Here is a 133,563-nt window from a genome sequence, read left to right as displayed (position 1 = left end):
CATGACATTTATAATCGATATATGCCACGAGAAAACGAGCTCAGAAACTTTCAAAATGAAAAAATGGCAGGATTTCAGACACTTAACATAATATGGATTTTAGAACGTTCTAGAACTTCTCAGGATTCCGAAACATCGTGACCTATGAAAAACAGTTGGTCATGGTTCAGAAAGACCACATACTATATAGAGCTAGCCGGTTGCCAAATGGGCAATGCACCACACCTTGAGCTTGAAATGAAAGTAACACAATGTGTTCAATCTAAAAATTGTTATGAACCTTAGATGTTGCGTGAGAGGAACACTGTGCTGTTCTAGATCACGAGACTGAAATTACAAAGTAATTCAGCTTAATTCCAAGTTAGATTTAAGCGTAAAGGTCTGGAACACCGAAGTTTCTATTAGATGTGCAGGACAACTTTTTTCAAGACTTCATAACGAACTCCGAAATTTAGTTCCAAACGTCATCATAGAGCAAGATTTTCATAGTTGTTGAGTTCTTTATATATTAAGTGTAATAGAAATTGCTTAGTTTCCAATCAATTTCAAAATTTAAGTTCAAAACTTACGTAGGGATAAGAATGAATTACTTTGAAATTTTAAATTAGCAATTCCAGAACCCTATCTTAAAGCATTTCAATACATTGCTTTGGTGTAACTCGTGCAGCTTGCGATGAAGCAGGGAAAAATTTGGTATGGTGGTGTACCAAAGAATTACGATGAAATCAGAGACAGCGAGAAACCTCGGACAGCTATAAAGAACATTTATAGGGGTTGTATAAGAATTATCAAAAAGGTCACATTACAGAAATCTATACAAGATGCTCAAAAATATAGCCACATGACATCAGCACGGCGTATAATCCCTCCAACGGCTAAACAGGCCTGACAGCAGTGAACCATGCACCGTATAAGGGTATCTATAATATTTTGTGGCCAAAAATCCTGTTCCTCCAACAGAGCAGACCGTAGCTCACAAAGTGACTGAGGAGTTGGCTGTCGGCGCAAAATGCGACGACAGCCAACTCACACATGTTCGATGATCTGGTGATCGTAGTTAATACGATAGTCGTTAGATATTTTCAGTTTCAAGATATTCCTTCACCACATCAGCTCTGTGTGCAATGGAGTTGTCATAATTGAAAAAAAAAATCTATGCCAATCGTACCCAAAAATGTTGCACATGGGGTTCGAGGCACCTCTGGACAGTTACGGTACCTCTATTTGAAGTTTGCAGATGATACAAAGGTTGGCAGGGTTGTTAATGACAGTAATGGCAGTGTGCTACTGAATCAGGATCTAGATAATTTGGCCAGATGCGCTAAGATGTGGCAACTGAAGTTTAACCTTGACAAATGCAAAGTACTGCATATGGGTAGAAGTAACCCCAGAGAAACGTACCAACTCTGTGGTACTACACTGACAGTGGTAGAAAATGAAAAAGACCTGGGAGTAATTGCAGGCAGATATGAAGTTTTCTGAGCAATGCAGACAAGCTGCCAGGGCAGGTCATGGGGTTTTGTCAATGATATATAGGAATTTTGCTAGCAGGGAAAAGGAGGTGATTATCCCTCTGTATAAAGCAATAGTCAGGCCACGCCTTGAGTACTGCGTACAGGTCGGGAGGCCTCATTTTAGGAAGGATGTAGATTTACTTGAGCGTGTACAGAGAAAGGCAACAAGATTGGTGAGGGGAATGAAGGAATCCTCTTACCAAGAGAGGCTTAAGTTCTGCAAATTGCAGTGGCTGGAGACTAGGCACCTGCGCGGTGATCTGATTGAGGTATATAAGGCCTTGAATGGGTTGAGCACGCTGAATTCTGATGGGATCCTTCCACTTCTTCAGATTACGGACCTAAGGGAGCATAAATTCAAATTAAGAAAAGAGAGATGTAGAATAGATGTGCGGAAATTTGCCTTTAGCCAGCGGGTGGTTAATTGCCGGAACAAACTTAAATCTGTCGTTGTGGAAGTTGATAGGTTGAATAAATTTAAGGAGGAACTGGACAGGCATTTGGAGGGAATGGTGTGATTTTTTTTTTTTTTTTTTGGCTGATGCTGCATAAGCTCATACATTTGCTTTCTTGCATCACATGCCACCACTACTACTACTACTACTACTACTACAAGTTACTTTATCTGATGTTTGAGGGATCATAACGCATTCCTTGTTGTCTCCAGATCATATAACGTCTATCATCTGTTTGTTGGCTAAAACGGAACTCATCAGAGAACAGAACTGTATCCTATAGTGACAAATGGGCCTGGAGTACTGGGGTCCATAGTTTAACAGATATTTATTTAAAGTATACCCAGTAAAATAAAATAAAATAAAATAAAATAAAATATTTCCAGTACAAATGGGCCTGGAGTACTGGGGTCCATAGTTTAACAGATATTTATTTAAAGTATACCCAGTAAAATAAAATAAAAAAAATATTTTATTTTATTTTATTTTACTGGGTATACTTTAAATAAATATCTGTTAGAACTGTATCCTATTTGGCTCCAAGTCACATGTTCAATGCACCAGTTTCGACAAACACGGTGATTTCGGGTTCGGGATATAACCACTCGCTTCATTACGCAGAGTTCGCTTCAGCCTTCTTAACGTCTACCACCGACCTAAACATCATTGCTGAACAAGTACACCCTTTCATGGCAACGATGTTTCCCTCTGGCGGTGAGTCTTTCAGCGGGATAATGCGCCATGCTACACCGCCCGGATTGCTCGAGACTGGTCCGCGGAACATGAGGAAGGCTTAGCATTAGCATTAGCATTAGTAGAGGCATTTGATGCAAGAAAGCAAGCTTATGCAGCATCAGCCAAAAAAAAAAAAAAAAAAAAAAACCACTTCCACTTCACCCCTCTGTTCGTTCAAAATACCTGTCCAGCTGAGCCTTAAACTTATTTAGGCTATCAACCTTTACCACAAGGGATGGAAGTCTGTTCCACCAACCAACTACCCGCTGGCTAAAGGCAAATTTCCGCACGTCCATCCTACATCTGTCTTTCCTCAATTTGAATTTATGCCCTCTAAGGTGATTTTTCTGAGCTAGAGGAAGAATCCCATCAGCATTGAGCATGCTTAAACCATTCAAGGCTTTATACACCTCTATCAGATCACCTCGCTGGTGCCTAGTCTCCACACACTGTAATTTGCAAAACTTAAGCCTTTCTTCGTAAGAGCACTCCTTGTTCCATTCACTAATCTTGTTGCCCTTCTCTGTACTCGTTCCAGCAGCTCTACATCCTTCTTGAAATGAGGCCTCCAGACCGGTATACAGTACTCTCGGTGTGGCCTGACCATTGCCTTATACAATGGAATAATCACCTCCTTATCCCTGCTGGAAAAATTCCTGTATATCATTGACAATACTCCATGAGCTACTCTTGCAGCCCGTCTGCACTGCTCAGAGAACTTCATATCTGCCTGCACAACCACCCCCAAGTCCCTTTCATTCTCTACCACTGTCAGTGTAGTACCACAGAGTTGATACTTTGCTCTGGGGTTGCTGTTTCCCATGTGTAGTACTTTACATTTGTCAATGTTAAACTTCATTTGCCACCTCTCAGCCCATCTGCTCAACCTTTCCAGATCCTGTTGCAGCAGCATAGTGTCAGTAGTGTCCTTGACAACCCTGCCAACCTTTGTATCATCTGCAAACTTGGACATTAAGCTTGATATACCATCATCAATATCATTTATAAATACAGAAAACAATAATGGACCCAACACTGAGCCCTGAGGGACTCCACTAATAACATTAGTCCACGATGAGCAGTGTCCATTGATTACCACTCTCTGTCTTCTCCCCTTCAACCACCCCTTTATCCATAGCAGCAATTTGCCTCCAATGTCACACTGCTCCAATTTGTGTGGCAGTCTTCCATGTGCAACAGTATCAAAAGCCTTTCTAAGATCCAAGTATATAATATCAAAGTTATTCCCTGCATCCAGTTCTTTTGTGACTGCATCATAGTATCCAATCAAGTTGGTCAGGCAAGACTTCCCCTTAACAAAACCATGCTGTGTCTGAGCTATAACTGAAGTCTTGTCTAAACGATCCTGCAGTGCTTCTTTAACCAGTGCCTCCATTAATTTTCCTGGAACAGAAGTTAAGCTCACAGGTCTATAATTACTTGTGTCAGCCTTTGATCCTCCTTTGTGAATTGCGGTCACATTTGCACATTTCCAGTCTATGGGTACCTCCCCTGAGTCCAAGGAAGCTCTCATAATTATGGCTAAGGGTTTGCTTACTTCCTTTGCTGCCTACTTTAATATAACTGGATAGATCCCATCCACCCCGGGTGCTCTTGTGTTTATCTTCAACAGTTTCTCCTCCACTTTACTCCCAGTTATTTCAAGATTCTGTAGCTTACTGCTAGAGTTGAATACACCTCTGGCATTCCCCTTGCTGAATAACTCCTCATGTGTGAATGTCGATGCAAAATATTCATTTAGTTTGTTAGCTACCTGAGCAGGATCATCAACAGTTGACCCATCAATATCAAGTGGACCAATCTGATTCATCCCCTTCCTTCTTGAGTTTACATAAGTAAAGAACTCTTTGCTGTTTTTCTTTGCATCCCTTGCCAATGATTTCTCGTAATCTGCCTTCGCCTGCCTAACCTCCTTTGTAACTTGGTTGCATATCAACTTGTATCTATCATAGGCTTCTGTGTCATGTGTTAATTTGTAAGTATCCCATGCATTTTTCTTCTCTGCCATATGCCTCATTAGTTCATTAGTTCATCTGACATCCATTTTGGCCTAAACCTTGAACAATATTTCTTAGTTGGTATGTAAAGCCTAGTAGCTTCCAAGATAAGTTCTTTGAATGCTTCCCATTTTGAATTTGCTGTTGGTAACATCATCAGTTGGTCCCACTGTATAGAATTTAAATACTGTCTCAGTCCATCGTAGTCGCCTTTACGGAAGCAATAACCCTTCCCTTTACCCCTAATGGTAGTTACCTCTTTGAGTAAATCCCACTTCAGCACACTGTGATCACTGCCACCTAGTGGTTCGTTTATCTGCAGATTCTTAATGCATGAAGAATCACTGCTGATAATCAAATCAAGAGTATTACTCCCTCTAGTTGCCTCCCTAACATGCCGATGTAGAAAACAATCATCCAATAAATCCACAAAAGCCCTGCTAGTGTGTGAGTAACCAGCCCCCAAATTCCAGTCAATATCTGGGAAATTAAAATCTCCCATTATAAGACTCTCTGATTTACTGGCCCACTCTATTTCCCTGTACAGTTCCTTATTATACTCAACAGAGTCATTAAGCCTATAGCACACTTCTACTCTCAATTTTGATCTCCCAATGCTTATGTCACACCAAACTGACTCAACACTGCACTGTCCAGCGATGTCGACTGGCTTCACTTCCTTGGTTTTTATGTGTTTCTTAACTAATAGCATAACCTCTCCCCCCTTCTTATCCTGTCTATCCTTTCTGTAGACGTTGTACTCCCCAAATTGCAGTTCTGCATCCCTTATATCTGTGTGACACACGTCTCTGATATCCCAACAATATCTGCCTTTGATGTTTTGAGCAATACCTCAAATTCATCAAATTTATTTACTAAACTCCTAGCATTGGTGTACACGCAAGTATACCTGCACCTGTTTCTATTCTTAGCTACCCTGACACAACCCATGTGTTTACTTGTACCGCTATGGCTCCCAGCAGTCTTTGAAATACCATGCATCTTGTTTTTCAGGCTTCTGCTCATTATAATAGAAGCAGTGCAAGAATCACTTTCTCCTCTGCCAGTGGCTACTATCAATCTATTGGTCTTTGTCTCCCTCCAAGCTAGCAGTTTTCAGACCCACCTAACACTGCCTCGATAGCATCAGCAAATATTCTTGCACCCTTTCTTCCAGGTATTGCCGTGGTCTCTATATTCCACAGACATCAATCCCATCGAGCATCTGTGGTTTGTGTTGGAACAGCAACTCCGATTTGCGGATTTTTCAATAATTTCATTTTGTATTTTATCACCCAAATAATGGACGATATTTTTCGTTTCGGGCTTCTAAATATGGCGAATACTTTAAAATCAAATTTAGCAATTGTTTCGATAAGTTCTAAAAAGTTACTGTTATCATTTTCATATAAATCTTTTGAAGAACCCCTGAATGCTGTACATTGCCTTGCTAAAAAGAGTATCGTATATATTATTCTGGCTGAACTCCAGAACATGGGTATATCTGTTGCGGGTGTGGCCGAAGAACGGAGTGATTGTCCGGTCGAGTTCTATGATTGGCTGATTATTGGGAATGCGTCATTTACCTCGTTTGCGTTTCTGATTGTTTGATTGAATTTCAGATTCGCTTCTTATTTTAGCAAAAAATGCGAAATTATTGTGCTGTTGTTCCGTTTGCAAAAGGATAGATGTAAGACTGTAATGGAATAGTGTATGAGTGTGCATTTTATAGATTCGGAATACAACTGTTTTGTGACGTTTACCAGCGGACCTGCGAGGACTGATGAGGTGAGATTTTTTTTTTTTTTTTTTTTTCCGAGTTGTTTCTTGAGGATTTGATGTTTTTCGCAGTAATTGTACACGTTGTTAGTGTCAGGTTCTCTTTATACTATCGGGAGTGTGGGGGAAGCTACGTCCGGACAAAATTAACTTGGACGAAATCCCGTCAATTAAAGTGCAAAGTAGGAAAAAACCCACTATGGACAAATAATAATACGAAATGCTCTTAGAAAAGTAGTAGTAGTAGTAGTAGTAGTAGTAATGGCATGTGTGCAAAAAAGCAAGTGTATGAGCTTATGCAGCATCAGCCAAAAAAAAAAAAAAAAAAAATCACACCATTCCCTCCAAATGCCTGTCCAGTTCCTCCTTATATTTATTTAACCTATCAACTTCCACAACGACAGATGGAAGTTTGTTCCAGCAATTAACCACCCGCTGGCTAAAGGCAAATTTCCGCCCATCTATTCTACATCTGTATTTTCTCTTTTCTTAATTCAAATTTATGCCCCCTTAGGTTCGTAATCTGAACAAGTGGAAGGATCCCATCAGAATTCAACGTGCTCAACCCATTCAAGGCCTTATACACCTCAATCAGATCACCGCGCAGGTGACTATTCTCCAGCCACTGCAATTTGCAGAACTTAAGCCTCTCTTGGTAAGAGGATCCCTTCATTCCCCTCACCAATCTTGCCCTTCTCTGTATACGCTCAAGCAAATCTACATCCTTCCTAAAATGAGGCCTCCAGACCTGTACTTAGTACTCAAGGCGTGGCCTGACCATTGCCTTATACAGAGGGACAATCACCTCCTTCTCCTTGCTAACAAAATTCCTATGTATCATTAACAAAACCCCATGACCTGCCCTGGCAGCCTGTCTGCATTGCTCAGAAAACTTCATATCTGACTGCCCAATTATTCCCAGGTCTTTTTCATTTTCTACCATCTTAAATGTAGTACCACACAGTTGGTACGTTTCTCTGGGGTTACTTCTACCCATATGCAGTACTTTGCATTTTTTAAGGTTAAACTTCAGTTGCCACTTCTTATCCCATCTGCCCAAATTAACTAGGTCCTGTTGGAGCAGCACACTGCCATTACTGTCATTAACAACCCTGCCAACCTATTATCATCTGCAAACTTCGACACTAAGCCTGATATACCTTCATCAATATCATTGATAAATATACAAAACAACAGAGGACCCAACACCGAACCCTGTGGGACTCCAATAATAACATTAATTCACGAAGAGCAGCACCCATTTGCTGCTCTTCGTGAATTAATGTTATTATTGGAGTTATTATTAATGTTATTGTTAATAATTGGGCAGTCAGATATGAAGTTTTCTGAGTTTTCCACCCTCTGTCTTAAGTGTTTATTCTTAAAGAACTACAAATACTATAATAAAAATTATGGTTTAAACATTTAGTATTATTAACAATGAACTTGTTTTATTGCTGCTAAGCACGGTACATGTCGAGAAACAATAATTCTCGACATGTCCAGGAGTTTTACATTATGGAAAAGTTTTATATTAAGGAATGATACATGTGCTTAAATTTGTAAAAATAACAGTTACATGGGAAATTATGAGTTACACAAAAATTAAAAAAGGTAAAAATGAAATTATAATAAATAGGAAAATATAAAGAGAAACTGAACTGAACATCGTAACAGTTTGGAAGAATTTATCCTAGTTCAACAGATGCAATCCACTCGAGGAGAATGCGACGGTATTTGTAGTCGGTAGCCATTTTCTGCAGGCTAATTCCAAGGTGGAGCAGTGCCTGAATTTTGGGGAGTGCCTGGGCAGGTAAAAAACGGTTACATAGTTTCAACCGGTGATATTTGAGGATTAGTGTGGGGTATGACCTCAAGGATGGCAGAGGATTGTGCCACTGACTAATCCCAGATGTTTGAGGCGTTTATCACTCCTGTGTACATTTTTACTGTACTGATTAAACGTCTGCTGTCAATTAACTTATGTAGCCTAAGTACATTTAGCTGCACAACCATTATTATTATTATTATTACTAGTCAAGTAGTGCAAGGAAGCCTGAGGCTTATGCTGCAGCAGCTAAAAAAAAATTCAAATTATCCTGAGAGAGAGAGAGTCGGAAGGAGAGGGGAATCACCAAGAAAGAGAAGAATAATGATATCCAGCTCAGGACCCTGGGTGTGCCAAGCCCCTACTAACCAGATGTGAGCCCATGTCAGTTCTCAATTGAGGGGGTCGGCGATGCATATTTGGGGCCCATTTCGGGGTACAGTATTCACACGAGAATACGGTTTTTGAAGTGAGGGCAACGCAGATGCCCAAATTTCAGCAGCGTATAAAATAACCGGATAAACAGTGGTTTGAAGATATCTGTTAGTAGTTGCTGGATCGTTGGAATGAAGTAAGTGTGCTTCGCTCTCCAGCGTAGGGTGTTAAATCGCTTCCAGAGAAATTCTATTGACAAAACAGGATTTTGTCCTGTTTTGCACTTTAATTGAGGGGGTTTTCTTCTACGCACAGGGGCAGCAGTCCCCAGAAAAAAAGAAAAAACAGCATTTCTGTTGACGTGCATTAAATCGCCTGCCCGACGTCGAACGCAACCATGGATATCAGACGAGTGCCTCGACCTCGTGGACAAACGGAAACAGGCAAAGTTGGTCGACTTTGAACGGTGCCGGCAGCTAAACCGAGAAGTCCGACAAAGAATGACAGCAGAAAGAGAAGCATACTGGAACCAAGTGGCAGACGATCTTGAAGTGGCGGCATCCAAAAACGAGTACCGCACTCTCTACCGCACCCTCAGATGTCTGAGTGGAAAGACTAAATTGACTAGTGACAACATCAAGAATGCTGATGGGACCTTCGTGCGATCACCATCCGAACGCCTGCAACGGTGGAGTGAATTCTTCAAAGCTCTGTATAATCACGACCCACCTCAGGGACCGCCAGCAACAGCACTCTCGATCGACCCCCCTGAGGTCTCCATGGTCGATGTTGAGCCTACAGTAGAAGAAGTGAAAGCAGCCATACAATCCCTGAAGAATGGCAAGGCACCAGGAGTGGACCAAGTCACCACAGAAGCGATCAAAGCCGGGGGAGATGTACTGCTTCGCCGACTACACTCACTCCTCAAAACCATCTGGTGCACTGAACAAATTCCGTTAACATGGAGGAAAGCCATTATCGTACCGATCCACAAGAAAGGTGATAACCGGGACTGCAAGAACTACCGTGGCATCAGCCTCCTTTCCATCATTGGAAAGGTCTTTATGAAGATTATCCAGTCAAGACTGCAAAAACATCGCGAGCAAACCAGTCGAGAAGAACAGGCAGGATTTAGACCCGGGCGAGGATGCTGTGATCAAATCTTTGCCATTCGTCAGCTGATGGAGGAGAGGATCCGGTGTGGACAGCGAACCGTCATTGTTTTCATTGACTTTAAGTCTGCTTTCGACTGTGTCCACCGGCCTGCCTTATGGAAACTACTAGAGGTTGAACATGTACCTCGAAAAGTCATCACACTCCTCCAAACTGCATACAACGGTTTAACCAGCCAGGTGCGCATCCAGAACGATTTATCTGAGGAATTTACCATCCAAACTGGAGTCCGCCAAGGGGATGTAGCCTCCCCGTTGCTTTTCAACATCGTGGTCGACGCCATTATGAGGCAAGCATTCAGAAACAGACAGGGCATACAATATGACAAGGATCACTATGTGACTGACCTGATGTTTGCTGATGATAGTGCTATCCTTGCCGGTAACGACGCTGAAGCCACGGAAATCCTCTACGACATTGCCCGCATTGCCCGGCCATACGGTTTGAAGATCAATGCTGGTAAGACAAAGGCCCTGACAACAGATGGGTCGCAAGCCACCATCTATCTCGAAGGCGTCCAGATCGAGCAAGTGCAGGACTTTAAATACCTTGGGTCGCTGGTCCAGGAGAAGAAAGTTGCATCCACCATGGAAATTCACAGCAGAATTGGACAGGCGGCCACTGCGTTCCCCTCGCTCAAATGGTGTCTGTGGAAGAGGACCAACATTTCCACAAAGACTAAAATCCGACTCTTCCGGACTTTGATCCTGCCCATTCTTCTTTACGGATCGGAAACATGGATTTGTCTCAAGTTAGATTTGAACAAACTTGAGGTATTCCAAATGCGATGCCTGCGGCAGATCTTGGGCATCTCTCTTCGCGACCGCATCACTAATGATACCATCCGCGCCAGATGCCAACAGCAACCAACCATTGCCGACCAAATCCAGAAGCGAAGGCTCAGATGGTTTGGCCACGTATGTAGAATGGGCACGAACAGAATACCATCCACACTCCTTTGGAGACAACGACCCACCCAATGGAGCATCCAACGGACCGCGCCTAGGAAAACGTGGGCCAAGCAAGTGGAAGATGACTTGAAGAGCCGACGTCTCGACCTTAACCAGGCCAGGACTGAAGCCATGGATCGTAAGGTATGGAAGAACATCACAGAGCAAGTCCGAAACCCTGCGGCACCTACAGCAGCATACTGGTTGCGTGGCCAACCGCCTCCCCCAGCTGCCAGCTAAGGACCAAAGAAGAAGAAGAAGAAGAAGAAATCGCCTAGTAAGGTACAGAAGGGGGAGAATCAGTGGTTGTATGTGGTGTTTTGTTAGCAGTTTTTAACAAAAAAAAAATTGCCATTTTGCCGTTTCTTTTTGTCATTTCTGCTGACTTATTGTGATGTCATGTGACATCCCCTGGTAACATGCAGGCGAGGGAGAAAGCAGTGAGTGAGAGGTGCCTTCACATCCTATCACTGCCTTCTTCCTCTCTTTCTCGCCGAAGTACGGCGTTATACCCATATTCGGGATAACCTTGCAAAATATAAATATGAAACAAGGATTCAGATAAGTAAATTAACATAAGTTTGCAATTTAATGTACTGTACTGTATTTATTTCAAATAAATAAAATGAATTATTTTACTACGCGTTGAATGCTGGTAAACGTTAACCAATCAGATGACTAGCACGACTTCTAGGTAAGTAATTGGATAGGATTTACGAGTACCACTGAGTTGCAGACTGATAATCTCTTTGGCTCTTAATTCGTGCTTAGTAGCAGCACTAGTTGCCTGATGCCAGAGGTGCGAACAATGCATTCCCAGTGAAGTCTCTTGTAATCTTATTATAATAATTATTATTATTATGATTAGTCATATGGTGTAATGAAGCCTGAGGCTTATGCTGCACCGGCCAGAAAAAATTTCCGAGTTACCCTGAGAGAGAGATAGAGAAAAAAATTGTTTTCGTAGAACAAAGAAATTTCCACATAACGAACAGATATTTAACTCCAGGGCTCACATCTGATGAGTATGGGCTTGGCACACACAGGGTACTGAGCTAGATATCATCATTCTTCTCTTTCTTGGTGATTCCTTTCTACTTCTCTCTCTCTCTCTCTCTCAGGGTAACTCGGAAATTTTTTTTTGCCGGTGCAGCATAAGCCGCAGGCTTCCTTGCGCCATATGGCTAATAATAATAATAAAAATCTGTAGGGTCTTATATATAAAATCAGTAGAAATAAATTAACTCCTGGTGATATCTTTAATACAATAATCTCAAATAATACTGAAACTCTGAACTGGACTCAAACTGCCAATCAAATACTTGGGACTCTTTCCCAACGACGATAGAGACCTCAGTGACTCACATCTGTTATGGGCTTGGCACATCCAGGGTCCTGAGCTGGATATCATCATTCTTCTCTTTTTCGGTGATTCCCTCTGTCTGCGCTCTAGCACAGTGGTATCGCCACTGTCCTCTCCACACCAGGTAGAAAAGGCTTGAAGCCCGTCGATGACGCATGGAACTTTAATGGACTTTTTCACACTGTGGTTGAATTAGTTGGTCTGAGGTGTTTTGGCAAGGTTTTTCCCCCAGAAACAGGAATTTTTTTTCATCTAGCAAAACAGGTAAATCGACCAGAGAACATGCAATTTACAGATACAAATAATGATATAGGTAAGAAATTACCGGTTGACCCTATGTTTTTTCCCCCTATTCCTACCTTATTTTTTTGTGGTTTAAAAATTTTCAAAACTAGGTTCCTGCAATATTTATATTTTGACCTCATGGGGAGGGTTGCCACAATTTGGTAGGTGAAGTAAGCATTGCTTACTGGTGGCAGTTCAGGAGGGCACCAAAAATATTTTTGATATTGCTTTCTGATTGGTTATCGTTTATTAGTATTCACCATTTAGGGCGGAAAATTTTATTTTGCCTACTTATGGCACATAGGATTAGAGTGCTACTGCTCGTGTGTAACACAGTTGGCAGAATTGCTGTTCTCCCCACACCAGGTGGAAAAAACCTGGGTTCCAATCCCATCAATGATGAGGGGAATTTTTATGGGCCTTTTTCACATGGTTGAGTTAGTTGGTCTCAGGTGGGGATAGCATGGTTTTTTGTCCAGCAAACAGAAATTCGACCACAAAACACATGCAATTTATATACTTATATACAATATATACGGAGCAATATGGCCTTAGTTGCTAATGCTCCTAAAACCCATATATATACAACATATACATAGCTCACAGTAAAAAAAAGCTAAAAAGCTTCCGACGCTAGAGCAGTGGTAAATTGAATATGTTCATGCAAGTAAAAGTGTACAGGGTGATTCACTACCAGTGCGACAAACTTGCAGGTGTAGGGGGCACAAAGACGAATCGGAATCACATAATATTGCAGGGTCCGAAATGCCTTCGTCATGCAGGAGGTTGCGTAAGCAAAGAAAAAGAACAGAAACAGCAACCCGTTAGTGTAACAGAAATCATTTTAATGACAAGTTTTACATTGGCAAAAAGTCATGCTACAGGTGTTCGAAAGTTCGACCAGAAGCAGTCACATAGGCTTCACAGCGCCGCCGCATGGAATCACTAACATTCTGGAAGATTCCTGGCATGTCTCAAATCTCCCTGGCAGCTACAGAGATGCAAGCGACGAGGTCTTCAACTGAATCAACGGGGATCTCCTACACCAATGTCTTCATTTGACCCCAGCAGAAGTCCAGGCATGATAGGTCCGGTGATCTAGCAGGCCAATATGAACCGGACCACCACGACCTATCCAATGCTGTCCAAATGTAACGTTTAGGTGTTGGCACACGTCATTGGTGTAATGTGGGGGCAGCCCCATCATGCTGGAACCACATTGAGCGGCGCAACGACTGAGCTTCTTCAATACGTTCGGGCAGGACTTGCTGTACAAAGAGCAAGTATGCCCTACCGTCCAGACGAGGGGGCAGAAGGTATGGGCCAATGAGGTGGTCTCCAACAATGCCGGCCCAAACATTGAAAGAGAAACGGCATTGAGTTGCACGTGTTCGCATACCATGGGGGTTCTCCAAAGCCCACAAATGGGCGTTATGTTGATTGAAGGTTCCCTCTCTTGTGAAACTTGCCTCATCCGTGAACAATACGGATGCAGCAAATGCGCTGTCTGCCGCTCTGTTGAAGAAACCAAGTAGCAAAAGTCCTCCAGAGTGGATAATCCACAGGCTCCAATGATTGGACGCGTTGCAGATGTTATGAACTCATTTGGTTTGTTGACAGTATCCTGCATACAGTGGATTGGGAAATACCCAATCGTTGGCCTATTGCTCGAGTACTCATACTCGGATTGCCTTCTGCAAGACGTAGGACATTCTCCTCAGTCTGGCGTCCTCATCGTTCACTCTCGATTCATGGTACCTCTCGTGAAACAACCAGTCTCACGTAACCTGTGCACACGTGCGAAAATCGTATGATGAGGAGCACGCCTGTGCGGGAAACGTTCCTGGTACAAGCGCAGAGCGGGGCTCCCATTACAGTCCGCAGCTCCATACGTGAGGTGCATGTCAGCCAGTTCAACATTTGAATACTCGTCCATCCTACTGCCTCGGGAACCAGTTCGCAAATGCTAACTTCCAGCGGGATCGCTGTTCATGCGACCTCCCGTTCAATGTCCTCTATCGCATGACGAAAGCATTTCAGGCCCTGCAATGCTATGTGATTCCGATTCGTCTTTGTGGCCCCTCCACCTCCTTCAAGTTTGTCGCACTGGTAGTGAATCACCCTGTATATATACATATTTATCAAAATATCCTTTCTGTACAGATATTTTTCACTTAGCTCATGAAACTCTAGAGTACTTACACTGGTGTTCAAAGAAAGTGCATCACCCCTTAAAATTGTAATTGTCGTCCGAATAACATATATGGCAATATTTCTTACAGATTGAATCAGATAAGATTGACAAGCACAGGTGATGACGTAATATTGCATCAGCTGTTACTTTCAGCTATATAAGCACGCTGTGCAAGAGTTGCAGTCATTCCTTGCTTGTCAGGATGGCGAGTTACGTGCAGTTGATGCCACAAAGAAAGTGCTATTGTTGCTTTATGTGAGGATGTTCTTCCCATCATATTACTTAGAGCGTCTTGTAATCAGTCAACAGTGAGTAGATTTATTTTCACACTCAAGAATACTGGTTCCACTGACAGGAAAATGACTGGATGCAATGACTGGTTCCACTGACTGGATGCAAATGAGCATCTACGCCAAAACAGGACTGCATTTTGAAGCACTTATGCCTTAAAAACTGTAAATCTTCTTTGTCTGAGCTGAAAAGAGAATGGAAAGTGCATACAGGAGTGGTAGCAAGTGCAGTAACAGTCAGAAAATGCCTCTTCAAAAATGGACTTGAAGCCTCTCCTCACACAAAAAATGAAAAAGGCCCAATTAATTTGGTGTAAGGAGCATGTCAAATGAACCCCCAAGCAGTGGAAGTCAGTTATTTTCTCGGATGAGAAGAAATTCAACCTGCATGGTTCCAGGTTGAATTGGAGACAAAACGATTTGCCATAGATGTGGTGAAGAATACCATCCAGCAGCCAAATGATACGGGGGTACATTCCGTATCGCGGAGTAGGTCACCTGCAGTTTATAAAAGGTTCCATAAATGCCAATGGATACCTGGCTATATTGGAAGGCAAATTGCTGCGAACCATTAGAGACCATTTCAACCTGCCAAGTAAGTGCATCTTTCAGGATGACTCTGCTCCTTATCATCGAGCAAAAAGTGTAAGTAGGCACTTCTGTAGTTACTTTAGCTTGATTTCTGCATTAGAGGTTTGATACATTTGTTACAGGTGAAAAAATGGTTGGAATAATGGTCCATTACAACTCTTAGCTGGCCAGGAAACAGCCCGGACCTGAATCCTATAGAGAACTGTTGGCATCGTGTGTAATCTGCAGTTGCCAGAAAGAAACCAAAGACCCTTTGTGAACTTCAGGAAGCCATAATTCGTGTTTGGAACCATGAACTATCAGTTGATTATTTTCAGAAATTGATCTTGTCAATGCCCTTGACAGTGTGCTGCTGTCCATTAGGTCAGAAGCAGTTCAACTAAATATTAGTTTGCACCTGGTGAACTTTTCATTTTTTTTTTCATTTAAAATGATAAACGGAAGCAAATTGAGGGCTTCTGATATATAAATAATATTGAGGTATATCAAGCTTAATGTCCAAGTTTGCAGACGATACAAAAGTTGGCAGGGTTGTTAAGGACACTACTGATGTTATGCTGCTGCAACAAGATCTGGAAAGGTTGAGCAGATGGGCTAAGAGGTGGCAAATGAAGTTTAACACTGACAAATGTAAAGTACTACATATGGGAAATAGCAACCCCAGAGAAACGTATCAACTGACAGTGGTAGAGAATGAAAAGGACCTGAGGGTAATTGTGCAGGCAGATATGAAGTTCTCTGAGCAGTGCAGATGGGCTGCAAGAGTAGCTCATGGTGTCTTATCAATGATATACAGGAATTTTTCTGGCAGGGATAAGGAGGTCATTATTCCCTTGTATAAGGCAATGGTCAGGCCACACCTTGAGTACTGTATACAGGTCTGGAGGCCTCATTTCAAGAAGGATGTAGAGCTGCTGGAACGAGTACAGAGAAGGGCAACAAGGTTAGTGAATGGAACAAATGGTTGCTCTTACAAAGAAAGGCTTAAGTTTTGCAAATTACAGTGTCTGGAGACTAGGCACCGGCAAGGTGATCTGATAGAGGTGTATAAAGCCTTGAATGGTTTGAGCATGCTCAATGCTGATGGGATTCTGCCTCTTGCTCAGAATAATCACCTGAGAGGGAATAAATTCAAATTGAGGAAAGACAGATGTAGGATAGATGTGTGGAAATTTGACTTTAGCCAGTGGGTTGTTGGTTGGTGGAACAGACTTCCATCCCTTGTTGTGGAAGTTGATAGCCTAAATAAATTTAAGACTCAGCTGGAAAGGTATTTTGAACGAACAGAGGGGTGAAGTGAAAGTTTTTTTTTTTTTTGGGTGATGCTGCATAAGCTTGCTTTCTTGCATCAAATGCCTCTACTAATGCTAAAACTCCAGAAAATCTAAAGCAATCCCACATCATGATGGAACTGCCACTGTGCTTGACTAAACAAAAATTAAACGTCCTTAATTGTAGGCTAAATTCACATAAACACTCTACTCTTGGATCTATAAGTTTCAAATTTTGATTCATCTGTCCACAATACTTTTATTCACTCTTTATTTGTCCAATGTTGATGGCAGTTAGCCCCAAACGTTTATTTTAATTTTCCAGGTCTAATAATGGTTTTTGGAGTGTTACACGACCATGAAGCTTACTGTGAATGTACACACAGGAGTTTCTGTTCTTATTAAACTCAACTCAGATTTCAGGTGCAGCAGGTTGCCGATTTGCATTTAGAAATCAGTGTTATGGTCTTATCTTGCACTTCTGTTGTTATGTGCAGTTGTCCTGCTCATGGTTTGTCCTTCAAACTGCCAGTCTCCTGAATTCGTTGAATGGTAGTTTTTACTATTTTATATGACACCTAGTTTTTTGCGAATACTTCTCATATAATAACTTTCTTTATACAGTTATAATAGCACTTCTCTTTTCACCACTCAGTTCCTTATTTCTTGCCACGTTTATCAATAAACACACAAAACTTGCACCATTCTTTCTGAATGATGGGTGTTTGATTTTATAAGTTACAGCTCTTACTCCTCAATTTATATTATTGCAAAACATGCTAGAATCATCTAAAGGTCTCATTCAGGAGCCACCTAAACTTTTCTGGAGTATTTTCGAATAGTCTAGAAATTTCTTAATTACTATTTAATTTTTTTTTTTATTTTTATACATAACAGAAAATATTTTAATAAAAATTGGTAAACAAGCTGGTCCTATTTTAATAAAAACTTTGAAAATTAAGAAAAATGAAAGGTGATTCCAAATTTTTAGAGGAGAGTATATGTACACATGGCATATGTGTACATACAAAGGCTGATTATGAAGCCTTATGAAGATTATATATAATTTAGATTTTATCGAAATTTTACAAAATTTAGAATAACTTCCCTATGCCCTCAATGTTATAAAATTATTTAATATTTCTACAAAAGAAAATTATTTAACTAAAATAACTGTTAAATTAAAATTACTAATATTCAAAAAAAATTGATTATTTAAATAAATTAAAAAAGAAATTAAAGATAAATAAGATAATAATCATAACATAAATAAAATAAGATAAATTAAAAAAATTAATATTTAATCACAAACTTAATAATGTACACTTATTTAATTTGCTTCAAAATCACTTTATTAATTTCAACACTGTAGTACTATGCAAATTATATTTAAAAAGAACACTGATACTAAATTGATGTTTTATGATTCTTTAATTGGAATTTTGGAAACATTACGTGAGTTTGGTCAAATCATCTTTCATGTCAGCCTGACTTTGTCCAAACATTTAATATCCCTAAAGCATACATATAGTTCCATCAGAGTACTCTATTACAGTGATTCCCAACCTATGGATCCCTACTCAAATATGGTTAGGGAATCACAGGCTGAAAAAATTTACTAAGCATTGTGAAAGTATATTTATATTTAATAAAATGCTGGCAAACATATTAACTATGTTGCTTCCTACATCACAACACACAGTGATAAATTTATGCTAATTCTTAAAAGATGCCCATCCAGCTTTACTTTTTTGTTAACTCATAATCAGCTGGCATCCCCCAATCTTAACATGTACACATGGTTTTCATTAAAGCAGCAATCTGACAACTGTTTTAGCAAAATCCTACTTATGCAGGTGTTTTATTAGTATAGCACTGTATTGTTAATTTGATTTAACTCTTTATTTGAAAAAGACTTCAGCAAAAAGAAGGTAAATTGACAAATACAGCAAGTACAGATTTACTTCAATAATTATACAAGGTGTGGAAGGACTGTAATGCATCCTATGCATGGATATTTTTTCCAATGGATTACTAAAACCAAATAAACTGCAATGACATTTAAATGCTGAAGATGATCAATTTAAGTGGTGTACATTTCTTTCCTTTGGTGCAAATAGGGTGAACCTCCATTTAATGCATGTGATGTTATAATTTCACAGATTCCCCATGGAAGACCCTCTCTCTCCCAAAATTTACTTGGGTCAAAATTTACAAAGCTTACAGAATTGTAAAAATAGACCACATTTTCAAAAAAAGGTTAGGAAATACTGTTCTAGGAGCTTCCTCACATGAACTAAAAATGATAGTCCATGGCTGCTTAGTTAACATGATCCACTGCCACAGGCCATCCAACTGAAGAGGACTGAGTTTGATTCCTGTCTATTATTCAAGGAATTCTCTAGGCTTCTTCAATCAGGTACTGAAGTTGGCTCATCTCGGGTGCAGGGTAGAGTTTTTCTCGTAAAATTTTCCATGTAAACCTCTACAGCATCTTATGTAGATGCACTCCCTGAACATCAGTTCAACTCCAGCTTGGTACACTGTGATGATTAAAGCTTTCTGTAAAAGGCCCAAAATCTGTGTAATGTTATGTTTGTGCAGTGTGTTTTTGTTTAGTTCTCTGGCTACTTTGCCACCAAGAAGGCATCACCTGGAAAGCCTACAAGGAGCCCATCTACATGAGGAGCAGGTGGGACACACCTCAAAATGTAAGAAATCTGACATTGAAAACCTGTTCTATAGCTGTTACTGCCCTAATGACAAAAAAAAAAAAAAAAAAAAAAACATAGACCAGTGGGTACCAGCAAATAATCCCATACCAAAAAAGTTTTTTTTTTTTTTTTTTTTTTAAATTTTGGATAGTGAATATGTAAAATATTAAAAGAAGCCTAGAGACATTTAGCCGGTAGGTAAAACATAAGTGGAGCCATTTCAGGTTAAAAAACACCCTTAAATTTGGATTTTATTAAATAATAATAAAAAAAAAATCGTGAGTTATTCCATCCAGGTATTTCTGCCTGCACAATGCTGCAAATTGCATGCACACACAGACATGGTAAAGACAAAAGATACATGGCGAGTATTATGATTTTTTAAAATGAAACCCCCAAGCACAATGGCATCAGAACCTATAGTACTTACTACTGTGCATGGGTAAGGTTGAGAAGATGAAAGAAGATACTTATTAACATTAGACTTGAATTACTCTAGATTGTAATTTTCAGTAGATAAGTATGAAGGGAGGATGTTCCTGAAAATGGAAGTTGAAGGAATAAATGAGGAAGAAGAAAAGTTGGTTCAGCGAGTCTGAAGTTGGACAGTAAAACGATGCTGACTGGTTGTTTCAAATGGTATGGAAGAGAGAGCGGGCCATTAGAAAAGACAATTCAGAAGAACAATGCCCACTGATGTAGAAAAGGCATGCAAGCAGAACACATATGAGACAGAGAAAGCAGAAACTTTGTTAGAGATGGGTCATTAATTAACCTAACTGCCCTCTTTTGAATGGATCTAGAAGCCTGGGAGATTTTGGGGGCACTGTTTCTGATGTGGGAACAATATTTCATGGTAGGGTTTATTTGGACAAGAAGCAAGTTTTCTACTCTTGGCCTGTTCAAAATCTAGTTTGGACTGATTAATAACTGCTTTACAATTGTTGCAAGCTTTGGTGTAGACAGAAAATGAACCTGGAGATTTTGACACAAGTCAATTACGATATGCAACATTCTTATCTTGAACAGCTGTAGCAGATTTATTTGAAAACCATGGTTTAGACAAGGGATGAGATTTTTTTAAGGTGGAGTGGGGAATAAAATATTTTATTCCTACAAGAATAATTTCACTGGCACAATCTGAGCAAACATTGACAACTGAAGATTTAAAACAGTAATCTAACAAAGGAAAAGGAAAAAAGAAATCTTGCAGATCATCCCATTTTTGTAATTCCAAACAATATAAGGCTGAAAATGGCCAAGAGAGAAAGGCTCCATTGGAGAAGAGACAATCACCAATTTGTGGTCTGAGGTGACAGAGGACCACTCATCTCGACCGTGTATTTAGAAGGATTGTGTGTGAGAAAAAGATCAAACGTGTTGGCTGTGGTTGGGATTGCCCGGTATTCTGGTAGGTAAATGAACAAGCTGTGTGAGGTCAGTAGTAACTGCAAAAGCCTCAGCATCTCAACCAGCTGGGTACGTGACTAGAAAACAGAAGCCAGCTGGAGTAGTGAACATTAAAATCATCAAGGCAAATTACCTCAGTTAGAATGGTTGGACTGGAGAAAGTCAAGTTTCAAAGAGAGGAAGTCAGAGTTCCACATGATTAGTGGAGTTGAGAGAATGATAGAGGCAACAGATGAATTTGATGGACTAGGGTAGAGAAATTTTAAGCCACAGTAGATCAAAAAGAGATTCCAAATCACCAAGCCTCCCATAGGAAATATCAAAGTAGATATATGCACAAGTACCACCTTCGAAACAAAAGGAATCGTACAACAAATAATTAGGACAACTGAGATGAGCAGTAGTTGAATCAAGATATAATTGGGATTGTCAGAAGTGTAAGTGGAAATGGACATAACTGAGATTGGAAATGAGACCATATATATTTATGAAATGAATGAGGAAGTGTTTGGGAGGTTTAGATCTTTTCAGATAAGTTCGTTCTATTATTATTATTAGCCATATGGTGCAAGGAAGCCTGAGGCTTTTGCTGCATCAGCCAAAAAAATTTTTCTGAATTACCCCGAGAGAGAGTTTGTTAATATGCGGTGGTCATTTCCTGATCTTTCCACATCCTCCATATTTGGTGGTCACGGGCTTGAACCCCGGTCTAATCAAGAAGCGTGTGCTACACACTGCTGCTCCTGCCCACCTAGCTACGGAGAGAGGGAGAGAGAGAGAGAGAGAGAGAGAGAAGAATGAAGATATCCAGCTGAGCCCCTGGGGTTAAATTAGTTGACCATTAATGATGTATTCAGTAGTAAGAAAAGGTGGGAAGGACTTGTTGTATGTAGTAATAAAATTTTTGGATGTGGTGTACACATAGGAAGTATATACCCAGCTCCTTTACATAATGTTGCCTCGACAATTGCCCCCACATACACTACACAACATGTACTTGGACTCCCTCCAGTTACTATCTGACAGAGTAGAGGCAGTAAGATTATACACTTAGTTGATCCGGAAACCTCCTACAGAGTTACTAATAGGTTCGGTATGGTGGACTATCTGGCATCTGACCTACTAAACACCATTTTAGAGCTGAGAGAGGATTAGCTAACCAATATAGGAGTGAAATGGGAGATGACTATGAAAGAAAGGAAAGTTGCTTCACTACACACAGCTGCATTTGAGGAAATCATGTCACTGGATGATAATGAAGTTCCATAGTGATGTGTGTATAGTTTGAATGACCACCTTCTCAAAATAAATTAACATATTAAAATAAAATCACTACAATAAAGTATTCCCCCTATTATGTACTGCAAATTTCATTTGGAGTGGACTGTGGCTGCCACCCTATTTCAAGATGAAAGATCAAAATAAAAACAATCTATAACGAAATCCAGAACACCCAGAACTTTCTGATATTTCTCTACTTTCATGTGAACAAGGGTGCAGAGGAGAGAGAGAGAGAGAGAGAGAGAGAGAGAGATGTGTGGTTCTCATGGCTTTGCTTCTGTTTTTGGAAATAGGTTGAAAATATTACACACAAAGATATGAAAAATAACTGTTTAATTTCATTTACGTACACTTTTCTCCAGCAATATTATTTCAAATCTTTCTCATTTTCATTTAGTAGAATGACTAGTTTGCCTTTAGCTCCTTTTGAATGCATAATGTCATGATGTGCCTCTGCAACCTGATCAAGAGAATAGACTTTGTCTATAACTGGCTTAACCCATCCTTGCTTAATTCCATTTAGCACAGCTGATGAAGTTTCTTTCCATTCTTCCTATATTAAATGAATAAACAAACATAAGTTAATCAAACACACAAAAATTATGATTCACAATATGATTTCAACTTTTTTAGAATATTTTTATTAAATATCGGTCACTTTATCTGTTATCTAATCTGTCAAATATCTGTAATTAGTAATTTAAAAGCAATGCCTCTGTAGCAATACTGTGGCTATGTTTTCAAAAAAAAGTCTCAAACCATTGGCTACAGTGGCTATGTATTAGGAAAAGATCTGAGACCATTCATAAATGGCCCCCTTTTCAAACGAGTTAGTATTTGTCAGTTACTAACTAACTCGTTAGTTAGTTAGTCTTGGATAAATGTGGAAGTGAATAATTGGAAGTGCAAACTAACTCTGTGAACATATACACTAATCTGGCATTTGGGTATTTGGTAACTCAAATAAACTGGTACCTAAGTGGGCCAGACAGCACATTAAATGTTTTTTCTCTTTATCCCCCCTTGAATCTGACATGTAGAATAAATGAAAATTTCATTGCACAGTACTGTAATTTAAAAAAAAAATAAATTTTTTTTAATTTTTAGTACTGTAATAAAATTATTTATATACATTTCTTGCCATTGCTCAAACCTTGAAATGAATACAATAATGTAAAATATTTTAGAATTAAAGTATGTTTGTGTTCTGCAATTAATTTATGGCATGGAGAAATTTGTTAGTAGGTTAAGTGATTGTCTGTTGCTATTTTAGGAAAATCAGATTAGCAATTCACCGATAATTCACTAGTGGGAAACTGCAAAGAAATTTTGTCCTGCAATTATACAATGAAGCATTAGGCTGACATAATGCATTTTAATTTTCATGTTTGTATACACTGATACAGCAACTTTTATTCGATTGTATTTCATTTGGAGAATTATAAATAAATATTCAAAGATTATTCATTAATGACATTATACTGTACAGGGTGGGCATATAGCATTCATCACATTACAAACTGTTACAAAAAGAAAAGTATACCAGAGAAAGAATATAAGAAAATGATATTCAATTTCACTCGAACAGTTGTCCAGTAGCATCACAGAAGGCAAATGTTGTTTGTTTGGGCTTATGGTACAAGGGCAACTGGGCCATAATGTGTCCACACAGAAGCAAATGTATGTGCTGTTGACAAGTGCATTGAGTTAATTTAAACTTTGAACTTTAGTGTGATATACTTCTTCCTTAATGTAACCCTAAAAGAAAAAAAAAATCCAGAGGGATTATATTTGGCAAGTTGGGGTGAGTAAAAAATGGGTTCTCTTCATCCAATTTCTTGGCCTGGAAATGGGTCAGGCCACAAAAGCAGCCCATGCAAAAGCCTATTATTGCTTGTATGAAAAAAAATTTTTGAGTTGTTCTTTCAAATAAAATTTCTTTATCTGGTGTACTCTTCTCTTTATGGCAGTTTCTAATATGGTGAATAATATGTGCTTGCTCTTTACAACTTGTGGAGCATTGTTTTTGTGCACAAAGTTTGTAGGTGGGGTATTCATAACTTGGAGGTATTCACAACCCTGTAATATATCCTGTGCATTTTTCAATCTGCGTTGCTCTGATATGCTGGTAAAATTAGTTTAACATATAGAATAAAAATTAATCATAAAGAAATTTGAAAGCTCTTAATTTTCATAGTTTATTAGATTCCAGTCATATTACAGCACGAATTTGTCACAAACTGCTTCAGGAAACTACAGCAAAGTTTTCCAATGGGACCAAAATACTTAATTTACACAATTTACAAAAATAAATTTTATCATAATTGAATTGTTGGTTCTTCTCTTATGTATAATGTTACAGAGCAAAAAGAACAATTTAAACAACTGATCGGGTTTCACTGATAATTTAGTCTTTGCTATTTGTTTTGCATAGTTTTTATTTTATTATACAGTGGATTCCGGTTATTTGGACTTCAGTTATAGCTCGGACACAGCATGGTTTTGTTAACGGAAAGTCTTGCCTGACCAATTTAATTGGATACTATGATGTGGTCACAAAGGAACTGGATGCAGGGAATAACTTTGATATCATATACAGTAAACCCCCGCTATTCGCGGGGGTTACGTTCCTGAGAAATTCCGCGAATACTGAAAATGCGAATACTGAGTTATGGCGCCCATGGTAATAAAAGGGTTCCGTTCCAAAGTATGAAATATATAACAAAAATTAGTCTAAAATTTTGTCTGTACGTATTATGTGTATTTACCTACATAATATGACTATGTACATAGACAAACGTAGAGAGTAAGTACATAAAAAAAAAAAAAAAGCATAAGGCATCGAAATGAAAATAAGAAACAATTTATTAAATGTAATACTGTACATATTTATTAGACATTTTAAAGAAACCTTTCAAAAACATATCAAGAACATGGGTTGCTGGGCGAAAAATAACCATATCGATTTTTAAATCTTTCAAACCAGCCTTTGCTGGCTAAAAAACTTATCCCACCAGTGCTTTCACCAGTTTCACTAAAGTGTTGATAAAGGTGTTTTGCCTTTTCACGAATGATGAGTGAACTTAACGGAATTTTATTTTGAGTTCGGTCTTCTATCCACAGATTTAAAGCCTTTTCCATTTTTTTTTATTTCACATCACGAGTTACAGAACAAATTTTTGATGCAATTAGCGCGTTTTCACGGACACCAGGGCGGATTTTTTCTTCCGATTTCTTGATTGATCGTACCGTTGACTCGTTGATTTTATAATGTTTTGCCACTGAGGAGACACTTTCACCATTAGAAATTTTGTCTAACAGTTTTACTCGCTAATGTCATCACCTTCTTTGATCTTTTCACAATTCCCTTTTTATTCGCAGCCATATTTTTGTAGGATTAGAAAAGAACTTGTCCACAATAAAGTCACTTTCTTTTAACTTTAACACGCTCGAAAAAGTCTGTTTACATCAACACATTGCAAAATGGTAGATTTTTCACTTTTGTAAACGTATCAATTAAAAGCAAGAGATAAAACCTTCTATGACAAGCGCATTACACATACTGAACAAGGATTAGCTTAAAACATCCGCACTCGCGATTTTGTCACCCCCCACCCATTGAGCGCAGGACACTTCCTTTTTACACCTTTTAAGTTATTTTTACTCATTTTTAGAGAATAAAGCACAATTACAAAATGAGGAGGCACACTTGATACACATAAAGCTGTGAGCGTGTAGCAACTGAATAAACAACACCATAAAGGCAGAGATAACTCTATTAACACGTCACTAGCTCACATTTTACATTTCTGGGGGTTACTACCATAAAACAATAAAAACAATTTCCAGTTGCGTTCCTGCTAGTGGAATCTGTTATAAACTGGTAGTGAACTCTAATTGCATTTGCGATAATACCAATAGCTGGAATTGTGTTGGTTTTTACGTTATTATGGTGAAATGTGTTTCCCCTTCACTGCTATAAAAAAATAAATACATTTTCAGAATCTTCTCTTCATTCCTATCGTGTTGCGTTCAGTTGGGGTGATTCCGCGTTCGACTGCCATTTCTTGTAAACACAAAGGCGAATCGTGTATAAGCGAATTCGGTTCGTGTTATATAAGATATCGTTCCCCTATTTATAAATCGTGTAAGATCGAATTAGTGTAGTGTAAACACGTGTTATACGACGACTGACTGTACTACTCTGTGGACTGGGCAAAATGATTTTAGCCACACCCATGTTTTTTTCATGGCGGAAAATGTTCACGGCGCTTTAAAATTCACATTTTTTTAGGTTTAAATCAGCGACCGCGAATACGCGAAACCGCGAATACAGATACCGCGAATAGCGGGGGTTTACTGTATTTGGATCTTAGAAAGGCTTTTGATACTGTTGTGCATGGAAGACTGCTGAACAAATTGGAGCAGTGTGGCATTGGAGGCAAATTGCTGCTATGGATAAAGGGATGGTTGAGTGGAAGAAGACAGAGAGTGGTAATCAATGGACACTGCTCATTGTGGACTAATGTTATTAGTGGAGTCCCTCAGGATGCAGTGTTGGGTCCATTGTCATTGTTATTTATAAATGATATTGATGATGGTATATCAAGCTTAATGTCCAAGTTTGCAGACAATACGAAGGTTGGCAGGGTTGTTAAGTACACTAATGACAGTACGCTGCTGCAAAAGGATCTAGAAAAGTTGAGCAGATGGGCTGACAGGTGGCAAATGAAGTTTAACATTGATAAATGTAAAGTACTACATATGGGAAACAGTAACCCCAGAGCAATGTATCAACTCTGTGGTACTACACTGACAGTGGCAGAGAATGAAAAGGACCTGGGGGGTAATTGTGCAGGCAGATATGAAGTTCTCTTAGCAGTGCAGACGGGCTGCGAGAGTAGCTCATGGTGTCTTATCAATGATATACAGGAATTTTTCTAGCAGGGATAAGAAGGCGGTTATTCCCTTGTATAAGGCAAGAGTAGTTTAGTGTCTGGAGACTAGGCACCTGCGAGGTGATCTGATTGAGGTGTATAAAGCCTTGAATGGTTTGAGCTTGCTCAATGCTAATGGGATTCTTCCTCTTGCTCAGAATAATCACCTGAGAGGGCATAAATTCAAATTGAGGAAAGACAGATGTAACATAGATGTGCGTAAATTTGCCTTTAACCAGCGGGTAGTTGTTTGGTGGAACAGACTTTCATACTTTGTTGTGGAAGTTGATAGCCTAAATAAATTTAAGGCTCAGCTGGACAGGTATTTCGAACGAACGGAGGGGTGAAATGGAAGTTTTTTTTTTTTGGCTGATGCTGCATAAGCTTGCTTTCTTGCATCATATGCCTCTACTAATGCTAATGCTAATGCTAACATGCCATTTAATCGGGGAGGGAGGAAACTGCAGCACTGGAGATTATCCTACTTTTGTCTCAGACCGTACCATGTGGTTCGGTCAGATTTCTGGAGGTCACAACCATAAAATAATATAAACAATTAGTAGTCACCCTGTTTACTGGGCTTTTCTGTTAGTGCAATCTATCATAAACGGATAGTAAACTCGACTTTATTGAATTTGCGATAATACCGACAGCTGGAATTCAATGGGTTATTACGGTGAAATGTGTTTACACTTCCATGGAATCTTCAATCATATAAAAAAATTAATTTTCAGAATCTTCTCTTCATTCCTATTTTTAAAACCAACCTTTGCTTTGTTTGTCACTCTTTCTCCCAGGGTAAGACCTGGAGGGTTTAAAAAAAAAAAAAAAAAAAAAATTTTTTTTGCAAGTGTATTTAACAAGAACAGAACAGTGATTCTCAATTTCAACTTTAGGGTACTTCTGGGAGATTTGATAAATCCAGGTTTTAGCTAGGCAGGAAAAACTCCTCAACTAATTAATTATTAGATATTCGTAATAGAGCCAAAGGCAAGTTAAGGCAATGACTCCAGAAAACCAGTAGAATGTCATCTGGACTACGAGGAAAGCTCGTTATCCTTTATGTGTTTTAAAGAATATTTCATATGTCAGTGAGAAATCATTCCTCTTAAGACTACATTGAATGAAAGAAAAAAAAAAAAAAAAAGGTTACAATAAGCTGAACTTGGTTATTTTTAAGAAATTTATTATAGTTACACACAGAGCGTACAAATAAAGAAGAAATATATGAGCTTTCGGCTATATGGTAGCCTTCATCAGAATTAAAAATACATGAATGGCAGTTGGAATGGAGATGTGCACTGCCAGGTGCGTGAGACGCGAGGTTTAATTGTTTGTTGACGCTTGTGGCTGTGACGCATGATGACGTGGCCAGCGTTTGTCCAATGATAGAACTACTGACTCTGTGATCGGGTTGACTTGGCAACCACTGTTCCTGTTCAAGGATTTATCCGAAGATTTTATATTTAACGATTCCAACCAGGTACGCTTTAGGTAATGGTGGGATCTGTCTACCACCACGACATCGCGGTGTGGGTCGATGTCGTGGTGGGTTGTCCAGACATGCTCGGCGATAGCTGAGTGTTCTACATCTGCTAAACGGATCGCTCTTTTGTGCTCCGAGAGACGTTTCTCGAGTCGACGTCCAGTCTCTCCAAAGTAGCAGCTAGTGCAGTCACGGCAAGAGATGCGGTAGACCAAACCGCTCTGCAGAAGGGTGGGGACAGGTGTTTTCACGTTGGAAATGAAAGAACGCAGTTTCTTGCCTGGGAGTTGGATGCACTTTATCCCGTGTGTTCTTAGGATTCTACCGATCTGTTGTGACAGGTTGGGGTAGTATGGGATAAATGCCCTCGTGGATGGCTCGTCACCGTTGGTGTTGTAGCTGGTCGTCACGATGTCACGTGTCTGTAGATCACACCTGTCGAGGACGTCAATGGGGTAGCCACACCTCGTAAGGTCTACTTTGACCCTGGTGATCTCTTTGCGTCTTTCATCAGCGGAGCTGGAGTGTGTCCAGGCGCGAGTAAGCAAGGTTCGGGCAGTGGAGAGGAGGTGGCCTCGCGCGTGTGCTGACCGGAAGTTGGTAAACTGGCCAGCACACATGGGCTTACGATAAACTGTAGTCCTCAGGTATGTGTCTTCACGTCGGACAAGTGTATCTAGGTATGGTAAAGAGTTGTTCGACTCCAGCTCAATCGTGAATTTTATGAAGGGCGATAGTGAGTTGAGGTATGATAGAAGTCGCTGACCTGAGTCTCTAGGGATGACCACGAACACATCGTCAACATAGCGACACCAAAAGGCGATGTGATCTGGTGCGTGTGTAAACGCACGTCCCTCTAACTCCTCCATCACGATGTTTGCTGTGACTGAGCTGACAGGGGAACCCATGGCCGTGCCATGTATCTGCTGGTAGACTGAGTCATTAAATATGATCGCACCCCCTGTTAAGCACAGTCTGAGGGCGGCGGAAATGTCATCGGGTGTGAGACCAGTTCTTTCGTTGAGGGTTCTATCATTGTCCAAGAGTTGTTTTGCACAAGAAATGGCAAGTTCCACAGGGATGGAGGTAAAGAGCGATATGACGTCGAACGATGCCATAACTTGATCCTGCGAGATTGATACAGTGCGAATCCTTTTTATGAATTCAACACTGCTGGAGACGGTGTGGGTGGTCTTGCCAACTAGAGGAGAAAGAAGTCTCGAGACAAATTTAGACAGCTCGTAAGTCGGTGAACCACAGCAGGATACAATTGGTCTCAGTGGTGTGTCTTCTTTGTGCACTTTCGGTAGGCCGTAAAACCGTGGGATCTGACATCCGGAGGCACTGAGGTGATTACGGGTTGACTGTGTGATCTTCCCTTGTTTCAGCCAACTGTTGATGAGGATATTCACCTCTGATTCCCATCGTTCTAAAACTCTGTTGGGGTTGATGGTCAGGGGTTTGTATACGGTAGTATCTCGTAAAAGTAGTAGCGCTTTCGCCATGTAATCAGTGTGGTCCATTACAACCGTACGGCGGCCTTTGTCTGCCGGTAGAATGACGATGGACGAATCCTGTTTCAATGCCTTGAGGGCAGAAAACTGTGTACGGTTGAGGTTTGAAGAGACGGGGCGAGCACGGTGTAGAACTGCTGCAGTCTTCAAGCGGATTGTGTTGGCTACATCTTCTGGGAGGCGTGATAAGCTGGCTTCCACACCTAAGGCGATGTCGGTGATCGGCGGGTGCTTAGGAAGAACGGCAAATGTCATGCCAAGAGTCAATAAGTTTATTTGGTCTGCAGATAACTGTTTGCTGCTTAGGTTCAATACGAAGTCCGTGGAATTTGTGAGAGGGGTATTACGTTGGCTGCGAAATTGACGGGATTCATTAATCAAATTATTAAACTTACGTTTCTGTCGGGCACAATAAAGATCTGATTCTCTGACGGCCTGGTGACATAAAGTGTTGACCACATCGGTGTAAACGGGATCGGGAATCAGAGTCTTAAGGTCGGCTAGTAGGGTTGCCTTGCTCGCTGAAGCACGTTGTATGTCATGATGGAGGCAGCCGATCCATATGCGCAGAGTTTTGAGGCCGAAGTTCCGACAGGCACGTCTCATGCGCTCATTAGAAAAAGGATTCGCACTGTATCAATCTCGCAGGATCAAGTTATGGCATCGTTCGACGTCATATCGCTCTTTACCTCCATCCCTGTGGAACTTTATCCCGTGTGTTCTTAGGATTCTCAGCTATCGCCGAGCATGTCTGGACAACCCACCACGACATCGACCCACACCGCGATGTCGTAGTGGTAGACAGATCCCACCATTACCTAAAGCGTACCTGGTTGGAATCGTTAAATATAAAATCTTCGGATAAATCCTTGAACAGGAACAGTGGTTGCCAAGTCAACCCGATCACAGAGTCAGTAGTTCTATCATTGGACAAACGCTGGCCACGTCATCATGCGTCACAGCCACAAGCGTCAACAAACAATTAAACCTCGCGTCTCACGCACCTGGCAGTGCACATCTCCATTCCAACTGCCATTCATGTATTTTTAATTCTGATGAAGGCTACCATATAGCCGTAAGCTCATATATTTCTTCTTTATTTGTACGCTCTGTGTGTAACTATAATAAATTTCTTAATGAATCCAGAGTGCGTAGGCCTGTTTCGTTATGTTCGTACTATTCTTGGCCAACCAGCATATGACATGGTCGTGAGACTACAGAAAGATTTTATCTTTATAGCCCGTAGCAGACAACACCTGAGGTTTGCGCATAGGTGCAAAGCTAACGAGATTATACCGAAAGGGTTTCGCTACAAACAACCGTTTTCTAATGAGCGCATGAGACGTGCCTGTCGGAACTTCGGCCTCAAAACTCTGCGCATATGGATCGGCTGCCTCCATCATGACATACAACGTGCTTCAGCGAGCAAGGCAACCCTACTAGCCGACCTTAAGACTCTGATTCCCGATCCCGTTTACACCGATGTGGTCAACACTTTATGTCACCAGGCCGTCAGAGAATCAGATCTTTATTGTGCCCGACAGAAACGTAAGTTTAATAATTTGATTAATGAATCCCGTCAATTTCGCAGCCAACGTAATACCCCTCTCACAAATTCCACGGACTTCGTATTGAACCTAAGCAGCAAACAGTTATCTGCAGACCAAATAAACTTATTGACTCTTGGCATGACATTTGCCGTTCTTCCTAAGCACCCGCCGATCACCGACATCGCCTTAGGTGTGGAAGCCAGCTTATCACGCCTCCCAGAAGATGTAGCCAACACAATCCGCTTGAAGACTGCAGCAGTTCTACACCGTGCTCGCCCCGTCTCTTCAAACCTCAACCGTACACAGTTTTCTGCCCTCAAGGCATTGAAACAGGATTCGTCCATCGTCATTCTACCGGCAGACAAAGGCCGCCGTACGGTTGTAATGGACCACACTGATTACATGGCGAAAGCGCTACTACTTTTACGAGATACTACCGTATACAAACCCCTGACCATCAACCCCAACAGAGTTTTAGAACGATGGGAATCAGAGGTGAATATCCTCATCAACAGTTGGCTGAAACAAGGGAAGATCACACAGTCAACCCGTAATCACCTCAGTGCCTCCGGATGTCAGATCCCACGGTTTTACGGCCTACCGAAAGTGCACAAAGAAGACACACCACTGAGACCAATTGTATCCTGCTGTGGTTCACCGACTTACGAGCTGTCTAAATTTGTCTCGAGACTTCTTTCTCCTCTAGTTGGCAAGACCACCCACACCGTCTCCAGCAGTGTTGAATTCATAAAAAGGATTCGCACTGTATCAATCTCGCAGGATCAAGTTATGGCATCGTTCGACGTCATATCGCTCTTTACCTCCATCCCTGTGGAACTTGCCATTTCTTGTGCAAAACAACTCTTGGACAATGATAGAACCCTCAACGAAAGAACTGGTCTCACACCCGATGACATTTCCGCCGCCCTCAGACTGTGCTTAACAGGGGGTGCGATCATATTTAATGACTCAGTCTACCAGCAGATACATGGCACGGCCATGGGTTCCCGTCAGCTCAGTCACAGCAAACATCGTGATGGAGGAGTTAGAGGGACGTGCGTTTACACACGCACCAGATCACATCGCCTTTTGGTGTCGCTATGTTGACGATGTGTTCGTGGTCATCCCTAGAGACTCAGGTCAGCGACTTCTATCATACCTCAACTCACTATCGCCCTTCATAAAATTCACGATTGAGCTGGAGTCGAACAACTCTTTACCATACCTAGATACACTTGTCCGACGTGAAGACACATACCTGAGGACTACAGTTTATCGTAAGCCCATGTGTGCTGGCCAGTTTACCAACTTCCGGTCAGCACACGCGCGAGGCCACCTCCTCTCCACTGCCCGAACCTTGCTTACTCGCGCCTGGACACACTCCAGCTCCGCTGATGAAAGACGCAAAGAGATCACCAGGGTCAAAGTAGACCTTACGAGGTGTGGCTACCCCATTGACGTCCTCGACAGGTGTGATCTACAGACACGTGACATCGTGACGACCAGCTACAACACCAACGGTGACGAGCCATCCACGAGGGCATTTATCCCATACTACCCCAACCTGTCACAACAGATCGGTAGAATCCTAAGAACACACGGGATAAAGTGCATCCAACTCCCAGGCAAGAAACTGCGTTCTTTCATTTCCAACGTGAAAACACCTGTCCCCACCCTTCTGCAGAGCGGTTTGGTCTACCGCATCTCTTGCCGTGACTGCACTAGCTGCTACTTTGGAGAGACTGGACGTCGACTCGAGAAACGTCTCTCGGAGCACAAAAGAGCGATCCGTTTAGCAGATGTAGAACACTCAGCTATCGCCGAGCATGTCTGGACAACCCACCACGACATCGACCCACACCGCGATGTCGTGGTGGTAGACAGATCCCACCATTACCTAAAGCGTACCTGGTTGGAATCGTTAAATATAAAATCTTCGGATAAATCCTTGAACAGGAACAGTGGTTGCCAAGTCAACCCGATCACAGAGTCAGTAGTTCTATCATTGGACAAACGCTGGCCACGTCATCATGCGTCACAGCCACAAGCGTCAACAAACAATTAAACCTCGCGTCTCACGCACCTGGCAGTGCACATCTCCATTCCAACTGCCATTCATGTATTTTTAATTCTGATGAAGGCTACCATATAGCCGAAAGCTCATATATTTCTTCTTTATTTGTACGCTCTGTGTGTAACTATAATAAATTTCTTAATGAATCCAGAGCGCGTAGGCCTGTTTCGTTATGTTGGTTATTTTTATCTAACCATATTGTACAAAGTAGTGTGCAAATGCTTTTGCTAATTTCCTGGAATCAGATATTTTCATTCAGCTTAATAGTGAATTTTGATACACTGATAACCTGTTTAAGCTTATGAAATGCTAAGGTGGTTGGTAGTTTATGTCAAAGTGAGAATCCTCCATAGAATTAATATGACTATAACACAGATTGGAAATAAAATGATTTTTCTTTTCTTAATACAGTTAACCCACAATTTTATAGACCTTGATTTAACAGATGAAAAAAATTTGACTAAGACTAGTGTGTATTTTGAGTGTGTCCAGGAGACAAAAAAATCGAAAGCACATATTCAATCGTGGAAGTCAATAGCATGTGTCCCCATCTATCTATGGATACATGCTTGACTGTGCTTTGTTAACATTTACAACATATCATTATGGCCCTAAGAAGACCCATGAAAAGAGAAAGTGCGAGCAATTCAGCACTGCGTAGAAATTAAAGCTGTTTGAGAAGTTAGATTCTGGGTGGCTGTTTCTCGCATTGGTAAAAAACATGGCATGAAAAAACAAGTTGTGTCAGGTATTGTAAAAAGCAAGGCTAGAGTCTGACTCTCAAGATTCACTAGCATCTCAATTTTGGCTTCTTAACTCTAACTCTGAATCAAGTTTTTCTAGGAACTAATAGATGGTCATGGTAATAGATGGTATAAACCAATAATGTAAACATATATAAAAACTTGCTTTTTCTTGTTTAATTTTATTTTGGCATTTCTAATACATAAATATACAGAGTATCTGTTTAAAGTTTCAATTATGTAGGGTGCAAATGGTCTCAAAAAAAAAAAAAACTTCTGATTTCATAAATACCCCTTCTCACTATTAGCCGGTAAAATTAAAGCTTTACTGTATTATGATTATTACAAATAAAATGCCAGTTTCAGTAAATTTAGTGTGTCTGCAATTTCACCCAGACATGACAGAAGGTATCATATTATATGCTGAAAGCCTTGTGAATTAACTCAAGACTTGGGGGAATATGCAAAGCTCTAGGGGGGAAATTCTTAACAGCATGGCCTGTATTTGTAGGTAGAAGGAATATATTTTGTAGAGATGGTATTTATTTGAACAAAGATTGGGCAAGGATTTTTTCCAGTATCACTGAGGATGCCTTAAGGGTTGAGGGAATTGCTAGTTTGGGGGGGAGGAAGGTTAATTTAGATCAGCATTTATCTGATGATGTGGGTCAAAGTAATGCTTGCAATCACCTCAAGAATTCTAGTTTGTTGCCACAACAGCCAACATTGATAAGATGTTCTGAGAGTAGCAACATTTCAAATGAGTTGAAGTAAAGCTTTGCATATAAACCTAAATAACTTCAAGAGTTGTGTCAAGGTAGTTAACTATAGAAGATTACTTAGTCTTAAATGTGTCTACAGTAATCTGAAAAGTGTCAATAAAATGGCTGAATTTGAACTCCTGGTTAGGACAACTAACGCTGACATAATAGGGCTAACAGAAATGTGGTGACATCTGGCAATTAGGGATGACAAATTCCACTATGGTATTTATAATGTATTTAGAAAAGATAGAGGGGGGTAGTGTGTTCATGCTTCTTATCAAAATCAGCTTGAGCATGAAAAGAACTTTTGCTGAATCAGAAGTTACATCTGCCAGCATAGCATGGTGTGGGTTAGTTGGAAGCAAAGGTATGACAGTGAGAGTACTCTATAGACTAGAAATTGTGAAGAGTATGATGGGTCTCTATGTGAAGATGGAATGGGCAAGCAAGCGTGACTGTTTTATTATGGGTGACTTCAATCTGTCCCTAATTGAATGGAATAAGTGGGAGGAAAACTCAACATGGGGGAACAAAATTTTTAAATAAACTAGATCATTATTATTTGTATCAACATTTTAGAGAAAATACTAGATGTAAAAATATTCTTGACCTCATCATTACTTACAAATCAGATGACATCACAGTGCTTAAAGTACAGGAACCATTGCTAGGTAGTGATCGCATAATCATTAGTTTGAAGATAAAGAAAGATGATGTAGTTAAAGGTTTTAATTTCAGAAGAGGGGACTATGGCAATTTAAAGACACTATATGGCAGGGATGGTCAACTTAATTTGTGATGCGATCTACTTTTTTTCTTCAAAATGTGCCGCGATCTACCATCTCAAGAATTTAATTGCACATGGTTAAAAAAGTTAATCAACACATATTGAAAAATGTTTACAAATTTTAAAATTAAATACAATTCAGAAAGCTTATTTTAAATTCATATTTAAATTTTTAAGTTATGTGAAGTTCGTGTCTTCGTGTTATCTGCCAAGCTTTCAAAATCAGGGATATATTGTAATAAGGCCAACCGTAAAGAAGCTTCTGTATGCAAGTCCATTTTTCATGTAAGAGTAGAGCAATTCTTCGTCTTTGTTTGTTTCAAATACGAAAAGGCCGATTCACATAGATATGTGGAACCAAAACAGGAATTTAAAAGTTCACTGCAATTTTTTACATTTGAGTACTTTTCTCAGCAAACATATTTCTGAAAGTCTTTTTCTGTGATCTAGCTTTTAGGAATATATCGTTTCGCAATTAGATAGTATGAATCAGAGCTGTAATACTCAATATGTTCTACGTTGATATTAATATTTGTAAAATAATAAGAGGAGTTTACCTCAACATAGTACGTAGAACACTTGCTTATGTTAGTGTTATATGTACTATATTGAGGTAAACTCCTCTTATTATTTTACAAATCGTTTTGCAATGTAATAATTTCATTTTCAAGTAATATTTTCTCCATGTGAAAAATCTCAGCAATTTTTTCTGCAATTTGTTTCATATCTAAGTCGACATTAAATGGATAAGAAATATATTGAAAAATGTCTTCAATTGTTTTAAAATCACTGAATCTGATTTCAATATCATGCACAACTTTCTCAATTTCAGAAACATATTTCTTACTATTAAATTCAAAAACAGGATATTTTTGCAAATGATCTTGCATATTTGCAAAATGATTGAATTTTTTTTTTCGTTGAGATCCTTATCTATTGCCAAAATTTGATATTTATATGCAGAAATACTACTAATCACGTCACCCACATTTTTATTTTTTCCTTGTAATTCCAAATTCAGATCACCTAATTTACTGGTAAAATCTGCCAAAAAAGCCAGATCACACAACCACCCCGTATCTTGTAGCTGCTGATAATCATCTCCTGTTTGATCAACAAATTTTTAATTTCATTCAGAAAATTTCGAAATCTCTGTAGAAACTTATTCCGACTCAGCCACCTCATGTGTGTATAATATCATATCTTATTCATTTTCATCGAGATGCATTTTGAAAAGTCTCCTTTGAAGAGATTGTCCTCTGATGGAATTCACGATTTAGAAAGCTATATCCATAACACTTTTAGTATTTAATCTTTTTCTGGCTAACATTTGTTGGTGGATGGTACTATGGTAACTCAAAAAATCTGGGAATTCATCACATTTTGGCACAATGCGATGAATCCGTTAAGATGCCCTGTCATTGCTTTAGCTCCATCTGTTGTTATTTATTATTTTTTCAATAAAATTTTTGAATGCATTAAATATAACACGACCTCTAGTTCTTTCTTTTAACGAAACCATACCCAGAAGTTCTTCTCTAGTGGCAAAATCATCAAAAACTATATGAACAAAAACGAGCAACTGAGCTGTACCACTGATGTCTGTAGATTCATCCAGTTGTGAAGAAAAGGACACACAATTAGCAATATGAGCACGCAATTGTTCGCTCACATTTTTACTAATTTTTTTGATGCATCATGTCACAGTATTTCGAGATAATTGCAGAGCACTTTTAATTTCATTTTTGTTCTTAAAATTTTCAAAAAGAGAATCTGTTATTTCTAAAAATGCATCTTTGATGAATTGACCATCAGAAAATGGTTTGCATTTTTTTGCAAGAAGATGAATCACCTTTAAATGATGCTACAGTTACTGCTGTAGATTGTAAGTTAGGTATCACGAAGAAATTTTGTTGTGTGAATAATCTGGATTTAAGTGCTTTTAATTTCTTTTTTCTAAGGTCACTATTAGGTGGAAAATCTGATTGATATTTACCATGGAGTGCATTGAAGTGGCTTTCTAAATTTCCTTTTTTGGGTATAGCCATGGAAGCATTGCAAATTGAAGAATATGTTTCTTTTATCATTACAAAAAAAGAATTCTAGTTCTCACTCTGGATGAAAATGATGCATTTTACTCCTTTTCATAGTATTCATTTTAAATCAAACGGTATTAAATTAAAGTACGAGCATTGTCCAGTTATTAATATTAAGTAAGCTAAATAAGAATTTGACACATACACTATGCTCTCCGCAATGTAACTGCGTGAATTTTCACTAGACAAGTCTAGCGGCTGCACGCCGACAAGTGTAATCACGTGGTTCAACGGATTTGCAATAAGCATATGCAGTGGGGCTCATAATAATAACATTTAGATATTGACTAATCTATTTTTTATATATATTTAAAATTCATCACGATCGACTTGTTAGCCACCGCTGCTATACGGCATCTAAATAATTTGGAAAATTGCAGAGGGAAGGAGAATAGGTTTGAATTATGGAATACCTATAAAGCAAAAATCACAGAAGTCACAAATGTATATATAACATTAAGAAAATACTGTGAGGAGGATGCCAAAATGGATGAATACGGAGCTTGCCAGTCTAATAGAGAAGAAAATGACAGCATGGGAAAGTTACACAGCAATGAAAAGTACTGAATCCTACAACAGCTACAAGTTGATCTGTAACAGTATCACAAACAAAGTTAGGGAGGCAAAGACTAAGTATGAGAAAAACTGGCTACAAGAGCAAAGAATGGGGACAAGTAATTTTTAATGTATGTGAATACAAAGAAGGAAACAAATCAGACTGGACCCTTGTGTACTGGGTGTAGGAAAGTCTGATATAATCCAACTGATGTTGCTGATGAACTGAATAGGTACTCTGTAATACTTTACTGACAAAAGACCCTGCTGATGAGAGGCTGTGCGAGTGAGTTTGTGCCATATGAAATTAGTGTTTTCGAAAATTTACTGATTATTGGAAAAACTTGAGCATAAAGGCAAGTAAGGCTCCTAGCATTGATGGCATATATCTAGTAATTTTGAGGAAAATGGCCAGAGAGTGCATTAAACCAGTGAGGTTAATTATGAGGGTATCACTGGACTCAGGGAAAATTCCTTTGGATTGGAAAAGTGCCAGTCTATTTAAAATACATAAAGGTGGTTCTAAGAGTGAAGCCACTAACTACAGATTGGTTAGTCTGAATTCAGTGGTGGTAGGTAAAGTCTTAAAAGCTATGATTAACAGTACAATTCAGGGACATTTAGAAAGAAATGGCATTCTGAAGGACACAAAAAATGGTTTTGTTAAGGGACAGGTTTAACTAACCTAGTAAGCTCTTTTGACACAGTTACTTATATCTGGATGTAGGAAACAATTTCAACATAATTTATTTGGATTTTAGCAAAGCATTTGACTGCGTGCCGTGTGAGAGGTTACTGTATAAGCTGGAACAAGTTAGGATTACTGGAAAGATTCTAAAACAGACTGAAGGGTGGCTGCAGGGCAGAAGGCTGTGATATTCTTCAGATTAATACAACACCAGAAGTGGGATTCCCCAAGGATCGGTTCTTGGATCCCTGTTGTTTCTGATTTTCATAAATGACATCAATGAAGGGATAAAGGGTATGATTTCAAAATTTCCTGATGACTTAAAGATTGGGAGAGTCATTAATGATCAGTGCCAAGCAGTGCTCCTTCAGGATGACCTAACAGGCTTCAAAAATGGTCAGTAAAGTGGCAACTATGTTTTAATGCAGCAAAATGCAAGGTCTTACACTTGAGGAATAGCACTACCAAAATAATACACTTTCTGGGGTTGAATTAAAAATTGCACAGGTAAAGAGGGGTCTGGGAGTTATAATACCAGCAGACACGAAGTTATCTGAGCAGCGTAAACAGGCGGCCAGGAAAGTCTATGGTGCCCTATCGATGATTTATCGAACAATATTCTGTAGAGATAGGGAGGTCATAATTCCACTGTACAAGGCAATTATAAGACTCCATTTGGAATACTGTGTCCAAGTATGGAGGCATCAACTGAAAAAAGACATTGAGCTTCTGGAAAGGTCCAAAGGTGGGCAACTCACATGGTGAGACTGGCAAAAGGGTGACCGTATGAGGAAAGACTTTGATTATGTGGGCTACAGAGCTTGGCAACCAGCCACCTTAGAAGGGACCTGACTGAGGTTTATAAGGCTCTGAGAGGGGTTAGTAAAACAAATAATGGCATAATTTTCACTGTTATAAAGAACCAGAACAAGGGGCCATAATTTCAAATTACAGGGGAAGAGATTTAGACTAGATTATAGGAAGTTTTCTTTTAGCCAGTGAGTTGTTGACTATTGGAACAAGTTGCCTCTGTGGGTAGTTGAAGTTGACAGTTTGAAGAAATTCAAAGGTTTCTGAGTGAGAGCATATAGGTTGGGACCTGAAAGATGGTGAACTATGCTTTGGCAGGACAAAGCCAAAGGAAACTGGTGGAGGTCCGCAGCAGTTCTGATGTGCAAATCGATCGTCAGACCCGAATATAGGGGTGAAAGACTAATCAAACCATCTAGTAGTTGGTTCCCTACAAAGTTTCCCTCAGAATAGCTGGAACTCAAGGGAATCAGTCTCATCAGGTAAAGTGAATGATTAGAGGCCTTGGGGCCGAAATAACCTCAACCTATTCTCAAACTTTAAATGGACAACAAGTCCAGGTTGCTTGACTCGAAGCCCAGACAAAAGGATGTGAGTGCCCAGTGGGCCACTTTTGGTAAGCAGAACTGCCACTGTGTGTACAGTACACGAAGCTTATCTACACCAGGAGGGAAGTGCATAATTTGTATTTTCTTATCTACCTTTTTTTCCCCTTTTGTTGGCAACACAAAAGCCTCCAGCAAAAGTGTGGCTTCCTACCTGAGGAGACAACTTGTTTGCACTATATGGCTATACTAATAATGAAACCAACCCAGAAATTAATCATAAATATGCTTTATTAGGGGATTATTATTGTGAATTACTTCAGATATTAATGGACAAAACAACTTGAGTTAAATTTAGTAATTTGTTCTGTAGGGTTCTATGTTGTACATTCATCACTTATTACCTCAGTAGATACCAATAAGGCCACACCGGTAACAGAAGTCTCGGGACCCATCATATCTCTGGGACTAATTGTGACATTTCCTCTGCATCCGATCACCTAGAACATTAATATTGTAATAGCAATTAAGCTACAGTATACATTATTAAGACCATTAAATACTAAATAGCATAAGTTTAAAATTAAAACATTCTAATAGGACACATAAAATGAAATGACAGCTCTTAGCTACTTAAAAAATACTACTAATGGAATCTTTGAGAGTAGGAGTAATAGTAGTAGTAGTAGTAGTACTAGTGGCATGTGATGCAAGAAAGCAAGTGTATGAGCTTATGCAGCACCAGCCAAAAAAAAAAAAAAAAAAAAATCACACCATTCCCTCCAAATGCCTGTCCAGTTCCTCCTTAAATTTATTCAACCTATCAACTTCCACAATGACAGACGGAAGTTTGTTCCAGCAATTAACCACCCGCTGGCTAAAGGCAAATTTCCGCACATCTAATCTGCATCTGTCTTTTCTTAATTTGAATTTATGCCCCCTTAGGTTCGTAATCTGAACAAGTGGAAGGATCCCATCAGAATTCAGCGTGCTCAACCCATTCAAGGCCTTATACACCTCAATCAGATCACAGCGCAGGTGCCTAGTCTCCAGCCACTGCAATTTGCAGAACTTAAGCCTCTCTTGGTAAGAGGATCCCTTCATTCCCCTCACCAATCTTGATGCCCTTCTCTGTACACGCTCAAGCAAATCTACATCCTTCCTAAAATGAGACCTCCAGACCTGTACGCAGTACTCAAGGTGTGGCCTGACCATTGCCTTATACAGAGGGACAATCACCTCCTTTTCCCTGCTAGCAAAATTCCTATATATCATTAACAAAACCCCATGACCTGCCCTGGCAGCTTGTCTGCATTGCTCAGAAAACTTCATATCTGACTGCACAATTACTCCCAGGTCTTTTTCATTTTCTACCACCTTAAGTGTAGTACCACACAGTTGGTATGTTTCTCTGGGGTTACTTCTACCCATATGCAGTACTTTGCATTTGTCAAGGTTAACTTCAGTTGCCACTTCTTAGCCCAACTGCCCAAATTATCTAGATCCTGTTGCAGTAGCACACTGCCATTACTGTCATTAACAACCCTGCCAACCTTTCTATCATCTGCAAACTTCGACATTAAGCCTGATATACCTTCATCAATATCATTGATAAATATACAAAACAACAGTGGACCCAACACCGAACCCTGTGGGACTCCACTAATAACATTAGTCCACAAAGAGCAGCACCCATTGATTACCACCCTCTGTCTTCTCCCACTTAACCATCATTTTATCCATTGTAGCAACTTACCCTTAATACCATTCTGCTCTAATTTGTACAATAGTCTTCCATGTGCAACAGTGTCAAAAGCTTTCCTGAAATCCAAATATATGATATCAAAATTATTTTTTGCATCCAGTTCCTTTGTAACCACATCATAATAACCAATCAAATTTGTCAGACAAGACTTTCCCTTAACAAACCCATGCTGTGTCTGAATTACTGCTGAGAGCAAAGGGAATCGGTCTTCTATTACATCAGAGGGCTTACCCCAATATATGCCAGTATGTATTATAAATAGAATTGGTCTTCCATTATATCAGAGGGCTTATTCCAGTATGGGTCAAAGTAATGTTTGCATTCACCTCAAAAATTCTTCTGTTGCTGCGACAGCTGATGCTGGCAAGATGTTCTGAAGATAGCCCTTTTTGTTATTAAAGATAAGCTTCTCGTCATTGCTTTCTTTTCAGGCACAGAATGCTAGCTATTATCTTTTGCAGTTGTGCTATATTTATTTTATTTTATTCCATCTTATTTTTTTTAAGGTGACCCCCAAATATGAAAGGTATTGGAACCTATAGTATTATGAAGATTGAAATTTTCATGAAATACCAAGGTTGTTCCAAAGAATAGCAGCAGAAAGGATAAACTGAAAAGACAAAAAATTAATTCAGTGAATATGGAGCTCAGCTATGAATAGTTATTGGCTTAGCTAATGTACGTGCTCAGACCAATTTGGAAGAAAAAGGTAGAATTACAGATGCTCCTTCAGAAGAGTAGTGCCCATAGAACACTGTGGAAAAGAAATGTAGCAGAAACTGAACATCTGTGTGACTAGGAGTAGAATAAGGGAGGAATCATTAATTAGCCTCACAACCCTCTTTTGGATGGAGTCTAGGAATTTCAGAAGCACCATCCCAGATACAATATTCCATAATTGGCCATATCTGTGATTTACAGAGTTAGCAGCTATTTAGAAGAAAATAATGCCAAGGGTGAAACAGAAAGCCCAATTTTTTGATGCAGAGGAAGCAATATTTGTGATATGGTTATGAAAAGAGAGGTTGGAATTCAGTTATTCTCAGTAAAGATATGTAACCATGTCTGAAATCTAACTGTCGTTCAAGATGATTATGGGAGAAGTAGACTTTTTTTTTTTTTTTTCCTACAAGAAATAAGATAGCACTGAGTTTTAAAAAGATTAAAGTTATCTAAATTTTCCTCTCCACACAGGATTGAATTAGAAAGTGGAAGGTTGTATACTATAACTGACAAAATTATGGATAGGACTGCTAGTTAATGTGAGGCCATTAACTATTGAGGCAGTGTTAGGTGGATAAGAAAACTGTTAGCTTGTGAGGATACACAAACTCACTGATTAATAGCAGCTACAGGCAGAGATTTATGAGATTCTTGAACTGGTTTTATTAGAACATGCAGCAGCATGGGAAGCAAAGTGTGGGTGAATAGAAGGCCTTCTGGGGTCCTCATGGAACAAACAAATACATGGCCTATATTAGGGTTACTAAGAGTAAAAACAGGTGAATGTATACTTGCATGCAAGGAAGTAAACTTATATAAAAAAAAACAAAAAAAAAAAAAAAAAAAAAAAACAACCACACTTCCCGTTTCCCCTATCCATTCCCTCCAAATGTTTTTCTAGTTCTTCCTTGAGTTTACTTAAGTTATCAAATTCCATAATGACAGATGGAAATTTGTTCCAGCAATCAACCAATTGCTTGCTAGAGTCAAATTTCCACACATCTATTCTGCAACCACCTTTCCTCAATTTGCATTTATGCCCATCAAGTGGCAATCTGAGCAAGAGGAAGAATCTCATCAGCATTGAGCTTGCTCAAACCCTCAATCAGATCAGCACACAGGTGCTTAGTCTCCAGATAGCTGCAATTTGCAGAAACTGAAGCCTTTCTTGGTAAGAGCACCCCTTTGTTCCTCTCACCAATCTTGTTGCCCTTCTGGGTACTCATCCCAGCAGCTCTACATCCTTCCTAAAATAAGGCTTACAGACCTGTATGCAGTACTCAAGGTGTGGCCTGACCACTGCCTTATACAAAGAGATAATGACCTCCTTATCCCTGCTAGCAAAATTCCTGCATATCATTAACAAAATCCCATGATATGTCATAGCAGTCTGTCTGAAGATGTTAAACTTAGTTGCTACTTCTCAGCTCATCTGCCCAACTTTTCTAGATCCTGAAGCAGTAGCGTGCTGTCATTACTGTCATTAACAACCCTCCCAACCTTTGTATTATCTGCAAACTTGGACATTAAGTCTGATATACCTTCTTCAATATTGATAAATACAGAAAACAACTATGGGGTCAACATCGAACCCTGGGGGGGACTCCACTAATACCATTAGTCCAAGAAGAGCAGTGTCCATTGATTACCACTCTCTGTCTTCTTCAAATCAACCATCCCTTTATCCATAGCAGCAACTTGCTCTTAATGCCAATGCTCCAACACAATTTGTACTGTAGTCTTCCATGTGCAACAGCATCAAAAGCATTCCTGAAATCCAAGTATATGATATCAAAATTATTTTTTGCATCCAGTTCCTTTGTGACCACATCATAGTATCCCATAAAATTGGTCATATAAGACTTCACCTTAACAAACTAATAACATGTCTGATCTATAACTGCAGTCTCGTCTAGATGATTCTGCAATGTTTTTTTAACCAGTAACCCCATTATTTTCCTCGGAACAGAAGTTAAACTAACAGGTCTGTAATTACTCGTTTCACCGTTTTATCCCTCTTTGTGAATTGGGAATATAATTGCACATTTCCAGTCCACACAGACTTCCTCTGAGTCCAAGATGCTCACATAATTATGGCTAAGGGTTTTCTTACTTCCTTTGCTACCTCCTTTAATATAACTGGATAGTTCCCATCAATCTCAGGTGCCTTTCTTATGTTTAACATCAGCAATTTCTCTTCTACTTTCCTCTCAGTTATTACAAAATCATTTAGCTCTCTGTCAGGGTTTGATAAACTCTTGGCCTCCACTTCCCTGCAGAATTCCTCATGTGCAAATGTAGATGTAAAATACTCATTCAATTTGTCAGCTATCTGAGAAGAATGATCAACAGTTGAACTATAGATATCAAATGGATCAATCTGTTTCATCCCCTTCCTTCTAGAGTTTACATAAGTAAAGAAGTCTTTGCTATTTTTCTCTGTATCCTTTGCCAAAGATATCTCATAATCTGCCTTCACTTGCCTAAGCTCCTTTGTAACTTGATTACAGACTAGCTTATATCTATCATAGGCTTCCTTATCAGCTGATACTGTATATGCATTTAACTCATAATTAGCAAGTATGATCTATTGTATTATAGCATATTTATACTGAAAAGGTATTACCTGGTGGCAAAAAGAATAAAACTCCTCCCTCCCCAAGCTTCCACATAGTATACAATAATTTCATCAAATACAGTCAGTCCAAATTGAATAACTGTTGCTTTTCTAAACGAGCTTGAATAAGTTAAGTTTAATTTCAGTTACTCTATAGTTTAATTGCTATTTTCTGTATGTTGTTTTGCATTTTCTTTGTTTACATATTTTTAAGAATAAGTAACTCACAATGACTCTTCCTCTGGGTGCAAGAAGCAGCAAATCTACACCAAGATTAACATTTGCTAACATTTCCAGAATGACATCAACACCTCCGTGATCTGTGATTTCCTGAAAGTATATTAGAAGTAAAAGCTATTAAACAATAAAAAAAAAAAAATCAGAAATTAAATTAATAATTAATTGGTCAACTCAAGTAATAACTACAATTATTAATTTTGATAAGTTGTGAGTAGTAGTAGTAGTAATAGAGGCATATGATGCAAAAAAACCTATGAGCTTATGTAGCACCAGCCAAAAAAAAAAAAAAAAAATTTCATTTCACACAACCATTCTCTCTAAAAGTTCGTCCAGCACCTCCTTGAATTTATTTAAGCTATCAATTTCTACAATGACAGATGGAAGTTTGTTCCAGCAATTAACCACCCACTGGTTAAAGGCAAATTTACACACATCTATTCTACAACCAAATTTCCTCAATTTGAATTTGTACCCCTCAAGTTCGTAATTTGAGCAAGCGGAAGAATCCCATCAGAATTTGGCATGCTCAACCCAATTAAGGCCATATACACTTCAATCAGATCACCTCACAGGTGCCTAGTCTCCAGAAGGTGCAATTTGCAGAACTTAAGCCTTTCTCGGTAAGAGGAGCCCTTCATTCCCCTCACAAATCTTGTTGAACTTCTCTGTACACACTTAAGAAACTCTACATCCTTCCTAAAATGAGGCCTCCAGACCTGTATGCAGAACTCAAGGCATGTCCTGACCATTGCCTTGTACAAAGGGATAATCACCTCCTTTTCCCTGCTAGTAAAATTCCTGTATATCATTGACAATACCCCATGACCTGCTCTGGCAGCCTGTCTGCACTGCTCAGAAAACTTCATATCTGACTGCACAATCACTGCTGGGTCTTATTCATTTTCTACCACCCTAAGTGTAGTACCACACAGTTGGTACGTTCCTATGGGGTTCCTACTGCACACATGCAGTACTTTGCCTTTGTCAATGTTAAACTTCCGTTGCCACTTCTCAGCTCACCTGCCCAAATTTTCTAGATCCTGTTGCAGTAGCACACTGCCATTACTGACATTAACAACCCTGCCAATCTTTGAATCATTTGCAAACTTCGACACTAAGCCTGATATACCTACATCAATATCATTGATAAATATACAAAACAACACCGAACTCTGTGGGACTCCACTAATAACATTAGTCCACGAAGAGAAGCATACATTGATTCCCACTCTCTGTCTTCTCCTGCTCAACCTCCCTTTAACCAACGAACTTGACAAGATAAAAAAAAACAGTAGAATGATTTGATCCATTGTTATTAAAACTAAAGATAAAGTGCTGACACCAGTTTGAAGAAATTAGGCATCAATTTAGCATTCTGAGGGGCGTCTATGAGAGTTTGAGGCATAGGATAGATGCCCTCGAAGAAATTAATATGAGGGTTGTTGTTGTTGTTATTTGGCTTTTAGGAGCATTAGCAACTAAGGCCATATTGCTCCAGGGATATGCGGTGGTCAATCCCTGACCTTTCCGCATCCTCCGTATTTAGTGGTCACGTGCTCGAACCCATGTCTAATCAAGAAGCGTGTGCTACACACTGCTGCTCCTGCCCACCTGACTACGGAGTTACCTTTAATATGAGGGACTCATCAAGTTCTCAGCTGCCCATCTCACTGCCAGAGCTCACTCCTGTGCATCAGGCAACAGAGCGGCAATCTCCAAGGCAGAATGTGCTGGTCCCACAGGAACTAGTTATTGTCAGTGACTCTATTATCAGGAAAATGGGGAATATATTACGCAAAAAGGAGAGGTGGAACAGGACCAAGGTGTGTCTGCCAGGAGCAAACGTTGATGACGTAGAGCAGATATCATCTTTTAAGGGCACAAAAGGTGATACTGTTATACACATTAATTACCTTAAGAGTAAAAGAACTGCAGATTTACTTAAGAAGTACAGGTCAATATTGAAAAAAGTTGCGAGCTAGGGTTAAATTTGAAAGTGTCTGCAATTCTGATGATAGGAGGGAGTATATGATGAGAGCTTTGTCAATCAATTCGGCCCTGGAGAGATTGTGCAAGGCTTATGGGGTAGAATTTTTTTCAGCGTGGTCTGTACTTGCTAACAGGAGAGACTGCTTCTACACGGATTGGATATGCTTAAATAGAAAGAGTGCAAGAATATTTGTTGATGAAATCAAGGCAGTGTTAGGTGGGTTGGAAAACTGCTAGCTTGGGGTGATTCACAGACTAAAAGATCAACAGCAGCCCAAGGCAGAGGTGAAAGTGATTCTTGCACTGCTTCTACTGGAATAAGCAGCAGCCTAGAGAGCAAGTTGCTGGGGTTTTTAAGAACTGCTGGGAGTCAGCACGGAACAAGTAAATATATGGGCTGTGTTAGGGTAACTAAGAGTAAGAACAGGTGCATGTATACTTGCCTGTACACCAATGATAGAAGTATAGTAAATAAATTTGATGAATTTGAAATGCTAGTCAAGATATCAAAGGCAGATATTGTTGGGATATCAGAGCCACGCTATTAATTAAGAAACACAAAATCTAAGGAAGTGCATCCGGTTGACATAGGTAGACAGTGAAATGTTGAGTCAGTCTGGTGTGACATAAGCACTTCGAAAGCAAAACAGGGAGTAGGAGTATGTTATAGGCTTAATTACTCTAATGAGAACAACAAACAACTGTACAGATAAATAGAGTGGGCCAGTAAATCAGAATGTCTTATAATGGGGAGTTTACCTTTCCAGATATTGACTGGAATTTGTGTGTTGGTCACTTGCACACTAGCAAGACTTCTGTGGATTTATTGGATGATTGTTTTCTACAGCAATATGTTTGAGGGACAACCAGAAGGAGTAATACTCTTGATCTGATTATCAGCAGTGATTATTCATTCATTAAGAATTTGCAGATAAAGGAACCACTAGGTGACAGTGATCACAGTGTACTGATGTGAGATTTACTTAAAGAGGAAACTAACATTTGGGTAAAGGGAAGGGTTTTTGCTTTAGTAAAGGTGACTACAGTGGTCTCAGACAGTTTTTAAATTCTGTATAGTGGGATCAACTGATGATGTTAAAAACAGTGAATTCTAAATGGGAAGTCTTCAAAGTAAATAATACTGAAAGCTACCAGGCTTTTCATACCAACTAAGAAATACTGTTCAAGATTTAGACCAAAATGGATGTCAACTGTACTAATGATGCTCGTGGCTGAGATGAAAAATGCATGGGATGCATATAAATTATCAGGTGACAGAGAAGCCTACGGCAGACATAAGCTAGTCTGTAATCAAGTCATAAAGGAGGCTACGCAAAAGAAGGCTGATTACGAGTAATCCTTGGCAAAGGATGCAAAGAAAAACAAAAAGGCTTCTTTACTTATATAAACTCTAGAAGAAAGGGGACGAATCAGATTGGTCCACTTGATATTGATGGTTCGACTGTTGATGATCCTACTCAGATAGCTGACAAACTGAAAGAGTATTTTGCATCTACTTTCACACATGAGGAATTCTGTAAGGAAGGGGAGGACAGAAGTATACAGGGAGCTAAATGATTTTGTAATGACAGAGAGCAAAGTGGAGGAGAAATTCTTGAAGTTAAACACAAAAAACAAGGCACATGGGGTGGATGAAATCTATGTTATATTGAAGGAGGCAGCAAGGGAAGTAAGCAAACACTTAACCATAATTTTGGGAGCATCCTTAGATTCAGGGGAGGTCCTCGTGAACTGAAGATGTGCAAATGTATCCCCAACTCACAAAGGGGGTTCAAAGAGTGACACAAATAATTATAGACCTGTTAGTTTAACTTCTATCTATTCTGGGGAAAATAATGGAGTCACTGGTTAAAGAAGCATTGCAGGATCATTTAGACAAGGCTGCAGTAATCAGACACAGCATGGGTTTGTTAAGGAGAGATCTTCTCCGACCAATTTGAATGGATATTATGATGCAGTCACAAAGGGAATGGATGCAAAAAATAATTTTGATATCATATACTTGGATTTCATGAAAGCTTTTGATACTGTTGCACTTGGAAGACTGCTGTACAAATTGGAGCAGTATGGCATTAAGGGCAAATTGCTACAATGGATAAAGGGATGATTGAGTGGTAGACAACAGAGAGTGGTAATCAATGTACACTGCTCTTCATGGCCTAATGTTATTAGTGGAGACCCCCATGGTTAAGTGCTGGGTCCATTGTTGTTTTGTGTATTTATCAATGATATCGATGAAGGTATATCAGGCTTAATGTCCAAGATGGCAGATGATGCAAAGGTTGGCAGGGTGGTTAATGAGCTTGAAAACAGTATGCTACTGCAACAGGATCTGGAAAAGTTAGGCAGATGGGCTGAGACGTGGCAACTGAAGTTTAACATTGACAAATGCAATGCATATGAGTAGCAGTAACCCAAGAGAAATGTACCAACTGTATGGTACTACACTCTCAGGGAAGTGGAGAATGAAAAAGACCTGGGGGTAATTTTGCAGTGTGATAAGAAGTTCTTTGAGCAATGCAGACGGACTGCCAGAGCAGGTCATGGAGTCTTGTCAATGATATATAGGAATAAGGAGGTGATTATCACCTTGTATAAGGCAATGATCAGGCCACACCTTGAATACTGCATACAGGTCTGGAGGCCCCAATTTAGGAAGGATGTAGAGTTGCTTGAGTAAGTACAGAGAAAGGCAACAAGATTAGTGAGAGGAACAAAAGGGTGCTCTTATGAAGAAAGGCTTAAGTTCTTCAAGTTGCAGCATTTGGAGACTAAGCCACCTGTGCGGTGATCTGATTGAGGTGTATAAGGCCTTTAATGGTTTGAGAGGCTCAATGCTGACAGGATACTTCCGCTTGCTCAGATTAAGAACCTGAGGGGGATAGATTCAAATTGAGGAAAGACAGTTGTAGAATAGATGTGTGGAAATTTTCCTTTAGTCAGCAGGTAGTTGATTGTTGGAACAGACTTCCATCTGTTGTTGTGGAAGTTGACAGCTTAGATAGATTTAAAGCTGAACTAGACAAACATTTGGAGTGACCGGATGGGTAAAATGGGAAGGGTTTTTTTTTTTTTTTTTGGCTGATGCTGTACAAGCTTGCTTTCTTGCATCATTTGCCTCAACTAATACTAATGCCAATAAAAAAAAAAAAAAAAAAAAAAAAACGTATTGCTATGGTAACTTTTCCGAGTTTTGGTTTCCTTCATTCTTTACCCACTTGCTACCATGAGATTTTGCTATACAAGCAGGAATTTTTTATTTTATTTTGGATAATAAGACCACTGTTTCTAATTCTAATTGAGGCATCCATAGCCGAGTGATCAGGAGTGGGAGTGCAGTAGCACACGCTCTTTGAGTAGACTGGGGTTCAAGCCCCTGACTGCTAAATATGGTCGATCTGCCGACCCGCACTGGACCAGCGTGGCTGATTATGGTCCATTTCCCTCAACATGAATTGTTGAGGAGGCTTCCATCCTGCAGTGGATTGATAATGGCTGCAGTTTACTTTTTTTTTTTTGTTTCTAATTATATTTTTTGATCATATTATACAATATAATTCCAAAATTAAGAATAATTTTTTAATGATTCCCATTTTAAACTTTTCCTGCCTTTTTTCCAAAAAAAACAAAAAAAAAACTGATTGGTGATATAAAGGCACCCATACTGTTTTTACGATGTTTTTCAGGTCCATAGACAATAGTTTGAAGACTCAAGAATACTAAATACTATTAGAGCAAACAATTTTTATCCATCTGACTGTCATTATTTTAAAGATTGCTGGAACAGCAATGAGGACTGACACAGGACTGACTTAATAGGCAAAGTACATTTAGATAGAATTTAGCAAGGGTGTCTACTAAAAATGTCCATATACCAAATAGATTGGAATCCATGAAAAGAAAATAGCACAGAATTCACTGCTGACACTTAAGAAACAGTGGAGTCCCTCAGGGCTCAGTGTTGGGTCCATTATTGTTTTCTGTATTTATAAATGATATTGATGATGGTATATCAAGCTTAATGTCCAAGTTTGCAGACAATAAAAAGGTTGGCAGGGTTGTCAAGGACACTACTGACACTATGCTACTGCAACAGGATCTGGAAAGGTTGAGCAGATGGGCTGAGAGGTGGCAAATGAAGTTTAACATTGACAAATGTAAAGTGCTACACATGGGAAACAGCTGTTGTTGTTGTTATTTGGTTTTTAGGAGCATTAGCAACTAAGGCCATATTGCTCCGGGATATGCGGTGGTCATTCCCTGAATGACCTTTCCGCATCCTCCGTATTTGGTGGCGACGGGCTCGAACCCCGGTCTAATCAAGAAGCATGTGCTACGCACTGCTGCTCCTTCCCACCTGGCTACGGAGGCGCCATGTGAAACAGCAACCCCAGAGCAACGTATCAACTCTGTGGTACTACACTGACAGTGGTAGAGAATGAAAGGGACTTGGGGGTGGTTGTGCAGGCAGATATGAAGTTCTCTGACAGTGCAGACGGGCTGCAAGAGTAGCTCATGGAGTATTTTCAATGATATACAGGAATTTTTCCAGCAGGGATAAGGAAGTTTGTTTGTTTGTTATTTGGTTTTTAGGAGCATTAGCAACTAAGGCCATATTGCTCCGGGATATACGGTGGTCATTCCCTGACCTTTCCGCATCCTCCGTATTTGGTGGTGACGGGCTCGAACCCCGGTCTAATCAAGAAGCGTGTGCTACGCACTGCTGCTCCTTCCCACCTGGCTACGGAGGCGTCGATAAGGAAGTGATTATTCCCTTGTATAAGGCAATGGTCAGGCTACACCTAGAGTACTGTATACAGGTCTGGAGGCCTCATTTCAAGAAGGATGTAGAGCTGCTGGAACAAGTACAGAGAAGGGCAACAAGATTAGTGAATGGAACAAAGGGGTGCTCTTATGAAGAAAGGCTTAAGTTTTGCAAATTACAGTGTCTGGAGACTAGGCACCAGCGAGGTGATCTGATAGAGGTGTATAAAGCCTTGAATGGTTTGAGCATGCTCAATGCTGATAGGATTCTTCCTCTAGCTCAGAAGAATCACCTGAGAGGGCATAAATTCAAATTGAGGAAAGACAGATGTAGGATAGATGTGCGGAAATTTGCCTTTAGCCAGCGGGTGGTTGGTTGGTGGAACAGACTTCCATCCCTTGTAGTGGAGGTTGATAGCCTAAATAAGTTTAAGGCTCAGCTGGACAGGTATTTTGAACGAACAGAGGGGGTGAAGTGGCAATGGGTTTTTTTTTTTTTTTTTTTGGCTGATGCTGCATAAGCTTGCTTTCTTGCATCAAATGCCTCTACTAATGCTAATGCTAACAGGTAACAGGAATTGAGAGATTTTTTTTTTATTTCAATTTCAAAAAATAGAACATAAGAGTTCATGAGAATATTTAAATTTGTTGAACCTTTCAATGAAAAAAATTAGAGGCTTTGGCCATATACAAGCATCATAATAAAAAATAAACTTAATAATTATTGTCAGACCACATTTTTATAGAGGTAGCTTCCATTCACAGCATAAATATCAATAGTGAAATGCAAAATATATGAATGACAAGTTATTAGAATGACAGGTTATTGTTAGAATGGTTATTAAATGCCAATGATTAAGTCTTTATTAGACTTAACCATTGGCATCCAGATGTTTATCCAGGTTACCTTCACAATATACAAGGCTAATAAAAGTAATTACCATACTTTAAAAGACTGTAAAAAACTTACAATCCATATAACTAACATAAACCAACACCCTCAAAATTCAAACTTACCATAATTTTATCCATATATTTCTTGTCTTTATGGTAGAAAACATGATCAGCTCCACACTGTTTTACTAGCTTTATACCTTCTGGTGTGCCAGCTGTTCCAATTACTTTCATTTTCAGAGCATGAGCTAGCTGCACTGCTGCCAGGCCAACAGCTCCACTTGCTCCATGTACCAACACTGTTTCATTAGCTAAGGCATGAGCTCTGGAAGAATTTTAAACAAATTAACTCTTGATTATCTATGTTAATGAAGAAGTGGCACAGATACATTAAACGAAAAAGTTCGTTTAATGTATCGAACACGAAAAACAGTTAATCACACAAATCTCAAATTTGTAAAGAACAATATCCAGACAATACGGAATTGGTGCTGTAAGTGTGTAAATCAGATAGCACTAAAAGATAAAGCTTAATGCACACAGAACCCATTAAACAAAGACATCCATAGGTGATCACACCATAGGTGAGCAGCTGCAGAAAGTCAATATAAAACTTGGAATGAAGACGTGCATCGTTAGTGAAGCTTTATTACCAGAATGCCTACAATTCATCAATGATAAAGCATCTTTATCATTGATGAATACTCGGCAACAATGATAAAGTCATCTTTATCATTGTTGCTGAGCAGTTATTGGCAGATCAGCAACTAAGACCATAACATGCCTATAATGGTTTTATGTAACACACATTTGTTGTGGTGGAGACAATAGTTCAAAGAAGATAATACTTGTTTATCACTTTCAGAAAAGTGAAAATTTCATTTTCACTTCGTATTAGTATTTTGGACAGTCCTAAAGTCTCGAAACTTTATTAAGTTTCGAGACTTGAGGACTGTCCAAAATACTAATCTACCCTGAATGACAAACAAGAGTAAACATTTCTGGTTATTTGTATTTATAATTTCATAATTATATATATATATATATACACATCGGGGTATGCTGGAATGAATGTAATTGGTTCTGGAACCTCATTCGTTATAGCATCTGTTCGTTCTAGCATACATTGAAATATATGTATTTAGGGGTAATCCGTTCCAGGCCCACAGTCTAGAGCAAAGTTACCATCCAATACAACGATTTAAACAGGAAAAATATAATACAAAATGAAAAATATAAGTGTAAAAATAATATAAAATTAAAATTTGATAATTTTAATTAATAAAATAAAATTAAAATTAAAACATAAAACATTTGAAAAGCATAAACAATGTTTCCTTAGTGAAAAATATGAACAAACTTTCCCTAATAAATCATAAACAATCTAATGCACATGAAAAGGATAAACAATTTTTATCCTTTTCATTATAATAAATTCGATTATAGTGAAAACTATAATCGAACTTTCCACAATAAAAGCATAAAAAATCTTTCACACATGAAAAGCATAAACAATATTCCCCCAGTGAAAATATAAACAAACTTTAATAAAAATCATAAAAAATCACACAGAGGTGGAAGGAGAGGAGTCATTGTTCCTACTCATCTTGGGTGACTGTCCTGTGGGAGGTTCATCAGTTGGAGGGCATTTGTCCACCTTTTTGATGAATGGATCCAGGGCTGACTGCTTTATCCTGGATTTTTGGACCCTCGTAAAGTGGGCCATCAAGGTGTCATTAAAATGATTAGGCCCATTTCCACAGTGGCAATATCTGGGTGATAATCTTTTATAAGTTTGGACAATTTATAAGTTTGGAACTGCCCAGACACACAATTTCCTGCACAACAGGCTCTTCCTCCAACTGTTGAAAGCCATCGTGGCCTGACGCTGTGGCTCCAAGGGGACTTCAGTGGAAGAAGTCGCATCACTGGAAGAAGTGGCCTCAAAACATTTCCTGAACAGTGCCTTAGTGTAGAGTTTTTTTAAAATTTGCAATCACTTGCTGGTCCATAGGCTGGAGGAGAGGAGTAGTATTAGGTGACAAGAAGTGAACCTTGATAAAACTGAACTCATCTGGTAATTCTTCCATCAAATTAGGAGGGTGGGCTGGAGCATTGTCCATGACTAAAAGAACCTTCAATGGAAGATCCTTCTCACTAAGGTAGTCACAGATAGTGGGGCCAAACACCTCAGTCACCCAGTTGGAGAAAAGACTCCTGGTCACCCAAGCCTTGTGGTTGGAACGCCACAAAAAAGGCATTTTTTCCTGATGTTTTTAAAAGCTCTGGGGTTCTCTGAATGGTACACGAGCAGTGGTTTGCCCTTGCAGTCACCCGAAGAATTGGCACAAAAGAGCAATGTAAGCCGGTCTTTCATTGACTTATGGCCAGGCAAGGTGGTCTCCTCCTTCATGATATATGTTCTGCAAGGCATTCTCTTCCAGAAAAGCCCAGTTTCATCGCAGTTAAACACCTGCTGCAAAAGAAAGCCTCCATCCACAATTATTTTCTTAAATTTCTCATGATGTTGCTCAGCAGTGTCCCTATCTGCACTGGCAGCCTCACCACGCTTCACAACACTGTGTAATCCAGTTCTTTTTCCTAAATCCGGTAAACTACCTCTTGGTGCCAAAAAACTCCTTCAGAGAACTGATACTTGTACTAGGAGCCTTAGCACCAAGTTCCTCAAATAACTGTTTGGCCTTTTCACAAATAATCGCCTCACTGACACTATCACCTGCCATTTGTTTTTCATTAATCCACATTAATAGAAAAGTTTCCATCTTTTCCGTGATATTACAACATGAATTTTAACCTAGAGATTCCCTTTGTGACCTGTGCACTTTTTATTTCTTCCTTGTTTTTTAAAAGTGTACTGATTGTTGATTTAGCCATAACATATTCAGCACTTAGATCTCCTACACTTTTTCCACTTTTTCTCATGGAAAATATTTCTTTCTTAATGTCTAAGTTAATTAGCTTTCTCACTCTATTTTGCCGGCTCATGGCTAAAATTATATAGCAGAATAATTTTAAAAAATATTTTCACTGCTAAAGGGCAAATAAGCAGATAACTGAACTAAACTAATAATTGAACCTTACAAATGATAACTGATGCTCTAATCAAAGCAGGAAGGCCCCAACACACCATGCGCACGCGTGTGCGACGTCGGCCCATAGTATTCCTCCACGTTCATTGTAGCATCCTGATTTTATTGATAAAAACTGTTCATTGTAGCATACCTAACTGCATATATATATATATCCATTATTTTAAATTAAATAAAACATAAGCCAGTAGTATGGCAAAAACTGTAGAGCGAAAATTAACATAAAAATAACCCAAATAAACAATCGAACAAAAAGAAAGAATAGATATAAATAGTAGCCCAGAAACCCTAATATAATTTCGATCTTTAAATCCAATTAACAAAAACTATACAAATTTTAGGATAATGCCAATTAGTTATTAATTTAGCAGTACCCCCCCGAGAGGTACCAGTTCCGAAAGACGTGAAATATCACCTAAAGAGGGTTAAAGGAACTACCAAACGATAACAAAATCAAAATAAACTAAAATAAAATAGAATAGACTGACCATCATGCCCCATATCGACAGAGGACCACGAGGCCAATAATGGTCATGGAATCACTGCATTGCTTAATTATCTTAATTATTTTAATTTTTTATTATAATTTAATTTTCGTCAACATTTAATATAATTCAATAGTAATGGGTCGATATGCTAATTTAGCAACGCCAGTGCCGCCATCTATTTTCTTTTTTTCTTCAATATAAGCTGATTCAGCTTACAGTATGTCAGTGGTGTGGCTCTGCTTTAGAGTGCTGTCTGTTCTATAGTTTATTTTCACTGCATAAGGACCACCGCCATGCAAATCCTCTGCATTGGTTGATCTATCGGAGAATGGAAGGGTGGTTTGGTTCTTCAATATTTCCGCCTTTGCGATGTTTTGTATGACGATTGAAATGCAGCGATTCCATGACCATTATTGGCCTCGTGGTCCTCTGTCAATATGGGGCATGATGGTCAGTCTATTCTATTTTATTTTAGTTTATTTTGATTTTGTTATCGTTTGGTAGTTCCTTTAACCCTCTTTAGGTGATATTTCACGTCTTTCGGAACTGGTACCTCTCGGGGGGGGGGGGTACCGCTAAATTAATAACTAATTGGCATTATCCTAAAATTTGTATAGTTTTTGTTAATTGGATTTAAAGATCAAAATTATATTAGGGTTTCTGGGCTACTATTTATATCTATTCTTTCTTTTCGTTCGATTGTTTATTTGGGTTATTTTTATGTTAATTTTCGCTCTACAGTTTTTGCCATACTACTGGCTTATGTTTTATTTAATTTAAAATAATGGATGTATTTCAGCTTCATATGGAGGAATTGCATGTCGCTGCCTCTAATGAATGCTTAATTATTTATTCATTTTATTATAATTTAACTTTATTTAATATAAGTCAATGATAGTATATATATATATATATATATATAGTCATATAAATTAAAATAAGGTTTAAAATAAAATAAAACAAAATAATACCAGCAGTACGGCAAGACAAGAGCGAAAAAACAAAATTAACCTAAATTCAAATCTAAACAGGGAGGGAAGAGAGAGGAAACAAGAATAAAATATATTGCAATGGAAACTCTAAATTAATTTAGAATATCTAATTATACGAACAATAATTCATTAAAATTTAAAGCCAATTAAATAGAAATTTAGCAGTGCCCCCTCTGATGGGCACCAGGTCCAAATTAATGTGAAATATCACCAAACAGAGATTTAAACCATACACAACAAAACAAAAATATAAAAAATAGACTGACCATTATGCCCCATCTCAACAGAGGACCACAAGGCCAATAATGGTCAGGGAATCGCTGCATTTCGAATGCTAAACAAATCACTGCAAAGGCGAAACGATCGCAAGATCAGTCCGCCACACCGATCCACAGATCGAACCGCCAATGCAGGGAATTGAACAGCGGTGGTCCTGATGCAGCGAAAATCAAAAATAGAACAGACAAAAGCACTCCAGTGCAAAGCCACACTACTGACACAAATAAACTTAACCCGTTTATATAAATGAATAAACTATAGATGGCAGTACAGGCACAGCGTTAGCAATTCGCCCAATACTATCATGTGACATAATTATATTTAAATAATGTTGAAAAAGAAGTATTACTTAATAAAAATAAAAAGGAGGGTACAGCACACATCAGAGGCAGCAAAAAGCATATTCCTCTACATGATGCTTGAAATATAGTCATATAAATTAAAATAAGGTTTAAAATAAAATAAAACAAAATAATACCAGCAGTACGGCAAGACAAGAGCGAAAAAACAAAATTAACCTAAATTCAAATCTAAACAGGGAGGGAAGAGAGAGGAAACAAGAATAAAATATATTGCAATGGAAACTCTAAATTAATTTAGAATATCTAATTATACGAACAATAATTCATTAAAATTTAAAGCCAATTAAATAGAAATTTAGCGGTGCCCCCTCTGATGGGCACCAGGTCCAAATTAATGTGAAATATCACCAAACAGAGATTTAAACCATACACAACAAAACAAAAATATAAAAAATAGACTGACCATTATGCCCCATCTCAACAGAGGACCACAAGGCCAATAATGGTCAGGGAATCGCTGCATTTCGAACGCTAAACAAATCACTGCAAAGGCGAAATGATCGCAAGATCAGTCCGCCACACCGATCCACAGATCGAACCGCCAGTGCAGGGAATTGAACAGCGGTGGTCCTGATGCAGCGAAAATCAAAAATAGAACAGACAAAAGCACTCCAGTGCAAAGCCACACTACTGACACAAATAAACTTAACCCGTTTATATAAATGATATATAAATGCTGTACCCTCCTTTTTATTTTTATTAAGTAATACTTCTTTTTCAACATTATTTAAATATAATTATGTCACATGATAGTATTGGGCGAATTGCTAACGCTGTGCCTGTACTGCCATCTATAGTTTATTCATTTATATAAACGGGTTAAGTTTATTTGTGTCAGTAGTGTGGCTTTGCACTGGAGTGCTTTTGTCTGTTCTATTTTTGATTTTCGCTGCATCAGGACCACCGCTGTTCAATTCCCTGCATTGGCGGTTCGATCTGTGGATCGGTGTGGCGGACTGATCTTGCGATCGTTTCGCCTTTGCAGTGATTTGTTTAGCGTTCGAAATGCAGCGATTCCCTGACCATTATTGGCCTTGTGGTCCTCTGTTGAGATGGGGCATAATGGTCAGTCTATTTTTTATATTTTTGTTTTGTTGTGTATGGTTTAAATCTCTGTTTGGTGATATTTCACATTAATTTGGACCTGGTGCCCATCAGAGGGGGCACCGCTAAATTTCTATTTAATTGGCTTTAAATTTTAATGAATTATTGTTCGTATAATTAGATATTCTAAATTAATTTAGAGTTTCCATTGCAATATATTTTATTCTTGTTTCCTCTCTCTTCCCTCCCTGTTTAGATTTGAATTTAGGTTAATTTTGTTTTTTCGCTCTTGTCTTGCCGTACTGCTGGTATTATTTTGTTTTATTTTATTTTAAACCTTATTTTAATTTATATGACTATATTTCAAGCATCATGTAGAGGAATATGCTTTTTGCTGCCTCTGATGCGTGCTGTACCCTCCTTTTTATTTTTATTAAGTAATACTTCTTTTTCAACATTATTTAAATATAATTATATATATATATATATATATATATAATATCGGTGTAGATATGCCATAGTTTACCCACAAATTAAACTACGTAGGTAGTGTAAAAACTGTTCATTGTAGCATCGTTCACTGTAGCATACCTGACTGTATATATATAATATCGGTGTAGATACACCATAGTTTACCCATAAATTGAACTACGGAGGTAGTGTAAAGGCATCGTTTTTAATTGTATCTCATACTGTGGCTACTTCCACAAGATGCCAAGTATTGCACTACTTCAAATAAGTAACACAACTCTAGAAGAGAAGACTACTGTTATTTATTCTCAGTGGATACCATCACCCAGATGGCACCATTCAAAGCCGTTGGCCTATCATCGGTCAGTGGGCAGGTACCTTGATAATGCAAACATGCCATCACAGTTGCGAAGTGGTTCCACAATATGAGAGATGCCAAATGGTGAACAAATGAGATACAATGTATCTTATATTGTGGCTACCTCCACAACAAGGTACCAGGTATTGCACTACTTTGAGGGGCGCCTCCGTAGCCAGGTGGGAAGGAGCAGCAGTGCGTAGCACACGCTTCTTGATTAGACCGGGGTTCGAGCCCGTCACCACCAAATACGAAGATTGCGGAAAGATCAGGGAATGACCACCGCATATCCCAGAGCAATATGGCCTTAGTTGTTAATGCTCCTAAAAACCAAATAACAAACAAACAAACAACAAGCACTACTTTGAATAAGTAATGCTTCTCTAGCAGTGAAAAATACTGTTATTTACACTACATATGTAGTTTAATTTATGGGTAAACTGTGGTGTATCTACACCGATATTATATAGTTATTTAAACACATATGCTATTATGCCCTGTGCATTTCGTCTTTAAAATAATTTCATAATGTGTAGACAATGTTACTTGGGTAAACTTAAAAGACCATCTGTTGCAGATTCAGATTTAATAAACTTGTGTTCAGATATAATAAATTCAGATATACTAAACTTGTAAACAGTTTGGACATAGCAATACATTCTAATGAAATACCACAGAAAATGGTATTATGAACAATAATCTTTCATACATAATTGAAATTTAAAAAATGTGTCATTCATTATTTTACATCAGTTAATTGAAGACAGGAGAAAATTTTTAAACTACTATTAATTATAGGTGCATCCTAGAAGAAAATCATCCCAAAATTTTTATTCAGATGGAAGTAGGGGGAGGAGAGGGCTGGCTGATCTCATAAACCTATTAATCCAACACAATAAATCTTATCCACCTAAAGGTGGATTGTCCACACCAGTCAAATAACAATGTGTATCATGGGGACCTCCCATGAATCCAAGAATGCTCTCATAATTATGATAGCATTCTTGGATTTGTGGGAGGTCCCCACAGATGGAAAATGTGCAAATGTACCCCCAATTCACTAAGAGGGATACAGGGTGGCACAAGTAAACACAGACATGTTGTTGTTGTTATTTGGTTTTTAGGAGCATTAGCAACTAAGGCCATATTGCTCCAGGAATATGCGGTGGTCATTCCCTGACCTTTCCGCATCCTCCGTATTTGGTGGTGACAGGCTCGAACCACGGTCTAATCAAGAAGCGTGTGCTACACACTGCTGCTCCTTCCCACATGGCTATGGAGGCACCCTAAAATGCAGACCTATTAGTTTAACTTCTGTTCCAGGGAAAATAATGGAGTCACTAGTTAAAGAAGCAATGCAGGATTTATCTAGACAGGCCGTTATAGTTCAGACACAGCATGAAACTATTTGTTAAGGGGAAATCTTCCCTGACCAATTTCATTGGATACTACAATGTTGTCACAAAAGAACTGGATGCAAAAAATATTTTGATATCATATACTTAGATTTCAGGAATGCTTTTGATGCTGTTGCACATGGAAGACTACTATACAAATTGGAGCAGTATGGCATTAAGAGCAAGTTGCTGCTATGGATTAAGGGATTCTTGAGTGGGAGAAAACAGAGTGGTAATCAATGGACACTGCTCATTAGCATTAGCATTAGTAGAGGCATTTGATGCAAGAAAGCAAGCTTATGCAGCATCACCCAAAAAAAAAATAAAGTAAAATAAATAAATAAAAAATTACCACTTCCACTTCACCCCTCTGTTCGTTCGAAATACTTGTCCAGCTGAGCCTTAAACTTATTTAGGCTATCAACTTCCATGACAAGGGATGGAAGTCTGTTCCACCTACCAACCACCCGCTGGGTAAAGGCAAATTTCCGCACATCTATCCTACATCTGTCCTTTCTCAATTTGAATTTATGCCCTCTCAGGTGATTATTCTGAGCAAGAGGAAGAATCCCATCAGCATTGAGCATGCTCAAACCATTCAAGGCTTTGTACACCTCTATCAGATCACCTCACTGGTGCCTAGTCTCCAGACACTGTAATTCTCAAAACTTAAGCCTTTCTTTGTAAGAGCACCCCTTTGTTCCATTCACTAATCTTGTTGCCCTTCTCTGTACTCGTTCCAGCAGCTCTACATCCTTCTTGAAATGAGGCCTCCAGGCCTGTATACAGTACTCTAGGTGCGGCCTGACCATTGCCTTATACAAGGGAATAATCACCTCCTTATCCCAGCTAGAAAAATTCCTATATATCATTGACAATACACCATGAGCTATTCTTACAGCCCGTCTGCACTGCTCAGAGAACTTCATATCTGCCTGCACAACCACCCCCAGGTCCCTTTCATTCTCTACCACTGTCAGACAGAGTTGATACGTTACTCTGGGGTTGCTGTTTCCCATATGTAGTACTTTACATTTGTCAATGTTAAACTTCATTTGCCACCTCTCGGCCCATCTGCTCAACCTTTCCAGATCCTGTTGCAGCAGCATAGTGTCAGTAGTGTCCTTGACAACCCTGCCAACCTTCGTATCGTCTGCAAACTTGGACATTAAGCTTGATATACCATCATCAATATCATTTATAAATACAGAAAACAATAAAGGACCCAATACTGAACCCTGAGGGACTCCACTAATAACATTAGTCCACGATGAGCAGTGTCCATTGATTACCACTCTCTGTCTTCTCCCCCTCAACCACCCCTTTATCCATAGCAGCAATTTGCCTCCAATGCCACACTGCTCCAATTTGTGCAGCAGTCTTCCATGTGCAACAGTATCAAAAGCTTTTCTAAGATCCAAGTATATAATATCAAAGTTATTCCCTGCATCCAGTTCTTTTGTGACTGCATCATAGTACCCAATCAAATTGGTCAGGCAAGACTTCCCCTTAACAAAACCATGCTGTGTATGAGCTATAACTGAAGTCTTGTCTAGATGATCCTGCAGTGCTTCTTTAACCAGTGCCTCCATTAATTTTCCGGGAACAGAAGTTAAACTCACAGGTCTATAATTACTTGTGTCAGCCTTTGATCATCCTTTGTGAATTGGGGGTCACATTTGCACATCTCCAGTCCATGGGTACCTCCCCTGAGTCCAAGGAAGCTCTCATAATTATGGCTAAGGGTTTGCTTACTTCCTTTGCTGCCTCCTTTAATTTAACTGGATAGATCCCATCCACCCCAGGTGCCTTTCTTGTGTTTATCTTCAACAATTTCTCCTCCACTTTACTCTCAGTTATTACAAGATTCTCTAGCTTACTGCCAGAGTTGAATACACCTCTGGCATTCCCCTCGCTGAATAACTCCTCATGTGTGAATGTCGATGCAAAATATTCATTTAGTTTGTTAGCTACCTGAGCAGGATCATCAACAGTTGACCCATCGATATCAAGTGGACCAATCTGATTCATCCCCTTCCTTCTAGAGTTTACATAAGTAAAGAACTCTTTGCTGTTTTTCTTCGCATCCCTTGCCAAGGATTTCTCGTAATCTGCCTTCGCCTGCCTAACCCCCTTTGTAACTTGGTTACAGATCAACTTGTATCTATCATAGGCTTCTGTGTCATGTGTTAATTTGTATGTATCCCATGCATTTCTCTTCTCTGCCACATGCCTCATTAGTTCATCTGACATCCATTTAGGCCTAAACCTTGAACAATATTTCTTAGTTGGTATGTAAAGCCTAGTAGCTTCCAAGATAAGTTCTTTGAATGCTTCCCATTTTGAATTTGCTGTTGGTAACATCATCAGTTGGTCCCACTGTATAGAATTTAAATACTGTCTCAGTCCATCGTAGTCGCCTTTACGGAAGCAATAACCCTTCCCTTTACCCCCTAATAGTAGTTACCTCTTTGAGTAAATCCCACTTCAGAACACTGTGATCACTGCCACCTAGTGGTTCATTTATCTGCAGATTCTTAATGCATGAAGAATCACTACTGATAAATCAAATCAAGAGTATTACTCCCTCTAGTTGCCTCCCGAACATGCTGATGTAGAAAACAATCATCCAATAAATCCACAAAAGCCTTGCTAGTGTGGGAGTGACCAGCCCCCAAATTCCAGTCAATATCTGGGAAATTAAAATCTCCCATTATAAGACTCTCTGATTTACTGGCCCACTCTATTTCCCCGTACAGTTTCTTATTATACTCATCAGAGTCATTAGGCCTATAGCACACTCCTACTCTCAATTTTGATCTCCCAATGCTTATGTCACACCAAACTGACTCGACACTGCACTGTCCAGCAATGTCGACTGGCTTCACTTCCTTGGAATTTATGTGTTTCTTAACTCATAGCATAACCCCTCCTCCCTTCCTATCCTTTCCATCCTTTCTGTAGATATTGTATTCCCCAAATTCCAGTTTTGCATTCCTTATATCTGTGTGACACCACGTCTCTGAAATCCCAACAATATCTGCCTTTGATGTTTTGAGCAATTCCTCAAATTCATCAAATTTATTTACTAAACTCCTAGCATTGGTGTACACGCAAGTATACATGCACCTGCTCTTCCTCTTAGCCACCCTAACGCAACCCATGTGTTTACTTGTACCCCCATGATTCCCAGCAGTCTCTGAAATATCCTGCATCTTATTTTCCAGGCTGCTGCTCATTCCAATAGAAGCAGTGCAAGAATCACTTTCTCCTCTGCCAGTGGCTACTGTTAAACTATTAGTCCTTGTATCCCCCCAATCTAGCAGTTTTCCGACCCACCTAACACTGCCTCGATAGCATCAGCAAACATTCTTGCACCCTTTCTATTTAAGTGTATCCCATCCCTGTAGAAGCAGTCTCTCCTGTTAACAAGTACAGACCAGGCTGAAAAAAATTCTACCCCTTGAGCCCTGCACAATCTTTCCAGGGCCGAATTGATCGACAGGGCTCTCATCATATACTCCCTCCTATCGTGTCTGGGCAGAATTGCAGACACTTTCAAATTCAACCCTAATTCACGGCTTTTTTTCATCAGTGACCTGTACTTGTTAAGTAATTCTGCCGGTCTCCTACTATTAATATCATTAGTGCCAACGTGTACAACTATATCACCTTTTGTGCCCTTAAAAGATGATATCCGCTCTACAATGTCATCAACCTTTGCCCCTGGCAGACATACCCTGGTCCTGTTCCACCTATCCTTTTTACAAAGCATGTTTCTCGTTTCCCTGACAATAGAGTCACCAACAACTACTAGTTCCTTTGGGACCAGCGCATTCTGCCTTGGGGGTTGCCGCTGTGTTGCGCGATGACCAAGTGCAAGCTCTGGCATTGGTGTGGTCAGCTGAGAGCTTGATGGGCCCCTCACTTGTAATCCTTCGAGGGCATCCACCCTGTCCTTCAAGCTCTCATATAGGCCCATAACAATGCTGAGTTGTCGCCTGATTTAATTACACTCCTTGCATCGCGCACATACAAAGACATCCCCCATGGCAGTATCACGTCCCATACCTGACTGCTCCGCAAACATCAAGCAAATAGTGCATCTTAAAAGGCTGTGATTCAGAGGGCAACTGCCCCCCCTCAGTTCTCCCCTGAGCCACAGCATTCCCATTAGCTTGAGCCTTTTGCTTTGCTGCTCTGGTTTGAGTCATGATTTCGATTTACTTTCAATAAAATTTCAATTTCAGTACAAAATTAAATCCTAAACATATCGCAACACAGTTATAACGCTATATTTATGTTTCAGTAATGAGTGTTAGCTACGATATCTCTTTATATAACTTCCGTATCAAGTTATGTATTAATTATTTATTTTTACTAATTATTTATGTTACGTAACCTATGTGGTTATATGTATAGTTAAAAGTACAATTTAATTGCCAATGAAGTTCGACAAGATTAATAGATTTTACTGATTAATTTTCGCGTAACAATGGCGGCTATTTACGAACGGTAAACACGTGAATTTGATACCCTTTCCGATACTAAGTAATACCTACAAAATTTCTATCTAAGTTACTTTAAACTTAAGTTCCGTAAATAGGAATATAAAGCTACTCTAGAAAATAAGTTAATATGTCAATTTAAACTAATAAAGCAGAAAATAAATCAGAAAAAACTTCTCTGTTCCAAGAGCGGCAGAAAGGCACGTCCGCACAGGCAACTCCTAAATGGACTAATGTTATTAGAGGAGTCTGCACAGGGTTTGGTGTTGGGACCATTGTTGTTTTCTATATTGATCAACTATGTTGATAAAGGTATAATAGGCTTTATGTCCAAGTTTGCAGATGATACAAAGTTTGGCAGAATTGTTAATGACAGTAATGATGGTACGCTGCTGTAACATACCAACTGTGCGGTACCACACCCAGGTAGTGCAGCACAGTTTTTCATTCTCTGCTACCATTGAGATTGTAGTGGAGAATGAAAAAGACCTGGGGGTAATTGTGCAATCAGATATGAGTTTTCAGAGCAGTGCATACAGGCTGGCAGAGCCGCTTATGGAGTCTTGTCAATGATATACAGGAACTTTGCTAGCAGGGATAAGAAGATGATTATCTCTTTGTATAAGGCCATACCTTGAGTACTGCATACAGGTCTGGAGGTCTCATTTTAGAAAGGATGTAGAGTTGCTGGAATGTGTACAGAGAAGGACATGTGGACATGTGTTATTTTTAGGGTGGCTCTTAGAACATTAGTTCAAATCCGCCTCGTATTACTGTAGGTGTTAACAGACACTATAAACTAGGCCAGACTTGGAGTAATGTGATGTTTGTGTATTTTATGTATGTTGTGTTGTTGTGATGTGCTGGCCTCTTGGCTACCTAGAAGCAGCAATCGCCGGGAAGGCTGCTTCCAGATACTCGTCCACACCACGGGAAGGTAGGCCAGTTTCAGTAGATGGGACGCCTTACGTCTCAGTTTATGAGACAAAAAAAAAAAACGCTCTGAGGGCCCACTCCAGAGTTAAAAAATAAAAAAAATAATAAAAAAATAATAATAAATAATAAAAATAAAATAAAATAAAATAAATGGATAAAAAAAAACAAAAAAAAAAAACTTGCCTACTGTAACTACAAACACCACATTAATCCCAGTTAATTATCCAAAGTTAACCAGTTCTTAACTGTGGAAGCATACTTTTCTTAGATCAAATGCAGCTTTAGCAAAGATTTGTAACAGTTGAAGTTTATCTCATTCCATCAAGAGATGAAACTGCTGTCCAGGAATCACATTCACCAGGAGATCACTAATTACTGATCGCGCACTATCATAAATATTACATTCACACAAAATGTGAAACCAATTTTCCTTGGCTCCACAAAAACACAATTCAGTATTTGTTAATCCTAATGCAAATAGTTTCTCGTTCAATGAGCCATGGCCTGTTATTATATAAAGCAACTCTAATCCAGGCGTAAACCATTCAGCTGCCGTTTTATCTAGGAGAAATGTCATCTCTGGAAGAAATAAATTTGTCTCCCATCCCGCAGTTCCAGTGTCCCATCGGTTAATTATCTCCTTTATACACCACTTCTTTTCCCTTTTAATATCTGCCTGAGTATCAATTGTAATGTTATGAAAAGTAGCAGGAATCTTCTTCTTAATCCAATAACATAGTCCTCGGTATATCAGGAACAAGGCCAAAGGAATAGCCCTGGCCAACACCTGAATTTCTGCAGTAGATACGGTCCTACATACTCTCAACATGCTGAGAAGCATTGATCTTTGTATAGAGTTGAGTTTTGCTTGAAACCTCACCAACACAGCTTGATGAAACCAAGCGCCCACTGAATATGTTATCATGGGGGGAAATACTGCCTTATAATATAATGAAAGAGTCTTGTGAGATAAACCCCAGTCAGACTTAGAAACACAAATAATAGCACCAGAGAACTTTTTCACTTTAGCTCCTAAATATGTTATATGTGGAAAAAATGAGAATTTATAATCTATTACTATTCCTAAATATTTAGCTTCAGATGTCTTTGGTAGCCGAATACCATTTAACTTTATTTGTGGAGGTCGGCTAGGGTCCAATTTGCTTTTAAAAAGCATCATTTTAGTTTTATACGGATTAATAGTTAACTTATAGTTTTGTGCCCAGAGATGCAAATCAGTCAATACAATATTAGCATTATGTTCAAGACTACTCCTCGAACTCCCAGCCACTATAATTGTTAAGTCATCGGCAAAAGCTATTGTCCTACAGTTAGAAAAGGAGCGAGCTAACCAATTTTGCAAGACAAGGTTCCATATGAAAAGACCTAAAATTGAACTTTGGGGACAACCACAATAAACCTGCTTTTTAATATAAAAGGTTTTAGATTTAACAATTACATATCTGTCACTAAAATAACTTCCAAACAATTTATATAATTCTTGAGCACATCCAGCTATCCTCAACTGAGCAAGAGCAGCCTCCTAACATACTGAGTTAAAGGCATCCGGAAAATCCACAAAAATGACCAATTCATAATTTGAAGCAGAACTCTCGATGTGTGTTCAAAAGTCCACTAAAGCATCCTCTGCTGACTTTCCAGATGTGAACCCATACTGTTTATTTGATATCATTCCATGCTGCTCTATTAACTGCGTAATGCACAGAACCATCAACCTTTCCAGTAATTTGCCAAGGTTAGCTAGAAGGGCTATTGGCCGGTAGGATCCAGGATCTGAGAGGGGCTTACCAGGCGTTTTGATTAGCTTCAATAAAGCTACCTACCAATCTGGTGGAAAATATCCTTCTGCAAGACGTTTGTTATATAGTAGTAGTAACAACTGCGGAAACAATGTATAAAACCGTGCTATAAATTCATTCTCTATCAAATCATATCCTGGACATTACTTAAAATTTAATTTTCCAATTATACATGCTAATTCATTAAGTGTAAATGGCTCCATAGTTATCTGAGTTACATTTTCTCTTCTTATTGAAGTCTGATTTGCCGTATCTTCCAAGGAATCATCTTGTGGGAATAGTTTATAAATTATAGCTTCAATGGAATCCATCCATCCTATTGTTTCTGTCGAACTTGTATGCACAGTATTAAAAACATCCGAATTGCATAGCTTGTCTCTTGTAATTTTATACAACAGACCCCATGGATTTGAATTCCCCGACTCTTGGACGAATAATTTCCATGTTTCCCTCTTACAAATTGTTATTGCTCTTCTGTAATCATTTTTCAGTGCTATGTACTCTTAATGTAATCTAACAACCTCACTGGGAGACCAGTGTCAATGCTGCTGAAATTGCCTCCTAGCACGATGTACCAATCTACGTTGCAATGCTAAATCTCGTGACCACCAGGCACATGATTCAGTAGAACTTATCTTTTTTCTAGCAGACTTATAGGCCGCCTTTGTAATAGAATCTTGAATATACCTAACTACAACCAATGCAGGTAAGTTTATTAATTCTTATTGCTTATGTGTCAGAAAATCCATGCAGACAGAATCCTCAAACATTGACCAGTTCATTGTTTTAAGTGAAAATCTAATTAGTTCTGGAATTTGACCCTGTACATTCTGGGATGGCTGTACACTATCAACGTAGAATGAAATAGCCCGGTGATCACTAGAAGTCCAGTCCGAAAATACCCGCCATTCGTACAAACAGTTCCATAACCCAGCTGTTGTAATAGTTATATCGATATTAGATTCTCCCATTGCTCCACTAAACATTGATAGCTGATTGGGTTTATTTACCACATATAAATTATGACTATAAATAAGATCTTCCAGCATCAAACCCCTCATATCAGTTATTGAACTATGCCAAATGCTAGATTTGGGATTAGCATCAGTTGTTATAATTACATTATGTGGTCTTAATATTAGTAAAGCATGCTCCAAGTAGTCTAGAAAATTATTGAAGTCCATGGAAGGAGAGCAATACGCAGATATGAGATAAAACCGGATTGACACCGAAGCAATCATTACACAAGCAGCATATGAATTACATAACCTTGTACAATCACTACATCCAATTCTCTGTTAAAGATTACAATACCCGACTTAGGCTCATCTAGCATGGAGTGTATTACTCTTGAATATAAGGGATATCCTAATAATCTAGATTTCTGATCAGATTGAATTATAGCCCAATATGGTTCTTGGGTTGATACCACATCCACTTGCTTTTCTTCAGATATTTGTCTAATCCCATACAGAGAAGGACAATGAGATTGGTGAGGAGAACAAAGGGGTGCTCTTATCAAGAAAGACTTAAGTTCTGCAAATTGCAGCATCTGGAGATAGGCACCTGCAAGATAATCTGATTCAGGTGTATAAGGCTTTGAATGGTTCAAGCAAGCTCAAGGCTGATGGGTTTCTTCCTCTTGCTCAGATTATGCACTTGAGGGGGCATAAATTCAAATTGAGGAAAGACAATTGCAGAATAGATGCGCAGAAATTTGCCTTTAGCCAGCAAGTGGTTGATTGCTTGAAACAAACTTCCATCTGACATTGTGGAAGTTGATAGCTTAAATAGATTCAAGAAAGAACCGGAGAGATGTTTGGAGCGAATAGATAGGTGAAATGGGAAGGATTTTTTCTTTTTTTTTTTTTGGCTGATGGTGTATATGCCACTACTAATGCTAATGCTAAATAAAAAATTCAAATTGTTATTTTAATGGGGCTGGAGCATGTCAATCATTCACTGAGCATGTATGTTCATAGGTTGTTCTGCATGTTGTGCAGGTTCAAAAACTTTGAATAAGGCAGGAAATCAGAGCAGGAAACTTTACTCCCTTTATCTATGATATGCCAACTATAGCCTCAACTGAAGTGGATATTAGAAATTCCTCCAGTCATCAACAGGTATTGAATCCCAACCTCTCCAGCTGAGTGCCAGATGACAAAATATAGTGTTGACTAAGCTGGCATGGAAAACCACAGCAGAGGACAAAAAAATTATTATTTTAATAGCACTAGAACCTGTCCCTCATATCCGTATCATGCATTCGCTGGTAGAAGTGTGTGTTCTTGGGTCAAACTGCAAGAAAACTATGCAAATTATACATACCATTCCTGAGAATTACATTAAATGGCTATTAATTACCATATTATCGAAGACTGCTTATAGCATATTATTAATGACCGCTAATAGCATATTATTAATGACTACTTATTGCTTCTCAAATAATATGCTCTAAGTATATGCTAAATGTTAGCATTTGCTGAAAGAACAGAGGAGATTCTGTAGTAACAGGATTATGACAGGTATGGAGTATTTTATTCTCAATCTAAAAGAAAAGAGTTAACAGAGAAGCAATTAGAAATCATGACGTTTATCAAATTTATTGCAGTTCCATACCATTCCTTAATTACAGAGATTGCTATGGTGGTGGTAGTGGCAGTTGCCATAAGGGCATGTTCCTGAAGAAGATGAATTTAAAATTAGATACATAGTATCCAAAGTTCAGAGTACTTCTCCTCCTGCATATGCTAATATAACTAAATTTGTGTGCTTAAGATTCTCTGGAAAATCTATGGTTTAGTGATTATGCAATGTTTCCATGTAGCAGAGATCATCAGACGATTCTAACAACATGGAAATCATATATTATTCTCACTAATATAGAATGTAGCTGGAGCCAATGCATATATGTAGGAATGGACTGGTGCAGGCAGCCAGATGACAAATGCTGTTAGTTCAACAGCAAATAAGGGTCATCAATCAATAGTAATTACATATAAATGATTCAGATATGGCCAAAATGGTTGGGTGCCACCAAACCCAAACTTGCCAATGTTTACATTTGTGTTTAAATTAAATAAAAATTAAATTCACGTATCCCTTCATCTGTGTTTAAATTAAATCATGTGGGCAGGTTCACATGATTTAATTTAAACACAAATGAAGGATAAGTATTCAAACTGTATTTGAGCAAATACTAATAAAACATGATAATTAATGGCATTATGCAAAACTGGCCACTACCCTACCACAAATGGGATTTATTTTGTTGGCAGTATATGCACCTATATGGCTGCAGCAGAATGTTCTGGTATGCTGAAATATATAGTTACAAAAACATTTATTACTGGTTGCCTGGCTGCACCCACTATCACTGCAGATATAAAGCTTCTGTGAATTTTTCAAAACAGTGGTATTCACTACATAACCAAAGGCCTATGGGCTTTTTTTTTATGTTGCCCTCAGAAAAGTAGTGATAAGGCAGCCATATGACCAACAGATGGCATTTGCATTGCTTAACATGTAGATGCCATCCCATAATGCTAACGTTGGACTGTTCCAAGGTAACATCACAGCCCACAAGACTCAAATTGTGCAATAAAGGTATACAGAGCACTCCATCAACCATCAATATGCAGGATCTCACTGATCTCAAGGTCATTTTCAAATAGTAATGAAATAACATTACTGTTTGAAGTCACCATGAAAACCAGATTACTTGCAGACCATGTGCCACTAAAGATCAACCTATGTGCTTGAATATATTGTTGTCAACATTTTAGAAGGGCATTGTATGAATTAATTTGTTACTCACACTGAAGAATAACTGCACAAGTTCAGGTTGTGACATATGTATTTATATTCATTTAAATACCATAGGATGAATAAATATTTTAAATTTGATGAATACTGCAAATTATATAATAAATAATAATGATGATATAAGAATTGCTTCCAGGAAAATTAATGGAGGCACTGGTTAAAGAAGCACTGCAGGATCATCTAGACAAGACTTCAGTTATAGCTTGGACACAGCATAGTTTTGTTAAGGGAAAGCCTTGCCTGACCAATTTGATTGGATACTATGATGTGATCATAAAGGAACTGGATGCAGGGAATAACTTTGATATCATATATTTGTATCTTAGAAAGGCTTTTGATACTGTTGTGCATGGAAGACTGCGGAACAAATTGGAGCAGTGTGGCATTGGAGGCAAATTGCTGCTATGGATAATGGGATGGTTGAGTGGGAGAAGACAGAGAGTGGTAATCAATGGACACTGCCCTTCGCGACTAATGTTATTAGTGGAGTCCCTCAGGATGCAGTGTTGGGTCCATTGTCATTGTTATTTATAAATGATATTGATGATGGTATATCAAGCTTAATGTCCAAGTTTGCAGACAATACGAAGGTTGGCAGGGTTGTTAACAACACTAATGACAGTACACTGCTGCAACAGGATCTAGAAAAGTTGAGCAGATGGGCTAAGAGGTGGCAAATGAATTTTAACATTGACAAATGTAAAGTACTACACATGGGAAGCAGTAACCCCAGAGCAACGTATCAACTCTGTGGTACTACGCTGACAGTGGTAGAGAACGAAAAGATACTGGGGGTAATTGTGCAGGCAGATATGAAGTTTCCTGAGCAGTGCAGACGGTCTGCAAGAGTAGCTCTTGGTGTCTTGTCAATGATATACAGGAATTTTTCTAGCAGTGATAAAGAGGTGATTATCCCCTTGTATAAGGCAATGGTCAGGCCACACCTTGAGTACTGTATACAGGTCTGGAGGCCTCATTTCAAGAAGGATGTAGAGCTGTTGGAACGAGCACAGAGAAAGAAAAGCATTAGCATTAGTAGAGGCATATGATGCAAGAAAGCAAGCTTATGCAGCATCAGCCAAAAAAAAAAAAAAAAAACACCCACTTCCATTTCACCTATCTGTTCGTTCAAAATACCTGTCCAGCTGAGCCTTAAACTTATTTAGGCTATCAACCTCCACCACAAGGGATGGAAGTCTGTTCCATCAACCAACCACCCGCTCGCTAAAGGCAAATTTCCGCACGTCTATCCTACATCTGTCTTTCCTCAATTTGAATTTATGCCCTCAGGTGATTTTTCTGAGCTAGAGGAAGAATCCCATCAGCATTGAGCATGCTTAAACCATTCAAGGCTTTATACACCTCTATCAGATCACCTCGCTGGTGCCTAGTCTCCAGACACTGTAATTTGCAAAACTTAAGCCTTTCTTCGTAAGAGCACCCCTTTGTTCCATTCACTAATCTTGTTGCCCTTCTCTGTACTCGTTCCAGCAGCTCTACATCCTTCTTGAAATGAGGCCTCCAGACCTGTATACAGTACTCCAGGTGCAGCCTGACCATTGCCTTATACAATGGAACAATCACCTCCTTATCCCTGCTGGAAAAATTCCTGTATATCATTGACAGTACTCCATGAGCTACTCTTCCAGCCCGTCTGCACTGCTCAGAGAACTTCATATCTGCCTGCACAACCACCCCCAAGTCCCTTTCATTCTCTACCACTGTCAGTGTAGTACCACAGAGTTGATACGTTGCTCTGGGGTTGCTGTTTCCCATGTGTAGTACTTTACATTTGTCAATGTTAAACTTCATTTGCCACCTCTCAGCCCATCTGCTCAACCTTTCCAGATCCTGTTGCAGCAGCATAGTGTCAGTAGTGTCCTTGACAACCCTGCCAACCTTTGTATCATCTGCAAACTTGGACATTAAGCTTGATATACCATCATCAATATCATTTATAAATACAGAAAACAATAATGGACCCAACACTGAGCCCTGAGGGACTCCACTAATAACATTAGTCCACGATGAGCAGTGTCCATTGATTACCACTCTCTGTCTTCTCCCCCTCAACCACCCCTTTATCCATAGCAGCAATTTGCCTTCAATGTCACACTGCTCCAATTTGTGTAGCAGTCTTCCATGTGCAACAGTATCAAAAGCCTTTCTAAGATCCAAGTATATAATATCAAAGTTATTCCCTGCATCCAGTTCTTTTGTGACTGCATCATAGTATCCAATCAAGTTGGTCAGGCAAGACTTCCCCTTAACAAAACCATGCTGTGTCTGAGCTATAACTGAAGTCTTGTCTAAATGATCCTGCAGTGCTTCTTTAACTAGTGCCTCCATTAATTTTCCTGGAACAGAAGTTAAGCTCACAGGTCTATAATTACTTGTGTCAGCCTTTGATCCTCCTTTGTGAATTGGGGTCACATTTGCACATTTCCAGTCTATGGGTACCTCCCCTGAGTCCAAGGAAGCTCTCATAATTATGGCTAAGGGTTTGCTTACTTCCTTTGCTGCCTCCTTTAATATAACTGGATAGATCCCATCCACCCCGGGTGCCTTTCTTGTGTTTATCTTCAACAGTTTCTCCTCCACTTTACTCCCAGTTATTTCAAGATTCTGTAGCTTACTGCTAGAGTTGAATACACCTCTGGCATTCCCCTTGCTGAATAACTCCTCATGTGTGAATGTCGATGCAAAATATTCATTTAGTTTGTTAGCTACCTGAGCAGGATCATCACCAGTTGACCCATCAATATTAAGTGGACCAATCTGATTCATCCCCTTCCTTCTTGAGTTTACATAAGTAAAGAACTCTTTGCTGTTTTTCTTTGCATCCCTTGCCAATGATTTCTCGTAATCTGCCTTCGCCTGCCTAACCTCCTTTGTAACTTGGTTGCATATCAACTTGTATCTATCATAGGCTTCTGTGTCATGTGTTAATTTGTAAGTATCCCATGCATTTTTCTTCTCTGCCATATGCCTCATTAGTTCATCTGACATCCATTTTGGCCTAAACCTTGAACAATATTTCTTAGTTGGTATGTAAAGCCTAGTAGCTTCCAAGATAAGTTCTTTGAATGCTTTCCATTTTGAATTTGCTGTTGGTAACATCATCAGTTGGTCCCACTGTATAGAATTTAAATACTGTCTCAGTCCATCGTAGTCGCCTTTACGGAAGCAATAACCCTTCCCTTTACCCCTAATGGTAGTTACCTCTTTGAGTAAATCCCACTTCAGCACACTGTGATCACTGCCACCTAGTGATTCATTTATCTGCAGATTCTGAATGCATGAAGAATCACTGCTGATAATCAAATCAAGAGTATTACTCCCTCTAGTTGCCTCCCGAACATGCTGATGTAGAAAACAATCATCCAATAAATCCACAAAAGCCCTGCTAGTGTGTGAGTAACCAGCCCCCAAATTCCAGTCAATATCTGGGAAATTAAAATCTCCCATTATAAGACTCTCTGATTTACTGGCCCACTCTATTTCCCTGTACAGTTCCTTATTATACTCAACAGAGTCATTAAGCCTATAGCACACTTCTACTCTCAATTTTGATCTCCCAATGCTTATGTCACACCAAACGGACTCAACACTGCACTGTCCAGCGATGTCGACTGGCTTCACTTCCTTGGTTTTTATGTGTTTCTTAACTAATAGCATAACCTCTCCCCCCTTCTTATCCTGTCTATCCTTTCTGTAGACGCTGTACTCCCCAAATTGCAGTTCTGCATCCCTTATATCTGTGTGACACCACGTCTCTGATATCCCAACAATATCTGCCTTTGATGTTTTGAGCAATACCTCAAATTCATCAAATTTATTTACTAAACTCCTAGCATTGGTGTACACGCAAGTATACCTGCACCTGTTTCTATTCTTAGCTACCCTGACACAACCCATGTGTTTACTTGTACCGCTATGGCTTCCAGCAGTCTCTGAAATACCATGCATCTTGTTTTTCAGGCTTCTGCTCATTCTAATAGAAGCAGTGCAAGAATCTCTTTCACCTCTGCCAGTGGCTACTGTCAATCTATTGGTCTTTGTCTCCCCCCAAGCTAGCAGTTTTCCGACCCACCTAACACTGCCTCGATAGCATCAGCAAATATTCTTGCACCCTTTCTATTTAAGTGTATCCCATCCCTGTAGAAGCAATCTCTCCTGTTAACAAGTACAGTCCAGGCTGTAAAAAGAGGGAGAAGGGCAACAAGATTAGTGAATGGAACAAAGGGTTGCTCTTACGAAGAAAGGCTTAAGTTTTGCAAATTACAGTGTCTGGAGACTAGGCACCTTTCGAGGTGATCTGATTGAGGTGTATAAAGCCTTGAATGGTTGGAGCATGCTCAATGCTGATGGGATTCTTCCTCTTGCTCAAAATAATCACCTGAGAGGGCATAAATTCAAATTGAAGAAAGACGGATGCAGGATAGATGTGCGGAAGTTTGCCTTTAGTCAGTGGGTAGTTGATTGGTGGAACAGACTTCCATCTTTTGTTGTGGAAGTTGATAGCCTAAATAAATTTAAGGCTGAGCTGGAGTTTGTTTGTTTTGATTTTTATTGGCGCATCAGCTACTAAGGCTATAACGTCTGAGCTGGAGAGGTATTTGGAATAAACAGACAGGTGAAATGGGAGCGGTTTTTTTTTTTTTTTTTTGGCTGATGCTGCATAAGCTTGCTTTCTTGCATCATATGCCTCTACTAATGCTAATTCTAATTATATAAGAGTGACTTAATTATGCTAGCATCTATTTATTAAACTTTCATATACTTTATAATTACTTCATAATCAATGATCTATAGGCAGTGAAATATGGAATTCCAATAGCTGCTCCTTGCTGAAATGTGAGGCAGTCATCAAGTGGAAACACATATGCTTGGTCAACAACTGTATAATCAGCACATGTTCCATGACCCATAGTTCTCTGACATATGAAAACTCTCTGCCCTGGCTGAAAAAAAACAATAAAATTATTACTGGGAGCATTAGTTACTTCTATCAACTCTTAATCATGCAGTTCACTATTTTCCTTTTCATGCAATGTTACTTTATGCATAAAAATAATTATCAGACAATAAAAACAGAAGACTAAAAGGTGTGCTTTTTATTTACTGAAACAAAGTATAACTGCTGCACAGAGAACATTTTTGAATTTTTTTTTAAACAAATTGGGAATCTCCAAGAAACATGATATTTTGCTTATCTCAGCAGTTTTAAGAGAAAGTATCTGTAAAGGAATGAAAATGACCTTGTGCAGTTAGTATTCATTCTGCAGCAAATGTTTCAGCCCTTCAAGGCACAATGGAGTGTAGGCCAGGAAAGTCAAGGAAAGCAACTCGAGAACTTGGATTATCTTGGTGTTCTGCTCAACAAATGCTTCAAATTGATTTGAAATTGTTCTCCTTCAAGGTTACAGCACTGAATAAGCCTTCTTAAAATGAAAAACAGAATTCAATTTATCCCATGGGCAGAGGGGAAGAAATGCAGTGTGTTACGCAACGTGTGGTTTTCAGTTTATTTTCATTTGAATAGGACTGCAAGCAAGCAGAATGTAGGTTCTGGGCAACAAAACTTTAATGGCAGCTTCATGAAAAAAATAATCATGGAGGGAGAAAATGACTATGCGGATAGCCTTGCCAAATTATGGTTTAAATGGACTCCTCTTTTTCAATAAAACTGTCATCTCATCGCAATATATCTACATATGTTTCAGATTGACTTTCTACTGCAGTAGAAAGTCATAAACAACTGTGTAAACTACAATATAATTCAAAATGTGTAAACTAAACTATAATTCAAAATGTCTTGCATAAACAACTATATGTAAACACACATTTTTAAAAATGTCTTGCATAAACAACCCAGGTGGGCAGGAGCAGCAGTGCACAGTGCATGCTTCTTAATTAGACCGGGGTTCGAGCCCGTGACCACCAAATACTGAGGATGCGGAAAGGTCAGAGAATGACTACTGCATATCCCCGGAGCAATGTGGCCTTAGTTGCTAATGCTCCTAAAAACCAAATAACAAACAACAAACAAACAGCATAAACAACTGTGTGTAATCACACAGTTGTTTATGCAAGACATTTTGCATTTTAGAATTAGCATTAGTAGAGGCATTTGATGCAAGAAAGCAAGCTTATGCAGCATCAGCCAAAAAAAAAAAAAAAAAAAAAGAAACCACTTCCACTTCACCCTTCTGTTCGTTCAAAATACCTGTCCAGCTGAGCCTTAAACTTATTTAGGCTATCAACTTCCACAACAAGGGATGGAAGTCTGTTCCACCAACCAATCACCCGCTGGCTAAAGGCAAATTTCCGCACGTCTATCCTACATCTGTCTTTCCTCAATTTGAATTTATGCCCTCTCAGGTGATTATTCTGAGTGAGAGGAAGAATCCCATCAGCATTGAGCATGCTCAAACCATTCAAGACTTCATACACCTCTATCAGATCACCTCGCTGGTGCCTAGTCTCCAGACACTGTAATTTGCAAAACTTAAGCCTTTCTTCGTAAGAGCACCCCTTTGTTCCATTCACTAATCTTGTTGCGCTTCTCTGTACTCGTTCCAGCAGCTCTACATCCTTCATGAAATGAGGCCTCCAGACCTGTATACAGTACTCTAGGTGTGGCCTGACCATTGCCTTATACAAGGGAATAATCACCTCCTTATCCCTGCTAGAAAAATTCCTATATATCATTGACAATACACCATGAGCTACTCTTGCAGCCCGTCTGCACTGCTCAGAGAACTTCATATTTGCCTGCACAACCACCCCCAGGTCCCTTTCATTCTCTACCACTGTCAGTGTAGTACCACAGAGTTGATACGTTACTCTGGGGTTGCTGTTTCCCATGTGTAGTACTTTACATTTGTCAATGTTAAACTTCGTTTGCCACCTCTCAGCCCATCTGCTCAACCTTTTCAGATCCTGTTGCAGCAGCATAGTGTCAGTAGTGTCCTCGACAAACCTGCCTACCTTCGTATTGTCTGCAAACTTCGACATTAAGCTTGATATACCATCACCAATATCATTTATGAATACAGAAAACAATAATGGACCCAACACTGAGCCCTGAGGGACTCCACTAATAACATTAGTCCATGACGAGCAGTGTCCATTGATTACCACTCTGTCTTCTCCCCCTCAGCCACCCCTTTATCCACAGCAGCAATTTGCCTCCAATGTCACACTGCTCCAATTTGTGCAGCAGTCTTCCATGTGCAACAGTATCAAAAGCCTTTCTAAGATCCAAGTATATAATATCAAAGTTATTCCCTGCATCCAGTTCCTTTGTGACTGCATCATAGTATCCAATCAAATTGGTCAGGCAAGACTTCCCCTTAACAAAACCATGCTGTGTCCGAGCTATAACTGAAGTCTTGTCTAAATGATCCTGCAGTGCTTCTTTAACTAGTGCCTCCATTAATTTTCCTGGAACAGAAGTTAAACTCACAGGTCTATAATTACTTGTGTCAGCCTTTGATCCTTCTTTGTGAATTGTGGTCACATTTGCACATTTCCAGTCTGTGGGTACCTCCCCTGAGTCCAAGGAAGCTCTCATAATTATGGCTAAGGGTTTGCTTACTTCCTCTGCTGCCTCCTTTAATATAACTGGATAGATCCCATCCACCCCAGGTGCCTTTCTTGTGTTTATCTTCAACAATTTCTCCTCCACTTTACTCTCAGTTATTACAAGATTCTCTAGCTTACTGCTAGAGTTGAATACACCTCTGGCTTTCCCCTCGCTAAATAACTCCTCATGTGTGAATGTCGATGCAAAATATTCATTTAGTTTGTTAGCTACCTGAGCAGGATCATCAACAGTTGACCCATCGATATCAAGTGAACCAATCTAATTCATACCCTTCCTTCTAGAGTTTTCATAAGTAAAGAACTCTTTGCTGTTTTTCTTTGCATCCCTTGCCAAAGATTTCTTGTAATAAATTTTTTGCACACTATTTTCAGTCCTCACATATAACGGTACCATTATCCTGATTATCACAATTGCAGATATTTTTGAATGTCTGACTCTTTCTTGTAGGGGTTTCTCAAAAGAAGAAAAGTTGTACCACAAGAAATCCGCTATACTTGTGAACTTGATTCACGAGTATAGCAGATTTCGTGTGGATTGTTTAGTTGTATTAAATTATCAAAATTAATGAAGATGTGTTTTTTTTTTTTTTTTTTTTTTTGATTTGGTAGTTGTTGGCGCATCGGCTTCTGTGGCCATATTGCACCTCCCAAGGTTTTTGCAGTACTTTGATCCAAGCCCGAGGCGGGAATCGAACCCGCGACCTTTGGGTTGCCGGGCAGGTACTTTACCCACTCGGCTAGCCCGGTCGGCAGGATGAAGATGTGTATTATCATATCATTGCAAACACTGATGTATGCTTTCAGGAATCTGTCCATCAAAATGAAGGACATACTGAACATGTCTTACAAGGTCTTACACTTGAGGAATAGCAACTTCAAATTAACTTATGCACTTGGTGGAGTTGAAATTAAAAAAAGTAGCCGAAGAAAGGGATATGGGGGTTACAATACAGGCAGAGATAAAGTTCCCTGTGTATTGAAGACAGGATGCATGGAGAGGCCCACTGTGTCCTATTGATGATTTAGCCAACATTTGCTTGAATGCATTGTTGTCCCACTGTACAAGGTAATTGTACAATCTATTTGGAATACTGTGTGCATACTTGGACACAGTATTCCATAATTTATTTATAAATTTATTGATTTATTAATTTTATTTTTTATTTATTATTTTTTTTATTATTATTATTAATTTTTATTAATTTATTATTTATTAATTTATTTATAAATGATATTGATGATGGTATATCAAGCTTAATGTCCAAGTTTGCAGACGATACGAAGGTTGGCAGGGTTGTCAAGGACACTACTGACACTATGCTACTGCATCAGGATCTGGAAAGGTTGAGCAGATGGGCTGAGAAGTGACAAATGAAGTTTAACATTGACAAATGTAAAGTACTACATAGGGAAACAGCAACCCCAGAGCAACGTATCAACTCTGTGGTACTACACTGACAGTGGTAGAGAATGAAAGGGACCTGGGGGTGGTTGTGCAGGCAGATATGTTTCTGAGCAGTGCAGAAGGGCTGCAAGAGTAGCTCATGGTGTATTGTCGATGATATATAGGAATTTTATTAGCAGGGAAAAGGAGGTGATTATCCCTTGTATAAGGCAATGGTCAGACCACACCTAGAGTACTGTATACAGGTCTGGAGGCCTCATTTCAAGAAGGATGTAGAGATGCTGGAACGAGTACAGAGAAGGGCAACAAGATTAGTGAATGGAACAAAGGGGTGCTCTTATGAAGAAAGGCTTAAGTTTTGCAAATTACAGTGTCTGGAGACTAGGCATCGGCGAGGTGATCTGACAGAGGTGTATAAAGCCTTGAATGGTTTGAGCATGCTCAATGCTGATGGGATTCTTCCTCTTTCTCAGAATAATCACCTGAGAGGCCATAAATTCAAATTGAGAAAAGACAGATGTAGGATAGACGTGAGGAAATTTACCTTTAGCCAGTGGGTGGGTGGTTGGTGGAATAGACTTCCATCCCTTGTCGTGGAAGTTGATAGCCTAAATAAGTTTAAGGCTCAGCTGGACAGGTATTTCGAACGAACAGAGGGGTGAAGTGGAAGTGGTTATTTTTTATTTTTTTTTTATTATTATTATTATTTTTTTTTTATTTTATTTATTTTTTTATTTTTTATTTTTGGCTGATGCTGCATAAGCTTGCTTTCTTGCATCAAATGCCTCTACTAATGCTAATGCTAATAACACCTAAAGAAACACATTGAGCTTTTGAAAGGGTCCAAAGATGAGAAACATACCTGATAAGATCAGCAAAAGGGCAGCCATATGAGGAAAGAGGGTAAATATGTGGACTACAAAAATCCTTGTGTGGACAAAGTTTTTATGGCACCAGCAAATAGAAAAGTTTTTCTTAAAATTTTGCTGTTTTATTGACTTAAATTGGCATATTAATTTATTTCCTAGAAGTAGCTTTATATTCCTAGTTACGATACTTTTTAATTTGAACTTAGATAGAGATTTTGTAGGTTATTACTTAGTATCAGTAAGAGTATCGAATCCACGTGCTGGACAAGTTTTTAATTATATTTAGCCATTTTACTGATTTAATTGTAATATTAAATTATTTTCTATAAGTAGCTTATAGACCTAGTCAAGCTCCTTGGTTTATTTTGAAAGTTAAGTAATACTTAGTGTCCGTAGATTTACCTTTCTTAACTTGCCGCCATTTTTATACGATACAACGTATATCCCGAACTAGATAGAGAAACATGTAGCACTGTATTAAAAATCAGTTAGCTTAGTATAGCATAATATTATCAATTAATCAGTAAAATTTATTAATCTTATTAAACTTCATTGTCAATCAAATTGTACTTTTTTTTAACTAAATATATATAACAACTTAGATTTTACAAACATAACATTATTAATTAATACATATAACTTTATAGGAGATACGGAAATCATATAACATAACTCAGAGGTAATACTCGATACTGAAATATATATATATAATGTTATAACTGCATTGGGATATAAGTTTAGGGTTATAATTTTGTATTGAAATTGAATCAAAATCATGACTCAGACAAGAGCAGCAAAGCAAAAGTCTCTCAAGCTGATGGGAGTAGTGTGGCTCAGGGGAGAACTGAGGGAGCAGTTGTCCTCTGAACCACAGCCTTGTGAAATGTACTGCTGTTTGATGTTTGTGGAGCAATCAGGGACAGGACATGACATTGCCAAGGGGAATGTCTTTGTGCATGATGTAAGGAGTGTGAGGAAATCGGGCGCCAACTCAGCGTTGTTATGGGCCTATATGAGAACTTGAAGGATAGGGTGGATGCCCTTGAAAGGTTTAAATTGAGGGGACCCATCCAGCTCTCAGCTACCCACATCAATGCCACAGCTTGCACTTGAACATCACGCAACACAGCGGCAACACCCAAGGCAGAATGCGCTGGTCCCACAGGAACTAGTAGTTGTCGGTGACTCAATTGTCAGGGAAATGGCGAACATATTGTGCAAAAGGGATAGGTGGAACAGCACGCACCAGGGTATGTCTGCCAGATGCAAAGGTTGATGATCATTCTTCTCTTCTTGGTGATTCCCTTCTCTCTCAATCTCTCTCTCTCTCTCTCTCTCTCTCACAGGGTGGCTCAGGAATTTTTTTTTTTTTTTGCTGGTACAGCATAAGCCTCAGGCTTCCTTGCACCATATAGCTAATAATAATAATAATGTTGTACAGCAGATATCATCTTTTAAGGGCACAAAAGGTGATACTGTTGTACACGTTGACACTAATGATATTAAGAGTAGGAGACCGGCAGAATTACTTAACAAGTACAAGTCAATGTTGAAAAAAAGCTGTGAGTTAGGGTTGAATTTGAAAGTGTCTGCAATTCTGCCCAGACACGATAGGAGGGAGTATATGATGAGAACCTTGTTGATCATCTCGGCTCCGGAGAGATTGTGCAAGGCTCAAGAGGTAGAATTTTTCTCAGCCTGGTCTGTGCTTAACAGGAGAGACTGCTTCTACAGGGATGGGATACACTTAAATAGAAAGGGTGCAAGAATATTTGCTGATGCTATCAAGGCAGAGTTAGAGGGGTCAGAAAACTGCTAGCTTGGGGGGATACACGGTCTAAAAAATTACCGGTAGCCACTGGCAAAGGTGAAAGGGATTCTTGCACACTGCTTCTATTATAACGAGCAAGCCTGGAAAACAAGGTGCAGGGGATTCCAGAGACTGCTGGGAGTCATTGCAGAACAAGTAAATACATGGGCTGTGTTAGGGTAGCTGAATAAAAACAGGTGCATGTATACTTGTGTGTACACCAATGCTAGGAGTTTGGTAAATACATTTGATGAATTTGAGGTGTTGGTCAAAACTTCAAAAGCAGATATTGTTGGGATAACAGAGCCGTTGTGTCATACAGATATAAAGAATGCAGAAGTGGAATTTGGGGAGTACAAGGTGTATAGAAAAGATAGACAGGTTAAACTTCAGTTGTATCTAGATCCTGTGCTACTGCAACAGGATCTAGATAATTTGGGCAGATGGGCTAAGAAGTGACAACTGAAGTTTAAGCTTGACAAATGCAAAGTACTGCATATGGGTAGAAGTAAACCCAGAGAAACGTACCAACTGTGTGGTACTACACTTAAGGTGGTAGAAAATGAAAAAGACCTGGGAGTAATTGTGCAGGCAGATATGAAGTTTTCTGATTGTTGTTATTTGGTTTTTAGGAGCATTAGCAACTAAGGCCATATTGCTCCGGGATATGCGGTGGTCATTTCCTGACCTTTCCACATCCTCCGTATTTGGTGGTGACGGGCTCGAACCCCGAAGTTTTCTGAGCAATGCAGACAGGCTGCAAGGGCAGGTCATGGGGTTTTGTCAATGATATATAGGAATTTTGCTAGCAGGAAAAAGGAGGTGATTATCCCTCTGTATAAGGCAATGGTCAGGCCACGCCTTGAGTACTGCGTACAGGTCTGGAGGCCTCATTTTAGGAAGGATGTAGATTTACTTGAGCGTGTACAGAGAAGGGCAACAAGATTGGTGAGGGGAATGAAGGGATCCTCTTATCAAGAGAGGCTTAAGTTCTGCAAATTGCAGTGGCTGGAGACTAGGCACCTGCGCGGTGATCTGATTGAGGTGTATAAGGCCTTGAATGGGTTGAGCACGCTGAATTCTGATGGGATCCTTCCACTTGTTCAGATTACGAACCTCAGGGGGCATAAATTCAAATTAAGAGAGGACAGATGTAGAATAGATATGCGGAAATTTGCCTTTAGCCAGCGGGTGGTTAATTGCTGGAACAAACTTCCATCTGTCGTTGTGGAAGTTGATAGGTTGAATAAATTTAAGGAGGAACTGGACAGGCATTTGGAGGGAATGGTGTGATTTTTTTTTTTTTTTTTTTTTTTGGCTGATGCTGCATAAGCTCATACACTTGCTTTCTTGCACCACATGCCACTACTACTATTAATACTACTACTACTACTACAGAACAGGAAGGGAGGAGGGGTTATGCTAGTAGTTAAGAAACACATAAAATCCAAGGAAGTACAGCCAGCCAATATGGCTGAACAGTGCAGTGTCGAGTCAGTTTGGTGTGACATAAGCATTGGGAAAGCAAAATTGAGAGTAGGAGTGTGTTATAGGCCTAATGACTCTGACGAGTATAATAAAAAACTGTACAGAGAAATAGAGTGGGCCAGTAAATCAGAGGGTCATATAATGGGGGATTTTAATTTTCCAGAGATTGACTGGAATTTGTGGGTTGGTCACTCACACACTAGCAAGGCATTGGTGGATTTATTGGATGATTGTTTTCAACAGCAGCATGTTCGGAAGGCAACTAGAGGTAGTAATATTCTTGATCCGATTATCAGTAGTGATCCTTCATGCATTAAGAATCTGCAGATAAAGGAACCACTAGGTGACAGTGATCACAGTGTGCTGAAGTGGGATTCTCTCAAAGACGTAACTACCATCAGGGGTAAAGGGAAGGGTTTTTGCTTTCGTAAAGGTGACTACTGTGGTCTGAGACATTATTTAAATTCTATACAGTGAGACCAACTGATGATGTTACAAACAGCAAATTCAAAATGGGAAGCTTTTTTTTTTTTTTTTTTGGTAGTTGTTGGCGCATAGGCTTCTGTGGCCATATTGCACCTCCCAAGGTTTTTTCAGTACTTTGATCCAAGCCCGAGGCGGGAATCGAACCCGTGACCTTTGGTTGCCAGGCAGGCACTTTACCCACCCGGCTAGCCCGGTCGGCAAAATGGGAAGCATTCAAAGAATTAATCTTGGAAGCTACTAGGCTTTTCATACCAACTAAGAAATATTGTTCAAGGTTTAGGACTAAATGGATGTCATTATGAACTAATGAGACATGTGGCAGAAAAGAAAAATGCATGGGATACATATAAATTAATGGGTGATGGAAGCCTATGATAGATATAAGGTGGTCTGTAACCAAGTCACAAAGGAGGTTAGGCAGGCAAAGGCAGATTACGAGAAATCTTTGCAAAGGATGCAAAGAAAAACAGACAGCAAAGAGTTCTTTACTTATGTAAACTCTAGGAGGAAGGGGATGAATCAGATTAGTGCACTTGATATCGACAGTTCAACTGTTGATAATCCTGCTCAGGTAGCTAACAAACTAAATGAATATTTTGCAGCTACATTCACACGTGAGGAGTTATTCAGGGAGGGGAATGCCAGAGGTGTATTAAATTCTGGCAGTAAGCTAGATAATATTGTAATAAGTGAGAGTAAGTGGAAGAGAAATTGTTGAAGATAAACATAAGAAAGGCACCTGGGGTGGATGGAATCTATCCAGTTACATTAAAGGAGACAGCAAAGGAAGTAAGTAAACCCTTAGCCATAATTATGAGAGCTTCCTTGGACTCATGGGAGGTACCCATGGATTGGAGATGTGCAAATGTGACCCCAATCCACAAAGGAGGATCAAAGAGAGATACAGGTAATCACAGACTTGTTAGTTTAACTTCTGTTCCAGGAAAATTAATGGAAGCACTGGTTAAAGAAGCACTGCAGGATCATCTAGACAAGACTTCAGTTATAGCTCAGACACAGCATGGTTTTGTTAAGGGGAAGTCTTGTCTGACCAATTTGATTGAATACTATAATATGGTCACAAAGGAACTGGATGCAGGGAATAACTTTGATATCATATATTTGGATCTTAGAAAGGCTTTTGATACTGTTGCACATGGAAGACTGCTGCACAAATTGGAGCAGTGTGGTATTGGAGGCAAACTGCTGCTATGCATAAAGGGATGGTTGAGTGGGAGAAGACAGAGAGTGGTAATCAATGGACACTGCCCTTCATGGACTAATGTTATTAGTGGAGTCTCCCAGGGTTCAGTGTTGGGTCCATTGTTGTTTTCTGTATTTATTAATGATATTGATGATGGTATATCAGGCTTGACGTCCAAGTCTGCAGACAATACGAAGATTGGCAGGCAATGACAGTACACTGCTGCAACAGAATCTAGAAAAGTTGAGCATGTGGGCTGAGAGGCGGTAACTGAAGTTTAACATTGACAAATGTAAAGTACCGCATATTGGAAGCAGTTACCCCAGAGTAATGTATCAACTGTGTGGTAGTACTATATTGACAGTGGTAGAGAGTGAATAGGACCTGGGGGTAATTGTGCAGGCAGATATTAAGTTTTCTGAGCAGTGCAGACGGTCTGAAAGAGTAGCTCATGGTGTCTTGTGAATGATACACAGGAATTTTTCTAACGGGGATAAGGAGGTGATTATCCCCTTGTATAAGGCAATGGTCAGGCCACACCTTGTATACAGGTCTAGAGGCCTCATTTTAAGAAGGATCTAGAGCTGTTGGAATGAGTACAGAGAAGGGCAACAAGGTTAGTGAATGGAAAGGGTTGCTCTTACGAAGAAAGGCTTAAGTTTTGAAAATTACAGTGTCTGGAGACTAGGCACCTGTGAGGTGATCTGATTGAGGTGTATAAAGTCTTGAATGGTTTGAGCATGTTCAATGCCGATGGGATTCTTCCACTTGCTCAGAATAATCGCCTGAGAGGGCATAAATTCAAATTGAGGAAAGACAGTTGTAGGATAAATGTGTGGAAGTTTGCCTTTAGCCAGCGGGTGGTTGATTGCTGGAACAAACTTCCATCTGTCATTGTAGATGTTGACAGCTTAAATAGATTCAAGGCAGAACCAGACAAACATTTGGAGCGAGTGGATGGGTGAAATGAGGTTTTTTTTTTATTTTTTGGCTGATGCTATATAAGCTTGCTTTCTTGCATCATGTGCCTTTACTAATGCTAAAAAGGTTTAGAGAGAATTGTAGAAAGTTTTTTTTTTTAATCAAAGAGTTATTAATTAATGGAATAAGTTGCCTCCATGCGTGGTTGAAGCTGATAGCTTAAAAAAATTCAAAGGTTAGATGGATATTTATCTGCATAAAGAGGGAACAACAAAAGTAGTTTTTTTATTTTATTTAAAATTTTTTTATTATTATTTTTTTTCTTTGGCTGGATAGCAAAAACCTGGGGCTGTGGGAAAATTGTGGATGAGAAAAGACAGGGAAAAAATGAGATGTAGACACGTATAGTATCTTATGTAAGGTGGCACCTGAACATCAGTTTAACTCTGCTCTGGTACACTGTGAAGCCTGCCCAGTTCAGGCACTAAAATCATTATCTGCCTTAAAGCGCACCCACTGGAAGTAATGCTATACCAGTGAGTACCAGCATTAAATCCTGTACCCTGAGTGGCCCAAACCCAGGGCACCAAAAATAAATAATGATAATAAAGGAAAATAAAAAATAAATAAAATAAAAATTTGGATAAGCCTGTTTCTTTATAGGAAGTCAAAACCATTATTCGCATCCTGTAAGTGACTTCTGATGATAAAAAATGAAAGAACAAATAAGGAATACTGGAGCCAATAAGGTAAATTTTTCTGTTTATCTTGTAAAAAGAATAGAATGTCAGACGGTTATCTATAACTGATCTAAGATGTTTGGTTTTACTCATATATATGGAATACTGGAACCATTAAGTTTAATTCGCTGGACAGTGCAGTGTTGAGTCAGTTTGGTGTGACATAAGCATTGGGAGATCAAAATTGAGAGTAGGAGTGTGCTATAGGCCTAATGACTCTGATGAGTATAATAAGGAACTGTACAGGGAAATAGAGTGGGCCAGTAAATCAGAGAGTCTTATAATGGGAGATTTTAATTTCCCAGATATTGACTGGAATTTGGGGGCTGGTTACTCACACACTAGCAGGGCTTTTGTGGATTTATTGGATGATTGTTTTCTACATCAGCATGTTCGGGAGGCAACTAGAGGGAGTAATACTCTTGATTTGATTATCAGCAGTGATTCTTCATGCATTAAGAATCTGCAGATAAATGAACCACTAGGTGGCAGTGATCACAGTGTGCTGAAGTGGGATTTACTCAAAGAGGTAACTACCATTAGGGGTAAAGGGAAGGGTTATTGCTTCCGTAAAGGCGACTACGATGGACTGAGACAGTATTTAAATTCTATACAGTGGGACCAACTGATGATGTTACCAACAGCAAATTCAAAATGGGAAGCATTCAAAGAACTTATCTTGGAAGCTACTAGGCTTTACATACCAACTAAGAAATACTGTTCAAGGTTTAGGCCAAAATGGATGTCAGATGAACTAATGAGGCATATGGCAGAGAAGAAAAATGCATGGGATACTTACAAATTAACACATGACACAGAAGCCTATGATAGATACAAGTTGATATGCAACCAAGTTACAAAGGAGGTTAGGCAGGCGAAGGCAGATTATGAGAAATCCTTGGCAAGGGATGCAAAGAAAAACAGCAAAGAGTTCTTTACTTATGTAAACTCTAGAAGGAAGGGGATGAATCAGATTGGTCCACTTGATATTGATGGGTCAACTGTTGATGATCCTGCTCAGGTAGCTAACAAACTAAATGAATATTTTGCATCGACATTCACACATGAGGAGTTATTCATCAAGGGGAATGCCAGAGGTGTATTCAGCTCTAGCAGTACGCTACAGAATCTTGAAATAACTGGGAGTAAAGTGGAGGAGAAACTGTTGAAGATAAACACAAGAAAGGCACCTGGGGTAGTAGTAGTAGTAGTGGATGGGTGGATGGGATCTATCCAGTTATATTAAAGGAGGCAGCAAAGGAAGTAAGCAAACCCTTAGCCATAATTATGAGAGCTTCCTTGGACTCAGGGGAGGTACCCATAGACTGGAAATGTGCAAATGTGACCCCAATTCACAAAGGAGGATCAAAGGCTGACACAAGTAATTATAGACCTGTGAGCTTAACTTCTGTTCCAGGAAAATTAATGGAGGCACTGGTTAAAGAAGCACTGCTGGATCATTTAGACAAGACTTCAGTTATAGCTCAGACACAGCATGGTTTTGTTAAGGGGAAGTCTTGCCTGACCAACTTGATTGGATACTATGATGCAGTCACAAAAGAACTGGATGCAGGGAATAACTTTGATATTATATACTTGGATCTTAGAAAGGTTTTTGATACTGTTGCACATGGAAGACTGCTACACAAATTGGAGCAGTGTGACATTGGAGGCAAATTGCTGCTATGGATAAAGGGGTGGTTGAGGGGGAGAAGACAGAGAGTGGTAATCAATGGACACTGCTCATCGTGGACTAATGTTATTAGTGGAGTCCCTCAGGGCTCAGTGTTGGGTCCATTATTGTTTTCTGTATTTATAAATGATATTGATGATGGTATATCAGGCTTAATGTCCAAGTTTGCAGACGATACAAAGGTTGGCAGGGTTGTCAAGAACACTACTGACACTATGCTGCTGCAACAGGATCTGGAAAGGTTGAGCAGATGGGCTGAGAGGTGGCAAATGAAGTTTAACATTGACAAATGTAAAGTACTACACATGGGAAACGGCAACCCCAGAGCAACGTATCAACTCTGTGGTACTACACTGACAGTGGTAGAGAATGAAAGGGACTTGGGGGTGGTTGTGCAGGCAGATATGAAGTTATCTGAGCAGTGCAGACGGGCTGGAAGAGTAGCTCATGGAGTACTGTCAATGATATACAGGAATTTTTCCAGCAGGGATAAGGAGGTGATTATTCCATTGTATAAGGCAATGGTCAGGCCACACCTAGAGTACTGTATACAGGTCTGGAGGCCTCATTTCAAGAAGGATGTAGAGCTGCTGGAACGAGTACAGAGAAGGGCAACAAGATTAGTGAATGGAACAAAGGGGTGCTCTTACGAAGAAAGGCTTAAGTTTTGCAAATTACAGTGTCTGGAGACTAGGCACCAGCGAGGTGATCTGATAGAGGTGTATAAAGCCTTGAATGGTTTAAGCATGCTCAATGCTGATGGGATTCTTCCTCTAGCTCAGAAAAATCACCTGAGGGCATAAATTCAAATTGAGGAAAGACAGATGTAGGATAGACGTGCGGAAATTTGCCTTTAGCGAGCGGGTGGTTGTTTGGTGGAATAGACTTCCATCCCTTGTGGTGGAGGTTGATAGCCTAAATAAGTTTAAGGCTCAGCTGGACAGGTATTTTGAACGAACAGAGGGGTGAAGTGGAAGTGGGTTTTTTTTTTGGCTGATGCTGCATAAGCTTGCTTTCTTGCATCAAATGCCTCTACTAATGCTAATGCTAATGCTAATTAAAGGAGGTCTGTTAGGAGATAAAGAACGTTTAAATACCATCATAGATGTTTTGTGTGCTGAAATTTTTAGTTGAGAGAATGAGACAGGTTCTGGGGAAGACATCTGTCAACAATGGACTGAGTATGGTTGGAGAAGAGAAATTTTAAAATTAGAATTATAAAGTTTGCCAATAAATCTTGATTTTGTAAGAAAGTCTGTTGAAGCCTTTATGAGTTCCTCGGAATTTCTGGGAGGAAGAGGAAGGGAGGGGAGATTGAGGGGATATAATTTTGGAAAGCAAGTTTCCAGCTATTTTGCTATGGCAGCAAAATAATGGGTCATTCATTCCATTAATGATGAGACAGAATGGGGTGGGAGGCCATCTTTATAGATTTAAATGCTGCTGAATACAAATGGAGTTTCAGAACTGTTGGAGTTGAGATATTTATATGTTTTGTCATCTATTTTCTTTTATGACTTTATATATTTCCATGCCTGGAGAATGGCTGCTAATTTGAGCAGTCAAAAAGTCATGATTTCTTTTGACAAAGGAAGCTACATATGCCATTTTGTCTGGAAACTATTTAAGCAAATTATGTGAGAAACAGGATATTGAAGACAGGATATTAGAGCTGGAAAAGGAATTAGAAAATGTGAATTGGAATATCATAGGTTTGGCTGAAACAAGAAGAAGAAATGAATCACTTATAAGTTTATCAAGTGGAAATCTGCTGTACACCAATGGAAACAGTGAAAGGAGTGAAGGTGGAGTTGGGTTTCTGGTCCATAAAGATTTTAAAAACAACATTTTGGAATTCAAAAGTACATCACCAAGGGTGTCAAGACTAATACTCAAGATTTCTAAGAGGTACAAGCTAAAGATTATAATGATTTATGCACCAACATCGAGCCATGATGATGAAGAGGTTGAAGAAATGTACACTGAAATTGAGAGTCTTCTAGATGAGCAGAAAACCCACTACACTATTATTATGGGGGACTTCAATGCTAAGGTTGGAAAAAGGCAAAACAGCGCAGAAAGAGGAACTATAGGAAATTTTGGAATTGGTGAAAGAAATAAAAGAGGTGAAAGACTTGTGGAATTTGCAGAATCTCAAGGAATGTCAGTAATGAACACTTTTTTCAAGAAAAGGGTGAACAGAAAGTGGACATGGAAGAGTCCAAATGGATTAACAACTAATGAAATCGACTTCATCCTCACTGGCTGTCCAAGAGAAGAACGTTGCATATCGTAATTGGCTTGTTTCTAATTCTTCAGTTTCATTTTCTGCCTACACCAAAGCTCGCAACAATTGTAAAGCAGTTATTAATCAGTCCAAACGAGAGTTTGAACAGGCTAAGAGTAGAAAACTTGCTTCTTGCCCTAATGGTAGCCGAGCATTCTGGTCTCTTGCCAAAGCTATTGGCCGCAACTTTTGCCCATCTCTGCTCCCACCTCTGTCCAAACCAGATGGTTCTGTTGTCACTTCAGCCAAGGATAAAGCTGACCTGCTAGCATCCCATTTTTCTTTGAGCTCATGTATTAATGATCTTGGTAAAACACCTCCCACCATTCCTAACACGCTCCATTCAATGCCTCCTGTGGTCTTCCATCAAAAGGATATCAGGAGGATTTTGATGAATCTTGATGCTAAGAAAGCTCCAGGTCCTGATGGTATTTCTCCACTTGTTCTCAAAACCTGTGCTCCTGAACTTACTCCTATTCTTTGCCGCCTTTTTTCACTTTCTTATTCCAAAGGTGTTGTTGTTGTTATTTGGTTTTTAGGAGCATTAGCAACTAAGGCCATATTGCTCCGGGATATGCGGTGGTCATTCCCTGACCTTTCCGCATCCTCCGTATTTGGTGGTGACGGGCTCGAACCCCGGTCTAATCAAGAAGCGTGTGCTACGCACTGCTGCTCCTTCCCACCTGGCTACGGAGGCGCCTTCCAAAGGTGTTTTTCCTTCTGCTTGGAAATTTGCTCATATCCAGCCAGTTCCTAAAAAGGGTGACAAATCCCTCCCATCCAATTATCGTCCCACTGCAATTACTTCTACTCTTTCTAAAGTAATGGAGAAATCAATTAACCGCCAACTCTTAAACTACCTAGAAACCTTCCGTCTGATCAACGATTGCCAGTATGGATTCCGTCAGTGTCGATCCACTGGTGATATTCTGGCTTATGTTACCCATTTATGGACTAATTCAATGGAAAGGTTCGGTGAAACACAAGTAGTTGCTCTCGACATCTCTAAGGCTTTTGATCGTGTTTGGCATAAAGGTCTTCTAAACAAGCTTCCATCTTATGGTTTGCCAACTGTTTTTAGTAATTGGTTATCCAGTTTTCTCTCTGATCGCTCACTGAGGGTGATGGTAGATGGCTCTCTGTCTTCTAACTTCTCCACTAATGCCGGTGTCCCCCAAGGTTCAGTTCTTTCCCCCACTCTTTTCCTCTTGTATATCAATGACCTTCTTCCATTGACTGGAAATCCTATCCATAGTTTTGCCGATGATAGCACATTGCATTCAACTTTCCATTTTGAGAAACCTTGTCCAGCTCAATCAGCTTCAAGTTCTCGAAAATCTGCTGCCAATTCCTTAAATGCCGATCTTCAGGTAATTCTCCAGTGGGGCAAAGACAACTTAGTTGATTTCAACCCTTCTAAAACTCAATCTTGTCTTATATCTCGCAAAAAGGATTCTTCTGCTCCTATGCTTATCTTTAGTGACACTCCAATTTCTAGGCAAAATGATATATCTCTTTTGGGGATTACCCTGACTTCTAATCTCTCTTGGCACAAGCACATTACAAATATTGCTTCCTCTGCATCTAAAAACTTGGTTTTCTCTTTCGCTCTCGGCGTTACTTTTCTCCCAAACAGCTGCTCACTCTGTATAAATTGCAAATCCGCCCTGCCATGGAATATTGTTCCCACATCTGGGGTGGTGCCCCCAAAACCTCTCTCAGGCTTCTTGATTCCATTCAGAAGAGGGCAGTTAGGTTAATTAATGATTCATCTCTAACAGAGTCTCTCCACTCGCTGTCTCATAGACGCACTGTTTCTGCTGCATGCCTCTTCTACAGATACTTCCATGGGCACTGTTCTTCTGAATTGGCTTCTATAATTCCCGCTCTCTCTTTCAAAACAGTCCGAACACGTGCCGCCACCAGCCAACATCCATTTACTGTCCAACTTCAAACCCACAGAACCAACTTTTCATCTTCCTCATTTATTCATTCAACTGCCGTTTTCTGGAACAACCTTCCTTCATACGTATTTCCTGAAAATTACAATCTACAGAAGTTCAAGTCCAATATCAACAAATATCTTCTTTCGTCTTCTCAACCTCCAACCCAAGCACGGTACTAAGTACTATAGGTTATAATACCTCTCGTGTTTGGGGCTCTCATAAAAAAAAAAAAAAAAAAAAACTAACAGGAGATATATTGTGAATGATGTTACCGTCCTGAATAAGGTAAATGTTGGAAGTGATCACAGAATGGTAAGATGTACACTTGATATAGATGTAGGAAAGGACAGGAAAAAACTGACTCGAGTAAATAATACAAAGGTCTTTGAGATAACAGAGGAGGAGAAAAAGCAGTATGTACTGGAACTTAAAAACAAGTTTGAGCTTCTGCAGACTGCTGAGGACCAAGATATCGACGAGGAATATTACAACTTTCTGAAAGTGATAAAGCCCAAGAAACCTATAGGGAAACAGAAATCCAAAGAAGAAAAAAATTAGTCAAGAAACACTTGTCATGATGAACCGAAGACGGCAAATGAAGAGCGGGAAAAACACTGACAGGGAGAAAATTGAGTATACTGAGTTATGCAAAGCCATTAGAAAGAGACTCAGAGAGGACATAAGAAGATTTAACACAAGAAAAGTAGAACAAGCATTAAGGGAAAACAAAGGATTTAAATCAGCAGCCATGAGCAGTAATACAGAAAGACAAATGATACTGAAACTGAAGAATAGCGATGGTGTACTTATAAACAGCAGAAAAGGCATAATTCAAATAGCAGAAGACTACTATAGAGAATTATACAAGGAGCGAGGGAATGATACCAGCAGTGGGGAAGATGGATTGCAAAGTAGCAACGCATACGACATACCCAATATTCTTCCTGATGAGGTAGAACATGCATTGAAGAAAATGAAGAATCGGAAAGCCCCGGGGGAAGGTGAAGTTACTGTAGAGTTGTTAAAATTGGGAGGAAGAGACATAACACAAAAACTGGCATGGCTCTTCACAAAGTGCATTTGAAAAGGTGTGACGCCTAAGCAGTGGAATAATGCAATCATAGTTTTGCTGCATAAGAAAGGAGATAAATCAGAAATTGGAAATTATAGACCAATTAGCTTGTTATCCAACATCTACAAGTTGTTCACAAGGGTGATTACTAACAGATTAGAAAGAATACTTGATGAGAATCAACCGAAAGAGCAAGCTGGCTTTAGGACAGGATTCTCAACTATGGATCACCTTCACGTAATATCACAGCTAATGGAGAAAGCAAATGAATATAAAACGCCATTATGCCTGGCATTTGTGGATTATGAAAAGGCATTTGACTCCATACAGCATAAGGCAATGTTTCGGGCACTGGAAAGACAAGGCATAGATACTCCATATATTATGATTTTGAAGAAAATATATGAGAGTGCTACCTCCTTTATTAGACTAGACAAAGACAGTAGCAAATTTAAAATCGAGAAAGGAGTTCGACAAGGAGACACAATATCTCCGAAGCTGTTTACTGCTGCCCTTGAGGAAGCTTTCAGAAGATTAGACTGGTCGCAGAAAGGAGTCAATGTGAACGGAGAGTACCTAAACCATTTACGATTTGCAGATGACATTGTGATTATAAGCCACGATCCCAAAGAATTAGAGGAAAATCTTAATCAGTTATGCACAGTTAGTAAGGACTTTGGACTAAAGATGAATATGGCTAAAACAAAAGTAATGATGAACAAGTATGCCACGGAAAGGGAAATAATGATTGAACGAGCAGTAATTGAAAAGGTGGAGTCATATACTTATCTGGGACAAGTTATTAGCTGTAATAATGATAAATGGCTGGAAGTCAAGAGAAGAATAAATTTTGGATGGATAGCATTCAGGAAATATAGTCACATACTGAAGAGCAATATCCCAGTTTGTCTGAAACGTAAAATAATGAACCAATGTATACTCCCCACCATGACTTATGGAAGTGAAACTTGGGCACTTACCAAAAGAATGGAAGAGAAGCTGAGAACTACACAGCGAAGAATGGAACGAATTATATTGGGAATCAGACTGTTAGATAAGAAGAGAAACACATGGATTAGGCAGCAAACTCAAGTAAAGGACATTCTTATCAAAACTAAAGAACTAAAATGGTCTTGGGCAGGACACATAGCTCAAAGACATGATGACAGATGGACTAAGAAAATAACAGAATGGTACCCAAGAGGAGCTAGAAGAAAACCTGGAAGACAAAGGCGGAGATGGATAGATGAAATTCATGAGTTTTTGGGTAGTAAATGGATGGCCAGTGCTCAAAACAGAAGGTACTGGAAAGTTGCTGGAGAGGCCTTCATCCTGCAGTGGATTGAAAATGGCTGATGATGATGATGATGTGAGAAATATTCTGGCGTTTGTTAAAAACAAAACAGAGTTAATGATATGACAGCAAACTAAGTTTTCATTTTTTTAACACATATGTAATCAATCTAATCCATTCACTGTTCCAACTCCAAACTCAAAGCACCAATTTTTCCTGATTTTATCCCTTTTACCTTTGTTCCAAAAAACAGAGGTACGAGAAGAAGGGGAAAATAAGGAAAAAAATTGATAGATAAATGAAAAAAAAAAGTTATGATAGCAAAAAGGGAAAGGACACATATTTCTTGAAAATCACAATCTGCAGAAATTCAAGTCCAATGTCAACAAATATCTTCTGTCTTTTTTACCATATTTTTCATTATGCGGTATTAATTTTAGAATACAAATCAAGTATATACTTTTATACTTAATTAATATTACTGTCACTTGTTAGAATGCAAAATATAAATGAAAACTTTTAGAGTTTGGTATGCTTAAAGGAAGCTTTAATATTAAAAAAAAAAAAAAAAAAAAAAAAAAAGTTAGGTAATGTATACAGTGCATTACATTTCAAGCATATTCAATTATTTTTTAATTAACTGAATTTTTTGTTTTTTCTGTGATTGCATTAGCATTAGCAAAGGCACATGATGCAAGAAAGCAAGCTTATATGGCATCAGCCAAAAAAAAAAAAAAAAAAACCCTTATTTCACCCAAAACATAGTATTGATATTGAAAAAAGTAAAAAGTAAATATAGTAATCTTCTTATCACTCAATTACTAAGATTACAATAGTAACTAATTGTTAGAACACTTAATAAAACTGTAAAATTTTATGTTCTTTAAATTAAGCCATTAAGTTTAATTATAATTGTATAATGTTTATTACTCTTTGCCCATAAACATTTTAAACTTTCTCCTCTCCCCTCTCTGTATGTCTCTTCACAAGCAATGTTATGGTCATGATAATAACACATGCAAAGCATGAATGGATTGTCTACAGCTAACAAATCTGTATTAAAATTATATTTAATCTATGAATTTATTTTTTCCAAATAAACTATATGAAAAAAAAACAGAAATAATAATTGCTAGATTCCTGTTTGGAAGATTTTAATAAATGTTTCTAGAAGAACAAGTAAAATTTCATGAAAATCTATCCACTGTGAGTTGAGTTGTTAGATGCAGATGGACCTATAGATGGATGGACAGGCAGACTGACAAATATGGTAAAAACAATAGGTGCCTATATATCTAAAAAGGCCTAGGTTCCACATTGAGTGAGTGAAAAAATAAATAAATAAAATAGTATACAGTAATACCCCGACTTACGCTACCCCGACTTACGCGAACTCGGAGTTACGCGGTTCTTGATTTTTTCGTTTGGCAACGCTGCCGCCCACTATCTTCAAGGTCGTTTTTCATATGTTATCGATATACGGTGCGACGGCGGAGAATGAGAGCGAAAGATGAACAAAATTCAACTTTGCTGATTTTATGTTTTTTATATCAGTGAAGGGAAAAACACATTTCACCATAATAACGTAAAAACCAACACAATTCCAGCTATCGGTATAATCACAAATGCAATTAGATCGAGTTTACTACCAGTTTATAACAGATTTTACTAGCAGAAACGCAACTGGATTTTTATTGTTTTATGGTAGTAACCCCTAGAAATGTGGGGTGTTAATAGTGTATCTCTGCCTTTATGGTGTTGTTTATTCAGTTGCTACATGCGCCCAGCTTTGTTTATGCGTATCAAGCGTGCCTCCTCGTTTTGTAATTGCGCTTTATTCCCTAAAAATTAGTAAAATACTTAATTAAAAGGTGTGAAAAGGAAGCATCCTGGTGAAGACACTGCAGATTCAGAGAGAAAAAGAAAAGCAATTATCGATAAACAGAGGCGGACTGGGTCAAAAATTCTTACCCGGGAAAATTTATAGTGGCCTCATACTATGGTTTATGGCCAAAATCACACTGGCCCACCGGGGTTACACTGGCCCCGGTAAGGCTTATGGCCAGTCCGCCTCTGTCGATAGAGAAAAAATATGAAACTGTGAAACGCTTTGAGCGAAATGAAAGACCATGTGATATTGCACGTGCTACAGGCCTAAATGAAGCAACGGCGAAAAGCACATGACAATTGCAAACTTGACAGGTTGAAAATTGAAAAGGGCTTAAAAATTTTAGAAAACATAGACTCCAACGAAGAACGCGTTATAGCTACAAAGCAAGGAATAAAAAAAATTATTAGCTTGCTACGAAGAAATTCTGCGTGAAAAAAAGAAGGCGCTGTGTCGTCAGACGAATTTGTTAGATTTTATGAAGCCATCGACATCGAAATAACTTTTTAACGGAAGTCATTTGTTTTTTTAATACATATTTTGTATTAATATGTATACAGAACTGCAATTTTATTAATATTTTTCTTCTAAACTAGTGTTTTTGTTAGTCCTTGGTCCCAATTGAGCAAAATTTATATGTATTTATATGCAAAGTTGTACCCCGACTTACGCGAATTCGACTTACGCGATTTTCGTCGGACCCACCTATCGCGTAACTTCGGGGTATTACTGTATTTTAAAAAGTATAATTGCAAAGTATACTTAAGAAATAACACTGAAATGGCAGAAAAATGCTAATTAAACCACATGATTATTTCTTTAATTAAAATGAAATTGTCTCTAATAGAAAAGGAAATACAAATACAGTAAGGCTAAATTGGATTCTTTCCTATTTTAAGAAAGAAAGAATTTGTTTCCTTCTTTCTTGAAGTTTCGGTGTGAGGTTAGCCTGTGCAGACATTGCTCCTTAAAGCTCTTCAAACAGAGAAGTTTTTCCTGATTTATTTTCTGCTTTATTAGTTTAAATTGTCATATTAACTTATTTTCTAGAGTAGCTTTATATTCCTAGTTACGATACTTAGTTTAAAGTTTAACTTAGACAGAGATTTCGTAGATATTACTTAGTATCGGTAACGGTATCAAATCCACGTGTCACAAATTGAACGGGAGGTCTTTTAACCAAATTTAGTCGATTTATTAACCAATTGTTTTATCAAATTATCTTCTATAAGTAGATTATAGACCTAGTCAGGATCCTTAGTTTATTCTAAATTGAGATAGCGAGATTTCGAAGCTAATCAATACTTACGAGTCCGTAGAAATACCGTTCGTGAATTCCCGCCATTTTTACACGATAGCATAAGCTTAGTGTAGTATACTGCATAATATAATATTGTCAATTAATCAGTAAATCTATTAATCTTGATAAACTTTATTGTCAATTAAATTGTATTTTTAACTCTATAAATATATATAACGACTTAATCGTAACAAATAATTAATACATAGCTATAGTGGTACACGTGATACGGAAGTTGTATAAAGGGAACACTAGATACCGAAAAAAAAAAAAAATATATATATATATATATATATATAACATAACTGTTTTGGGATATAACTTAAGGATTTAATTTTTGTTTTAAATTTTATTGAATTAAATTGGAATCATGACTCTGACCAGAGCAGCAAAGCAAAAGGCTCAAGCTAATGGGAGTGCTGTGGTTCAGGGGAGAACTGAGGGGGGCAGTTGCCCTCTGAATCACAGTCTATTAAAATGCACTGTTTGCTTGATGTTTGCGGAGCAGTCGGGTACGGGACATGATACTGCCAAGGGGGATGTCTTTGTGTGTGCACGATGTAAGGAGTGCAAGGAAATCAGGCGACAACTCAGCGTTGTTATGGGCCTTTATGAGACCTTGAAGGACAGGGTGGATGCCCTCGAAGGAAATAAATTGAGGGGCCCATCAAGCTCTCAGCTGCCCACATCAACGCCAGGGCTTGCACTTGGTCTACAGGCAACACAGGGGCAGCCCCCTAGGCAGAATGCGCTGGTCCCACAGGAACTAGTAGTTGTTGGTGACTCTATTGTCAGGGAAACGGGGAACATGCTTTGTAAAAAGGATAGGTGGAATAGGACCAGGGTATGTCTGCCAGGGGCAAAGGTTGATGACGTTGTAGAGCGGATATCATCTTTTAAGGGCACAAAAGGTGATATAGTTGTACACGTTGGCACTAATGATATTAAGAGTAGGAGACCGGCGGAATTACTTAGCAAGTACAGGTCACTGTTGAAAAAAAGCCGTGAATTAGGGTTGAACTTGAAAGCGTCTGCAATTCTGCCCAGACACGATAGGAGGGAGTATATGATGAGAGCCTTGTCGATCAATTCGGCCCTGGAGGGATTGTGCAAGGCTCAAGGGGTAGAATTTTTTTCAGCCTGGACTGTACTTGTTAACAGGAGAGATTGCTTCTACAGGGATGGGATACACTTAAATAGAAAGGGTGCAAGAATTTTTGCTGATGCTGTCGAGGCAGTGTTAGGTGGGTCGGAAAACTGCTAGTTGGGGGGGAAACAAGGACTAATAGATTAACAGTAGCCACTGGCAGAGGTGGAAGTGATTCTTGCACTGCTTCTATTCAAATGAGCAGAAGTCTGAAAAACAAGATGCAGGATATTTCAGAGACTGCTGGTAGTCATTGCGTTACAAGTAAACACATGGGTTGTGTTAGGGTAGCTAAGAATAGAAACAGGTGCATGTATACCTGCGTGTACACCAATGCTAGGAGTTTGGTAAATAAATTTGATGAATTTGAGGTATTGCTCAAAACATCAAAGGCAGATATTGTTGGGATATCAGAGACGTGGTGTCACACAGATATAAGTAATGCGGAACTGGAATTTGGGGAATACAATGTATATAGAAAGGAGAGACAGGACAGGAGGGGAGGAGGGGTTATGCTATTAATTAAGAAACACATAAAGTCAAAGGAAGTGAAGCCAGTTGACATCGATGGACAGGGCAGTATCGAGTCAGTTTGGTGTGACATAAGCATAGGGAAATCAAAATTGAGAGTAGGAGTGTGCTATAGGCCTAATGACTCTGATGAGTATAATAATATATTGTACAGGGAAATAGAGTGGGCCAGTAAATCAGAGAGTCTTATAATGGGGGATTTTAAATTCCCAGATATTGACTGGAATTTGTGGGTTGGTCACTCGCACACTAGCAAGGCTTTTGTGGATTTATTGGATGATTGTTTTCTACATCAGCATGTTCGTGAGGCAACAAGAGGGAGCAATACTCTTGATCTGATTATCAGTAGTGATTCTTCATGCATTAAGAACCTGCAGATAAATGAACCACTAGGTGGCACTGATCACAGTGTGTTGAAGTGGGATTTACTCAAGGAGGTAACTACCATCAGAGGTAAAGGGAAGGGTTTTTGTTTTCGTAAAGGCGACTATGATGGTCTGAGACAGTATTTAAATTCTATACAGTGGGACCAACTGATGATGTTACCAACAGCAAACTCAAAATGGGAAGCATTCAAGGAACTAATCTTGGTGGCTACCAGGCTTTACATACCAACTAAGAAATATTGTTCAAGGTTTAGGCCTAAATGGTTGTCAGATGGACTAATGAGACATGTGGCAGAGAAGCAAAATGCATGGGATACATACAAATTAATGGGTGACATGGAAGCCTATGATAGATATAAGTTGGTCTGTAACCAAGTCACAAAGGAGATTAGGCAGGCAAAGGCAGACTACGAAAAATCCTTGGCAAAGGATGCAAAGAAAAACAGAAAGGAGTTCTTTACATACTTGAACTCGAGAAGGAAAGGGATGAATCAGATTGGTCCACTGGATATTGATGGTTCAACAGTTGAGGATCCTGCTCAGGTGGCTAACAATCTAAACGAGTATTTTGCATCTACATTCACGCATGAGGAGTTATTCAGGAAGGAGAATGATGTAGGTAAAGTAAACATTGGCAGTGAGCTGGATGATTTTGTAATAACTGAGAGGAAAGTGGAGGAGAGATTGTTGAGGATAAACATAAAAAAGGCACCTGGGGTGGATGGGATCTATCCAGTTATATTAAAGGAGGCAGCAAAGGAAGTATGCAAACCCCTAGCCATAATTATGAGAGCTTCTTTGGACTCAGGGGAGGTACCCATAGACTGGAGATGTGCAAATGTAACCCCAATTCACAAAGGAGGATCAAAGGCTGACACAAGTAATTATAGACCTGTTAGTTTAACTTCTGTTCCAGGTAAATTAATGGAGGCACTGGTTAAAGAAGCACTGCAGGATCATCTAGACAAGAATTCAGTTATAGCTCAGACGCAGCATGGTTTTGTTAAGGGCAGGTCTTGCCTGACCAATTTGATTGGATACTATGATGTAGTCACAAAAGAACTGGATGCAGGGAATAACTTTGATATTATATATTTGGATCTTAGAAAGGCTTTTGATACTGTTGCACATGGTAGACTGCTGCACAAATTGGAGCAGTGTGGCATTGGAGGCAAATTGCTGCTATGGATAAGGGGATGGTTGAGTGGCAGAAGACAGAGAGTGGTAATCAATGGACACTGCTCAACGTGGACTAATGTTATTAGTGGAGTTCCTCAAGGTTCAGTGTTGGGTCCATTGTTGTTTTCGGTGTTTATGAATGATATTGATGATGGGATATCAAGTTTAATGTCTAAGTTTGCAGATGATACAAAGGTTGGCAGGGTCGTTAAGGACACTACTGACGCTATGCTGCTGCAACAGGATCTGGAAAGGTTGAACAGATGGGCTGAGAGGTGGCAAATGAAGTTTAACATTGACAAATGTAAAGTACTACATATGGGTAACAGTAACCCCAGAGCAATGTATCAACTCTGCGGTACTACACTGACAGTGGTGGAGAATGAAAAGGACCTGGGGGTAATTGTGCAGGCAGATATGAAGTTCTCTGAGCAGTGCAGACGAGCTGCAAGAGTAGCTCATGGTGTCTTGTCAATGATATACAGGAATTTTTCTAGCAGGGATAAGGAGGTGATTATTCCCTTGTATAAGGCAATGGTTAGGCCACATCTTGAGTACTGTATACAGGTCTGGAGGCCTCATTTCAAGAAGGATGTAGAGCTGCTGGAACGGGTACAGAGAAGGGCAACAAGATTAGTAAATGGAACAAAGGGTTGCTCTTACGAAGAAAGGCTTAAGTTTTGCAAATTACAGAGTCTGGAGACTAGGCACCGGCGAGGTGATCTGATAGAGGTGTATAAGGCTTTGAATGGTTTGAGCATGCTCAATGCCAATGGGATTCTTCATCTTTCTCAGAATAATCACCTCAGAGGGCATAAATTCAAATTGAGGAAGGACGGATGTCGGATAGATGTGCGGAAATTTGCCTTTGGCCAGCGGGTGGTTGGTTGGTGGAACCGACTTCCATCACTTGTTGTTGAAGTTGATAGCCTAAACAAATTTAAAGCTCAACTGGACAGGTATTTCGAACAAACGGAGGGGTGAAATGGGAGAGGGTTTTTTTTTTTTTTTTTTGGCTGATGCTGAATAAGCTTGCTTTCTTGCATCATATGCCTCTACTAATGCTAATGCTAATGTTTCAGTCTAGCCTGCTATATTTGTCCTTTCTTTTCTAGCAGTTAGACCTGGTGACAGATTCCAAAAGGAATCTATTAACATTACCATTCTAGTTAAGCAGGTAAACTGTGTTGGAATTCCACCAATACTATATTTACTAAAATAGTTGAGTATACCACTGCTGTGTATGTGGATTTACATTTGCATATAACCGTTGTTGTTGTTGTTTTGGTTTTTAGGAGCATTAGCAACTAAGGCCATATTGCTCCGGGAATATGCGGTGGTCATTCCCTGACCTTTCCGCATCCTCCGTATTTGGTGGTGACGGGCTCGAACCCCGGTCTAATCAAGAAGCGTGTGCTACGCACTGTTGCTCCTTCCCACCTAGCTACGGAGGCGCCTGCATATAACCGTTGTTATTTCTTAACCTCTATATGAATAAAATAAATTCTACTTAACAAAACAATCATATGGTTTAGTGACTGTTTTTCAGCTGCTTCAACATTACTTCCTTGAAAAAGTTTGAATTTTACTTGTGACACATGTAAAATTCTGAATTCTTCATCTAAAAATACATAATTCAAAATTAGGTATTTTTAAATGTAATATCCATTTCAAAATACATAAATAGATTACTGTGCATACTCATTTTTTCTTATTTATTAGTTTTGAAAATTAATTATCACCTGAAACTCAGTTACTTGGCTTCCTACAGACTCAATTACACCAGATCCATCTTTTCCAGGAATATAGGGTAGTGGAGGTAATTGAGAATATGCACCTTCTCTGATATATGTGTCTACAGGGTTTACACCTGAAGCTTTAACTTTAATTAAAACCTATTCATATAAATAAATATAATTCAAAATCATTTCATCTTTCAATAAAAATTTTGGATATTTAAAAGAGCAATATGCTAATTATGTATAAACTATTAATCAAAAAAGCAATATAATAATAGGGATGTTTTACAATTTTAACATTAACCTTGCTGCCTCTAACTCTGCCCAGATGTGCTGCACAGATTTGAAATTTGGAATAGTAATATGGGCAGGAAGGGAAGAAATTCTACCAATTCTACCATTTACTAAAAAAGTTGAGTATAACACTGCTTTATACATGGCATACCTAAAACCTACTACATCACATGAGATTTATTCCTGAATCTTCATATGAATGAAAAATCGGAACAGTCAAACTAATGGAACAAGTACATCTATGAAAAAAAAATAAAAATATCCATATATAATTTTTCACTTATTCTTTTCTAAAAAATCTTAACTGTCAATTTCCTCAACTACCATTTGCCTTGCTTGCCCTAATTACTTACTCTATGATTCCATTCAATTTAAAGATGGTTCTTGTGGATACCAGTTTATTAGGTTTTCAGTACACAGACCCAACAGCAAGTAGTACCTCCCTTAGTATTCAAAACAGTCCGAAGTTGTTGAAGTGTGTACTCTACAATCAGTGCCGGATTAAGGCATGGGCTAGTAGGACCCTTGCCTGGGGTGGAATTCTTTAAGGGGTGCCAAAAACAGAAGAACAATGAGGCAAGAAATATACATAACCTTAGTAAAAGGGTGCCAAAAAACCTTTCTGCCCGGGTATGGAAATACCTTGGTCTGGCTCTGTCTACATAATACCAAAAGCATTCCACAAGGATGCTGGCTCATGCAAGCTCAATTGCATCCTGCAGTTACCTTAGATTAAACAGTAGCAAATTTCTACATTGAATTGCTTGTTTTGTCTCAATCTATAGATGTTCAACAGGAATGAGATCCAATGCAGGCCAAGAAAGTTTGGTAAAACCATCCTCATGCTCCTAAACCATTCCTAAATGATCTGTGCCATGGGAAATCAGCATTATTCAAATGGCAGTAGTCAAAACCAAATGGATGAACTGCGAGCAGGAAGAGATGAAACTAGTCAAGTTGATAATGTGTGAAACCAAAACACCCATTCCACTTGTTTACATTTAATAATTAAATATGAAAATCCAAATATTATTATTATTGGCAATAGTAACAGTAGTAGTGGCATATGACATAAACAAAGCAAGCTTATGAATTTATTAAAGGGCTTATAAATTATAAAGCATCAGCCAAAAAAACATAAAATCACCTGTCCATCCCCTCCAATAATTTGTCTAGTTCTTCCTTGAATTTATTCAAAATACCCACTTCCACAACAACAGTTGGAAGTTTGTTCCAAAAAACAACCACCCAATGGCTGAAGGCAAACCTCCACACATCTATCCTGCAGCTATCCTTCCTCAATTTGAATTAGTAGTAGTAGTAGTAGTAGTGGCATGTGATGCAAGAAAGCAAATGTACGAGCTTATGCAGCATTAGCCAAAAAAAAAAAAATCACACCATTCCCTCCAAATGCCTGTCCAGTTCCTCCTTAAATTTATTTAACCTATCAACTTCCACAACGACAGATGGAAGTTTGTTCCAGCAATTAACCACCCGCTGGCTAAAGGCAAATTTCCGCACATCTATTCTACATCTGTCTTTTCTTAATTTGAATTTATGCCCCCTTAGGTTCGTAATCTGAACAAGTGGAAGGATCCCATCAGAATTCAGCGTGCTCAGCCCATTCAAGGCTTTATATACCTCAATCAGATCACCGCACAGGTGCCTAGTCTCCAGCCACTGCAATTTGCAGAACTTAAGCCTCTCTTGGTAAGAGGATCCCTTCATTCCCCTCAACAATCTTGTTGCCCTTCTCTGTACACGCTAAAGTAAATCTACATCCTTCCTAAAATGAGGCCTCCAGACCTGTACGCAGTACTCAAGGCGTGGCCTGACCAGAGGGATAATCACCTCCTTTTCCCTGCTAGCAAAATTCCTATATATCATTGACAAAACCCCATGACATGCCCTTGCAGCCTGTCTGCATTGCTCAGAAAATTTCATATCTGACTGCACAATTACTTCCAGGTCTTTTTCATTTTCTACCACCTTAAGTGTAATACCACACAGTTGGTACGTTTCTCTGGGGTTACTTCTACCCATATGCAGTACTTTGCATTTGTCAAAGTTAAACTTCAGTTGCCACTTCTTAGCCCATCTGCCCAAATTATCTAGATCCTGTTACAGTAGCACACTGCCATTACTGTCATTAACAACCCTGCCAACCTTTCTATCATCTGCAAACTTTGACATTAAGCCTGATATACCTTCATCAATATCACTGATAAATATACAAAACAGCAGTGGACCCGACACCGAACCCTGTGGGATTCCACTAATAACATTAGTCCACGAAGAGCAGCACCCATTGATAACCACCATCTGTCCTCTCCCACTTAACCATCCTTTTATCCATTGTAGTCTTCCATGCGCAACAGTGTCAAAAGCTTTCCTGAAATCCAAATATATGATATCAAAATTATTTTTTGCATCCAGTTGCTTTGTAACCACATCATAATATCCTATCAAATTTGTCGGACAAGACTTTCCCTTAACAAACCCATGCTGTGTCTGAATTATTGCTGCAGTCTTGTCTACATGATCCTGCAATGCATCTTTAACCAGTAACTCCATTATTTTACCCGAAACAGAAGTTAAACTAACTGGTCTGTAATTACTCGTGTCACCTTTCGATCCACCTTTGTGAATTGGGGATACATTTGCACATCTACAGTCTGTGGGAACCTCCCCTGAGCCCAAGGATGCTCTCATAATTATGGCTAAGGGTTTGCTTAGTTGCTTTGCCGCCTCCTTTAATATAACTGGATAGATCCCATCCACCCCAGGTGCTTTTCTTATGTTTAACTTCAACAATTTCTCCTCCACTTTGCTCTCAGTTATTACAAAATCATTAAGTATCCTGCTACAATTTGATAACCTTCTGCCATTTTCAAACCTTAATAATTCCTCATGTGTGAATGTAGATGCAAAATACTCATTCAGTTTGTTTGCTATCTGAGCAGGATCATCAACAGTCGAACCATCAATGTCAAGTGGACCAATCAGATTCATCCCCTTCCTTTTAGAGTTTATATAAGTAAAGAAATCCTCGCTGTTTTTCTTAGCATCTTTTGCCAAGGATTTCTCGTAATCTGCCTTCGCCTGCCTAACCTCCTTTGTGACCTGATTACAGACTAGCTTATATCTGCCATAGGCTTCTGAGTCGCTTGATAATTTATATGCATCCCATGCATTTTTCTTCTCTGTTACAAGTCTCATTAGTTCATTAGATAACCATTTAGGCCTAAACCTTGAACAATATTTCTTAATAGGTAAGAAACTTTTAGTAGCATCCACGATTAATTCCTTGAATGCTTCCCACTTAGAATTTACTGTTGGTAACATCGTCAGTTGATCCCACTGTACCGAATTTAAAAACTGCCTGAGACCACTGTACTCACCTTTATGGAAGCAAAAACCCTTTCCTTTACCCCTGATGGTAATTAAATCTTTAAGTAAATCCCACATCAGTACACTGTGATCACTGCCACCTAGTGGTTCCTTTATCTGCAAATTCTTAATACACAAATGATCACTGCTGATAACCAGATCAAGAGTATTAGTATCTCTGGTTGCCTCTGGAACATGCTGCTGCAGAAAACAATCATCCAATAAATCCACAAAAGTCTGACTAGTGTGTGAATGACCAAACCACAAGTTCCAGTCAATATCTGGGAAATTAAAATCCCCCATTATAAGACATTCTGATTTACTAGCCCACTCTATTTCTCTGTACAATTGTTCATTGTACTCATTCGAGTCATTAGGCCTATAACACATTCCTACTCTAATTTTTGCTTTCACAGTGCTTATGTCACACCAAACTGACTCAACAGTGCACTGTTCATCTATATCAACTAGGTGCACTTCTTTTGATTTTATGTTTTTCTTAATTAACAGCATAACACCTCCTCCCTTTCTATCCTGTCTATCCTTTCTGTACACATTGTACTCCCCAAATTCCAGTTCTGGATTCCTTATATCTGTGTGACACCACGTCTCTTCTATCCCAGCAATATCCGCCTTTGATGTCTTGACCAACACTTCAAATTCATCAAATTTATTTACTTCTAGCATTGGTATACATGCTCCTATTCCTAGTTACCCTAATTCATCCCATATACCCACCTATTTCACGATGACTACCATCCGTACCTGAAACCCCCAACACCCCCTCACTCCAGGTCGCTACTTATTCTAATAGAAGTTTTGCAAGAATCACCTTCACCTCTGCCTGCGGCTACTGTTAAACTATTAGTCCTTGTATCCCCCCAAGCTATCAGTTTTCCGACCCACCTAACACTACCTAGATAGCATCAGCAAATATTCTTGCACCCTTTCTATTTAAGTGTATCCTATCCCTGTAGAAACTTGTCATACACAATTCTCATTAGTACCATCATTTCAATGAGATAGGGAGCTGAGTATGTTAAAAGTGATCTACAATCTGGATGGTCTGGAATCATGTTAGACCATCCAGATTGTAGATTGCTTTTGTGGATCAAGTCCAGCAACTTCTGATTCGTCAGATGTTGCTCCATGTGACTTGGTTCCTTAGAATGACATCAATTTTATGATGTACAAACAATAAAGAATAATATGACAGCTCAGCTTTTGAAGATTACAAAATCAGCTTTCCAGAAGTGTTTCTTAGAGCTGGAAAATTGTTGTGATAAGTGCATCACCTCAGAAGTACACTATTTCAAAGGTTATTAAGTTGGTTCAACATGTAAATATGCTAATTGTCACTATAGCATAGCAATCTGGATACTTTTCGAATAGACTTCATATTATGAATAGACTTCATATAATGTTATTATGAGAGCTTCCTTGGACTCAGGGGAGGTACCCATAGACTGGAAATGTGCAAATGTGACCCCAATTCACAAAGGAGGATCAAAGGCTGACACAAGTAATTATAGACCTGTGAGCTTAACTTCTGTTCCAGGAAAATTAATGGAGGCACTGGTTAAAGAAGCACTGCAGGATCATTTAGACAAAACTTCAGTTATAGCTCAGACACAGCATGGTTTTGTTAAGGGGAAGTCTTGCCTGACCAACTTGATTGGATACTATGATGCAGTCACAAAAGAATTGGATGCAGGGAATAACTTTGATATTATATACTTGGATCTTAGAAAGGCTTTTGATACTGTTGCACATGGAAGACTGCTACACAAATTGGAGCAGTGTGACATTGGAGGCAAATTGCTGCTATGGATAAAGGGGTGGTTGAGGGGGAGAAGACAGAGAGTGGTAATCAATGGACACTGCTCATCGTGGACTGATGTTATTAGTGGAGTCCCTCAGGGCTCAGTGTTGGGTCCATTATTGTTTTCTGTATTTATAAATGATATTGATGATGGTATATCGGGCTTAATGTCCAAGTTTGCAGATGATACAAAGGTTGGCAGGGTTGTCAAGGACACTACTGACACTATGCTGCTGCAACAGGATCTGGAAAGGTTGAGCAGATGGGCTGAGAGGTGGCAAATGAAGTTTAACATTGACAAATGTAAAGTACTACACATGGGAAACAGCAACCCCAGAGCAACGTATCAACTCTGTGGTACTACACTGACAGTGGTAGAGAATGAAAGGGACTTGGGGGTGGTTGTGCAGGCAGATGTGAAGTTCTCTGAGCAGTGCAGACGGGCTGCAAGAGTAGCTCATGGAGTATTGTCAATGATATACAGGAATTTTTCCAGCAGGGATAAGGAGGTGATTATTCCATTGTATAAGGCGATGGTCAGGCCACACCTAGAGTACTGTATACAGGTCTGGAGGCCTCATTTCAAGAAGGATGTAGAGCTGCTGGAACGAGTACAGAGAAGGGCAACAAGATTAGTGAATGGAACAAAGGGGTGCTCTTACGAAGAAAGGCTTAATTTTGCAAATTACAGTGTCTGGAGACTAGGCACCAGCGAGGTGATCTGATAGAGGTGTATAAAGCCTTGAATGGTTTAAGCATGCTCAATGCTGATGGGATTCTTCCTCTAGCTCAGAAAAATCACCTGAGAGGGCATAAATTCAAATTGAGGAAAGACAGATGTAGGATAGACGTGCGGAAATTTGCCTTTAGCCAGCGGGTGGTTGGTTGGTGGAACAGACTTCCATCCCTTGTGGTGGAGGTTGACAGCCTAAATAAGTTTAAGGCTCAGCTGGACAGGTATTTTGAACGAACAGAGGGGTGAAGTGGAAGTGGGTTTTTTTTTTTTTTTTTTTTTTTTTTGGCTGATGCTGCATAAGCTTGCTTTCTTGCATCAAATGCCTCTACTAATGCTAATGCAAATGCTAATATTATACATATAATGACTAGTCTTTACAACTTTTAATCATCTGAAATAAAAGCAAGTGGAGGACAGAAAAAAGGATGCTGCATGCCAAATGAAAAGTACATGTGATGATAAGTTGGTGGAATGTGCTATCTGAAGAACATAAACTGAATTATTGAACAGAGACAATGTTGAGGAAGCCATAGAAGACTGTTTCACAGAAATAAAAATTCCGTTTCTGGCTGACCCTAGGATTTTTTTTTTTTTTTTTTGCATTTTGATGGAGGAGATCAAGCAATTAAAAATAAGAGGTGACAAACTCTTCTCCTTAACTGGGGGAGCTAAATGTAAAACTCACCAAGTCCATTTCTTTTGTAATTGGGTTATGAATGACTCATGAATATTTAAAACTTATCAAATATTACTTGAAAAAGCTACAATATTATAAAATCTAATGTAATTTCAGTATAAAATCTAATGTAATTTCAGTATAAAATCTAATGTAATTTGAATTTAGATGCAAACTCTCCAAGTACAACACTAGTTGAGGTTTGAAATTCATCAAGTCCTTCATTACAAAGAAATAGACTTGGCAAGTTTTGCAGCTAGACCCCTCAACAGTTCATTACAGAAATAACTAAGTAGGTGGAAACATCAAGGTCAGACGAGGGGACAGCTTAACAGTAAAAGTACTCATGGAAGACTGTTGAATTGTAAATACTCAAGAATCGGCACACATATACAAAACCGCTAACATAAGAAGCTGTAACACTGAGGATCGCCCTCTTTAAAATCTCATCACAAACTTTTATTTTGTTCCACTTGGATTATAGGTGGGTTAGCACCAGAATTCATAACAAGACTACAAATTATCATAGAGCAGAAGGCAAATTCTGTATAAGCATTCAGTATTTTTTTTCCAGTTACTAAAATAATAATGAAAGTAACTAATAAAATATGGGGAAAACTAATAATTATGTGGATCATATGTTAGGGAGTGATTTATATTTTCTTCTCTGCATTTCCTTCTTATAGAAAAAAATGTTAGCACAATGGCATTCGGGTGTTACACGGCTCCAATTGTCACAGAGTACTTCTGCTGCCCTCTATATTGGCCGTCATTCCCTCCCAAAATGAGCATCTAGTAGTTAACAGTAGTTTATAGGACACAATTTCTGTATCCTCAATATTCAAGGGGAAAACACCCCACGAATACTGCAGTTTGGATTGGTATTGTGTTTTCATTGAAGATTCTACAATGCCGGTTGCTTAATATTCAATGCCACAACAATCTTTTATGTATATCTTGTTCCTAATAATTCTGGTGTTATTTGGTGTGGATGAGGATTAATAGAGAGGAAATCATTTAGAAAACAAAGAAACATTTATTTAAAACTAAGCATATACAACACTCACAGGTTAGAACATGAGTAAATATTTAGGAAGGAGATAGAACTTCTCTCTAAAAATCATCAACTATTGGCTGACCCTAGCATATGACCAGTAATGGTTTAAACATACATTCATTAAGTAATAATCTTCTGCCTAAGTTTGAATAACATTCTGACTAATACTATAATAATTATACACAATAAATGCATTGAAATCTTCATTACTTTAACTCAGCGCATAAATTTTACAGTTAGGTTTCATTGTAAGTATATAAAAATGCATAATACCAGGAAGAAATCATTTGGCCATTATCATTTCCCATAAGTCAATAATAATGCATTCCTATTTAGCTCAGACTCTCGCTCGTCATACTTCTTTTATGTAGGCTCTCACTTACCAGTTTTATGAGGTCTCACAATTTTCCTCAGGATCTTTAGGAACTCAATCCACCTTCTCTGCTCTTGGGTGTTCTTCTTGAAGTCTTCAATTTTGTATGAACACTTGGTTTCAATGGCTGTGGCGACTGTGTGCAAGACTGGCACGTCAGTTCTCTTGGAACTCTCTTACCACTATAACTCTTGTTCAAAGATCACCTTACTTCTCCTGGTGTTCCGAGGTTTCCCTTTTGCTCGAAGCTTTCCCAAAAGTTTATTCAATCTCAGCATCTGACTGGATGTCGAAGCCAGGACATATGTCCCTAGTGCTTGAACAACACACAATGGAAAAGGAATGATCCCATCACCAAACATACGTCCAATGTCTAGTTAAGAATTATAAACAAACCCTCTTCATTACCATTTTCAGAATGGAAGTGTGAAACCTGATATGTGTGAATGCTCGCTACGTGCTAAAGGTATTCACTTATTCATTTACATGATAATTATGGTTTCTCTCTCCCTTTGGGTCTGCATTAGTGTAGCCATATCTCATGAGAACTCTTGTTGTTTATATGATCATGCTAATTGCTTTGACTGTCTGCCCTAATAGCAGAAGTTGCTACTTCTTGGGTAAGGAGTAAGCTCCTAGTAACAAAACTTATGTGGATTTTCTCCTCATTACAAGCAGAGTTTTTCGAAATATTCTTTCATCAGTTAACCAGAAGAATAAGTACTGGTGAATATTAATTACTACAGTTATATTAGTAGGCAGGCTGTACACAATATAGGGTATGAATAAGAGGGGAGTGTAATTAAGAAAATAAAGGCTAATTCACAAAGGCAGCTCCACTCTGTAAAAAAATCATTAATATCAAACTTGTTACTGATTGCTAAACTCTTGTCAAAAATCCTGTGTCATGCTCCAGAATGTTCTAATTATTTCTGTACTGTTAAAAAATACAATAGTTACATCTATCTAAACTTTGGTTATCCAAAGCAAAATCATTAAGTACAAAAAATATAGTGCAGTGAAAAAAAAAATTCGTTTTGGTCATTACACATACAGCAGTAGCTTGATATGCATAACATTTATTATTTGTCTATTTGACCACAATAAAATAAAATATCTACTTTACTGGATCTATTCCTGGATAATTTCTGCTATATGTTTGATTAAAAATATAAAAGGAGTATAGAACTTGCCTGTTTTTCTGCAACTGGGGGAACTGGAGCATCTTTATCAATCTGTAGCACTTTAGGTGACCCAAATTTATGTACTCTACATGCTCTCATTATTCTTGACATTTCTCCTTCTCAATATGTAAATATATATATATGGTTAGATGTGCAATTTATACAAAATAACAAAACTTATTTAAACATGTTATACTATACTATTTAATTTTTATTTTTGCATGCTTCTGTAGTCTTTCATGTAAAAATATTTCTATAAATGAAATGACTGATATTTAGTATTAATATTATAATGGCAAAATGCAAGAAAGTAAACTTTTTTTTTTCTGCAATTTTCAAAAAAAAAAAAAAAAAAAGGAAAAATTTCTCAATCACTCATACCTTTCCTATCACCAAAAAGTGTATATCCAGTTCTGCTTTGAACACTACCAAACTCTCCACTTCAACCGACACGGCAGGCAATCTATTAAAATGATCTACGACATGCTGCCCAAAATTAAACTTATGTCCCTAGATGAGATCCAACCATTGTTATTCCTCAAAATTTTATATTTGTGCCTCATGAGTGATGTTTCTCCTACTAGTGAAAACATACGTCCCTCGTTTATTTTACTGATTCCTTTACAGGCCTTATTACATCTATCAGGTCCCCATAAAATAACTAGTTGCCAAACTTTGCAGTTTGAACCTTCTAAGTTGTTCTTCATATGGATATTTATTAGCACTCTTTACCAATCTGGCTGCCCTTCTTTGAACCCTTTCTAGAAGTCTCATGTCTTTCTTCAAGTGTGACCTGAACAGAATATTCTAAATGTGATTATCTTATATAAAGAGATAGTAACATTCTTTTCCTTGTTGCAATGGTTGTGTATATCAGCCAGTAAAACCACATGCCATCCTAGTCACCTGTTCACACTTGAAAATTTCATGTCTGATTGAATAATAATGCTTGTGTGGTTTAAACCACTTTTAACTAATGGATTTCTGTTCCCTATGTGCAAAACCTTACATTCAGAAGCATTAGAGTTTCCATATTTTCAGACAATTTGTGCAACCAAGCTAAGTTATTCTGGAGCAATATGGCCTAGATCTCGCTGTTAACCAACCTTCTTACCTATAAATCATCAGCAAGCTTTAAAAACTTCCCCTGCATTCTGGTATCAACATCATTAAGGATGATAAGAAACAGAAGTAGCACCAATAGTAGAAGTAGTACAGAAGTAGTACGCGAATAAAAAAAGGTTGAGAAACACTGTTTTAGACTATCACACATCCTAAAACGTGAGTTTTATTTTTTGTGTTGTTGGTTTTTCAGACTAAAGTGCATCTTTTAATATGGGTGACAATTTTGATTTACAAACTCCTCATTATGTTAATCAACTTCGGCTAAGGTAAAGAAAGCCAACACAAGAATGCGAGAAACGTCGGATAACTTATGCGGAAAATTAGTTTCCCGATACCGGACTCTAGCGCTGCTCGCTCGGTAAACAGACGGTAGGTGTTATTGGTCTGGAGCCGAAATCGAGAAGGATATAGTAATTGACAGGTAGGTGTGGCAAACGATGAAATGATTGGTGGTGGGCGCGACAGAGGACAAGCTACTGTATAATCATTGGTTGGCATTATAATGTGTATTTATGAGTAAAGAATGGTGCATAATAGTTTTGTAATGAACGGTAAACAGGTAATAGTAGCAATGAATCTTTTAAAGATGGAATAAATTTGTAAGGAAAATAAAACATTGGTTGATTTTTTGATGAAAACTAAATTAATAAAAGTTTCGTTCTGTTCATTTTTGTTCTTCATTATGTTTTTTTCTCCTTATTAAAAGCAGATTTTTGCAGTTCATGAGTGTTTTAACTATACTGTTGATTTAAGTTTGGTTACGAAAAAAGGAAAAGGTTTCTTTATTTTTCATTATATTTCATAACCTGACCTTAAATGGCAGGTTAGGAAATAATAGAAACAGTTTCCTTATATTTAGTGACCTAACCTTAAATGTTAGGTTAGGAAATAATATAAGAAAAGAAAGAAAGATTCCACGTATATATATAAATATATACAGTGAATAGCTGTTGAGGTGTTGATTGACGTTATGATACGTGTGTATCTGCACGAGTGTCTTTAAAAATAAAAGTACAGTAATAAAAAAATAATATTTTGTTAATAAACATTTTATGCGCTAGTCCACATGATTCTAAAGAAAAAAGGTTAGGTTACCCCCTCCATTTCGGGAGGGGTTCAAGATTCCATGGGATTCAAGTGGAGGTAACCTGACCTTTTTTCACTATTAGGGCATATTATTGAACAAGAGAATAAAAATACAGTCATAAAAAATAAATTTTTTATGACTGTATTTTTATGAATGTATTTCTAAATATGACTGTGATTCTAAAGAAAAAATGTTAGGTTACCCCCTCCACTTTGGGAGGGGTTCAAGCTCCCATGGGATCCAAGTGGAGGTAACCTGACCTTTTTTCACCATTATGGAAAGTGTTCATTAGGACAAGTTACCATTAGTGCTTCTGAGTGCTACTAAAATGGTATTAACCAGATGTTATCGTGTTTTGTGTTCGTGCACCAATCATTTCATTGTTTGTCACGCCTACCTGTCAATCAATATATCGTTCTTGACTTTGCTCCAGACCGATAACACCTACCATCTGTTTACCGAGCAAACAGTGCTAAAGTGCTGTATCGGGAAACTAATTTTCCACGTACGTTATCTGACGTTTCTCATCGTTCTCGTGTTGGCTTTCTTTACCTTCGCCAGCAACTTCATAGAATGCTGCTAAAAACAGGAACAAGTGATGACAAACTGGAAATAAGAGGATATGAATCAAGGGAAGATGATTTTTTATAGGACTTAGAAGAACACAATACTGATACAAATATGAAGGAAATGGTTCTGCTTAAAAAGGATTCACTGAGTGAGCCTGATGATATTATCCTTGGAGAAGATCTTGAGACTATCTGTACATTAACACCACTGCACAGAGAAGTGAGAACTAAACAACATAACATAGTTACTCATGTTAGAGCCTTACATCATGAAGTGAGTAATGCTAGTTCTAATGTTGATGTCTGGAAGTTATACATTTCTGATGTTATGCTGGATAAAATCATTGCACATACAGTACTAATATTTTGCACAGAGCAATGTCCTAATTGATGTGGTTAAATGACTTCTCCAGCCAATTTATATCATCGGTAGGAATATTACCATTGATAATTGGCTTGCCTCTATCCCCTAACAGAAAAACTTAGAGATGAACACACCCTGACTCTTTTTAGGAACAATAAGGAAAAACAAGCACAAGCTATTGCCCGAACTGGTGAATATCAAGGGCAGAGCCATTCATTCCAGTAAATTTTATTTCAATGGTTATATTACCACCGTATCCTATGTACCAAAAAAAAAAAACAGGAATGTGATAATGATTTCTACCATGCATAATAATGCCACGACTGATCAAACTAGCATTAACATAGAAAATAAACCAGAAATTATTACTCTGTATGACAAAACAAAAGGAGAAGTGGATGTTGGTGATGAAATGAAAGGAACATATTCAATCCGGGACAAAGCAATTAGTGGCCACTGACAATTTTTTTTTTTCTTTTTTCTATGATGAATATAGCGGGCATAAATGTGTACATAGTTCACCAAATAAAAGAATACAGAAGGCCTCGACGTTACATATTTATGACAGTACTCACCCTCAGTTTGATAAAGAGACATATGCATGCTCATTCACAAAATATCACATTGCCAACAAGGGTAAAAATTTTCATTCAAAAGTTACTTTGCACCCAAGTGAGCTGTGTCCAAAGAAACCATGTGGTGATAATGAAGGCAGATGTGCATATTACACAGCAAAAAAAAAAAGAAAAAATGTAGCACAGTGTCGTATTTTGTTGAGATTGTGAAAAATATTCAGCCAGAGATTAAAGTACTTTCAATGTATTAAAATTTTTGGGTAATAATGTAATACAGAGTGATTATAAAGTCCTTGTGCAGTTTTATATTTTTAAAACTTCCATTCTGTATATGATAAAATCAATCTGAAAAAAGGGTAAGTGAAAGAATTTATTACAGTTTTATATACATTTATTCTTGAGATTGTTAATTCTCAACATATCCACTGTCATTATGTATACAAACTGAGATACGATTCTGAAGTTCTACAGATGTGTTTTGCAGTTGATTTTCAGTAATACCCTGAATCACATTAGTTATCCTAGTCCAAAGATAATCTAAAGAGTGAGGTTTTGTTGAATAAACAATAATCTTAACATGTCCCCACAGAAAAAAATCCAATGGGCTAAAATCTGGTGAACGTGGTGGCCTTTTCCAGCAACATTTGGTGGACTTGAATTTTGTAGGGTTTCATGTAAAGTTTCACTATGAGAATTTTATGTAATGTTGAGTCAGGAATACCCAGCTCCAAAGATGCCACACTTTCCTCACTTATGCTTGGCCTTCCAGATCGTCATTTATCATTGACGGAACTTGTTTCTTTAAACTTTTTCATCCAGTTAGTTATGGAATTCCCATGTGGTTCATCTTGGTTGTAATGGGTTCTAAATCTTTTTTGTACTGCAATTACAGACTTTCACTTGGTAAACCACAGCACACAATTTACTTTCTCTTCTATTGAAGCCATTTGGTCAAGCCTAATTCTGCAAAAAATAAATAAATAATAATAAAACTTTTGCTAAACTACAATAAAAAAACCCCAGGGGATCACACCTGGTGAGTATTGGCTTGGCACACCCAGGGTCCTGAGCTGGATATCATCATTCTTCTCTTTCTTGGTGAGTCCCATCTACTTCTCTCTCTCAGGGTAACTCTGAATTTTTTTTTTTGGCTGGTGCAGCATAAGCCTCTGGCTTCCTTGCACTATGTGGCTAGTAATAATAATAATAAAATAAATGAATCACTCTTAGTACATACTAAACTTCACTAAATTACATTTCCAACGATTTTTACAGATTGATTTTATCATGTATAGAACAGAAGTTATGAAAATTTAAAACTGCACAAGGCCTTTATAATGACCCGGTAATGATTAAAGCTTTTGTGTTAAGAGAGAAGTTTTGAGCAACTCTTTTTTGTGACATGCAATATCTTTTTTATAAATATATGCAACTAAAGGCTTTTACATTTCATTCATATTTGTACTACTTTAAATGTTTATTTGAATTATACAGGACTATCGATCAAAATATCAAACGGGTAAAAGACCAATGTACGACTGCTTGTGCCACAATATAAGGCATACCCCACTAAGGATTAAGCCTCATCAATTACTGTACATAGTAGGAGGCATGTGATGCAAGAAAACAACCATATGAGGAAGCATACAAGGGAATGGATATAAGCACATCCATTCCCTCTAAAAGTTTGTCCAGTTCCTCCTTGAATTTATTTAAGCTATCAACTTCCACAACAACAGATGGAAGTTTATTCCTGCAATTAACCACCCACTGGCTAAAGGGACTATGTCGGGAATGAAGTGGAAGTGGTTTCTTTTTTTTTTTTTTTTTTGGCTGATGCTGCATAAGCTTGCTTTCTTGCATCAAATGGCTCTACTAATGCTAATGCTAATAGAGACCTGCCAAAAAGGTGCAGAGAAAGGAAAAAGGCACACTACTGGTATAAAGTATCCCTATATAAAGGGAGGGGCTTCAGTTTCGTGTATTACAAATTCTCAAAACTATATAGGTTTGTTGGGACTTGATTAAAGCATTTATTTACCCCAGGGGCTCACATCTTCTGAGTATGGGCTTGGCAAACCCAGGATCCTGAGCTGGATATTGTTATTTTTCTCTTTCTTAGTGATTCCTTTCTACTTCTGACTCTCTCTCTCTCTCTCTCTCTCTCTCTCTCTCTCTCTCTCTCAACAGCCTGGAAAACAAGATGCAGGATATTTCAGAGACTGCAGGGAGTCATTGCGGTACAAGTAAACACATGGGTTGTGTTAGGGTAGCTAAGAATAGGAACAGGTGCATGTATACTTGCATGTACACCAATGCTAGGAGTTTCGTAAATAAATTTGATGAATTTGAGGTATTTCTTAAAACATAAAAGGCAGATATTGTTGGAATATCAGAGACGTGGTGTCACACAGATATAAGGAATGCAGAACTGGAATTTGGGGAGTACAATGTGTACAGAAAGGATAGACAGGATAGGAAGGGAGGAGGGGTTATGCTATTAGTTAAGAAACACATAAAATCCAAGGAAGTGAAGCCAGTCGACATTGCTCGACAGTGCAGTGTCGAGTCAGTTTGGTGTGACATAAGCAGTGGGAGATCAAAATTGAGAGTAGGAGTGTGCAATAGTCCTAATGACTCTGATGAGTATAATAAGAAACTGTACAGGGAAATAGAGTGGGCCAGTAAATCAGAGAGTCTTACAATGGAGGATTTTAATTTCCCAGATATCGACTGGAATTTGTGGATTGGTCACTCACACAGTAGCAAGGCTTTTGTGGATTTATTGGATGATTGTTTTCTACATCAGCATGTTCGGAAGGCAACTAGAGGGAGTAATACTCTTAATTTGATTATCAGTAGTGATTCTTCATGCATTAATTATGAATCAATTAAGAACCTAACCAATTAAGAATCTACAGATAAAGGAACCACTAAATGGCAGTGATTACAATGTGCTGAAGTGGGATTTACTCAAAGAGGAAACTACCATCAGGGGTAAAGGGAAGGGTTTTTGCTTTCGTAAAGGTGACTACGATGGTCTGAGACAGTATTTAAATTCTAAACAGTGGGACCAACTGATGAAGTTACCAACAGCAAATTCAAAAGGGGAGGCATTCAAAGAACTTATCTTGGAAGTTACTAGGCTTTACATAACAACTAAGAAATATTGTTCAAGGTTTAGGACTAAATGGACGTCAGATGAACTAATGAGATATACGGCAGAGAATAAAAATGCATGGGATACATATAAATTGGGTGACATGGAAGCCTATGATAGATATAAGCTGGTCTGTAACCAAGTCACAATGGAGATTAGGCAGGCAAAGGAAGATTATGAGAAATCCTTGGCAAAGTGGCAAAATCCGATGCAAATAAAAACAGAAAAGAGTTCTTTACCTATGTAAACTCTAGAAAGAAAGGGATGAATCAGATTGGTCCACTGGATATTGATGGTTCAACAGTTGAGGATCCTGCTCAGGTGGCTAACAAACTAAACGAGTAATTTGCATCTACATTCACACATGAGGAGTTATTCAGGAAGGGGAATGCCAGAGGTGAAGTAAACTCTGGTAGTGAGCTTAAACTCTGGTAATGATTTTGTAATAACTGAGAGGAAAGTGGAGGAGAAATTGTTGAGGATAAACATAAAAAAGGCACTCGGGGTGAATGGGATCTATCCAGTTATATTAAAGGAAGCAGCAAAGGAAGTAAGCAAACCCTTAGCCATAATTATGAGAGCTTCCCTGGACTCGGGGGAGGTACCCATAGACTGGAGATGTGCAAATGTGACCCCAATTCACAAAGGAGGATCAAAGGCTGACACAAATAATTATAGACTTGTGAGTTTAACTTCTGTTCCAGGAAAATTGATGGAGGCACTGGTTAAAGAAGTACTGCAGGATCATCTAGACAAGACTTCAGTTATAGCTCAGACACAGCATGGTTTTGTTAAGTGAAAGTCTTGCCTGACCAAATTGATTGGATACTATGATGCAGTCACAAAAAAACTAGATGCAGGAAATAACTTTGATATTATATATTTGGATCTTAGAAATGCTTTTGATACTGTTGCACATGGAAGACTGCAACACAAATTGGAGCAGTGTGGCATTGGAGGCAAATTGCTGCTATGGATAAAGGGATGGTTGAAGGGGAGAAGACAGAGAGTGGTAATCAATGGACACTGCTCATCATGGACTAATGTTATTAGTGGAGTCCCTCAGGGTTCAGTATTGGGTCCATTATTGTTTTCTGTATTTATAAATGATATTTATGATGGTATATCAAGCTTAATGTCCAAGTTTGCAGACGATACAAAGGTTGGCAGGGTTGTTAAGTACACTACTGACGCTGTGCTGCTGCAACAGGATCTGGAAAGGTTGAGCATATGGGCTGAGAGGCGGCAAATGAAGTTTAACATTGACAAATGTAAAGTACTACATATGGGAAACAGTAACCCCAGAGCAAAGTATCAACTCTGTGGTACTACACTGACAGTGGTAGAGAATGACAAGGACATGGGGGTAATTGTGCAGGCACATATGAAGTTCTCTGAGCAGTGCAGATGGGCTGCAAGAGTAGCTCATGGGGGTCTTGTCAATGATATACAGGAATTTTTCTAGCAGGGATAAGGAGGTGATTATTCCCTTGTATGGTACTGTATACAGGTCTGGAGGCCTCATTTCAAGAAGGATGTAGAGCTGCTGGAATGAGTACAGAAAAGGGCAACAAGATTAGTGAATGGAACAAAGGGTTGCACTTACGAAGAAAGGCTTAAATTTTGCAAATTACAGTGTCTGGAGACTAGGCACCTGCAAGGTGATCTGATTGTGGTGTATAAAGCCTTGAATGGTTGGAGCATGCTCAATGCCAATGGGATTCTACCTTTTGCTCAGAATAATCACCTGAGAGGGCATAAATTCAAATTGAGGAAAGACAAGATGTAGGATAGATGTGCGGACATTTGCCTTTAGCCAGTGGGTAGTTGGTTAGTGGAACAGACTGCCATCTCTTGTTGTGGAAGTTGATAGCCTAAATAGATTCAAGGCAGAACTAGAGAAACATTTGGAGCGAGTGGATGGGTGAAATGAGAAGGTTTTTTTTTTTTTTTTTTTGGCTGATGCTGCATAAGCTTGCTTTCTTGCACCATATGACTAATAATAATAATAATAATAATAATAATAATAAAAATGAAAAGGTAGTTGTAAACTGGACATAAGAAAATTGTATTTTAGCTAATGGGTCATTAAACTGTTGGAACAAATAACCACCATCTTGTAGATATTAAAGCTTATATAAATTTAAGGATGGGTCAAGCAAATATGTGGAAGCCTAGCTTCCTTGCATGAATTCTATTTTAAGCCTTCCATCACTTGTGCTGTCAATTTAACAAAGATGCTTGTATGCTTGTATGGTGTCTGTAAGACATCGTTTTTTTTTTTTTTTTAATTATAAAAACATTAATTTTTAGGTTTTCTACTGAACTGAAAAATATCTATTTATTATAAAAATGTCAAATGAAAATAAACAAGAGAAAATAATAATAATAATAATAATAATAAGGAAAGTTTTATTGCATTTTTTACAATTTTCAAGGTCCCCAGTCCTCTGGATTGAAATGCAGATGCACATATCTTTATTCTTGCATTGCTTACATTTAGCTGGCAAAACTAAAGCTCCACACAGAGATTAGACACCTGTCACCAGGATCTCACAGATACTATGTAGGAATATGAATTGCCTAGAAAAAAGATGCTTTTGCTTGCCTGGCGTCTGCTAAATGCCAAACAAAAAATTAATGTCTCGTAATTCATACTATATCAAAATGAAAACAGAAAATATTGTTCATATAGTATTTTCCGTTGTCATTTTTCAGTTATACAAATTAAATATTGGTGGGCAAAGTTAAATGGGAGGATTTTATTTCATTTACAAATTTAGAAAAAACAGAACAATTTTAAACAGTGGTATCTGTCAGACACCATACTAGCACTGGAAGAAAACTAATAGTACAGTATTTTACAAATCCTGAATTCAAAGGATGAACTATCTCAAACACAAATACACAACCTCTGGCTGAAATGGAATGCCACTCCAGAGCAGTTCTACAACTGCTCTGGAACGTATTCAGTTCAACACTTTCCAGATCTAGGGTTGCCATAAACCTGGCTTTAAGTAGGCATCCTCCCATGGAAGTCTGATGCTATCGAGCCAGAGTTAGGTGGGTTGGAAAACTGCTAGCTTGGGGGGATACATGAACTAATAGATTAACAGTAGCCGCTGGCAGAGATGAAAGTGATTCTTGCACTGCTTCTTTTGAAATGCAACTGAGCAGCAGCCTGGAAAGCAGGGCAAAGGGCATTTCCAGGACTGCTGGGAGTCAGTGGAACAAGTAAATACATGGGCTGTGTTAGGGTAACTAAGGGTAGAAACAGGTGCATGTATACTTGCATGTACACCAATGCTAGAAGTATAGTTAATAAATTCGATGAGCTTGAAGTGCTAGTCAAGGCATCAAAGGCAGATATTGTTGGGATATCAGAGACGTGGTGTTACACTGACATAAGCAGTGCAGAATTGGAATTTGGGGAGTACAATGCGTACAGAAACGATAGACAGGACAGGAAGGAAGGTGGGGTTATGCTGCCAGTTAAAAAACACAAAATCTAAGGACGTGCATCCAATTGCTATTTGATATTGGGGGATAATGCAATGTTGAGTCTGTCTGGTGTGACACAAGCACTGGGAAAGGAAAAATGAGAGTAGGTATGTGTTATAGGCCTAATTAATCTGATGAGTATAATGAGCAATTGTGCAGAGAAATAGAGTGGGCCAGTAAATCAGAGGGTCTTATAATGGGGGATTTTAATTTTCCAGAGATTGACTGGAATTTGTGGGTTGGTCACTCACACACTAGCAAGGCATTGGTGGATTTATTGGATGATTGTTTTCTACAGCAGCATGCTCGGAGGGCAACTAGAGGTAGTAATATTCTTGATCTGATTATCAGTAGTGATTCTTCATGCATTAAGAATCAGCAGATAAAGGACCACTAGGTGGCAGTGATCACAGTGTGCTCAAATGAGATTTACTCAAAGAGGTAACTACCATGAAGGGTAAAAGGAAGGGATTTTGCTTTCGTAAAGGTGACTACGGTGGTCTAAGACAGTATTTAAATTCTATACGGTGGGCCCAACTGAAGATGTTACCAACAGTAAATTCAAAATGGGAAGCATTCAAAGAATAAATCTTCGAAGCAACTAGGCTTTTCATATTAACAGCAAATTCACAATGGGAAGCATTCAAAGAATTAATCTTGGACGCTACTAGGCTTTTCATACCAACTAAGAAATATCGTTCAAGATTTAGGCCTAAATGGATGAACTAATTAGATGAATCAGACGAACTAATTAGACATGTGACAGAGAAGAAAAATGTATGGGATACATATAAAATAATAGGTGACACAGAAGACTATGACAGATATAAGCCGGTCTGTAACCAAGTCAAAAAGGAGGTTAGGCAGGCAAAGGCAGATTACGAGAAATCTTTGGCAAAGGATGCAAAGAAAAACAGACAGCAAAGAGTTCTTTACTTATGTAAACTCTAGAAGGAAGGGGATGAATTATATTGGTCCACTTGATATTGATGGTTCAACTGTTGATGATCCTGCTCAGGTAGATAACAAACTAAATGAATATTTTGCATCTACATTCACACATGAGGAGTTATTCAGGCAGGAGAATGCCAGAGGTGTATTCAACTCTGGCAGTAAGCTAGATAATCTTGTAATAACTGAGAGTAAAGTAGAGGAGGAATTGTTGAAGATAAACTGTAGATGGGATCTATCCAGTTACATTAAAGGAGGCGGTAAAGGAAGTAAGAAAACCCTTAGCCATAATTATGAGAGCTTCCCTGGACTCGGGGAAGGTATCCATGGACTGGAGATGTGCAAATGTATCACCAATTCACAAAGGGGGTTCAAAAGTGACACAAGTAACTATATACCTGTTAGTTTAACTTGTGTTCCGGAGAAAATAATGGAATCACTGGTTAAAGAAGCATTGTAGGATCATCTAGACAAGACTGCAGTAATAGTTAAGACACAGCATGGGTTTGTTAAGGGGAAGTCTTGTCTGACAAATTTGATAGGATATTATGATGTAGTCACATAGGAACTGGATGCAAAGAATAACTTTGATATCATATATTTGGATCTTATAAAGGCCTTTGATACTGTTGCACATGGAAGACTGCTGCACAAATTGAACCAGTGTGGCATTGGAGGCAAATTGCTGCTATGGATAAAGGGATGGTTGAGTGGGAGAAGACAGAGAGTGGTAATCAATGGACACTGCTCTTCGTGGACTAATGTTATTAGTGGACTCCCTCAGGGTTCAGTGTTGTTTTCTGTATTTATAAATGATATTGACATCAGGCTTAATGTCTAAGTTTACAGACGATACGAAGGTTGGCAAGGTTGTTAATGAAACTAATGACAGTACGCTGCTGCAACAGGATTTGGAAAAGTTGAGCAGATGGGCTGAGAGGTGGGAAATGAAGTTTAATATTGACAAATGTAAAATACTACATATGGAAAGCAGTAACTCCAGAGTAACGTATCAACTCTGTGGTACTACACTGACAGTAGTAGAGAATGAAAAGGAACTGGGAGTTATTGTGCAGGCAGCTTTGAAGTTTTCTGAGCAGTGCAGACGGTCTGCAAGAGTAGCTCATGGTGTCTTGTCAATGATATACAGGAATTTTTCTAGCAGGGATAAGGAGGTGATTATCCCTTTGTATAAGGCAATGGTCAGGTCACACCTTGAGTACTGTAAACAGGTCTGGAGGCCTCATTTTAAGAAGGATGTAGAGCTGTTGGAACGAGTACAGAAAGGGCAACAAGATTAGTGAATGGAACAAAGGGTTGCTCTTACGAAGAAAGGCTTAAGTTTTGCAAATTACAGTGTCTGGAGACTAGGCATCTGCAAGGTGATCTGATTGAGATGTATAAAGCATTGAAGGTTTTGAGCATGCTCAATGCTGATGGGATTCTTCCTCTTGCTCAGAATAATACCCTGAGAGGGCATAAATTCAAATTGAGGAAAGACGATTGTAGGATAGATGTGTGGAAGTTTGCCTTTAGCCAGCGGCTGGAACAAAATTCCATCTGTTGTTGTAGAAATTGATAGCTTAAATAGATTCAATGCAGAACTTGACAAACATTTAGAGTGAATGGATGGATGAAATGGGAAGTTTTTTTTTTTTCTTTTGGCTGATGCTATATAAGCTTGCTTTCTTGCATCATGTGCCTTTTCTAATGCTAATGCTAAGTCAATTGTCTCCAAAGACAGACTGTTTCAAAAATTCTTACTGCAGAAACCAAATAGAAATGTATCTGATGTCAGAGTGTAATACTGAAAAACACACCGGCCTTCAATGGCATCCAGTCCACATCTGGCTATAAGACTTACCTGAGAAACACTGGTAAGTCTTATGACCAGTCAGCCTCTGGTTGTGTGGCTTTTCAAGTTAATATAAAATAAACAAATTTATGTGAACAAGTGTTTACAGCAATCTTGTTGGATTCTTTTTAGTTAGGCTCATTCCGAGCATATGTATTTGAAAGTTCATCCAGTATCTTTTGGAGTACATACATACCAACTAAAGCAGGGAGAAAACAAATCACCTCAAGGTCACTCACCATGCCTTCTCTTCCATAGAATTAGTACAGAGTAGTAGGATAAATGAGTGAACTTGAACCACCTGTTGTTTTTACCCCTACTTTACCAATTGATGCTTTTGCATATAGAAGGTAGTCTGCTTTCTGTGGAAACCATAGCAACTGCATGCACTGTCACATATTATTATTATTAGCCATATGATGCAAGGAAGCCTGAGACTTACGCTGCACCACCAAAAAAATTTTTCTGAGTTACCTTGAAAGAGAGCGAGTGTAGAGTAGAGTGTGTTTAGTGTCAAACGGCACCAAGGGTTTCCCTGATCTCCGCATAGTATACATTGTGGGTGTGAAACAGAACACTGTCAATGCCAGAGGTTTAAAGGTGTATGGGTTTTGTACACATATGTGTAGTGTTGTGTGCCATTGTTCCTCTGGTCATTTAGCCGCTGGGCTCCCCCTAATGGGCTCCTAACGTTGGCCCACTTCACCCCATGGAGGCAGACCAGGTACACCAGTATTATAATTATTTACTTTGGCAGGTCCTGCGACCTAATTTCCTGAGATTTCAGTGGCAAGAACCTAAAAAAAAAATATATATATATATATAGGGGAATGCTGAAGTTGGAAAAGCCAAAAACTGGTGATCACAGTTAATTTGACATGTTTAAATTTAGATGTGTGGGCATTCGAATGCATATAGATAGAGTGGGGAGTAAAGACAGAAGTATGGGGCTGTTAGCGAAGGCGATCCCAGTCAGTGTGGCAGGCCCATGCCTCACCAGAAGAAGCAGGGGGGACAGAACTCCTTTCCTCCCCCTGCTGGGGTGAGGGGTTACAGGTACCACACAAGGGAGGGTGAAACAAATCACCAGATGGCACTGGCAGCAGAGCTGCAGGTTGTCAAGGTCGGTGCAGAGTCCAGATCAGGTAAGTGTCGTATCCAGTGAAGAGATTGTTTCTAAACAGGTCATGTCCAGGTTGTACTATCAGTTTTGTTACCAGGCTTGGTTTGATTGTGGGTGGATGTATACCTCGGTTGCTACTGAAGAGACATTCAATGTCAGAATTATGTCTTAGTTGAGCAGGAAAGTTTTTCGTTTCTCGAAGAGATCATGGGTAAATATCTTGAAGGCATTTAGTGCCTTTCATCACTCAGGATGTGATGTTCCTGGTCTAGTGGCAGGTAATACATTTTTGTTATTAGTTGGCATCTGAGATCTTTGTATAGTTCACATCTGTACATTAGGCGCTCCCACTTTTCAGGGAGTCCACAGTGACATAGTGCATTGTTAGTGATGCCTAGGATGGAGAGTTTCTCCCTAATGGGTCCATGTCCCATTAGCAGGAAGATAGCATGTAGACCTGGGAAAAACCAGTGTGGAGACTTTGGGGATGAATTTCCTGGTGATGTTTCCCTTGGTGGAATTGGTCCAGTGGTCCTGCCATATCCGCATTAGGTGAGTATCAAGTCGTCTTCTCTCAAACATGAGGGTGTTTGTTGGGTCCATGGTATAGGCAAGGCAGGTTACTGTTCTGCCTTTTGTGATGTTATACATTAGGCCTGTCTAGAAAATCTACAGGTTGGGGGGGGCTATATCTAGGTACCCCCTAGATATAGTCAGCAGTATGGAGCGCTGTATCGTGTCAAGTTTCTTTATATTTGTCACTGCTATTGCTTTGTGGTACCATATGCCAGAGGCATAGCTGATAGAGAGAGAGAGAAATAACAAGAGTCAGTAGCAGAAGGGAATCGTCAAGAAAGAGAAGAATGAGGATATCCAGCTCAGGACCCTGGGTGTGTCAAGCCCATACTCACCAGATGTGAGCCCTTGGGATGAATTAGCAGTTAGTAATCTTTACAATACATATTGGTTAAACTGTTACACAGAAGAGTTGGAAAAGAATAAAAAATGAATTGCATAAAAATGAATACTGAAGATCCACATTATGCATATTGTTTATTGTACAGGCAGTGGTGCATTATCCTATAGACAAAAAAGACATCTGTCTAGGGCCCCGATCAGGGGGGGGACCCAATATCAGTTTCATAAACTCATTGATTTTTACTATTTTTTAAGTGATTTTTATTGGAAACTGAACTTTCTACCTGCCAAGGTCAATGAACTTTTTACTTGAAGATTAATTTGAAAATTACGTTTTTTTCAAAAATGGTTTTACCGATTTTGATAAAAAAATTTATTTAGTTCTTATGTTAAATAATGTTTGTTTTGTTGTGATAATAAAATGAAATTGAAAATGATCTTTATTAGTTTTTTTCTTTAGATGCCCCCTCACCCAAATTCCATTTTGCCCTGCACCGCATGAAAGTAAACAAGCCACTGTGTATAGATGCGGTACTGGAGTATCAAAAACAGGAAACGGCAGCTATCAAACACGCTGAAACTGAATCAAAGATATGCATCAAGTTTGCACAACGCAGATGTTGTTTCAATATTATATAATTTTATATTTTTTAAATATTTTTTTGTTTGCCCAAAATCCATATTTAATTCTGGAAAATTTAAAGTCCTTCTTGGATATTAAAATGTGACAAGCCTACTTCCAGTTGAAAAACTTCAAAAAAAAGTTTTATAGAATTGACGGAGATCATCTATAAGTACAAGTTAACGAATCGTTTACTATTTCACAGTTCCAGTGCAGACTTTATATAAAAATTTAGGCACATGAACACAATTAATTTATTCTGGAACAAATAAATGCGCAAATTGTTAATATACTTGACTCAATACCTGACATTTTTTTCTCATACTTCAACAGCCAAAAAATATGAACATAAGTGCAACGAACCGCAAGTGGGTGGCGTGACTGACCAGAAAAAATTGGGCGGTGTCGCTCGTCACGATGAATAAAAAAATATACTGCACAGCGAAAAGTAATAGAACACTCTCCATGGATTTTGTGTACTGTACCAGAAGTCTCTTGCGAATACACATCGCTACAACATGGTTCAACTGTTGATGATCCTGAAATCCAAATCCAACTGTTGACGAACTCAAATCCAAAATCGAATATAAATCTGACAATAATAAATGTAAATAAGTTTATTGGAGTTTTCCAAATTGATTTGTACCTGCTGCTGCTGAGGCTTGGATATTCTTCATTCTTTTTTTTTTTTTTTTTTTTTTGTTGCTGGTTTCTAGGTTTGGGCAACCTGGGGACTGGATTGCTGGCACCGACCGGTATTGCACTATCTCCGGTGGGTGCGGAATTTGTGCACAAGGCACTAAAGGTGACAGTAGACCCAGGCTTGGCTACTTGTGCCTGGGGACTGGCAGCTGCTGCCTAGGTGTTGGCTGCTCCCTGGTGGCAAGGTGGACGTACGCAAGCAATAAAAAGCTTTGCAGAGTTTCTGCACCAACACAGACGTGCAAGGTGAAGATGGGCTTAGGCCTAGGAGCCACCTTGATACAGGTAAAACACACACACGTGTTCATATATAATATAGAATTTTATATATGTATAATGAGAATGCTAATGAATATAAAACTGTATATATATATATATCTTCTTTGAAAGTTTTTTGTATATAATTTGTAAATAACTGTGTATACAAAAAAATGGAATGTTGATGATCCCGCTCAGGTGGCTAACAAACTAAATGATTATTTTGGATCTACATTCACACATTAGGGAGGGGAATGCCAGAGGTGAGCTAAACTCTGGCAGCGAGTTTCATGATTTTGTAATAATTCAGTGGAAAGTGGAGGGGAAATTGTTGAAAATAAACATAAAAAAGGCACCCGGGGGGGGAATGGGATCTATCCAGTTATATTAAAGGAGACAGCAAAGGAAGTAAGCAAACAATTAGCCATAATTATGAGAGCTTCTTTGGACTCAGGGGAGGTACCCATGGACTGGAGGTGTGCAAATGTGACCCCAATTCACAAAGGAGGATCAAAGGGCGACACAAGTAATTATATACCTGTTAGTTTAACTTCTATTCCAGGGAAAATTAATGGAGGCACTGGTTAAAGAAGCACTGCAGGATCTTCTAGACAAGACTTCACTTATAGCTCGGACACAGCATGGTTTTGTTAAGGAAACGTCTTGCCTGACCAATTTGATTGGATACAATGATGCAGTCACAAAAGAACTGGATGCAGGGAATAACTTTGATATTATATACTTGGATCTTAGAAAGGCTTTTGATACTGTTGCACTTGGAAGACTGCTGCACAAATTGGAGCAGTGTGGCATTGGGGGCAAATTGCTGCTATCGATAAAGAGGTGG

The 133,563-nt window shown here is 38.8% G+C and overlaps 1 protein-coding gene across 3 annotated transcripts; it reads right to left on the bottom strand.

The window, feature by feature from the left end:
• Positions 1-22,546: 22,546 nt before the first annotated feature.
• On the bottom strand, positions 22,547-132,233 carry LOC150090272 (zeta-crystallin-like). Of its 3 annotated transcripts, none has more exons than XM_090369045.1 (8): positions 132,062-132,226; positions 115,916-116,025; positions 106,378-106,530; positions 78,173-78,342; positions 53,912-54,113; positions 46,109-46,210; positions 41,180-41,275; positions 22,547-22,779 (listed from the first exon to the last, which is right to left on the bottom strand). In XM_090369045.1, exons 1-8 carry the CDS (start codon positions 132,066-132,068, stop codon positions 22,594-22,596), a joined length of 1,026 nt encoding a protein of 341 aa, XP_090225171.1. In that variant the 5' UTR covers positions 132,069-132,226; the 3' UTR covers positions 22,547-22,593. The 3 variants fall into 3 exon arrangements, with proteins under 3 accessions (XP_090225171.1, XP_090225172.1, XP_090225173.1); XM_090369046.1 differs by having other exon boundaries at positions 115,916-116,022; positions 132,062-132,225; XM_090369047.1 differs by lacking the exon at positions 106,378-106,530 and having other exon boundaries at positions 78,173-78,338; positions 115,912-116,025; positions 132,062-132,233.
• Between the last annotated feature and the right edge of the window lie 1,330 nt (positions 132,234-133,563).

Source organism: Mastigoproctus giganteus, chromosome 2 (assembly GCF_048544385.1).
Source record: "Mastigoproctus giganteus isolate SK-2022 chromosome 2, ASM4854438v1, whole genome shotgun sequence".
Taxonomy (NCBI): domain Eukaryota; kingdom Metazoa; phylum Arthropoda; class Arachnida; order Uropygi; family Thelyphonidae; genus Mastigoproctus; species Mastigoproctus giganteus.
This window is presented reverse-complemented; position numbering and strand designations above follow the sequence as displayed.

Bases quoted from the DNA above. Each gene is read 5' to 3' on its own strand.
- LOC150090272 (XM_090369045.1), bottom strand. The intron at 46,211-53,911 runs GTAAGTTTGAAT...ATATACTTTCAG, and splicing joins AATATATGGATAAAATTATG to GAAATCACAGATCACGGAGG. The intron at 22,780-41,179 runs GTAATAAGTGAT...CATTTAATATAG, and splicing joins CCTTATTGGTATCTACTGAG to GAAGAATGGAAAGAAACTTC.